This window comes from Cydia fagiglandana, chromosome 26 (genome assembly GCF_963556715.1).
Source record: "Cydia fagiglandana chromosome 26, ilCydFagi1.1, whole genome shotgun sequence".
In the NCBI taxonomy this organism is placed as follows: domain Eukaryota; kingdom Metazoa; phylum Arthropoda; class Insecta; order Lepidoptera; family Tortricidae; genus Cydia; species Cydia fagiglandana.
The window spans coordinates 8,721,442-8,830,462 of NC_085957.1; the positions used below are offsets into that span (position 1 = coordinate 8,721,442).

The following is a 109,021-nucleotide window of genomic DNA, read 5'->3' on the forward strand; positions in this document are numbered from 1 at the left end:
AATTGAGGTAAAATCACTCATTCACTCCGAAACAATTAGACAGTGTGAGCGTTATAGGTATTGACAGCCTCTTAACTGACTGCGTCGACCATCCAGTAGCACCCCGATTAGTGGAATTATGTTTTATGTTATAAACCAATTAATTTCTGTACCTATACATGAATCAGTATAGGTAATATGTAGGTATTAATATTGTTGTCCTACTTATTCCCCAACTTTTGGTCTTATTCCGAAGTACCATTTCGTAAGTTTCGGCCCGGCCGAAAGGTTCGGCCGTTTTTTGGCCGAAACCGAAACTACAGCCGAAACTTGATTTTTCGGCCGAAACTGGCCGAAACCGAAACCGAAACCGAACCTTCGGTCGGACACTAATCATAACCCGTCTACTATTCTAGTTAATAACACACCGCTGGAATATGTTAATGATTATATCTATCTCGGAAAACTAATATCATTGAAATCTGAAAGAAACACAGAGGAAGTGAATCGTAGGATAGCTATCACATGGAAGAAGTTTTGGGCACACAAGGAAATACTGAAAGCACGAAAATTACCTACTACAACAAAGAAAGTTGTAATGGATACTTCCATCCTTCCTTGCCTGACTTATGGCTGTCAAACCTGGATATTTGACCACAAAACTAAAGCACAAATCCAAATTACACAAAGAAAAATGGAAAGAAGTTGTTTAGGCATCAAGCTCAGAGATAGAATAAGAAACACCGAAATACGTAAAAGAACTAACTTTAAAGATGCTCTACATTTTTCTCAAAGCTTGAAGTGGAAATGGGCCGGCCATATTGCAAGATATAGCGATGACAGGTGGACATCAACTGCAACAAAATGGGCAGGACCTCATGGCTCTAGGGGCAAAGGACGGCCAAATAACAGGTGGCAGGATGAAATAGTCTCAATTGCGGGCCAAAATTGGATAAATGCGGCAAAAAATAGAGACAAATGGAATTCTTTGGAGGAGGCTTTTACCCGAAGGGGGTCCATATAATATAAGTTACCTACCTAATTTTTGTAATTAATATTAGTTAACTAATTCAATTATTGCATGAAAATCTATTGTTAAAATTCAACTTCTGCACGACATTCAAATGTACTAATATTTATCTTATGTTAATGATTTATTTTTAATTGTCTCAATTGTAACTTATTATTTTTATGGAATAAATAAAGCTTTTTATTTATATATATTTATTTATTTATTACATACCTATTGATTAGACAGGCAGAAATAATATCTAATAAAGTCTGTATTTATTAAGTTCTTGACGTGTTTTTATTATTTCCTATATGATGAAAACTTTACCTCTAGGTCAATTTAAAAAACTTATCTTCGGTAAAATGCTACATGCCCGTTTCTCAAAAACTTATAAAGTGGAAGTCCAAAAGCTGTCAAAAAGTGACATCCGCTTATATTACAAGTTACAAGCTTTTGAGAAACGGGCCCCTGATATCAAAATCACGTCCGGTTGAAATGACTGACAATAAAAAACCATAACTTTTAAATTCTATTTATTTATTTTCAACTTATAAAAAGCCTTCTTTACCGATATATACCGCTACTTGCAATAGAACTGTCCATTCTTACACGATAAGAAATCGGTATAACGGTTCTCCAGACAACATGATAATTTTTCTTCCTTGCTTCCATTACAATACTCATCACAATTCGGCACCCTGTACTTTTTGGGTGCCGGCGCCTTGGCGGCAACCAACGCGACAACCAGCAGTAAAACTATGGTTTTCGAGAACATAGTTGCTTATTTCAATAGTGAATGGCAATGCTTTAAAGGCATTAGGCTTTTTATATTGTGGGGAATTATTTTAAATAACAGGTTGGGATAATTGGTTTTTTATCGGTTTATTTATGGTTGTGGATTAGTTGAAGATAAAAGTGCTCATTAGTTTACTTAAAGTTGGAATACCTATCAATTATATCCTAATAATAATATAAATGTGAAAGTTTGTATGTTCGCATCAAGTACCGATCAAGTCTCAGCGGCAGAGACTATTCTAATTTGAATGTTCATTTTGACAAATCAAAATTGCATTTGTTTTGGCAAGTTTTAAGTCTGGGCGCTATAGGATAAAGCCGACTGCCGAGTGTAAGGATTACTGCCTAATGGCAATTATATAAAAAAAGTTTTAAATAGTAAGCGTTTAATTAACATATAGGTATCTACACAATTTCATCAAACACATATAATTTCTATACTCAATGAATAGTTGAATACCCAGTGTCACAAATAAGTAGGTACAAAACACTACACACCATTTATTTTAAAAACGGCCTTTTCAATATTTTGAACAATTTTGTTGCTGCAAAAGTGAATCAAGGCTTTTGCATCTCTTAACATTGGGTAGGCCCAGATGTGAGATTTACATTTTGATAATAACTAATGACCGTTTAATATTCAATCCAGCTAGAACACCACATCTCTCCGTTTTCACACAAAGAATACGCAATATAGCCGTGTTTCTGACAGCACTCGTTCTTCTCATAACGGCTGTTCACTCCGGTACAGAGGCTGTCACATCTCGCCTCCCTGTATCGAGGGTCTATAGCCTGTATATTAACCACTAATAGCGCTACTAGTAGGAGGAGCGCTACTAGCAGGAGCGCTACTGTTTTAGGGAACATGGTTGCCGCTCTAGATAGATGAAACTGTCTGGTGAAATGATGGTTACGCTTTTTATAGTCTGCTGGAATAAATAATATAACAAGTTTCGATAATTCACTGGATTGTTTGTATCAGTTATCGGGCAATTAAAAATAAATGATTAATTGGTAGAGTCTGTGCGGAAAGAGAAGAGTCGTGTAATGTATGGCATTAACTTTCCGAACAGACTCTAGGTAGTTTAATTATTAAACTTCTTTCAAACTCAAACATATTTATTGCTATTTATTATATTTGTAATACAGCTCATGTATCTAAACCTTTCACCCGGGCTACCTACTCAGATATTTATTAGGTCGCATAAATGGTGACGTGTGGGCATTTTCATTTAACTTGCACTTTAAAGCGCTACTTAAGTCGTGTTTCAGTAACGTCTAACCGTTACATTCCTGATAAAATGTATGGGATTTGACATTGACCGTCAGTTTTGTAACGATTGCTAACCGGCCGTTAAAGGTGCACAGGCCCCGTAGACAACATGCCAATCGCTAACGCTACGTAGCGACCGAAACGCAACTGTCACTGTCACACTAATTTGGAAGAGTGATAGAGAGACACAAAGCGATTCGATGGCGAAGCGCAAGCGATCGTCACTTTGGCTAGGCCGCCAGTTAAGTGAACGCCCGTACACGCGCGCTTGATCAGTAGATGCGGTGCAGTCGGTGCTTATAGTCAAAGATCCTCTAAAACGGATCCAAATATTACGTATACGTATAGAATTTGAATCGGTATTTATTTAACCATCGTCAGACCGTGGTATGGTGTGACCATAAACATAATATCCCAATGTTTAAATAAAAAAATTACAGACAGACATGTTGCATTCTTAGTTTACTTATGTATTGATCACATTTTAGATTTCACCATGTAGGTACCCATTAGCAACGGCCAATGTATTTTGTAAGCATAAATGAATTAAATTAATTATAATTAATTTATTCCCCGATAGTAAGCACTGATAAATTACAAGAGCTAATTATCAAAACCTGTTCACTCCTTCAAACGTTAATTATTCCACTGCACAACGCAATTAAATATAAAAGGCACCCATTGCTTCATTACACAGTCGTCAATCATCAAAGATGTTCTCTAAAACAAGCATATTGTTGCTAGTAGCGCTGGTAGCTCTGGTTGCCGTGGCGGAGGCAACCAACGCGTGGACGAGGGAGTGGGCGTGCGATGAGGTCTGCAACCGTATCGATAGGGAGAAGGCGGAGTGCTGCCGCCAGCACGGGCACGTTACGTATGCCTCGTGTGAACGGGGGCAGATGTATTGTTATTAGAGTCACAAGCAAATTCTGGAAGTGCCACCGTTAACGTAAAATTGGTATGAAAATATGGCATTTATAGTGGCACTCTTAAACTTTGTTGCTGCAAAATCTGTGCAGAGTTAGCTTAGACAAAATATAACTGTTTTGATAACTTTGTCCACTATTTGGTTTTTTGTGCAATAAACTTAATAAACACGAATTTGTAACATATGTATTATGCCTTGTAACTAGGTATATAAGGTACCTGCATCTTGATTTTTCTTATCTGTGTACTTTATCAACTATCCTTTACACCGCCGTTCCCTGTAACCCTGTAAAATTTTATATTAGGCAAAAATGGTACACAAAAGATCAGAGACCATCGCCATAATTCATATGTATTCATATATTTTACCTGCCAATAAATACATGACATCATTTATATTCATACATGTTACAAACCCTCTGAATTTATTCTATAGAATTAACGAGGATACATATTGTTAATCTTAAATTAAGATTATGCGGGATTCGTCAAAGAATTTTAAAAATTGAACGATATATTTATATTAAGTAACATTGCTAAAAATATGATAAGTAGGTAAATGTTTTAAGAATATTCCAATGTAATGTACCAAATTAATTACTTTTAACTGCCACGATAACAACATTAATAACAACTGATACAAACAATCGAGTAGTTTATCGAAACTTGTTATTTTACATATGTAACAGAATATAAAAAGGGCTACCTTTCATTGTCTGTTTATTTGCAAAGCGGCAACCATGTTCTCTAAAACAGTAGCTCTGCTCCTACTAGTAGCGCTCCTGGTTGACATCGAAGCGATCGGCCCCCGATACGAGAAAGTGCATAGATGTGACGAATTCTGCGCTGCAAGTAAAGTTGGCCCTGAGAAGACCGAGTGTTGTAAAAGTAACGGACATCTCGGATACGCTTTTTGCCGAAACGGGGAAATGTGGTGTTTAAACTAGACTGATTATTAATTTCTTGAAATCGTGATTTAAGCAGTTGTCAAAAATTGTAAACTTATTTTTTTGAATAATAGATGTTTTCGTCGTTGATACCATAAAATAAACGTATGTAAAAGAGAAAGAGGCGACGCGCGCAAGTAAATGATATTTTATGTGGATACTATTTATGTAAAATCCAATAATTTAGTACGTCCAATAATTTATCCATGACAGGTAAACAGGTATTAAATCAATATAATTATTATGCATGGATTTATTTCTTTTTACTAAAGTTAAGCACCTATGTTGTAACAGCTGTTTCAATAATACTTGTTTTTAAAGCTGTTGGTATAAAATTCATACTTCGCCAATTCACTATTTCACAACGAAACGATATAAAAAACTGCGCAGTATTTAAGAAAAATATAAAAAATCTGTATTCAGTTTAAACGGGTATCCAGTCTCTATCGGGCCGTGAAAAAACAATCAAGCAGTATTTTTACGAAGACACCGAAGCAACCAGCTTATACTTTGAAACTGGAAGTCCTAAAACCATGTGTCTAAAGATACTAATGCTAGCTATGATGGTTGCCGTGGTTGCCGTCAGCTCGCAACTATGGTATCCCGGTTCCATAGAGTGGTGGGTCAGAGTACCCCCATGTGACCAAGTGTGCGACCGCATAGAACGGGAGCGAGAGACGTGTTGCAACGCGAATGGGTACAAGGGATATCGGGATTGTAATAAGGGAAATTTAATGATGTGTGGGCCTAAACAATAATGTGGTTTAATTATTATCTAGTCTTGTTTTTGACAATATATGCATACTAAATACATGATTTTATTATTTTTAACGATGATATCGAAGCTTCAATTAATCGCTATTTCGTTCCGCTGTGTAGCGTTTATCCATATAGGTACAGGCTGGTCCTTGACGTCCAAAAATGTTTTTTTAGTTTCCTCACGTCATGGGCTCTCAGAATATACCACATGTATGTTAGCCGATTTTTCGTAGTTTTTAGGCGATGTTTTTTTATTTTTAACTTTCGTTAAGTAATTCCGGGGTTTGCTTATTACTTCGCTTTGTTTTTATGCCTACTAATAATTGTTTGTAGTTTTTCCACTGATAACACGAAACACCGATGGGGAATTGACCCCATAAAATAAAAGTAGGTATTGGAGCAGGTAAAAATGAACCATTTGTAGATAACAACCCGATTATAATCGACTTTTCACATCCCTATAAACACACGCACACATATACAGCTTGAAACCACCAAAACGGCGACACCTTAATTAGAAGTACATCTTCTCATGAAAAATGCAATATTAGCCTCAGTAAATTTGAACCTTTAGTGAAGGAAATAGAGTTATTTATTATTTATTCAGGTAAACACTAAGTATAAGTTTACAGCTTCTACCAAGGCACTTATACTGTTAATAGGTACATATGTAGTCAGTATCATAAAATTAGTACACTTATTGTATTACACACTTTTCGAATTAAATTTCTAAAACATAGAGTTGATTTTGCGTTGTTCAAAAACTAAACGAAGCAAAGCAAAAACAACTCTGTTCCAATCGAATATGATTTAAATTTCATCGAACTGAATATGTACTATACAGCGTGGAAAGATAAGTCGGGCCCTGGAGGGAAACTACCTTAAATCCTTAAGCAGGCTCATTTTACTTAAAGGAGACATTCCTTTATTTTTAAAAAAGAAACAAAACTGCATTCAAAGATTTTCTAAAACTCGCTTGCCTCGCCCGGGACTCGCACCGACTAAAAAATACAAAAAATAAAATCTCGCAATTTTATTCTACTAATCGATACAGTTAATGTTAATGATAACATTTCTCCAAGAAACATGAGGTCTTACACTCGTCTGTCGTACAAAATATCCATAAAATCTAATATTTAGTACTCAAGATTTTTTTAGACAAGCCTAATTGAAGAAAAAAAGAAAAAATCTTTGAATGCAGTTTTGTTTCTTTTTAAAAATAAAGGAATGTATCCTTTAAGTAAAATGAGCCAGCTTAAAGATTTAAGGTAGTTTCCCTCCAGGGCCCGACTTATCTTTCCACACTGTATATGTATATTAGGTAGGACCTTTGGCCTTAGGCGGCTATGGTTGTCCTTTTTTAACAAATGGCATTTTTAAAAGAGCGAGGAGAGAGAAGTGATACTAGTTGCTGCGTCGCCAAAGAGAACAGACAATGTTGGGGCCTTGGAACATTTTTACCAATCATGATCATCATTCCACGCCGACGAAGACGCAGGCAAAAGCTAGTAGCACAGAATAAATAATAGTACTAGGTACAGAAGACTCACTCTCTAACAAAACGCGTCTGTTACGATCAGCACAGATATGGCCGCTAGGTGGCGACAGCGCCACGCGCGGCTTATGGCTTTCCCAAAATTGGGGTCGGGGGTAGCAAAGCGACGAAATCGCGGAGTGAGCCACGCCTGCTAGTAGGTAATTCAGAAAACAAAAGACGTTCAGTAAAAAAACTTATCATTTTATTGCAAACAACATATATAGCTCATTGCTTACGACAGTATTATCAAATATAATATATAATAAACGACTTATGCATATTACGTTATAATAATCCTTTTGAACAAACGCCATTTTTGGATCAAAGGATAAAATATTCAATTTAAATCACTATCAAATATTTAATTACCAAAAAAGTCAAGGCAACTATAACAATCGTCATTATTATAAGAATTACCAAAGATTTATAAATTTTATAAGATCACTTTTAAAGTCGTTATCGTTCAAAAGGATGAGCAGGTATCATAGTACTTTTAACAGATGGCGCTATTTTGCCACGACTTGTTACAACTTTGCCACCTCGAGGGCAAAGTTGACTAACAATATATTTTGCCCATAATTGTGGTGGGTTATTTTTCGATTTTTTTTTAATTTAAACAACGATCATCAGATCAATATGCGAAAGCGGGAGATCAATACATACAATGTTTTAAGCAAGTGTTGGATTAAAAGCTTGTGTCCAAATTGACATACTCTTGCCTTCCTCATTATGTTGCTTTATCAGTTTTTAACAAATTATCACCTTATTATTTAAAAAAACCGTGTGGGCTAAATTCATAATATTGTACTTAAAATCTACAACATTAAAAATAACTTTAGGCCCCATGCATTTTAAGGTCACACATTGGTAATTTTAAAATTCCGCATAAAAAAACAAATCTTTTTTAATACGCCAGCCAAAAATCTTAAGCTTAAACTACGATTTTAAAACAAAACTTATTAATTAAATATGCGTTATGGTGTGTTCAATTGTTCATTGTGATGATTATAGTATAGGTATCTAGGACATATGACTTCATAATTATGATTTTAAAATACCATATTTAACATTTAATTACTAATATTATGCGAAAAATTATGTTTAAGTAAATCTCACACAATAACATAGCTATTTTACGTTAACTGGAAAATATGTACGTAATTTCATATTTCAAACAGTATTCCATCAACCAAATTAATTAATTATTCCTACGAATAATACATTTAAAAATAACCAGTTGATAACAACGTTTGTTAAACATTTTAAGCATTTAAGGTATTTTTTGAATCGATCCATATATACAAAAAATATTGTCAAAAATAAATTCTTTCGAACCATAATATCCTTATTTAAAATAAGATTAGCAAGAATAAGAATAAAAACTAAATCTCATACTGTGATAAACTCGGGTACCTAATGATTCTCCGAAAAACTTTTAGCAGATCATCGATTCGCCGACAACGATTCGCCGAACATCGTTTCGCAGAGTCATTTATTTGTCAGTGTAACTTTTGGTCGACTAACGTTACGTAGACTCTTGGTTCACATACCGTTCAGTTCGCTTCTGTGTAAATTAGCAGTAACTATTATTGGACGATTTCCATTTAGCAGAGTGATCGTTTCGTTTAAGCAATGTTTAGTCGAATAACGTTTCACATTTTATATATAAGTCGTTATTTTCGAAACAAAAACTTTTTGCAGAAATAAAGAAAACCCATATCCAAAAGGATGAAATAAAATATTATCCTTTTTTAAGTAAATTATGGTTTATAAGAATTATTATATTTATATGGTTTAGCTTTGTTTTGACGGCAATTTTTCTATAGAATTTTGTTTCACAGAAAAATTTTCAAGTTATTTCAAATGGCTAAATCTTTACACAATATTTACTTCAAATAATTTTAGTTCGGATTAGTTATGGTTTACCAAAAAATTTAAACATTGGTTTAGTTTCAAGGACAATTTGTTCATGTAATTTCATTTCACAGGTTCATGGATCTGTAGAAAAGTTACTTCTTATAAATACGGTTTTTACCAAAATTTTTATTTATTGAGTCGTTATTCGTCAATTAACGCAATCTGCTTTTTTGGAAAGAATAAATTTTTTAGGGGTCGCAGTTCTAACCTAACCTAACCAACTTTTCTGGAAAATGTTCGTTTTTTTCGGGGTTGTAGTTCTAACCTAAGCCAATTTTCTGGCAACAGTTCGTTTTCTTGGGGGTCGCAGTTCTAACCCAACCTAACCCACTTTTCCAGCAACGGTTCGTTTTCTTAAGGGTGCAGCTCTAAACTAACCTAAACTGCTTTTTTAGCAATTTCAATGAATACTACGAGTATGTGAAAGTTAATTTAGTAAAGTAATAAATTAGAGAGAAGTTTTTCTAGTCAATATTAATGTCAAATGAACATTCGACCTATTGTGTTTCGACCAATGGTTTCTCGGGTAATTATGACAATTACTAAATGATTATTCTACGAATAGTAAATATGCGTATCAATATTCTGCTTATTGATTACTCTCGCAAACGACTATTATGCGTAATGAGATTCGGCCAATCGTTACTCTGCCAAAGAACCCGTCGGCGAATCGTTGTCGGCGAAACAAAAATCGGCGTAATTTTTTTCGGAATATCAATAGGGCACCGATAAACTCACTTTATATCTATCGCGACTAAATGACAAAAACCAGAACGAATCAGGCAATTAATACAAATTTAAGTGCGAGAAAGACAGCAGAGCTGTAATTTGTAGTGTCATTTAATTTACATTTGTGTTATTAGGAAATAAACAATCATATCAAAAGTGAATGCACAAAATATCTATTTTATGAACTGCCAAAACACCGTTTTTGTGCTCCTTAGTCCGACTAAGCTGACTGTACTGACATTGGCAGGACAAAGTGTGACAGTGCCACTTATAATCGTCAAATTTGTAAAGTCTGTAAAGTCTGCTTAAAGCTTAGTCTGAACCTACGTTGAATAGTATTAAACTTTCGATCACTGGACAACTACCATTATGTGGTAATAATAAAAACAATGCAACTATAACTAAAACCCCGGCATATTTATGATATTGATATGACATGAAAATAATTTCATAAGCCTTATGTCATGGTTTACTTAATTAAAACTTAACGCTATATCGCATAAGGCACTGAACAATTAATGTGTGAAACACACGATTATAAATGTAAATTGCGATATAATAGAGGCCCTGTAAAATGAGATATCAACTTTGCCCATCACGCTAGTAATTCAAATTAATTTAAAATTAAAGTATATATTTTTACTTATTATTTTGTAAACATTGGTAAGAACCAATACGTTTTGGAAAAGGCTTGAATATAAAGTACTTCTAGTTCAGAAGATATTGCAAATTTTGAATATACCCCATTTCTGAAGATACCCCAATGCAATATTACGTAATCTTGTTACTATACGAGCTTACATACTGCAGTATGTATGTATGTAGTATGGGCAAAGTTAAAATCAGTGGGCAATGTTGAGGTAAAATCTTCTCACACATTTAAATTGTTATTATGAATTGTACTTTAATATGTACTTATTAATGTCACAATATAAAAATAATCGAAGCAAACACGCTTTCCTTACACTTATTGAAAAAGGTCAGGGGCCCGTTTCTCAAAAGCTTGTAACTTGTAATGGGTCAAAATTTAGAGTCCGCGGACGATTTTGGAGATCCCTTTACAAGACTCTAACAACTCTAACTTTGCAGAAACTCGGCTGTTAAATTCATACCCTATAAGCTCTTGACGTAGCGCTTGGCATGAAAACTTAGCGTAGTCCGACTGTATTCATTTCCACCAAATAGCAACCCCTATGGGTCTTGATGCATGTTTGTATGATATTCATACAATGTATGTATGTATGGATCAACGGCATTTCTTGAGGAAGTCTAGCACCTCGGGCGGGTACGGCCGGCTGATCGACTTGCTCTGGGAGCGCGCGTACTCTATGGGCGTCACCGAGCTGGAAACAAAATTAATTATTGTAAATTCATTATAGTCTGCTAAAGTGTTGCATAATGAACTCATTATAGTTGAGTTAGGAGCTCCATGGTGAAAAGTATGCGATTATAGTTTGATCTCCGTTTTGCAGGTCGCATTTCTCAGCCGATATTATTTTTTAAAATGTGTTTTATCGTTGCCTGTGAGGCCAAAATCAATGTGCTAGCTGTCTTAAATAACTGAACTGGCTGTCCGTGCGTGTTGCAGCTCAATTATTTTTATTGCCTAACCTAAACCATTTGTTTTGACTATCCAATATTTCACATGGTTGATGAAAAAAAACCAAATGATACAAAAAGAGCAAAGTTCGATATTTCTTCGAGTGCTTATTTCGAGTCCCGTGCAAGCGGATGGTTCTATAATAAATTCACGAGCTAGCTTAACTTAAAAACGGTGAGTGAAATGCGACGTTGCTCACTGTTCGAGCTGCCGAGGTGAACAATTTACCTTCTGTTGGCGACATGGGCTAGCTGCTTCCACTTGGCTCGCTCCACGTGTCTGAACAGCGTCATGATGAGATGCAGCTCGCAGGTCGAGGAGTTGACGGCCAGGTGCAGGGCTGTGTCATCCTTCACCTTACCTCACCTTGATCACGGGATTAAGATTAGGGGGTACCCGAAGGTTGACATGTAGAATGACAGTTCACCTTCTGTTGGCGACATGGGCTAGCTGTTTCCACTTGGCTCGCTCCACGTGTCGGAACAGCGTCATGATGAGATGCAGCTCGCAGGTCGAGGAGTTGACGGCCAGGTGCAGGGCTGTGTCATCCTTCACCTTACCTCACCTTGATCACGGGATTAAGATTAGGGGGTACCCGAAGGTTGACATGTAGAATGACAGTTCACCTTCTGTTGGCGACATGGGCTAGCTGTTTCCACTTGGCTCGCTCCACGTGTCGGAACAGCGTCATGATGAGATGCAGCTCGCAGGTCGAGGAGTTGACGGCCAGGTGCAGGGCTGTGTCATCCTTCACCTTACCTCACCTTGATCACGGGATTAAGATTAGGGGGTACCCGAAGGTTGACATGTAGAATGACAGTTCACCTTCTGTTGGCGACATGGGCTAGCTGTTTCCACTTGGCTCGCTCCACGTGTCGGAACAGCGTCATGATGAGATGCAGCTCGCAGGTCGAGGAGTTGACGGCCAGGTGCAGTGCCGTGTCTCCGCCCTTCACGTCCTGTAACAAACAATCTAACTTTTAATACTCGGTACATTTTCTTTGAATGGTGGTAACCTGTCCAATTTCTTTGTCCTATGATAGGTTTCTTACATTGCATTTGCGACATAATAAAAATTAATGTAAATTTATTAATTTCCGCTACCCTAAGCCTAAGGCTAGAGGAGGCCCTTTGCCTACAAAAGGCATACAGATATAAATTAGATTAGATATATGTTAACAACAAAATGAAATGTACTACAAAATACTTATCTGAAATAAAGGCTATTTCAAATTCAAATAAGCCTAAGGTTGTCTGAAAGAGATCGCTTTTTAGCGATAAGAGCGCTTGTTGTTTACCTCTGCTTATATTCTGTTTTCTTTTCTTTTATTGAGATGTGAAATAAAGAGTATTTGTATTATAAAGTATTTGTGAGTGTGTTAGTCTGGAGGAAACTCACCCCGGCCCATAAGTCCGCCTTCCCGTGTTCGAGCAGCACGTGCACGGTGCGCAGGCGCGGGCTCTCCTTGCTGTGCAGCTTGCACGCCACGTGCAGTGCCGTGTAACCTGGACACATTTACATTTCTTCTCAATCGAATTCACTAAGGGTTGAAACAGATGCACCGGATATTCGGTACTATCCGGTATCCGGCCCTCTTTTTAATATAGGTTTAGATTTAAAGACATTTATTCTCATAAAGACAATACATCTGACATGAGAACATATTTAAATATTTACATCAATTTTCGTCGTCGCAACATAACAAAAATAAGATAAGTACATATTTAATTTTATTAAGATTATCTGAAAAACATAAATTAACTAACACGTTCAACTCGTTTTATATTATAGGTTTGTCTGCAATGACATGTTTAGTAAGTTCCTTTTTAAACGAGTTAAACGCGGCGTTTCGCGCGGTAAACGCGGCGTTAATATCCTGCCGGATACTGGATAGTGACCAACTATACAGTGCCGGATAGTAATTTTACTTCATTTTGGAGTCAAGTAAATTGGATTTAAGAAACCGTCACGGTCATAATTGTACTCGCTTAAATATTCCGAGAAATAAGTCCGCGCGAATGTTCACTACGAAACAGGTCAAAGTCTGCATAATACGCACCTGAAAAACCGAAATGTAAGTACCTATAGTTCCGACGGCCGAAAATTCGGCGGGTGGATACCGAATATTTGCAGAACATCCGGTATCCGGCCAAACAACTATCCGTTGCATCTCTAGTTGAAAGTGCCAAAGAAAGAAACGAAACGATACCAGCATCATTATTAAAGCTCGCACTGAATATGAATTAAATATGAAAATGCAAAAATGCTGGTCAGATTTGTGTAAGTGGTTCTCGGCTAACTGTTTAAAAATGAACTATGATAAAAGTTTTTACATGATATTTCGTCGTGGGTTTAATAGCGCAGATCCTATTTGTAACATCCCTATTACAAAATCAGACTGCATTACATTTCTAGGTGTTGAATTAGACCCATTTTTAAGATGGCACAAACAAACTGAAAAAGTCTCCAACAGGCTGGCCAGTGCTTGTTATGCTCTAAAGAGCTTATCCAGTTTTGCAGACAGTAATACTCTAAAAATGGTTTATTATGCATATTTCGAGAGCATTATGAGGTACTGCATAGAAGTATGGGGCAATGGCATAAACATACAAGATGTGCTCATAAAACAGAAAAAGGCTCTAAGGTTTCTTGTAGGGTGTTCAGATGTACCTGACACGCATAGATATATATTTATAGAGCATAAAATTTTAACAGCTATTTCTCTTTACCTTTACTCCATATGCCTATATGTTTTTAAAAATAAAGACCAATTCAAAACAGCCAGACAGAATGTTCGCAGTAATTTTAGAAATAGAGATGACATGTTAGTAATTAAAAGTAATTTTCGATATTTTGACAAGAGTTTAAACAACACCGCAGTAAGGGTGTATAATAAATTAGATAGGGATATAAAGGAATGCCAGGATTTTAAAACATTTGAAAGAAAACTGAAACAATATTTTATTAGTAAGCCCTATTATTCCATTAAAGAATACTTTGCTAGAGCTTTAGATTAAATTAATATTTGTTTTTATATTTTTACTCTGATTATGTATTCTCTTTTTGTACTTCTTCTGTTTTAACTTATTTTCTTAATTTTATTGGTAAACTAATTAACTGACATTTAATATATGTATAATTTATTTCTTAGTATGATTTTAATTGTAATGGATTTTTATTCTTTTGATTTTTGTAATTAATTTTAATTTTGACATTACCGGTGATGTAATGTTAATATAATTGTATTTGCATGCATTGTACCTACCATGTTTTATCTGCAAATAAATAAATGATTGATTGATTGATTGATTGAAGAGATGACAATTTCGAGAAAAAAATGGGTAAGTATTTTGGCCCGAGTTAACGATTTTCAACCCGGCTAGATAGATATGAATCCGGACAAGAGAGATGAATATTTAGTTGATTCTTTTATATTAAAATATAAGCTATTTTAATAAAACTAATCGCTCCTTCAGTCGTCGGGCCTAGCAAAGTATCTTGTAGGAGTTTCTCTCTTCGTGGCAATGCATTTAGAAAATTGGTGGTCAAAGTGTTAACTGTGAAGTGTGTTACCTTCAGTGTTGGCGTGTCCTTGTCTGAAGAGAGGCGGCGACTCGCAAACCAGCTCGTTCAGTACGTCGGCGTATGCGTCGCCGGCGCGCGCGCACGCTGTCACCAGCGTGTCGCCCAGCGCGTCCGTCTGTAACGTTAAGGGATTTTTAGTTTACATAACGACGGGCGACAAGCAAAAGTCACTAAGTACTATCAAAAAATTAAAGTAACAATGCACTTTATTACACTTGTAAGTTGTAACACGGTTTATTGTCCAATAATTTCAATGATGTTAGTTAATGACTTTTGCTTGTCACACGGCGATAAGTAGGTACAGTCAAGGAATTTAAATTCCGACCCATTTCGTACTTTGTGACAGTGACAATCAATATGAAAGCCGCTAGATACCTCATACGGTTGTCACTGTGACAAAGTACGAAATGGGTCGGAATTTAAATTCCTTGACTGTACCATTTTTAGAAAGGTCGCCAAAATAAATTTACTATCGCGTTCAGAAGACATTGTAATCTAAAGCATAGTTTATTTTGTCACGATTTAGATTATATTTTTCGAACTCGATGGGTAGGATGACAGCTGTCATTTCAATACAATTTTGCGAGATTTGGCGTTCTTGGATTATACATTATTAGACCAGCGGTGGAACAAAAATGGGTTTTGATAACATTAAAGTTTTTTCTTTTTTGATATGTTATTGTAAGCATGTTAAATAACATTCATGTAAAAAGTTAGAAAATTTTAGGTGGAGCGTTCGGCCATATTTAAATTTTCAATTTTTGCTAAATAACTATGTAAATATAAAATTAAAGTTACAAAAAACTTTAACATATTCAATAACACTTTAATTTATTCACAATATTCGGTTTTTAGAAATCTGGAACAGCTGCTTTCTGGTGAACGTAAAAACAGGAATTATAATGTAAATATAGAATTAGAGTAGCTGATATTGCAAAATTACGATATTATCTATCAACTTAGTATACATGTAAAAAGTTAGAAATGTAGACAATGTGCTTGTCTAGATATTGATTTCTCGTTAAGCAGTATAGCCAATATTGAATTAAAGTTTGTAGAGTTAATATTACACGGTCATAATAAAGATCTTACTTCTCACACAAAAGATTAGAAATATAAAATCACGGCGACACTAAATACTGATACGTAAGTATGCATTCCGAGCTTATATTAAGTTACATTTCAAACGCGCGGCGTTTGCGCGCGCCGCGCTGTGCGCCGTGGCAGGAGGCAGCGATCGACGGTCGCGGGCTAGCGGTTAGCGCGGTGCCCTTAAAAATACGCAAAGCGTTTATAAAATTATTATCAATGGTAAATAGTTATTTTACACAGTACACTAATGGAAACTTACCTTCCCTTATTTATTTCTATATGTACTAGGGATTGCCCGCGGTTTCGTTTACGTAGAATTCGTTATCGTGTTAAGTATAGAAATAATAGATACATTTGAAAATTATTTTAGGTGCATTGTCATACAGATAACTACCCTTGTTAAAGTATTCTTCAAATTCAATACACAGGTGTCATTTCAATATAATTTTGCGTAATTTGGCGCTTTTAGGTTATAAATGACTAGCGACATATATTTTTTAAGAGCGATCATCTCCGATAATATTTACTTTATCATAAAATCAATTTCAAACTGATGTTATTCAATATTTATCATTTTAAAGTCAATATTACCAACCAACTGATCCAATTTACCTACGGTAACAACTCAAAATTTGCATCAAATTAAATGCCACTTTTCTTATCCGTTACGAACAAGAGGGCCTTTACGAGCTGATGTGGTGAAAATTTTATTTAACCTTCGTCCCTTAAAACCTTCACTACGCTCAAGGTTCAACTTTACGAACCACTCGCTACGCTCGTGGTTCAATTTTAGAATGTTTGAATTTGTGAATGTGCTTCCTGCCTCGCAAAGCCAAACTGTGGAATGAACTGTCCGATACGACCTTCAAACCTTCAAAGACCCCCATCTTAAAGGTCGGCAACGCGCTTGCAACCCTTCTGGTGTTGCGGGTGTCCATGAGCGGCGGTAATCGCTAACCACCAGATGATCCGTCTGCTCGTTTGCCTCCTATTTAATAAAAAAAAATGTTTCCCTTGTTTGGGTATCAATATTAGCACGAGCGGTTAATCAACAACTTTTCCCCTTGTAAAACAAATAAATAAGGTAGGTGAGGTGCAGGCATATGAGGCCCGGCGGGTAACAAGGCCCAGCATTCAAAAATAGCAGTTGCTCCCTATTATTCTCAATTATTCTGAATTTGTACTTGTTGCTAAGAAGGCCCACTGTCAGTGCAGGTAAAAAGGTCTAGTCCCGGGCCTTATTGAACGTATGAGATGAAATATTAGATTAAAATATTTTAAGATAATTTTCAATATTTTTAATCTCTAATTAATAAGGTCGATTTGAAGAAACTTTTATGAAATTATGACTTATAAATAACACTTGCACTGCGTGGGCTGTCAAAATTGCTGCAGACTTTTCTTGGTCTAACTCTAATAATTTTTCACTTGCTTTATTGACCTAAAGACGTTTTAAAGAATCAAAAAGTCTAATAACATTGAGGCACTTATACTTTTTAAAGGCAGTAACTAATTACAAGTGACTTTTTTTTGTTAATACATAGGTAGGTATTTACGATCATCATCATATATTTAAGAGTATGACTCTTGTCGGTGGAGCAATTTCCATGTTTGGCGGTCCTCCGCCTTCTCTTTGACAGCCCGATACGACACGACGTTGATCTTTTCCTTTATTTGATCCATGTACGCTCTCCTTGGTCTTCCCCTCTTCCTGTTTGCTTCAACTTTCCCTTCTATGATATTTTTGATAAATTCGTCGTGTCGTATCAGGTGCCCAAGCATCCTTCCTCTTCTATTGTCTATAGTTCTTAACAAACTCCTCCTCTCTCCTACTACATAGGCCACACTGAATGTTTTGCACTACTGGCCACTGGTAAATATTTAAATTATGAATTGTATATTTAAAAAAAAATACAGGCTTTTGATTATGGAATGTGACAAATGTTGGCGACAAATCGATCGTCTTTTGTTTTTAATGGCTTGTCAAAGTAAGTCAGTGCGTTGAACGTGGCTTTAACGCGAAAATATTTTTAGAGCTATGATTTTGTTATGATTTTAAAAGTTCGCTTACTCCGCAAGAGTGTAGTGCTTGCCTTCAAAATGCTTTTGGGATTGAAGCACCACATCTGAGCATCGTGAGGCGTTGGTATGGTGAATTTAGTAGAGACAGTATTATTCTAGATAATGATTTTCGTGAAGGTCGACCGTCCACGGCGATCATTCAAGGAAACGTGGCTACTGTGAGACGACTCATTGAAGAAAACCCACGAATCACCTATGACGAAATTTGAGGACAATTAGGGATAGGTATGAGACAAATACAAAAGATTTTACAAGAATATTTAAAAGTCGGGAAGCCTTGTTGTCTTTGGATTCTTCACGAATTAACTTCAGTCCAAAAACAGGTACTTTTTGACTGGTGCCGAGAAATGCTGCGTAAGTATAAGCAAGAAAGTTCAAATGCTGTATATAACATCGTTAGAGGAGATGAAACCTGGATTTACTGCTACGATCCGGAAAAAAGGCATTAGTCCAGTCAATGGGTCTTTCGAAGGTGACAGGAGGCCCATAGAAGTTCAACAAGCCAAAAGCGTTGCCAAACATTTTGATCGTCTGTTTTTTTTAAACGCGACTTTTTTGTACCGTACTTTTAAATAATAAAAGAACGTTAAATACTGAGTAGTACACTACCATTTGTGTGCCCGCAGTCATTGAAAAAGACCGCGAGAGACGACCGAGAAGCCGCATCCTCCTGCGTCATAATAATGCGTCCACCGATACCGCAATAAAGGCAAAAACATTTTTTAATTACGAAAACGTGGAAAATGTCTCTTATACGGATTATAATCCAGACATTGCACCCTGTGACTTCTATCTATTTCCCAAAATAAAGGATTTAATTTGGGGTTTGACATTTAAGACCCCGGATAAGGCAGTTACTACGTTTCATCACCACGTCGAAAACATGCAGTCAAGTGATTGGGCCTCATGCTTCCAAAAATGGTCCGAGCGAGTGAATATGTGCATAGAATGTAAAGGGAAACATTTTGAGAAGCAATAAATGTATTATTATGGTTATAAATGATTTTATTCAAAAGTTACGCAAAACTTTCAGTGTGGCCCTCGTATGCGTAAAACCTCTTCGTTAGTTTTCTTTTCTTTTACGATAGAATTGCGAAAAATAGATATTATGCAACGAGTGACGAATTTTGAAACACGGTCAAAGGGAGTGTTTTAACGTGCTTATTATAGCACCGGTCGTAATGTAGCACCAGATGTACTGTAAAAATTATGTTAAAAGATAATACTTACTGTTACGAATAAATATTTATACTGTAAAAAAATATCCCACCAAACACATTTTCATGTAAATTTTGTTGCTAAAACGAAACCATAAGACTCGCACTGTCAAAAAGTTGTCAGATCTCTTGTCGAGCCAAGCTTCAAACTCTAAGTACAAGCCCTAACTTCACTAACTCTACACCTTAGTCAAAATATGTGGCTTGGCTGTTTCGCTACCGCCACATGGGCATAAGGTGAAAAATTTATTAAATTCATTATTTTTAGGGTTCCGTACCTCAAAAGGAAAAATACTGAACCCTTATAGGATCACTCGTGTGTCTGGCTGTCCGTCTGTCACAGCCTATTTGCTCCGCAACTACTGCACCAATAAGTTGAAATTTGGTATACACATGTAAGTCTATAGCCCAAGGACATACATGTAAAGTAAATAATAGAAATTCAAATAAAGGGGTCACTTTTGAGATGAATGATAAATAGAATAAAAAAAAACTATATCTTGTTATAATTAATGTAAGAGAATTAGAATATGAATTAATATAAGAGAATTTTGTTAGAATTTTAATTAGTATAAGATAGATATGTATATTGTCATGTTATTTTCTCGAACTCCCCATCGGCATACAAACCTCCTCAAGGTTTTGCCCACGATGGGTCTTGTAATAATAATGTACTTTATTTAGCTTATTGTTCAATAAATTAAAAAATATATATATATATATATATATATATATATATATATATATATATCAAACGAAGGGGCTCATTGTAAGAATCTCAGATATATTTTTTCATAATTTTAAAATAAATAGTTTAGAAGTTATTTAAGAAAATACGCAAAAAATGACCATTCCCCCCCCCCTTATCTCCGAAACTACTGGGTCTAAAATTATGAAAAAAATACACATATTAGCTCTCTTCCTATAGATGACAGGAAATCCTATTAGAAATGTGCAGTCAAGCGTGAGTCGGCCTTAAGTACCTAGTTTTCCGATACCTACGGGTTTTTTAAAGACATTTTATTCACTTTTCTCTAAAAAAAATATATCGTTAAAAATTGTGTAATGTACAGAACCCTTGGAACGCGAGTGCGACTCGCATTTGGGCGGTTTTTGTATTATACTTACATACAATAGTTCTTGTAGAAACGAAACGGCCAAGCCACACACTTTTGGTGTAGAGCTAGTAAAGTTAGAGGGCTTGTAGAGTTAGAAGCTTGGCAAGAGATCTGATAACTTTTTGACAGTGCGAGCCTTATGGTTTCGTTTGGGCAACATTTTACATCAAAATGTTTTTGATGGGATTTCACTTCTTTTTGTAAGTTGTTTATGACAATCTTCCATCCCCTAATTTAAAGGGTTGGGGGTGATTTACTATTAAAAATCCTGAAATAAGTATCTGGGGGCATCTGTTACACAATGTACTTCTTACTGATTCCCCATATAAACCCTTCACCCCGTAAGGGTAAACTTTGGGGTTGAAATCTGCCTTCACCCCGTAAGGGTAAACTTTGAGGTTGAAATCTATTCTATATCCTTCCCCATAACAATACCTATCTACATACCAAATTTCAACTAAATCGGTTCAGCGATTATTGATTTCCCATACAAAATTAAACCCCATCTTCATCCCCTTAGGGATAATTTTTTTTTTAATTTATTTGTTGTTTGTGTACTAAAACTATCTTACATACCAAATTTCAGCTTCTTAGAGGACTTCAGGAAGTACTCGGTATTGATGATCATCAAGTGAGTGAGTCAGTGACGAAATCGAAGTTTTTAGATATGAATAAAATCTAAAGTATAAGAGCTATGCAATTGATATGCTTAATAAGTCCGAGAACTTTGTTTATCTGGTATAATCCAACCCCAAGTTATGAGGGTTCCAAAAAACGACAAAGCGCTTCGAGAAAAGGTAGATAGTGCCCTTGCGCTTTTCTCGTCTTGGCGGGGGCACTGCCGTGCCCCCAGATGTTAAAAGATGAGACTACTGTAACTAATAAAGATTTATGTTTAGTTACCTACTATTTTCGCGTAAACTAGACAATTTTTATATCTTTAGTTATTAAGACCCAAAATAATTATTTTCACTTATTATAAATACATCCTCCTGTTATGAAGTATCAAATATTGTTATTTGTATATGTCTAACTCTTAAGTTAAAAACAATAAAATCTGTTATTACCTACTGTCAAAATGATTATTTTTTGCGGGATTAAGTAATACACTGGTAGTGTTCAATAAGGCCCATAATAGGACTTTTATAAAAGGTATATTTTCCAAGAGTATCGTAATATTTTTATAACTATTTTGGTATAATGAAGAAACTTAAATAAATGAGAAACCTATTTGAGTGAGTTTCTCATACTTCATATCCTGTTTATTAAAAAAAAAAAATTTAATTTAAGGTGGGCTTTATATAGGCATATACGGCCCACACGGAATATACAATAAGGTAAGTGAGGCCACTTACCTTATTGTATATTCAGGATGTATACCGTGTAATATTGATCAGTTGGTTTATAATATACATATTATGATATTGACGTTGAATAGGACAGGACATGACAATAGGAACCAGAAATAGGTATAGTTGGTCAAACCAATTTGTCAGTAAATAAAAACGAAAAACTATATTCATCCTTTTCTTTTGGGTGCTAGTACTAGTGTAAGTCAAAGATAGTATGATGATTCTCCCTGTCTATGTTTGAAATGAGACAGTCCTTTGACAAACTATGTATAGTAAAAAATAGTTGTGAATATCTTGTACATTTTTATTACAATATTAGTCAAGATAATGAAATATAGCTGGTCAAGCAAATCTTGTCACTAAAAAAAGGCGCGAAATTCAAATTTTCTATGGAACGATATCCCTTCGCGCCTACATTTTTCAAATTTGCCGCCTCTTTCTACTGACAAGATCTGATTGACCAGCTGTAGGTATTTTTACTTAATAAGATATTTTAATTTCACGTAATGTCCGCATCTAATTTATATAGTTATGTGCACGGTAAACAAACAAATGAATGATAAGAAAAGACAGACAGTGTTACTGAGCGGGAGGTGGGGCGAGGGGCGAGGTATAGGTAGGCTATGATAGGCTCTCGAGCGCCGCGCCGGCGACTGACGGACCAGCGCGGCGTATGTATGAATTTCGCGCCTTTTTAACTAGATTTTACTATTACAATGCAAGCTACACACAGAAATTTCTTACTTTCCATAATATGGCTGCGTATATTATTTTATAGTAATAGACTTATTTTTACAGACTCTAATTCAATATTAGATCTTATAGGACAAAAAACGTATATTAATTCTAAAGCATATATCTTATTCTTCTAGCTTTTTAGCTTGCCTATTAACTTATAAATTTAGATATGTTGTTGTGGATTTATTAAACTTTAATTCAATATCGACAAAATAATAAGCTAATTGTAGTTTGACAAAGAAGCACGTTAAAAAAATTTCTAATAATTTTACATTATAAAGCGTCATACATATTATAAACAATGGAACTTAAACATTGCACTTTAATTCAATATTAAAAAATCATTACTAAAAATATATAAATACCTAATTTATATCTAACGCTCGTTCTAACTTTTCATCATATATAGCATATATGCTTAAAAATATGTCCTATATCAGATAAGTATCACTTTTTCAACTTTAGAATTATCAAAACTTTTAGTGCAAAAATCCGGTCCCACTATTGAGCTATATATGGAGACGAAACCTGTCTTCCTACTCATCGAGTTCGAAAAATATTATAGTTTCTGCCTTCGTTATGTTGGAAATAAAGATAAAAAAAAGGATCCGTTGAAAATTGTGGTTTAATATGATTTATTGAGATTAAATATCTTCGGTTACCGCGATATATATTTGCTTCGGGTCTCTAATCCAATGGAGTAAGGGGTGGCACTGACCTCATGGAAGACGCTCTCCCTCCCCTCCATGTAGGAGGGGTTGAGCCGCAGGGCGGTCCTCACGCACTGCACCAAGTAGCGCGAGAATATAGGCCGCCCGGGGCAGCGGAGCGCCGCGGACTTCAAGAGACCAAGCCCTGGAACAGGTAAACATTTTAATAGTTGCCCATTCAAATACTTATATTCTTACAAATTCTAACCCTAATCTTTACGCCTTTTTAATAGTTGTGAACAGGACGCACTGCAAGTCCTCCTGCTTGCCGTCTGTCGACAGACTGTTAGTCTTCTAACGAGGGCTGTGACTTACCGAAGTCTCCCAAGAACAGCTCCGGTCGCAGAGCCAGGACCCTCTCGCATAGCAGACTGAACAGGACGCACTGCAAGTCCTCCTGCTTGCCGTCTGTCGACAGACTGTTAGTCTTCTAACGAGGGTTGTGACTTACCGAAGTCTCCCAAGAACAGCTCCGGTCGCAGAGCCAGGACCCTCTCGCATAGCAGACTGAACAGGACGCACTGCAAGTCCTCCTGCTTGCCGTCTGTCGACAGACTTAGCAACACTTGTTGGAGGACTCTGGAACAAAGGAATAGAATATAAGTTACATTGTCTATGGCATAACTATGTATTCAATCAAAAAAATTGAAAAACCAGGGGGTTTTTGCCTAGGGACGCTATATGTCAAAAAATCCATTTAATGCCAAAATTGTGGGTATTCATTTTGGAAAAGAGCTGATACTCTTCAAACTGCTGGATCGATTTTTATCAAACATGGCTAAGAACCACCGCAAGGAAATTCGCTTTCACGTAATAAAAACTATCGTAATCGGTCCATCCGTTGAAGAGCTACGATGCCACAGACAGACATTGGCGTCAAACATATAACACCCCTCTTTTTGCGTAGGAGGTTGAAAATATAACGATTCAGAAACAGTAAAGCCAAACACTATAAACGCTTAATCACAATAAAGTATAGACCTTAGCGAAAAACGACTAAATATCAAATAATATATGTATCGTAGGTACATAAGTTCCGAAAATCTCATTCGCACGAGCCAATCTCCGGATTGAAAGACGCACGATCTTACTTATTCTGTGTTTTCATTATGCGAATGCCCCTCCTATATTGGTGTTTGACATATTTACGTAGTAAAGTAAGTACCTACTTAAACAAACACAAAGAAAAAATGCGATGTATTAATTAATTAACCATTAACGTAATTGTTTGTTCGAATGGCTTATCGAGTAATGGCTTTTTCATATTCACCAGAGATATCTAACGTTTCTTTCTTTTACTTAAATATTAATAGCGTCTTTTGACCGTCGGCGTCTTGTCAGCGCTATGGAAAATGGCGTCGCTGCGCCGTTGCGCCAACGTTGCGTCCAGCAGCAGCCATAGAGTTGAACTTAGCTAGGGAATGCTCCCGGTACTGAGTTTGTATGGCGAGAACCGGGAATTCCCGGTTCCGGTACTGTATTTGTATAGAAAGCCAGTACCGGGAGCACTCCCTAAACCTAACGCCTTGACAATAGAGGCATGTCCCGATATTTGTGACCGCCTTGGCCGCTCCGATATATCCAATAGCGACTGTACCAGTGAGAAACTCCTTCCTTCAGGCAAACTCGGCTCCGTTCGGCTCAGCATTGCTCCGAGCAATTATTAGGGTTGGCACAACTTGACTTCCCTTTGCGTGCACGACCACAGATACGATAATGGCTTGAATTTTGACAATCCTAAATAGCCGAAAGGGATAGTGCCATACATTAGAAAGTGACAGCATGATTCGACCCTGAACCGCTGTCAAACTTCGGTTTTGTAGGAAGTTTCCTTTCAGTACGGTAGTACTATTATTTATTCTGTGACTGTACGCTCAATAAACAAATCAAGGACATCAAGGTCGAATACCAATTAGTGTCTCAACTATCCTTATCTCGTGTATACATATACATGTATATATTTATGTATACACGTGTATATGTAGTGTGAGCATTATCCGGCTGCTTCATAAATGACTTTTGTTTGCTATAATGTTATAATTTAATATTGACTTCCTTATAATACTCGAGGGACTGTTATACTTATTTATATAGGTGTTGTAGTGACGTGAGTTCATATCATATGTCTATAACTTACACACACAGAATAAATAATAGTACCAGGCAGAGATGTGAAAAATACTTTATAAAAAGTATTTAAATACACAATACAAATACTTCCTTGACAATACTATTTCAAATGCAAAATACAAAATAGTTTTTAAATTTGTATTTAAATCATCATCATCATCATCATTTCAGCTTATATACGTCCCACTGCTGAGCACAGGCCTCCTCTCATGCGCGAGAGGGCTTGGGCTATAGTCCCCACAACATACACAACAATTGTATTTTGTATTTAAATACAAAATACGAAATAGGTATTTTCAAAATACTTTTTAAAAATACAAATACTTTGCGATAAAAGATACTCTGAGTAGTGAATACCTAGTCTGAATTAAAAAGTATTACTCGGAATTTCCGAGTTGAAAACACTCTCTTTATTCTTTGAAATCAATCCTCTATGTAAAGTGAAATTTTCTAGTTGTTTGCTCATATTTACCGGTAGGATGTAGGTATGGATGATGGTTTTTAACGGCCAACTTTTAAAGCATTAATTTGTAATGTTTTACAGCTAGCTAATGCCTCTCGTTAGTGTGATGAAAACGTCTCGTTTGTGTTTCACCAGGGCAGAAAAGTTTGTTCTCCTCTCGTGCCTTGAAACCCTCGCAACGCTCAAGATTCCACTTTTTTAACCACTCGCTACGCTTGTGGTCATGTGCGACGTTATTAAACAGATTCAACAGTTCCATGTTAAAAGAATGAGAGAGTTGCCAGGATTGTAACATCAAAAGAGATTGTAACTCCTACCTACATTACCTACCTACCTTTATTATTATAAAGTATTTTGTATTTTGAAAATAGAAAATAGGTCCCAAAAATTATTTCAAATAAAATACAAAATAGTTTTCTTCAAAAGGTATTTAAATACAAAATAGGTATTTTGTATTTTAAATACAAGTATTTCAAATAAGTCACATCTCTGGTACCAGGTACAGAAGGTTCACTCTTTAACAAAACGCGTCTTACTACAGATGTGACAGCAAGGTGGCGCAAGCGCGAGCAGGCGACCGTTCCGTAGCGGTGCGCGGCAACTACTACTGCTAGACACCAAAACTGGTGTGGCCGCTTGTACTTGTAGTGACGCGACGAAATTGCGGAGTAAGCCACGCCTGGCATTACTGCCAAATTCGGCAGCAAATGGCAAGCCATCCAGTAACCTCGATTATGACATTTTTGTAGCAAGTCTCGCGCGTCGCGCGGCGAGCCATATCTTTTGTTCTCTTCTTCTTTGCTCTCTTAAATTATATGTTGTATGACCTAAATTTGACGCCGCTATATTTTTATTCCTGATTTAGGTACCTAAGACATAGGTAATCCATTCATGTTAGAAATTACGTGCCCATGAGTAAGGCGGGAAATAACGTGGTTAGAGTTTTATGACGTTTGCTGTAGTCATTATAGCACCCACTTTACAAGACTGGTTGACAAAGTGATAAGGTGCGTTCAGCCAGATTTTGATGGACCGTAGCGCTTTTTTAGACCATAATTCTCTTCTTGATCGGGACACTCTTGACAGAGAGGTCGTGGTCATCATTGGAAGTCTCCCTTTGTGACACGTTTGTCGGCTCGCCTCCACTCCTCCCTGACGGCTGCGCTTTTAGCGCATTCGTGCAAGGGGCCGTCCATAGCTGCCTTTATTTGGTCCGTCCACCTCATGGGCGACCTTCCTCGCGCTCGGGTACCTTCTACTCTGCCCTGCACCACCAGTCGCTCTATGGATACATCTCCACGTCGAGAAACGTGTCCAAAGAAAGTGAGGATGCGAGCCTGAACGATGGAGGATAGACGCTGCTTGATGCCGAGCTCTTGGTGTATGGAGACGTTGGTGCGGTGTTCGGTCCACGATACTCCAAGCATTCTTCGCCAGCACCGCATTTCCAGGGCATCCACCCTCTTCCTCTCACTCTCCCGCAGGGTCCACGTCTCAGCGGCGTAGAGAAATATGGGGAATACAAGTGCTTTAATCTAACGAGCCGGATTTTTGTGGCTTTTGTGATGTTACGATTTCGCCATATTTTTCGTAACTTGTCCATAGCGCTTCTAGTGAGACCATAATTACGGTTGCCAAAATATACGAATAGCAATCTAAGTCCCCAATCTACATTGGGCTAGCGTGGGGACTAAGCCCAAGCCCAATAAGCCCTCTTGCGCGTCCTGCATGCTTGTGGCCTGTGCCCAGCATTGGGACATATACTCGTATAGACTGAATTATTTATTTATTTCCGTGATTTATTTATTTTGTCAGTCAACTTGTTGGAGTCTGCCCTTGAAAATATATATAGGTCTAATCTAGTTTCCGTGTGAATTTTTTAATGATATTTGCTCATGATTAAAACGTATAAAAACAACAATTTTGTTAGGTTAACCGTGTGGATGCTTTGGTATAACCAACAATACCCAAGTAACACAACGTAGCTGAATATTGTCTGAATAATAGAGCATGCCGTACTTAATGCTGAATAAGGTAGCTGTATAACAGCTGAATAAGCGCTAATACAGACGTTATACAGAAGGTTTGGGCGCAAAGTGGGCAGTGCCCACGCCGCTTATTTCTGAATAACAGTAATGTAATAGCTATATAAGTGTGTGCCCACACATTGAATCGCTGAATAACACTTGTATAGAGGCTGTCAAAAGCTTATATACCGCTTTTAAACCAAAGTTATCCAGCTTTGTACACAATGAATCAGTTATTCACACTTTATGAAGCATTTGGTTCCAAAGTGCATTTTTACAGAAAATATATTCAGATATTTGTGTTAAATCAATGATTTGTCTTCCATTTTAATTTGTGAACTCGTGTCAAAGTGTAGTTTCTGCAGTGAAAACTTACAAAATAAGGAGGACATCACCCATATATTTATTTGATGTTTACATAACTTCAATTTCATTGCGCATGCGACTTTACTGTTAATATATATATGCATTTTATTTAAAATTTTAAAGCGCCGCGTAAATAATGCACCGTTTCAAAAGTAAATATAGAAAATTTACTACTCCACATTTAAATTTGTAATTTTTCTGCGGTGTTTAGATGTTTTAGTGATACAAAATGTACTTTAACAAGTTATGCTACGATAAAACTAGTTTTATAAATGAATAAAATGGGTTTTTCAGTTCATTTTCAATTCCTATATAATTGTAGAGGTTAGAAAGTGAGCAACCGTAATGGCGTCCGACTGTGCTGAATATAAGCTGCTGCCACAGCTATTATTGTGCTAATTTCTGAATAAGCATTCACATTATTCGCCTTACTAAGCAACATGTTAGATAATAATGGTCTTAACACAACAAGTTTTGAATAACATCAGTATAATAGTAATTGTTTTCCTAATCTTAAAGCGTATTAGGGTTCTATACACAAATAGTAAAAACCACATAGATCCTCACTACTTTGATGATAAAACATTATAGGTATGTAACACGGGCAATATTCAATCCTACTTCCCACTAATATTATAAACGCGATATAATATATAAGTTATATGATAAATCTGGGGGCACGGCAGTTTACACAGTTATTTTTTCCGTTATCAGTTCCGACAAATATGTAGTAGGTAAAGGTAATGCAAAGGTGTACGACGTGAGTACGAAGATGTATATAGCATGAGTATGGTATGGTTACGAGTATGGTATGAATATGAATATGGTATAGGTGCGAAGGTGAGGGTATATCATTCATTCATTCATATTAGTAGCGGGTATCACGGGTATGAGTACAATTAAGCAGTGGCGTAACTAGGGGGGGGGTTGGAGGGGGCACGTGCCCCGGGCGCCGTCCAAGGGGGGGCGCCAAAATGGGCAAAAGACTACCTCTCCGCCTTGCCAAAGGCACAGCAGGGATACTTCCGTCAGTTGTATTACCACCACTGTGAAGTGTGAAATGCGGATGGTAATCTGGCCCACAGCTCAAAAGAGAAAGCCGATCTTTTTTGCCTCGAACTCGACCTTGAAAGACGACACTAGCGCCCTACCGCCCACCATCCCGCAGTGCGAATACTCTATGCCAAAAACTTCTATCAAGCAGAGGGATATTCGGTGGGAGTTGCTATGCTTTCGTTTTATAAGGCGAGCGGGCCAAGTGCTTCAGAGTTGTGTTCCGTGTTAGCGCGTCTTTTCCCTCAGGGGTTTCCTGTCGGGAAGTTACCATCTTATGGACTGTCCAAGAGACTACTTATGCAAATGGATCGCGCCCTTTGTCCGGCAGGCGCATATGAGCCGTAGTAGACGGAATCTACTCCAATAGCTGCTGCTGCATATCTGTGACATGTTGTCTATCGGACGACAGTAGGTACTGGGAATTCCTATACAGGCTGGTTAAAAATAACTACATTCCCGTTGCCAGGGAGGTTTTGGGATTTTACTGAGCAACTTTTACTACGGGACCAACCCCGAAATCGCAAAAAAAAAAGTTTACCCTCCCATGGAAAATGGACCAACCAAACGTATGAACCAGTCAATTTTTTTTTCGCGACTGAGGGGTTGGTCCCATGGTAAAAGTTGCTCATTATAATCCCAAAACCTCCCTGGCAACGGGAATGCAGTTATTTTTTAGCCACCCTGTATACAGGTGTTCTCTACCGCTCGTAGGTAAGTACAATGAGCTGTTGTCTGAAGAATTGTTTGACATGCTGCCTAGTTGCCAACGGTGACAGCTTGCCATCACTGCACCGCTCGCCGTATTAGGATAGGCAGAGTGTTTATCCTCACACCCTAGAACCTAAATGGTCGCGCACTGTGCGGTTTAAGAGGAATTCCTTTCACAGCGGTTGGAAGGAAATTTGTCGAAAAAAGGGAGCTCATTCCACAATAAGTTGAATAAGTTCCCTTTTCTCGAGAGGCTACAGTATGGAGATCTCCAAAAAGGAAGTGCATAAGTTTTAAAATGGTCGGCAACGCGTATGTTACACTTTTGGAGTGTAGACGTCCATATCATGCGGTGAACGCTTACCATATCAGGTGGGTCGTAAACATGTTACCCACCGATGTAGGTACTCAGTGGCGGATTTGCAGTCTTTGCCGCCCTAGGCCCCAGGCCCTGTAGCCGCCCCTTTCAAGGCACCCATAATATCGACTACATTTTGAGTTATTTCTTGTTACCATCAGCGAATTTTTTGTCACAATTTGCCGCCCCTAAATATCTTGCCGCCCTAGGCCCGGGCCTACTGTGCCTTAGGGCAAATCCGCCACTGTAGGTACTAAAAAAACACATATACACTGTATTTGTCTAAATGAAGAGTAAACTTTTATAAGAAAAAAAGAAAAAGTAACCCTTTTGTAGTTCATTTCGTTTGTGGGCGGGGGGGGGGGGGCGCAAATTTGGTGCCTGCCCCGGGCCCCATATCCTCTAGCTACGCCACTGCAATTAAGTATAGTTTGATATGGGCAGTATTGTTTAGGTATGAGTACGAGTACAGTGTGGGATGGGTATGATTAGACCCACTTGAAAACTAAAAACAGTCTGTTCAAAATCGACAGGAGAATCGATTTCGCTATGAGGGTGATTATTTTATTTTTCTCATACCCAGTCCAGTCTACAACTTTTTAATGCAACAATATGAATAACTAGCATTTGAAACATTGTTTGCCAACTAACAACAACCTTAAATGGCCATTGGTAAACTTTATCTCGTTGCAGTAAGGTATGAAAATGGTCAGTTAACAGTGTTTACGATGGTAACTAGCAATTGTTTTACGTCATTAAAAGTAGAGATGCAACGGATAGTTGTTTGGCCGGATGCCGGATATCCGGCCTGGACACTGGCCGAATATCCGGTATCCGGCCGCCGGATATTCGGCCGGCGGAACTATACCTACATTTCGGTTTTTCAGGTGCGGATTCTGCAGGTTTGACCTGTTTCCTAGTAAACGTTCGCGCGGACTCATTTCTAGGTTCGAAATGAGTGCGCGTGCAAGTCAGTGGAATGATTAAATTGATTTAAAATAATAAACAAGTACGATTATGACCGTGTCTGTTTCTTAAATCCAATTTGTTTACTCCGAAATCATGCAATGTTACTATCCGGTATCCGGCCGAATAGAAGGTCACTATCCGGTATCCGTCCGGATAGTAAAATAGTGGCCGGATAGGCCGGATAGTAACCGGATATCCGGTGCATCTCTAATTAAAAGGACAATGCATCTTGTGTAAAATAACCAATCGAAGAGAATTGTTAAGAAAACTAAACCTCGATTTTTTAAATAATGGTTGGATTAAAGAATATGCGTATTTATTCTTGATGCGTTCAAAATAAAATAAAAACACGCTCAAGCTCAAAGCAATCAGACTCAAGTAGCACTGTTGACCGTGTATAACGCTACGGAACCCTCTCCACTACGCACTTGTTGATACTAAGCAGTAGTTGAATAGCGCTTCCCATTGCGTTCATTTTGCAGCTTTTAGCAAGAAAATATAGTATATGTGTACTAAAATCGCTATAACTTAAGTATAAGTGTTGTTTTAGTATTTATTATTCAGACGTTATGTCAATAAAAGCCATAATTAACCCATATATGCAGCTACTGAATAACAAATAATATGTGGATTTTATTACAGCTTCCAGTAATAGCGTCCACCTTTATTCAAGAACTAGCGTTAAAACAGAAACTGCAACCGCTTTTATACAGTTGAAAGTCTTCACCGACGCTTCTTTTCAGCATTTAGTAGCCACTATCACATTTTTCTTAATATTGTCTGCTTAAGGTGGTTCGCCTAGGTTACTCAAAACTTAACTCTCGCTAGATGGCACCACTTTTGCAAAATTTCAGGTTTTATTTTTTTGTGAAATGGTCATGGTATTTGTATACTTAAAAGTATGTTTCGCGCACTCTTTAAATAAATATTGAACAATTAAAGTAAACATTGAATACTTCATTGTGCAAAAACCACCTTTTTAATTCGACGGAGTGTTGCTGTCACGCTTTTTCCTAGTATTACTCACACATGCAAACAGTGTTTCCGTGATCCCATGATGTAGTAGACAATTTCACACAACGTAAGTATGTTGCATTGCAATAGCGTAACGGTATGTTCGTGGAAATAACTACGTGCAAGAGGATTGGGGTTCAAGACTGGTGCGAGTAGGTAATTTCTTTTTGTTTCTCCTTTGTGTTATCTTACCTTTAAACGAGCAATTATTATATATATGTTACTGTAAAAGCCCGAAGTACGGCAAAACCTAGGATTTACCGGTAAAACCTAGGTTTTACCGATGCCGATCGGTAAAAGCCCGAAATGTTAAATCTTACTAGTTTACTTCGGGCTTTTACCAACACCGATATGGTAAATCCTAGGTCTTACCACGGCAACCGGTAAAGTTTGAATCATGCACTGATTCTTGAGATTATTAGATGAAAAGTAGGTAGGTTTGGATCTCCCGGTTCTGCTGAAGGTGAAAGAGAACTCTACTAGCCTGCATCGTGGCTAGGCACCCAGGTTTAGGTATAGTTAACTTTAAAACCGAATCTGCAGCTGGCCACTTTATTGAGTAATAGAAACGCGTTCCGTATGTGTTTCGCTTTCCAGATGACCAGGGTGCCTAGCCAAGGTGCCAATGGTTTACGCTCCGTAGCGACTGAAGCGCAGCCGTGTCTGTCGCATTAATATGGCAGAGTGATAGAGAGAGGTATTACCCTAACGTTCGCTACGGAGCGAACGACTGGCATCATGGCTAGGCACCCAGATTTAGGTATAGTTAAGATTACCGCCGAATCTGCAGCTGGCCACTGTATTGAGTAATAGAAAAGCGTTCCGTATGTGTTTCGCTTTCCAGATGACCAGGGTGCCTAGCCAAGATGCCAATGGTGTACGCTCCGTAGCGAACGAAGCGCAACCGTGTCTGTCGCATTAATATGACAGAGTGATAGAGAGAGGTATTACCCTAACGTTCGCTACGGAGCGAACGACTGGCATCTTGGCTAGGCACCCAGATTTAGGTATAGTTAAGTTTACCGCCGAATCTGCAACTGGCCACTGTATTGAGTAATAGAAACGCGTTCCGTATGTGTTTCGCTTTCCAGATGACCAGGGTGCCTAGCCAAGGTGCCAATGGTTTACGCTCCGTAGCGACCGAAGCGCAGCCGTGTCTGTCGCATTAATATGGCAGAGTGATAGAGACAGGTATTACCCTAACGTTCGCTACGGAGCGAACGACTGGCATCTTGGCTAGGCACACAGATTTAAACGCTTTTTAAAAATCAAAAAACTATTACTTATGAAAGCAGAAGAATATAAATGATCGTATTTGATTTATAATTGTTACATATTTGCCGTAACTTATTTTTAAAATGTGTTTTTCAATTAAAAGACACGTCAAGATTGTTTACCTTATTTCTAATGCTAAAAAAAACAAACTATAGTAATAATTGTGTTTTTCATTCATAGACAAAATCCATTATTTTATCCACAGGAAATTTTATATATCTCTTTTTTATTGCAGTGAGGATGTCCTGATTGTAAAAATAAGAGAGATTAGGTAGAGTATAATTTCTAATTTTCTTTGTCAAAAATAAACGAATACGTGTAGCCCATACCATACTTAATCAATCGATTTATGATAATAAGAAAAATTAAATAAAAATAAAAAAACAATACGAAATTTAGATGTAACAAAAATACAAAAAGTTATGTTCCAGCATACAATTGACTGGGGATCGAACCGGGAATCTTCCGTTTGTAAGCAAAAAAGCGACTGTTTGCATAACACGCCATGATAGTTCTTAGCTAAGCTGACGAACTTCGGGTACTTATTCTCGCTTAGGTCAATTAAGTACCTGTCAAACGTCAGTGTCAACAAAATTGCACTAAACATGACGGCACTCCAAATTCGCGCCGTGGTCAGCCCGGCAACGTCGGAAATGGTATGGCAACGTCGCAAATGTATCTGTACACGACATTTGTGACACACACATACGTAAAATTGATGAAAATTTAACTATGATTTTTGCATGATTTCTGTATGAAACATTGTTTTCCTGTTAATTTCGCGCAAACGAATATTCGAAGGAAGATAAATGCGGAAATATTTATGTACTAATAGTGTGTAGTTACTTAATGAGCTTTGATTGAATTTTGTATGAAAATCGAACCACCTTAAAATCATACAACACAGAATATATACAGCTAATTGCTGCTAATGCTGCTATTATGCAGCTTTTAGTAACCACAAATGCTTTAAGCTGAATAATGTCTGAGTAACTGTGTAAGAAATAAGTATTATTCAGCTTTAATATGCAAAACCGATACTATGCAAAATTTATTCAGCATTTATTGGTATAAAGGCCCCACTAGGCCCACATATTTTCTTATTCCGAATTTAGTAATTTCCACCGCATATACACAAAATTTATGCAATCTTAATTTGAATAAGATGATAATTTTACTCTATTATCCTGCTTGTGTGTTACTTGGGTACGAATCCCTATTATTCAAAGTCACAATCCCCAAACCGGCTAATCACTTCGTAAGGCTATTTGCCTCTCTATCGCTACAATACGCAAGAGTGATAGAGACGCAGATAAAGAAACTTCAATTTTCACGGTAAGTCCAAACGCATAAGTTATAGGGGCTACTATACCTGAGTATAGTAGCCCCTATAACTTATGCGTTTGTCCAAATTATTTGCCATTCTATTTTGAACCTTTTTCAAATGATGTAGAGATCTTTTTCGCGCTCTTAACGCGCAGGTAGCCATCACGGCGACTTATTATTGAAACGATCAAGTTCTACCTGAGGATATTGTTTTATACAATGCTTTACTTCATGATCTAAGAAAAGATCCTTTTGTGTGGCCACGGTATAAGTTTATTTTACACTTTTAAATGCTGGGTCGCTGGGTAGCTCTAATGTCGGCTGTACACAGTCATCGAGACCCTCTCCAAAAGAGTCTCGGCACCCCTCTGATCTGATCCAATCGTTTGACAATTTGATCGTCTCATCTGGACGCCCACATATTTACCTACTCAAATCGCCGTTAGGATAAAATTCGTAAAGTTATATTGCATTTTCGTACGCCCACCCTGCATATCATGCATGTTATATGACTTATATGTAGGTACGTATTATCAATCATGGCATTCTGTCCCAACAATATCCTACAAAAAGGGCTATGGGAAGTCCCACAAAACGATTACACTCTAAAAACACATACGTTTCCTTATTTTAGGATGTGATCATAAAAGTACTTATAAATGTAATAATTAACCATCACCCTTATGGTAACATTCCATTTCTAACCGCAGCTGCACTACCGGTACTGAACGCGTCGCTGTCATTGTCAATTTCCATAGTAAAATTGTCAGTAGTGCAGCTGTCGTTGGAAATGGAATGTTACCCTTAAGGACGAGGTAAAATATTTATTATTGTTACGATATTAATTAGCTGGCGTAATATAAGTTAATTAGGTTTAGTTTTATTAACACATACTTCATTATTTTATTATGATACTAATTCAGCCTATATATATGTATACGTCCCACTGCTGGGCACAGGCCTCCTTTCATGCGCGAGAGGGTGGCCAAATGCGGGTTGGGGACTTCACATCTCCTAGTGAGTATTATATTCTTTGCTTCACATACACCTACGAATTTGATGTTTTCCTTCACCGAAAAGCCAGTGGTAAATATCAAATTATATTCCGTACAAGAGTTTCGAAAAAATCATTGAGAGAGATTGAGCTTCTAGGTACTGTGGGACTAGGTCGATTTGTGTAACATCGTCCTTATAATATTTATTTACTAGCCACCTGCCCCGGCTTCTCACGGATTAATAAATTATACACTTAAACCTTCCTCAAGAATCACTATCGATAGGTGAAAATCGCATGAAAATCCGTTCAGTAGTTTTTGAGTTTATCGCGAATATACATACACAAAAACAGACAGACGCGCGGCGGGGGACTTTGTTTTATGGTGTAGTGATTTATTATTCTGTTTCTTCAATTCAATACATTTATGAAATCGCTCACCGATTTCTCTCACTTCATTTCGCATTTATATTCCTTCAATCGAGAGGTCGCATTATCATAGTGAGGAAAACTGCGCATTGCGTCATCGCGGCCCACGCCTGGGATAAAAATAACATTTTATGCAAAGGTAAGGATACTATACATAATATACTTACATTATTTTTATTATACTTGTACGAGTTGTACGTTGAATTCTTGTTTAGACGTATAAGCTAGTATATTATAAGTATGCACTAACTTTGCACAGTTTCGGAGTGTACAGTATAGTATTTTAACGTTTATGGTGTCATGAATCTCCCAACTCTGAAGTTTGCCTAGGGGCCCACAGTACGCCGGACGATATCAGCCTGTCAGTTGTTGGGAGCTGTCCAATTTTGCTTCTAACTGACCGGCCGATATTGTCCGGCGAACTGGTAATCAGTGGGCCCCTTAATCGGTGCAGAGCTTGGTTCGTGGTACATTTGTGCAAGTACTTATTACACTACGAATATTGTAAGTATAAGATTGCATGTTTTTTTCTACCCCTACTCGCAGTGTAAATTTCATTCGATAGCGTGTCGCGACGTACGCGTTTGCGTTAAGTGTCATTTTGTATGGGATTTCGAGTTTTCCTTGACGCGCTGTTTAAAACCCCATACAAAAATAGACATACTTAACGCAAACGCGAACGCTCCTCACGCTATCGAATGCAAACACTATGTGTTCGCCTTTTGATTTGAGAATATTACAAGAGGATGACACAAAGTATACTGTATTCTATCATGAATGAAGCCCTACAAAACAGAGGACCTACCACGAAAGGGCTTCTGGGTGCGTAGCCAACGTGCCAATCGTTAACGCTCCGTACCGAACGAAACGCAACTGCCACTGTCGCACTATATTAGTGTGGAAGGGTGATAGAGCGAGTACTACGATACGCAACGATTGGCACGTTGGCTGTGTGCCCAGGCGGCCTAGCCAAGATGACGATCGGTTGCGCTTCGCCATCGAATCGCTTTGTGTCTCTCTATCACTCTTCCATATTTGTGTGACAGTGACAGTTGCTTTTCGTTCGCTATGGAGCGTTAGTTACCGATTGGCATGTCTACGGAGCCTGGTCTTCGATAGCCAATAGCCGAAGTCATTTGCCCTTAATCGTTCAGTAAACTGTGCTTTAATTATTGCTTCGAGCAGCCGTGAGCCGAGCGCGTCCTAAAATTGTGTGATACCCGGGTAAATGCGTGAAATAAAAATTCACTCACCCGTACGCCGTCTGTGTATCCAAGCGCGCTAAATTCACGCACAATCCCTTCCTCTCTTCAATCTTCAACTTCTTCGCGTGCTCCTCAAATATCTCCTTACACGCCTTCCGGCTCATCATACAGCACTCAAACTTCGAGAACCCAGCCGACAACTCCTTCTGAAGATCTTTATATTGTTTCATCGACATTATTGACGTCGGATTTGACTTCTTCTTCTCTAAAACAGGCTTTTCTATACCCTCAAAGTTTGGGAGCTCCTGATACGCTTCAGAAATTTCCTGGTATCGCTCCAAATCGCTGTAGTTCGGAGATCTACCAGGCGATGAGGAATATGCAGGAGATGTTAGCGGAGGTGAGCCTAAGTTAAGAGATAGAGGGCTTAAAGCGTTCTCCGAGTAAGGCGGAGTAGGGAAAGTATGCGCTTGGGGCACCTGATTTGTGGTCTGATAGTTCTCTAAATCGAAATTGAGAATGGTGTTAGAGATATCTGTGTACTCTCTGAACGCTAGCGTGTCGTTAAGCATGTTTAGCTCGTCGATGCAGAAATGAATTTCCTCGGGCAGTTCGGAGTCTTTTCGCGGGCTGGTTTCTTGGGTGACAAAGTCCAGGCCGGTTTCTAGGAGGAAGTCTTGCTGGTCGTTGTTGAGAGGGAAGTTCTGGACGTTGGTCTCGATGGTGGATATAGCGCGGGAGATCTCTGCGAGGTCCGTGCTGGGCTTGACGTACACTTGGCCGCCGGAGAATGTGTTTGTGTTGACCACCTGAAAGTTCCCTTTAATTAGAATTGGAAGGTCTGGTTATCCAAGAATGATAGCTACTGGAAAAATTCCTGTTGGGTCCAAGAATGACACGCTAAAGCAAGCAGATTGTATAAAATACATTTTTTATACGTGTTGAGGGAGTCTGTTTCAAAGGCGCTATATCCTGACATAGTTTTGTAGAAGATTTATGATAGATTACGGATTTTACTTTAGCTATTAATGGGGAAGACAAATCAAGCCGAAATCAACTACTAAATATTACCGATGAAGACCGCATGGTTGATATTATTGCTGCTACTGCTATTTTAAGTATTATCTATTATTTTGAGAGGACTGGCCACAGAGGTTAGGTAAAACCAGTGGGTTACAACAACATTAATACTGATACTGTTATCATCGTTAATTTGAAGAATATGGTGGGGCTTTCACACTCTGTCACCCCAAAGTCAGCCCAATTAGCTTGGCTCGAAGAATTTAAAACAATTCACGTTTTTAACATACCTCTTTGTATTTCTCCACATCCCTGCTATAGGGATGCATGACGGGCGCCTCCCTGGTCGTCTTTATCGGCGCGCGAGGCAAGAACACCGTCTGTAGCTTCTTCTTTCCAATCTTCAACTCTTCCATCTTTTTAACCACATCTCGACTGTCTTTTTCCTCAGTTTCTTTTTCATCTTGGTCGTTTTCTTTTGTATTTTGGTCATCATGTTCAGAGTAGCCACTGTCTTGTGAGGAATGTGAACCGAATCTGTCGTTACGAGGTTCGATTCTTTCGAACTCTTTATTATCATCTTCGCTATCTTTCCTCTCTCTGTATGAAAATTTGTTCAATTCGTTTTTATCTTCATTTTTGTCTTCCTTTTCTTTTATGGATATTTTCTGAAACTCTTCTAGCAGAGTTGCGACTGGAGTGACCTTGAGCGTTGTTTTTGGTTTTGGAACGATTTTCTCTTCCTGTTTCTCTTCGTGTTTTTGCGTTTTCTTTTGGAAGAGTGTTCGGACGAGTTTGAACAAGTTGGGTTTCTTCTCCTTCTCCATTGGAGTCGTGTTTAACATTGTAGCTGTGCCCATCTTGATTTTAGCTCAATATCATTCTGAAACAAAGGAAAAACATTTTAAATACGAGTATACTTGTTTTATACATTGCACACTTGATATTTAAAAATCGTTTAGAATTCATTTACTATTCAATTAATTTTTGAGGTACCTTTGTATTTATTGAGCTATAAATTATACAAAAGGTTAATGTAAACTACATATTAGGGTACAGTATCTAAAATTTAAACACAAATTAAAAACTAAAATTAAATCTAAAATTAAAAACTAAACTAATCTAAATTAAAATAGATCTAAAAAAGGCCCTTAATTCAAAATTCCAACATATGTATGTATACTGTGCCAGTTTAAAGCGCTAAAAACATAAATATCAAAAAACCGTCCTACTCTTCCTTTTTGGCTAACCCATAAAATCGGAGTATGAAATAAAAAGCATATAAAGTCTACGTGAATAATTTTAATTTATTAATTACATTAACGTACAAAATTGCAAAATTTCTTTTAATAGCTCTGTAGCTATTAAAACCTCTACAATTATCTCTTCACAGCCATTTCACTTAAATAAAACGAAAATTTCAACAAATGCTTTACCTAATAATTTACCTGAAATTCGTCGAAAACGCTCTATTTCAAGAGATTCCCGGTATCACATCAGCGCATCGCTACCCACTATGCTAATAAATGTGGCAGTCTATCACACCGTCGCGTAATATAAGGTCAATACGGTTAAGTCTGGCTGCGGGTGTAATTAGCCTTCATACCGGGGCCTATTTACAGTTTGATTAGTGTTTAGTGCGAGTTCAACTTCTATCAAATTTTGACGTATAAATAACATTTGCACTGCGTGGGCTATCAAAATCGCTACAGACTTTGGTAGGTCTGACTCTAAACGCAAGTAGCAAATGTATGAACTCGCAATAAATAGTCATTAATGAGTAAATAGTCCCTGTGATACTTACCCCGCACCGTATTGACCTTACAAATTTATCGAGTAACATCGTCCCGGTTTACAAATGTAGCGGCGTATTTTATCGTTTTTTTTCGTCAGATATCGATAATGTTTGGTGGATAGATGGGTATTTTCACTTAACTGTGTACTAATAGCGGCCGGTTAGTAATCGTCACAAAAATGACGGTCAATGTCAAACCCCATACATTTTGTCAGGAATGTGACGGTTAAACGTTACTGAAACATTTCATTTCATTTATTTCATTATTGTATTGTCATGTATCTACATTAGATGTTACATTATATAAAGTCAGATCATATCCATGTAAGGGCACACAATAATAGTACTATTATTCTATTCTAGGCTAGTCTATAAGGTAATATAATAACATTTTCTTATTAGTAATAATTTAAATTTAAATAAATGACGGCAACACGACTTAATTCGCGCTTTAAAGTACGAGTTAAAATGAAAATGCCTAGATACTTCCCTGTCATCTATACGTAAAGTACTATTTTGTCTATTTTTTTTTTTAATTTAAGATAAAAGGGGGGGAATGGTCAGACAGACAGACGCACGAGTGATCCTAAAGGGTTCCGTTTTTTCCTTTTGAGGTACGGAACCCTGAAAAATCGGCCCAACTAGCGATCGGTGTGAGTGTCAGCCGTTGTTAGTAAACAACCGGCACGCTGCCAACCTCGGGCGATGGCATGTTTATTGCGATTTAACGAATGTGTACCTAGACTGTGTGTATGTATGTATGACTAACTGTGTAGACAGCCGTCTCACTCGACAAATAGACATAGTCCACCTTCACTCACTCAGTCAACACTCTCTAGACAGCATTACATTGTGTGTTACTTTTTAGGGTTCCGTACCCAAAGGGTAAAACGGGACCCTATTACTAAGACTTCGCTGTCCGTCCGTCCGTCCGTCCGTCTGTCACCAGGCTGTATCTCACGAACCGTGATAGCTAGACAGTTGAAATTTTCACAGATGATGTATTTCTGTTGCCGCTATAACAACAAATACTAAAAACAGAATAAAATAAAGATTTAAATGGGGCTCCCATACAACAAACGTGATTTTTGACCAAAGTTAAGCAACGTCGGGCGTGGTCAGTACTTGGATGGGTGACCGTTTTCTTTTTGCATTTTTTTCCGTTTTTTTTTTTGCTTTATGGTACGGAACCCTTCGTGCGCGAGTCCGACTCGCACTTGCCCGGTTTTTTTTGTGTACAGTCACCTTCAGATGGGATCCTATCTCGTCGCATAATAATTGATTGACATAATGTAATGTTACGCATAACTCTTTTCGCATATTTTTTCTGCAGCTGAAACATAAAGTATTTTCGAAAATAGGGTAGGTTAGGTTAGGTTTATGTTATAATTTTTCTGAAATGTTAATATTTTCAGCACGATAACAATTATGCGAAATTAGTTTTATGCGTAACATTACATTAGGACAATCGATTATTATTCGATCCAATATGGACCCCCTTCAGATACATCGGAGCGGCCAAAGTGCCCACAAATATCTGAACACGCCTCTATCGTCAAGGTGCTAGAATGCGTGTTTACTGTTTAGATATTTTTGAGCACAAGAGGCTCGGGTTCGAATCCTGGCAAGGACATTTATTTGTGTGTTCATCACGAATATTTGTTCCTGAGTTATGGATGTTATCTCTACCTATGTATCTAAGCACGTATTTATAATTTATAAGAAAAAAAGAATCTTTTATTTACAAACAAGATGTACACTTGTACAGTGGTATTACTAAAAGAAATTAATAACTAGCTAGTTATAACTCATTTATTTACATACAATATACACGGTGTAACATGAGTAAACTGAATAATTTTAACAGCGTATTCCTGATCATATTTAGAGACAAAAATGTCCTATAAACTTTTTTGAAATTCGCCTAGTTTATGAGATATTATTAATTTAAAAAAAAAAACAAGTTTTTATTGTTTCATAGTGTAAAAGGCCATTTTGATGGTGATGTTCCTGCTATGGGACGTAGTCTAAATATCCTTATTGATAGATGTCAAAAAGTGACAAGTAACACTTTGCAAAAAGTAGGTTCTACGAAAAAAAAAATGTAAAAATCAATTTTAAGTGACAAGTTTACCAATAACATTTATTATTTATGTACAAATACATTCAAAAAATTAAAAAAACAAAACAACAAAAAAAATTTTTTTTGGCGTAATTGATCTAAACTCATATTACATTTTTTACTTCTTTTGACCTCAGAAATGCGTGGTTAAAATTATTATATACAGTGGTACAACTAAACGAAAACGAAAATTAATAACTAGCTTAAATCTAAAATAGGCCCTTGAGGCATTGTACCAACGATGCTGGCGGCATTTCCTCGTTGTATCGCAATGCTGATACGTTGTGCGAGGTAGCCGCCAGCTCTTCGGTCACCAGTAGGTACGTCAACCAGACGCTTCGCGATTTCTGCGAACAATTTATGCGCGCTAGGACCCCATGGACCTAGATTTTCAACTCCAAATGGTACAAAAGTATGTATATCGTCACCTATTATTTAAATATTTATTAGAAGTCACCGCGCAACTTCTGTACCAGTCACCTAAGATAAGCGGTAGACCTGTCATCATTAAGTGTTATTTTCTATTGTTTATTTTCCCGCTAGTGAGCGCAGATAAGAGATTACAGCTATCTAACAATCGTATCAGCCGGATTACTGCTGCAGAAATATAACAGGAAATGATAAATGATAACTTTTCTCACATCAATAGTCGAGGTCAATTTTAAATCTAGTGGAGGTCACATGGACGCTATCTTTTGTTTTGACATCGAATAAAACCACTAGTGTCTCACTCCGCGATTTCGTCGCTTTGCTACAGGTAGCTAAAAGTGCATCCGTTCTGCCCCAATTTTGGGGTTTGCCATAAGCCGCGCGTGGCGCCGTCGCCACCTAGCGGCCATATCTGTGCTGATTGTAACAGACGCGTTTTGTTAGAGAGTGAGTCTTCTGTACTTAGTACTATTATTTATTCTGTGACATAGGACAATGGGTAAGACCATGGGCTTCAGTGGGATAAATCTTCTTTATCATGGCTGTAAAACGTGACGACATGGCGCACGATAAATGATAAAACCGATCGAGTGAAGGTCGTAGACATATCGATCGGCAGAGCGGCGACCGCCATCAAGTCAAGGGCGGCCTAGACGAGTAATTAGGGTTCCGTACCCAAAGGGTAAAACGGGACCCTATTACTAAGACTTCGCTGTCCGTCCGTCCGTCCGTCCGTCCGTCCGTCCGTCTGTCACCAGGCTGTATCTCACGAACCGTGATAGCTAGACAGTTGAAATTTTCACAGATGATGTATTTCTGTTGCCGCTATAACAACAAATACTAAAAACAGAATAAAATAAAGATTTAAATGGGGCTCCCATACAACAAACGTGATTTTTGACCAAAGTTAAGCAACGTCGGGAGTCGGGAGGGGTCAGTACTTGGATGGGTGACCGTTTTCTTTTTGCTTTTTTTTGTTGTTTTTTTGCATTATGGTACGGAACCCGTCGTGCGCGAGTCCGACTCGCACTTGCCCGGTTTTTCACCACACCAAACTTCAAATCACTTTCAAACTTTAAGATACGTCACTTAATAGATCTACAAACGATATGAATTAGTAGTGTCAGTGTCAAAAGTGACGTTATTTTTTGAAGAAACGTCAAATTTTACTCTGATTCATAGTCTAATAAAACATGGTCTTCTCTTCCCAGAGTGACACAGGCCTACGTCACAATAACATGGCCGCTATATATAGCGCTATCGCATATTATCATATAGCGCTGTCGCATGATGACGTAGGCTTGTGTCAGTCAGGTGACCTAGAAAAGACGGGAAGAGAGTACCAGGCGGAGTATATTATTATACCTTGCACTGATTTGATGACCGTTTCTAGATCTGACTGACGCATCTTACAGTTCGAATCGGGCCGTTCATTGCCAAAACATGATAGGGGGTCATCCATTAATTACGTCACACTAATTTCTAGGTTTTTTGACCCCTCCCCCCCTCCTTGTCACACTTGGTCACATTTGGCAAACCCCTCCCCCCTAGTGTGACGTCACATTTTTTCCACGAAATCGCCAAATCGAATTGAGTAAGTACCTAAGTATTATTAATATTTTGATAAAATACAAAATATTTTTGACAATATAAATATTAGTTATTTTATAACCCAAAACTGCTTAGGAAAGTAAATGAAACGAATAAAAACGATTATCGTTTTAAAAACTTGTTATTTAAATGTACAGTGAATAAAATAATTTACTAAATTTTCGGTTACTGATGAAGTTAAAGTGACGTCACAAAGTTTGTGTCTCCCCCCTCCCCCATGTCACAATATGTCACATTTTATTGACCCCCTCCCTCCCCCTAAACGTGTGATGTAATTAATGGATGACCCCTAGGTTGATGGTACAACTAGACGTAAAGGCTCTCTAGATTCTAGATACTTCATAACCGGATGAGAAAGTTGCATTTTACCCGCTAGAGTGGCAAAGTTATTTGTTGCACATGACTTGTTTCCTCATGTTGGTTGCCGGCCTGCTGGAATGGGGTTGGCAACTGTCAAAGGTTTGCATAGATGGCACCATCATAGCTTGCCCCTTTTTCTATGAGATTTGGCTTAAAAGCCTGGCGTCCAAGGCATTAAAAGAACAAAAATTTGACACAATCCTAGGGATTGACAGGGCAAACTACGATGGCGCCATCTGCTAAATACTTCAACCGGCCAACCCCATTGTTTTTAGGGTTCCGTACCCAAAGGGTAAAACGGGACCCTATTACTAAGACTTCGCTGTCCGTCCGTCCGTCCGTCTGTCACCAGGCTGTATCTCGCGAACCGTGATAGCTAGACAGTTGAAATTTTCACAGATGATGTATTTCTGTTGCCGCTATAACAACAAATACTAAAAACAGAATAAAATAAATATTTAAATGGGGCTCCCATACAACAAACGTGATTTTTGACCAAAGTTAAGCAACGTCGGGAGTGGTCAGTACTTGGATGGGTGACCGTTTTTTTTGCTTTTTTTTTGTTTTTTTTTTTGCATTATGGTACGGAACCCTTCGTGCGCGAGTCCGACTCGCACTTGCCCGGTTTTTTAAGCGATGATTTTGAATGATAAATTTGAATAAATTAGACTGTATTACTTCGTAAATACAGGCCTTACGGACACTTAACGAAGTGGACCAATTCGTTGGTGTACAATAACAAACTGCGTTTGTGCACATGTTCGTTGGTGCGCATGTTCGCTCGGCATGACGTATATGAGCGCATCTATTTTATGGCTCCTCTACACGATGGGCCAGCGCCGGCCACTCCAAGGGACGCATTTATACGTTAGAGGGAGCGAGTGATATTGCTATCTCATTCTACCGCATGGCTGCGTCCCTTGGAGTGGCCGGCGTTGGCCCATCGTGTAGAGGAGCCATTACTTTTGAAATATTTGGTTACAGCCAGTCCGTGTTTTGCACGCATTGATGGGGTGAAAATAATTTTGCGTATTTAAGCGGTCTAAATATAGTAAATATGTAGTTATATTTTATTAAATACTATACGTTTCAAAGTAGCATTATAGGTACAATGACCTGAACCAGTTGGACAACAAGTTTGGAGAAGGAAAACATCATGACTATCGAAGAAACCTGCTTTCAATGATGTCCTTGAAATGCAAAGGTGGAACATACATTAGTTGTATTGTTAATATTCAAATGCGGGCATTTCCAAGTGGCAGATACTTTTGGGGCGTTGTTTGAACCGCTAATATTGAAGCTGACTGTACCTAAATATTATTGCGAGCCACTGTGTCGCACTGCTGGGCAAAGGCCTCCCCCCCTCTTCCACTCCTCCCGGTTTTGAGTTACATCTGGCCAGTCTCTCAAAAAGGAGTTCAAGTTATCCCGCCATCGCCGACCTGCCGGCGTATTATGGATGGCTTTATCCATCTTTATCCACGTGATAAAATAACTGTCACATTTTAACACCGTGGGTTAGAAAGTGACGGACACCGTTTTATCACGCTGTCACATAGACAAGAACGACCATCATATCCGTACAGGTCTGCCGGATCCCCGGTTTGACTCACGGGGTAACTCCGTGGTTACCATGGCCTAAGCCCTCCTACGTGTACACGCTCAACGCAGCTGGCCAACTTTATTGCCACGCGTGCAATAGAGTATTTAAGACCATGTTCGGCCCGGCCAGCCACATAAGGGCTCACGCTAGACAATGTCCATAACGTTTATTTAGGGTCGCCGTCATCGAAAACGATAAGGAAGACTATATAATAGATCTTGGCCTAAAAGTCATGTCAGTCAGTCAGTCAAGCGGCGGACATGACCGGCCCAGTCCCGCTTCAAATTGGCCGCTTTTCGAGCTGCATACTCGTATATAACATATTTAGAAGAATACCATTGCCATATAAGAAGAATATATTGCTGGTAGAGAAAGCCATTTGGCATTAAGTCCGCCATTTGTACATTGGTGTATATATTTTGTGCAATAAAGTTTAAATAAAATAAATAAATATTTGGGTTTTAGAGCGCAGCGTGGTGTTCCGGGTGCAATCCCTTAGTTTCACACCTAATATGCTGCGCTCCATAGCTCTCTGACAGACCCCGAGTTTGGACTTCTGAACTGTATTGTATGTAGTGTATATGAATACTATTCGCATGTGTATTATGCGTGTTACCAGCCAAGACGGAATGCCTCTACGTACCTACATACCTACATACCTAACACAGACATTGCGATATAGTCTATGCGTTGCGTAAGCAATACTTGGAAAACCCCTTTCGTTAACGACTAGATATAAACGTTATCACGCTGAACTGTGGCCTAGACATGCCAATGTGTATAAACAGATAATTTTAACGAACCGAGGAGCCACATGATAATTATTCAAAACAAATCAACACCACTTTATTAAGTGTGTAGTGTGTGTTCTTTGGAACTTGCTAACTATGTAAACAAACCGCCATATTGAAATTGTCACTGAATGAAGGCGGTTTGTTTACATAAATGTAAATTTATTTGTCCTTTTTTATTGTGGGACGTACCACATTATTACAATCTATAAATTGTAAATACAGATGTCAATCACAATGAAAAAATCAACGATGATCAACTCTGGCCAACGTGGGACTCATTGTTTCATGGGATGGGATGGGATTCATTCGTGGGTTAGTTGTAGTACAGTCATTATAGATTTTGACCCGTGAATAATTAGTTCTTGGATTTTTTTTTCGTAGGTCCCTCGGGGGGGTCACTGGGAGTGTAAATTCAAAAAGTAGGCTTAATCAGGCTCCTGCGTATATTCAAAAAATGGTTTTTTTTCCAAAAAAAACGGTTTTTCTTCAATAACTCGGCCATTTTTGATTTTACAGTAAAACCGTAAGGACAAAAATTGTAGGAAATTTGATTCTCTACAAGTTAGTCCAGTCATTATATCCAAAAAACCGACTCTTCCCGTGAATAATCAGTTCTTGGATTTTTTTTTGTACGTCCCTCGGGGGAATCACTGGGAGTGTAAATTCAAAAAGTAGACTGAATCAGGGTCCTGTGTATATTCCAAAAACGGTTTTTCTTGAATAACTCGGTCATTTTTGATTTTACAGTAAAACCGTGAGGACAATAATTTTAGAAAATCTGATCCTCTACAAGTTTGGTCCTCACAATTTTTCTTCTAGGATCGATAGTTTGGAAATAAAATTTGAAAAAGCGACAAATTTTAAATATTTTCAACATCTCGTTTATTTTCAACTTTACGACATAAATGAAGAGGACTAAACTTGTAGAGAATCAAATTCTGAACAATTTTGGTTCCCACCTTCTTTGCCCCAAAATCGATATTTTAGAAATTAAACCTGAAAAACGCGAAAAATTCAAAATATCATTATCTCCTATGTTCCACGCTTTACGGCATAAATGAAGGGAAACAAAGTTGTAGAGAATCAAATTCTGAACAATTTTTGTCCTCAAGGTTTTACTGTAAAATCAAAAATGACCGAGTTATTCAAGAATAACCGTTTTTCGAATATACACAGGACCCTGATTCAGTCTACTTTTTGAATTTACACTCACAGTGATTCCCCCGAGGGACGTACGAAAAAAAAATCCAAGAACTGATTATTCATGGGAAGGGTCGGTTTTTTGGATATAATGACTGGACTAACTTGTAGAGAATCAAATTTCCTACAGTTTTTGTCCTTACGGTTTTACTGTAAAATCAAAAATGGCCGAGTTATTGAAGAGAAACCGTTTCTTTAAAAAAAAAACATTTTTCGAATATACGCAGGAGCCTGATTAAGCCTACTTTTTGAATTTACACTCCCAGTGACCCCCCCGAGGGACCTACGAAAATAAAATCCAAGAACTAATTATTCACGGGTAGGGTCGGTTTTTTGGATATAATGACTGTACTATTGGCAAGTTCCATAGAATGACAGTTTAAGGAGTCACACGATCCTAACCGCCAATAATGAGTAGAACGAGTAGAAGAAGAGTGTAGTGTGTGCTACGCCTAAAGGCCGAGCCACATCGGCTTGCGTGTGCGTGACGTGCGCGTGTGCGTGCGCGAAAATGTTGGAGCCGCACACGCACACGTCACGCAAGCGGTGTGCCGTCTCTCATAAGGATCTGTATACTACAACTCCGCACGCGCACGTGCACGTCACGCACACGCAGCCGGTGTGCACAGGCCTTTACCCCCACACGTAACATAGCCTAGACTATATAAGCTCGTACCCATGTTACTTTAGACATTATAGACCTATACTCCAACCAAATAGTAGAAGTTTTACATACAAGACTAATAGGTACATGCAAAGGCAGGCACCAACCAAGGTTGGATAGATAGAAAAAAGTTGGGTCGGAAAAACGTAAAATAGTATAATTAAGTATAAAATAGCTAGTTATAGAAATAGCTTAGGAATCTACCGAACAAAATATTGAACAGAAGTATATATTTTGAGAAATTGTGATAATAAATGGCAAATACGAGTATAGCCGCGCGAGGGCCAATCTCTTATGGCTCCTCTACATGATGGGCCAACGCCGGCCACTCCAAATACGAGTATAGCCGCGCGAGGGCCAATCTCTTATGGCTCCTCTACATGATGGGCCAACGCCGGCCACTCCAAATACGAGTATAGCCGCGCGAGGGCCAATCTCTTATGGCTCCTCTACATGATGGGCCAACGCCGGCCACTCCAAATACGAGTATAGCCGCGCGAGGGCCAATCTCTTATGGCTCCTCTACATGATGGGCCAACGCCGGCCACTCCAAATACGAGTATAGCCGCGCGAGGGCCAATCTCTTATGGCTCCTCTACATGATGGGCCAACGCCGGCCACTCCAAATACGAGTATAGCCGCGCGAGGGCCAATCTCTTATGGCTCCTCTACATGATGGGCCAACGCCGGCCACTCCAAATACGAGTATAGCCGCGCGAGGGCCAATCTCTTATGGCTCCTCTACATGATGGGCCAACGCCGGCCACTCCAAATACGAGTATAGCCGCGCGAGGGCCAATCTCTTATGGCTCCTCTACATGATGGGCCAACGCCGGCCACTCCAAATACGAGTATAGCCGCGCGAGGGCCAATCTCTTATGGCTCCTCTACATGATGGGCCAACGCCGGCCACTCCAAATACGAGTATAGCCGCGCGAGGGCCAATCTCTTATGGCTCCTCTACATGATGGGCCAACGCCGGCCACTCCAAATACGAGTATAGCCGCGCGAGGGCCAATCTCTTATGGCTCCTCTACATGATGGGCCAACGCCGGCCACTCCAAATACGAGTATAGCCGCGCGAGGGCCAATCTCTTATGGCTCCTCTACATGATGGGCCAACGCCGGCCACTCCAAATACGAGCATAGCCGCGCGAGGGCCAATCTCTTATGGCTCCTCTACATGATGGGCCAACGCCGGCCACTCCAAATACGAGTATAGCCGCGCGAGGGCCAATCTCTTATGGCTCCTCTACATGATGGGCCAACGCCGGCCACTCCAAATACGAGTATAGCCGCGCGAGGGCCAATCTCTTATGGCTCCTCTACATGATGGGCCAACGCCGGCCACTCCAAATACGAGTATAGCCGCGCGAGGGCCAATCTCTTATGGCTCCTCTACATGATGGGCCAACGCCGGCCACTCCAAATACGAGTATAGCCGCGCGAGGGCCAATCTCTTATGGCTCCTCTACATGATGGGCCAACGCCGGCCACTCCAAATACGAGTATAGCCGCGCGAGGGCCAATCTCTTATGGCTCCTCTACATGATGGGCCAACGCCGGCCACTCCAAATACGAGTATAGCCGCGCGAGGGCCAATCTCTTATGGCTCCTCTACATGATGGGCCAACGCCGGCCACTCCAAATACGAGTATAGCCGCGCGAGGGCCAATCTCTTATGGCTCCTCTACATGATGGGCCAACGCCGGCCACTCCAAATACGAGTATAGCCGCGCGAGGGCCAATCTCTTATGGCTCCTCTACATGATGGGCCAACGCCGGCCACTCCAAATACGAGCATAGCCGCGCGAGGGCCAATCTCTTATGGCTCCTCTACATGATGGGCCAACGCCGGCCACTCCAAATACGAGTATAGCCGCGCGAGGGCCAATCTCTTATGGCTCCTCTACATGATGGGCCAACGCCGGCCACTCCAAATACGAGTATAGCCGCGCGAGGGCCAATCTCTTATGGCTCCTCTACATGATGGGCCAACGCCGGCCACTCCAAATACGAGTATAGCCGCGCGAGGGCCAATCTCTTATGGCTCCTCTACATGATGGGCCAACGCCGGCCACTCCAAGGACGCATTTATGCGTTAGAGGGAATAAGTGATATTGCTATCTCATTCTACCGCACGGCTGCGTCCCTTGGAGTGGCCGGCGTTGGCCCATCCTGTAGAGGAGCCATTACATATGTATGCAATAGCCTTTATTTTCGTGATATCGGGGCTGGTCCTATAGTAAAAGTTTCTCAGTATAATCCCAAAACCTACCTGGCAACGGGAATGTAATTATTTTTAGCCACCCTGCATAGATACGTCATAATTTCATAGAAGTTTGACGATAACACTTGTACTTGGGTTATCAAAATCCCTGCAGACTTGGTCTAAGGGCCAGTTGGACCAACCACATTTGACAGACTGATCAACGTCAGCCGGCGCGCCCCGGCGCTTTACTATGAAACTTTCCATACATAAAAATTTAGCGAACTCTTTAACGATAGGAACAGTTCGGTGCAACCGACCCTTACTCTAGTGTTGCTCTATGGTTGCTCGTAAAGCTGGCTAATTATGTTATTGTTATATTTTAAAAGTCAAACAAACAAAATAGACCTTGATAATTTATTTTTATCTGGCATCATATTATCGTATTGTACTCTCCTAGTTTGCAATGCCAAATCTATATCTACATACTTATCTCCCAATGGGCCCCGTTTTTGCAATTCTAATGTACTTCTGGAAAATATTCAATGCCAAATTCTCACTGCTACGTATGTAGTTGTGTCTCAATGGTATAAAAAACCGGCCAAGTGCGAGTCGGACTCGCGCACGAAGGGTTCCGTTCCGTACCATTACGCAAACAACGGCAAAAAAATGATGTTTGTTGTAACTTAAATATGTATTTTATTCTATTTTTAGTATTTGTTGTTATAGCGGCAACAAAAATACATCATCTGTGAAAATTTCAACTGTCTAGCTATCACGGTTCATGAGATACAGCCCGGTGACACACAGACAAACAGACGGACAGCGGAGTCTTAATAATAGGGTCCCGTTTTTTACCCTTTGGGTACGGAACCCTACAAAATACTAGTACGTGGGCAACGCTTAAAAGTTCTTAGAATCTCAAAAACGGAATTAATTAGACATACCTACCAGTGGCGGCGCGTCCATAAAAGCCGATTCCCACCGGCTTGCCTGTTTTTGGATGTTTGAGCAGAGTTGTAAAGGAAATATGTAAGTCAAATTAGCCCCGGCTTACCTATGGATATCTTTGACGCGCCGCCACTGATACCTACATATAATTCTTTGTTATTGGTTTTCTAAAGGTTCCGTCACACAGGCGGGCGGGGCTCGCAAAACGCTCTTGTGTGACGGAGCCTTAAGATGTTTCTGATAACGACAAGAAGACCATAATTCTGACACCACTGTTCATGCATTACTATCCACTTAATTGTTAAATAGACATCAGAATATCAATAATCAACATCAACTGACGAGATGACATCACTGATAACAGACAAGGACCGTTATCAATTTATCGGTAATCAAGTATTATTGGTATAACACCGGATATGACATCATGGTTTTAGCGGTTCAGCCATAACAAACAGTCTAGTGTTAGACCAAGAAAAATCTGCAACTATTTTGTTAGCAGACGCAGTGCAAGTGTAATTTTAAACGTCAAACTCCTATGAAATTATGACGTAGGTATAAATGACACTTGCACTGCACTACTGTCAAAATCGCAGACTTCTAGTGGTCTAACTCTACAGTCCGTTTTTTTTAGCATTAGAAAGAACTTCGCAGAAGTAAGCTTGTGGTTCCAAATCCGGCACTTTTAGCGGTAATAATTTGAAGTAAATTATATGTATTGACCATGCTACATTAGATAATTCAATAATTATTGACAATTAAAGAGCCTGATAAAAACTGCACGCTTGCTTTTGTAGAGTTCTTTCTAATGCTAAAAAAACGAACTATAGTGTTTACGTCGCAGTTTAGGAAGAAAGTGAACGGCCGCTCCCAAACCGTTTTCCATACAAATTTCTGTACTTAGTAGAAATTAAATGCCTAGTAGTGGAGATCGAAATTCAAAAATCGGCCCCAGGGTCCGACCCTAGTACTCTCGCCTCTACACCGTGTTTTTATTGAATTCCGTTAACTTCGGGCTATAGTTAAGTAAGTTTAAGAGAACTAAATGGCATAGTTAATTTTCAAAAGATATTTTATTTTGCTTTATTTTTTTTTATATTATGTTTTAGAGTACTTAAATGTAGCATGTAGCGTTGTTGTAACACGGGCATTACATTAAACTCAACCAAACAATTGAAATCTTTGACATATCAATGTCATTTCGAACATCGATCGACCGAGATTGTACTTAAGTTTAGTAGCAAATGTATGAACTCATTCTAAACACTAATCAATATGTAAACCGGCCCTAAGGCAAGTGTACACGCAAATTATTGATTATCTCCGAAATGGAGTTAATTAGAATATCGGTGTCTTTGAGAAAGTTACTTGATTTAAGACGAAACGGGAGCTGAACTAAAAATCAATTTTGAGATTTCAAGCTGAATATACCCGTCGCTCTGACGGGGCGTAACCGCGGCGTGAGAGACTGTATTTGTGTGTGTGCACACACACAGACGCGTGCGGTGCGCCCGTACTCGCGCTGGCGCGCACCTCACTGATTGCAATGTCACTTTTTGTTACTGCTACTACTAAGTAGGGTAATTCGCCAGTAACTGGTCACTTTTAATAACTGGCCGCCCTAAACTAAAAATGAATCCTATTCACCTATAAACAGAATTCATTTTAGTATAAGGTTTCAATAACTTCAATAACTGGCCACCTTATACTAAAATTAATTATATTTATAGGTGAATATAATTCATTTTTGGTTTGGGGTGGCCACTGACGAATTACCCTATTGCGATTGAACTTTTTTACTTACCCGGCTTACGTTTACGGAACTCGATATCGAATAGGGTAATTCGCCAGTAACTGGCCACGTTAAGTAACTGGCCGCCCTAAACTAAAAATGAATTCTATTCACCTCTTTACAGAATTAATTTTAGTAGGTATAAGGTTTCAATAACTGGCCACCTTATACTAAAATGAATTCTATTTATAGGTGAATAGAATTCATTTTTGGTTTGGCGTGGCCAGTTACTAATAGTGGCCTGTTACTGGCGAATTACCCTATTTATGTACTTAGTGGTTAATACTAGTATCAAGTAAGTATTTTTTTTCAATAATGCTCAGAAACGAAGTATAGACATGACAAATATAAATATTAATGTCTTTGTAAGGCAGGATTGGACATTCTATAGAGTAAGAGTAAGTGTATGAAACAACCAATTCAGCTAGGACTAGGGAATGCAATCTAGATCTCGCAATTTCGAGATCTCGCTAGATCTCGCACGTATTTTCGAAATTTAACCTAGTTGACAGGAAATCTTGATATATGCAATCTCGGTCGAGATCTCGATTAATATTTTCGAGATCTCGAACAAGACTGAAAGTGAAATACTTTGTTTTAAGTAATATATGACCTTAGATTCATGTTGTTCAGGCAGTGCTATTATGTGTCCGGCTTTAGCTCTATTATTGTTACGCAGTTTCTAAGTAAAGGTAAATAGTGGTTTAACATCGATAGCATTTCATAGAAGTAAATTAAAAATTAAAATTGATTTTATGTTAAATGTCAATTTAATTTGTTGTTGTTATTTTCAAAATATAACATGAGGTACCTTAAATAAGTAGTATGTCGGCGGCATATCGTAAAATCGTAATCCTAGGCGTATCATGAAACGCCACCATTTCCTGATCTAATATTAACCCGGCATATCACAATCTTCCTTATGAAAGAGACAGCAGATCCATCAGAGCAATGCATTCTTTGATATTCCTAGCTTCATAGCGGGCGCATTGTAAAATAATTGATCGAGAAATCATATATTTTCAATGATTTTGTAAATGACTACAGTTATGACTACGGTTATTGGAAACCAATTATAGTATGTTTAATATTCTTTCTAATGGTATGCATCACCAATTGATCAGTAAAATAGAACCCGAGAAATAATGATCAGTTGAGGTCGGTCGCCCACCATTTACGTGACGGAACAAAATTCATCATTACTTTGTTATATAATATTTTCCCGTCACCGGGCAGGGATGACGTGGGATTTGAATGAGATGCAGTTGTCACTTGGTATACGTCGTGTAATAGATGGCTTTGCACGTTTTACATAATAAAGTATTTAATGTAACTAAAAATTACAGAGCGGCGTGTACGCCGGTGCTAGCTAGAGTCGACAAGATGGCGTGTAGGGGGTGGTGTTGCCAGGCTTAGGTAAGCTGTTTAAGCTAGGTGTTAACACGCCACACCACCCCCCCACGGAGAAAGATAACAATGACATTAGTAAAATTACAATTTAAAAATAACAGTATTCGTCGCTGTCCTTAAACCTAACGTTACGACCTGACCGCGTGGTGTAAGGTCGTGAATTGCTTGTGGTATCCGCAGGTATAGTAATAGGAGGAGCGGGCTCAGCCGGCTGCGCCCGAGGTACGTCCTGAGGCTGCAGAGCCGCTGGAGCAGGTGTACCAGAACTATGAGTCTCATCTGAGTCCACGAAAGCTGGTTTGACACGATCGACGCTCACTACAACCTCTTTGTTCTTAATGTCCAGGGTCAGGGTTTTCCCGTCCGTGAAACGCCTCACTACGGCAAAAGGACCTGTATAAGGAGGTTGCAATGGGCGTCGTACGGTGTCGTCACGTAGGAACACGTGTGTTGCTGTAGGCAAATTTTTAGAGATAAAGATAGGACGAGTCGAGTGGCGAGAAACTGGAGCTGGGCGAAAAGACGACATTTTGCGTCGCAGCTGGACGACGAAATCAGCGGGATCGTCGAGTCTGTTTTCGTCCGGCGCCGAGACTAACATCTCACCGTGTAGGCGGAGAGATTCGCCATATACCATCTCAGCAGCTGTGGCCTTCAAGTCTTCCTTGTAGGCGGTACGCATGCCGAGTAGGACGAGTGGTAGAGCGCGCGTCCAGGAGCCAGAGTGGCACATAAGTGCGGCCTTGAGCTGGCGGTGCACGCGCTCGATCATTCCGTTTGCGCAGGGATGGTACGCGGTTGTACGAATGCGCTTGGTGGCGCAAGTCTGCATTAAACGTCTGAAAAGATCAGACTCAAACTGGGTGCCCTGGTCAGTAGTTATTGTAGTAGGGACACCAAAGCGAGATATCCATCCCTGGACGAAAGTATCGGCCACCTCATCGGCAGTAATGGAACGCATCGGCCACACCTCTGGCCACCTGGAAACCCTGTCGATGGCTGTGAGACAATAACGATAGTCGTCACAAACAGGAAGGGGACCAACGATATCGATGTGGACATGCATAAAACGTCCAGATGGTTGCTCGAACGTACCTAGAGGTGACGAGGTATGCCTTGAAACCTTACTGCGCTGACACGCAAGGCAAGACTGGGCCCATCTACGACAGTCCTTCCGCATGGAGGGCCATACATAACGACTTACCAACAGTCGAGTGGTGGCTCTGACGCCGGGGTGACTCAAGTTGTGCAACTTGTCAAACACCGCACGACGAAAAGAAGGGGTCAGATAAGGGCGAGGCTTACCAGTGGAGACGTCGCAAAAGATGTAGACGTCTGTGCCAGGTACAGCGATGCGTGAGAGCTGAAGGCTGGAGTTACCTTGACGTAGGTCGGCAAGCTCTTGGTCCTCTAGTTGTGCTTTAGCGAGGGCCTCGTAATCTTCTTCTAACGAGACGGCCTCGATCCGCGACATCGCATCGGCTACAACGTTGTCCTCTCCTTTTATGTAGCGGATGTCCGTTGTAAACTGACCAATAAACGATAGCTGGTTCAGTTGCGATGGCGGGAGTTTTTCTCTGCGTTGTACGAAAGCGTACAACAGCGGCTTGTGGTCAGTATAGATGGTCACATGTTGGACCTCGAGAATATGGCGGAAGTGTTGTACGCTTTCGTACACCGCGAAGAGTTCTCGGTAATATGCTGGCCACTCAGCTTGTTGGGGGGTCAACTTTTTGCTGAAAAAGGCAAGAGGGCACCATTGGTTGTTCACGAACTGCTGGATGCAGGATCCGACGTGGACGCTGGAGGCATCCGTGAAAAGTCCCAGAGGTGCGTCGTTGACTGGGTGTTGGAGTAGGGTCGCGTTGGACAAGCTTGACTTGCATGCCTCAAAGTGCGCCAGAAGCTCGGGTGTCCATGGGAATGGTTTGGCACCCTTACCATTGATGGCGACTACTGCATCTACGAGAGGCGCTTGACATTTCGCGGCGTGGGGGATAAAACGGCGATAGTAGTTCATCATGCCGAGAAAACGGCGCACGCCTTGAACGTCCTTTGGAGGGGGAAAGTCAATAAGAGCTTGAATGCGGTCCTGAGGAGGGCGAGTGCCTTCAGCACTCACGTGGTATCCCAGGAACACTACTTCCTTTGCGCCTAAGACACACTTGGAAGGGTTAAGAACGAGCCCATACTCCTGCAAACGCTTGAACAGGATACGCAGATGTTCCTTGTGTAGAGTCTCGTCAGCTGAGTAGACGAGGATGTCATCTATATATGGAAAAACAAAATCGAGACCCCGTGTGACCTCATCGATGAACCTTTGAAAGGTTTGACCGGCATTTCGTAACCCAAATGTCATGAAAGGGAATTCGAAGAGGCCAAACGGGGTAACGATGGCGGTCTTGGGTATGTCGTCCTCAGCTACTGGGATCTGGTGATAGGCCTTCACCAGATCAAGGGTGCTAAAGATGGTAGCACCAGCGAGGTTATTCGCGTAGTCGTTGATGTGGCGCACTGGATAGCGGTCGGGAATGGTCCTGGCGTTCAGGGCGCGACAGTCCCCGCAGGGACGCCAAGACTGGTCTTTCTTAGTTGTCATGTGCAAGGGAGAGGACCAAGCACTCTCGGATGGCCGAGCCACCCCAGTCCGCACCATGTCCTCTAGTTCGGTCTTGGCAGCAGATAGCTTCTGAGGTGCCAAGCGTCGGGGACGGCAGGAGATGGGTGGGCCTTCGGTGGTCCTAATATGGTGCACAGTGTTGTGTTTGACTAACCGCTGGAATCCAGGAGGCTTAGTGATGTCAGGGAACTCAGTGAGCACTTGTGCAAAAGGAGAGTCCCGTAGACTGATAGATTTGATGCTAGGCTGCGTGACAGTAGCGGTTGAGCAAATGGCCTTAAGTCCAGTCTTACCATCCACAAGGCGTTGAGTGTAGCAATCTGGTAGAAGATGGTAATGGGCCAAAAAATCTGAACCGATGATGGCTGAATTAACTTCTGCCACCACAAACTGCCAGGTGAAGTCGCGCCGCAGTCCAAAATCAAGTCTAAGGTGGACTGTTCCATAGGTCAAAATTGTACTGCCATTCGCTGCTCTAAGGTCCCATTCTGTAGGTCTCCGCTGCTCCTTGAGCCAGCGGTATGGATAGCAGCACAAATCTGACCCTGTGTCAATCAGGAACTGGTGTTTCGTTACCTTATCGGTGACGAATAGGCGGCGGCTGAGTGATTCCGTGGAGCAGTCAGACCCCGCCATTACTGACCGCTGTTCGAGTTTTCCGAGTTGTTCCAGTTGCAAGGCGGGTTGCATTTGGTAGCTCTTGTATTGAACTTTTTATGGTACCAGCACAGCCGACTCGCGCCGCTGGCCGGGGAGTTGGTTCGGCTTCTGCTGCGCGATGATGATCTGTTCCGGGATCTGCCACGCTGCCCTCTTGTAGTCATAGCAGCAACCTGCTGTGTGAGCTGCTCGAGACGGGCCATTACAGCGTTGAGATCAGGCTGTCCCGAATTATTAGTTACCTGACATGCTTGTTGTGGACCAGGAGTGACTTCCATTATTTTGTCAGCCAGCTCTGCAAGTTTGTCTAAGCTGATGTCAGATTGAGCAGTCAAAATTGCTTGGACTTGCCCTGGTAGCCGTCTCATCCATAACTGCCTTAAGATGCTGTCATCTTTAGATGAGCCTGCAAGAGACTGTAGGTGGCGGAGGAAAGCGGACGGCTTGCGGGTTCCGAGCTCCTCGCTGCTTAACAGTCGCTCGACCCGCTGCTGCTCCGAAACAGAGAGCCGCCGGATCAGTTCTTCTTTTAATATTTGTTTTTTTTATTATTTTCTTTATTATTTTCTTTATTGGAGAAACAACAGAAGTAAGTACATAATAGTTAATGGTAAGTTATATAATTCAAAAGATGTGCACCTACCTCCTAAAACGCTCTCACTTAGAACTATACATAATATAGGTAAAGGTATGCTACGGTAAACTTAACTAAGCTAACGCACACTAGCGACAAGATGCAATGAAACCAGCTAAATATACAAAGAAATGATGTTGTCTCAGCTAGAATATCAAGAATTTGTTTTTGGAATCGTGCTCTGTTTGTGTTGAAAATGTCCACGGCCGTGAATAATTTATTGTAAGTATTGCAAAGGCGGCGCAAAGGTGCGCGGATCCCAGCGTTAGATGAACAAGTTGGGACGGCGAACAAGGCATTAGAGCGGGCGGTACTGCGTGAGGGGACCCTAAAGCAAATGTTGTCAAGCAGCTCTGAGCAGTCGTACCTGTCATGGCAGATGTTGTGGAGAACCATCATATCAGAACACATGCGCCTTGAGTCGAGGGAGGGTAGCTTATAATGTTTTAATAAATTACAATAGGACATGCGTTTGCCAGTTAAGCGTCTATGTGTAGCCCGCAAAAACTTTTTTTGGACCATTTCAATTGCGTTCGAATACTTGGAGTAAAATGGGTTCCACACAATTGATGCATATTCCAAATGCGGTCTAACAAGAGCTTTGTATAATAGAATGTACGTGGATGATTTTTTAAACACTTTTGCTGTTCTTAATACAAATCCTAACATTTGATATGCTTTAGAGATAATTCGTTCAATGTGACTGTTAAAATCAAGTTTATTGTCAAATAATATACCTAAGTCACGTACAGACGATACTTTTGTAATGGCCGTATTGCCAATTCTAAATTCAGTGTCAATAGCCCTTTTTTTATTTTTAGTAAAACACATGTGCAAACATTTATCACCCGCTAATTGCAGTTTATTCTTATGACAGTACGAGGTAAAATTGTTGATATCATCTTGAATTAAGTGAATGTCATCACGAGATTTAACTGATTTAAATATCTTTAGGTCGTCTGCAAACATTAGAATACTACAGTTCTTAAAACACTCTTTAATGTCATTTATAAAAATAATGTACAACAAGGGACCCAAAATAGAACCCTGTATTACCCCAGAAGATACCGTTGTGAGGTTAGACCTAAACCCATTCAAGGCAATGACTTGGGTTCTGTTAGAGAGGTACGACATAAACCAACGTAGGAGGTTTCCCCGAATGCCATTGTAAGCCAATTTTTCTAAAAGCAGTAAATGGTCCACCTTGTCAAAAGCCTTTCTGAAATCGGTGAATATCACGTCAACCTGTATTCTTTTATCCATAGATTCAAATAGGTAGTTTGTGTAAAGTGTAAGATTAGTGATTGTAGATTTACCTTTCATGAAACCATGCTGCTCTGGTATTATAGCATTAACAAGCGAGGGATACAAAAGGTCATGTATTAAACTCTCAAATACTTTAGGGATGCAAGATTGCACAGATATAGGTCGATAATTGGTTATATCTGCGCGTGACCCATTTTTGTGAATTGGTGTAACATTAGAAGTTTTCCACTGCTCGGGAAAGACACCTAAACTCAGGCATTTATTAAATAAAATATATAATGGATTAGTAAGCGCCTTAGCAGAGTTTTTAACAAGTATAGGGCTAATTTTGTCAGGCCCGATTCCCTTATTCGTATCGACGTTTGCGAGTTTCTTAAAAAGATCAGATTTCTTAATATATAAGTTTGATAAGTTAGGTGCTCCCTCACGCTGTGGTAGGTTTGTCAGAACTTCATGGTTAATGTCACCCTTCGGTTCAAATACAGAGAAAAAGAACTTGGAGAATAGATCTACAATTTGTTTAGGCGTCGATGCGGATTCACTCTCATAGAACATAGTTTCAGGGTAGCTAGACAGACTTTTTCTTTGGGATGCCACATAGGACCAGAATGCCTTGATATTATGTTTTAAAGACTTTTTCATCACACTTGCTCGGAAAAGATGTATTTACACGTAGGGCTTGCGGGCGGAAAATTGAAATTTTCGCCCTAGGGCGGAAAAGTGTTTTTCATCACACTTGCTCGGAAAAGATTTATTTACACGTAGGGCTTGCGGGCGGGAAATTGAAATTTTCGCCCTAGGGCGGAAAAGTGTTTTATACAGAAGTTTGTTTTTATTAATTCTCCTTTTTCCTTACAAGTGTGATGAAAAACATTGTGTGTGCCACGGGCGGTAAAGAAATTCCGAACTCGTGAACATTTTAAGCCCTCGCTTCGCGTCGGGCTTAAAATTGACACTCGTTCGTAATTTCTTATTTCCCGCCCTTAATACACAATGTACTATTCCGTGTTGACAGTAAAGGTATTAAAAGATTCCAACATTAATGTTTTGCAGCGAGTGCGAAGAAGCGAGTATTCCCGATAATCAGCAAGCGAATGATAGATCTTCCATTTGCGCCATAATTTGGTTTTTCTATTTAAAGTACTAATAAGTGCATGGGAGAACCATTTTGGATATTTAAAAATTTTTAAATGTTTAAGTGGAATTAATTTATCTATAATATCAAACAACAAATTGTAGAATCGCCCTACCGCTTGGTCCGGTTGTAAGTTACGAAATTCATCTTCCCAATTTAGCTTATTCAATTCAATTTTATTTTATACTTATCATGTTCCGGCGGGCTCATGATAATGTCTTCAATCTCTCCGATTAGTCGTTGGTCAATTATGCTGATGACATGACTGAATTTAGTCATGTCTGCCTTAATTCCTGCCAAATGAAATTGTGCCTCTGCCTGGGCGAACCATACCGCTGGTCGGTCGGCCCAGAACGGAGGCAGTTTGACTGTAACACCGCATATGCCTTTTGTTGGTGCCGTGGTGTCGGATGTAGGTGTGTCAGATGTTGAAGGCTGGTTCTGCTGGGCTTGTAGAGCCGCGTTTTGCACCTTTAGGGCCTCCAGCTCAGTCCGCAACTCCTCAAGAGACATTTTTAAAGTTTGATACCACAACCAAATGTTACACACACACAATCAGAACGAAACACACAGGCAAAACAAGACAATTAAAATGCACATAAATTCAGAAATTAACATGAAAATGTTTCCAAAACAGTATGAAAATCAGTGGCAAAATCAGGGTTAAATCTAGCAAATTGTATATTGACAGGCAGCAACAGGAGCCATAAATGTCCAGTTAGTATTGTTAATTAATCAGCACCGCACACACCAAACAGTTAGTAAATTTCCAAAACCGGGACGTATTTCAATTTGTATATGTAGCTATTGGTTAGTTTGTTATTATTTAGGCACTGTATATAGCGTAGCACACACACTTTTGTTCTTTGAAATAAATTATCGGACGAAAAACACTGAAAAGTTCCGTGAAAACAGTAAAAGTTTAGGTTTTACTTGCGTGACATCGCTGACACTGGCGGGCGGGAAGTCGCTGGATGACGTATGTCAAGTTTGACGTATGACGTTTCGTAGAGCGATCCGCACTGGCCGATGAGAATGATGCGATCTCGGCGATTGACGGCGAGTTGACAGTGAGTGCTTGTAAGACAATCCGTCCGTCTGTGGGCACCTTTATGGACGAGCTTCAACAGGTGCCAAGGTTATGCAAGGTTATGACCACGCCTTTGGTTTTCGATGCACTTTTTTCTTTAACTCCATCCAGGCTGCGCTTTGTAGATCTTCTTTGTTGATCGATCGACGTCTACGATACGAACTTTGATTCACGTATGGACGCGGATGTTTGCAGAAGTCGGCGTTCTTTCTTCGGAGTCACCAATTTCCCGTCACCGGGCAGGGATGACGTGGGATTTGAATGAGATGCAGTTGTCACTTGGTATACGTCGTGTAATAGATGGCTTTGCACGTTTTACATAATAAAGTATTTAATGTAACTAAAAATTACAGAGCGGCGTGTACGCCGGTGCTAGCTAGAGTCGACAAGATGGCGTGTAGGGGGTGGTGTTGCCAGGCTTAGGTAAGCTGTTTAAGCTAGGTGTTAACACGCCACAATATCATACAGCAATAAAACTTATGTTTTTGGAAAGCTAATGAAATATTTCTTATATTTTATAATAACATTAATTGCGGTAAAGTTATATTTTATTGAGTTAGACGCATGTTTTGTCAGTACTTATGCCATCCATGCACGGTAAAAAATCATATATTTTAAATATTTTGTAAATGACTACAGTTATGACTACGGCTATTATAAAACAATAATTGCACGTTTAATACTCTTTCAGACGACATCTCACACGAACCGATCGGTCCCATAGGACTAAAGACGTGAACAAATATCAATGCTGGTCGGCCGCCCACTTTTTCCTTCCTTTTTTTCGACACGTCCCCCCCCCCCTCCATAAAATAAAAACCGGTCTATTCATATTCTGGAGACCACGAGGAACACGTCCATACCAGTTTTAGGTATTTAGAAGAGATGTCGACGACGATATCACACCTTGAGGTTTGCACAAAATGGCTGGTGTTCGCTAGGCAGATCATGAAATGTCGGCGTTTCATTATATTCCTAGGAATATCTCGATACGCCCGATTTTACGATGTCTATATGTATGGAATTCTTAGAGATTTTTGATTAAAATAACACATTTTTAGTTTCTTTGTCAAATTCGTTCTCGTCGAGATATTAATCTCGATCCCGAAAATCTGACTGTCGAGATCTCGAAACACCCAATCTCGATTCGGATTTTTCGTGCGAGATCTCGAATCAACAATCTTGGTGCGAGATTGCATTCCCTAGCTAGGGGAAATTGCTCGACAATTACGGAGCGTGACTGTACCTAAAAATTTTGTAAACCCATAACCATGCAATAAAATATAATTTTGATTTCTAATTTGAAATATTAGAATCAAAAAGTTCAAAATAGATTGTACCTATGTAACTACAAAAATGTGTTCCCTCTCAACGCAAAACCCCTGGTGTCTTAGGAGGATCTAGATATTTTCACACAAGACGGTTTATCGATAACTTCTTACATCACTAGATTATCGACATTAAATGTCGACTATTGCCCATCACTTTTCTGGCTGTGTACGTATTTAGAAACTTGACTCCGCCCCTAAAATTAGTGCGATAGGGACAACTGCAGCGGAGGCGAAAAATCCTGCGTAAAAATGACAAAAATCGAGGTTTCGTAGTTCTCTTTTTCCTCCTCCAAAACTTAACCAATCGTAACCAAATTTGGAAATCTAAATGATTATGAAATTATCTGTGTCGGACCGTTTTGCTTTTTTGGCTAATTGATATCAGTTTTGAATACCACGCCTCTCATTGCGGCATAGTCAATTAGGCCATTTTGGCCATTTTTGAAGGGCTCTAGCGCCTTAAAAAACAAAAATATCACAAAAAGCAAAACGGTCCGACACAGATACTGACAATATTAATCTGTGTTGAAAAAATCATTGCTCTAGCTTCAAAAACCACGGAGGAAAACGAGGAGTACGTTTGTATGGAGGAATGACCACTCCCGTTGGCTCTTAAGCTCAGGAATGCACCCTTGAAATTAACGGAAATCAATAAAAACACGGTGTATTGTCAAGGCGTTAGTGTGCGTGTTCAGATATTGTGAACACCTTGGCCGCTCCGATATATCTGATGGCGACTGTACCATGCACCGGCTGGTACGTGACGTCATTATACTCTTAGTGACGTCATGCCCATCGGACGGGCTCGGGAGATTCCGGGAATGCTCGGGAATGTTGAGAAGAACTAGTATAGCAACTTGAGTATGGTAACATATTCGATCATTAAAAAGATCACTTTTAATAGGATTTCTCGCGTAAATTGCCGCAATCTACTACTTAACCGATTTTTTTTTTTCAAAGCAGGCAATGTCTGGCACAAGCAGCAACAAATTCAAATTCAAAGATTTATTTGTTCAACATAGGTAAGTTACAAAATGTTAAATAAATGTTTCAGTGTCACTATGTCGTGCCTATTGGCATACAAATTCAATAAAAATACACACTCTAATCATAATATCACAGATAAACAATAATAGTTAAAACAGGGATCACATGCATTAAATCTTAATAGGTAATTAGAAAAACACTCTTGACTGTCCATCGGTGGACCTTATGCCTTTTGAAATAAGGTTTACGAACTGTCAGTTAACAGTGTGGGCGATGGTATATAATTCTATACTTACATAGTTCGGTTTTTTAGCATTAGAAAAAAGGTAAACAATCTTGACGGGTCTTTTTATTGAAAACACACAAAAATAAGTCACGGCAAATATGTAACAATTATGAATCATATACGATTATTTACATTCTTTTGCTTTCGTAAGTAATAGTTCCTGTTTTAGTGTTCCGTACAAAACTTTGAAATGATCACGGAATACTTATGGGATCACTTCGGTCTTGCATGCGTTTTTCTCAGACACCGTTTGATATAGATACTTTTAATTGAAAAACACTTTAAATAAAAAGTGTTTTTCAATTAAAAGACACGTCAAGATCGCATCGTCTTTTTCTAATGTAAAAAAACGAACTTGTTAATGATCCAACCTTTATACATAGCGCCGCAGAAGAGTCTATGATGCGGCGCGCATTCTAAGTTTGAAATAATTGAAATATGTCAATGACAAGAAAAAACAAGGCACTTTAATGTCAACAATCTCATTGTGAAAAGTACAATAAATACTACTAATTTATATATAAACTAATAGTTTCAATAATTCTACAATAAAATACAATAATATAGTTAACGCCAGTATCGCGCTAACAGAACTATATGCAATGTTGAGCATACGGTGTACCTACATATACAGGGTGTTACTGACCCTGGGGCTTTCCAAAGCCAAAAAAAATTCCCCGATTTTAGGGTTGGTCCCATAGTAAAAGTAGCTCAGTTTAGCGAGTAAAATCAAGCCCTGGAATTAAAGCCCCATGGTCAGACACATACATATATGCGATACATATATGCGACCAAAGTGTACAGAAGCAAGGTCGAACAGATGCGAAACGAATTCAGGTTACAAAACAACATATACACGCATTGTGCTATATATTAGATAGCCGAGCGATGTCGAGGTCATCCGACAGAAGGGTGTTTAAAAATGCCAGTTATTAAAGTGTTGTATGAACTTTCACGATTTTCACACATTTTAATGTAACTTATAACCGCACTTTCAAATAAATTGATGGAAAAATATTAAAAATTCACTATCTCGACCGAGATTTGAATTCGCGTACCACTCTTAACAAGCCGGCTATCGAAGTTAACCCTACTGCGGCTGTAGCCCGAACGGGTATTTTTTAATCAATCAATCAAATTCTTTATTTTTCTCTGTTTTCCTTAAATTTGAATAATTAGCAGACTCTGTTGAACGAAAATTAGTTTGAAGATAAAACCAAACAAATTCCTGACATTCGATAGCGCTGAAAGCCGCCTAGGGTACTTAGATATACGTCTGGCAAACACAACTTGTCAGTCAGTAAGAACCAAGAAAATATACCCATCCCTTTCTTTTGGGTGCTAGTACTAGCGTAAGAAGAATACAGTATGATTCTCTCTGTCTGTTTTTAAACGATATAGTCCTGGACCAAACTATAGGTAGATATATCTTTTAGGAAAGGTAAATCTTTTTTCATAAGAAAGGACGATGAAAATTTAATACTTAAATGGGGTTTTTTAGGGTTCCGTACCCAAAGGGTTAAAACGGGACCCTAATACTAAGACTCCGCTGTCCGTCTGTCTGTCACCTGGCAGGCACTCATGAACCGTGATAGCTAGACAATTGAAATTTTCACAGATGATGTATTTCTGTTGCCGCTATAACATATACTAAAAAAGTCCGGAACCCTCGGTGGGCGAGTCCGACTCGCACTTGTCCGGTTTTTTTGTCACCGTGAGGTTCAGTAAAGTTATTGACAGTTAGTTTTTGTTATTTGATTTCATAAATTTTTTTAAATGATAAAAAGTCTAGTGTAAAGTTTATTTGAACAGAATTCGAACCCAGGGAATTTGGCAAATAAACGATTACAACGCCATCTGTGTTAAGCTTTGCGATTTTATCCTCCTTGGAAATTGGCATGTTTTGGGATCTCCATACAGCAATAATGCTTGCCAAGAGGAAGACATAATACGTAATACAGCATATGAATACCCATATAGTAATATAGCAGATGAATACTGTTATTGTGTGTGTGTGTGTGTCTGCGCCGGTCCGTCACCGTCAACGCAAGCTCCTGATGACACTCCCCGGTTCGGAGTGAAACATGTCGAGCGTTTTTCGACTTAAAATACGTGAGTGACCCGTTCTTAATATATTTAATATCACTGTTACATTATTAGATGTATTCCATATTATTTCTTAGCGGTTAAGTCGTATTGACTTTTATAAATCATTAATTGACTTAGCTGCGATAAATGAAATAAACATATTGCGTCTATCATCTACGTATAATTCTAAACAATACTATACAATGTTCGTTATGTTCGCTTTTATACTATTACAATACGATAACAACAATGGATGTCCAATGCAATGGCACGTTTTACGGTCACGATAAAGTAAGAGAACTAAATGTATGAGACGAGAACGGTAGATGGTAGCACTTGCTTTGGCAATGTACATGTGCACATGTTTCCAATTCAGGCCACAAGATGGCAGACCCTCCAACTCCTCCGACCCTCCACATGGCATGACAAGCGACACCCGTGCGAAGCCGGCGCGGGTCGCTGTAAGTTCGTTTTTTTTTAGCATTAGAAAGAACTTGAAAGAAGGTAAGCGATCTTGACATATCTTTTAATTGAAAAACGCTTTTTATAAATCAGTAACTATTACTTATGAAAGCAGAAGAATATAAATGGTCGTATTAGATTCATAATTGGTGCATATTCCCGTAACTTACTTATTTTGAAAATGTGTTTGTCAATTAAAAGACACATCAAGATTGTTTACCTTATTTCTAATGCTAAAAAAAAACAAACTATAGTGAAGTAATAGCTGTAATAAGTAATTAAATTGCTGAGCATGCATTGCCCACGTGAATGACCATATATGACTTAATTACTTTTAATAGGTAGGTATACATGAATAACTAGTGTTGCTATCATCTGTGCGTCAGTTTGCGGCTTAGGCTGAAATACCAATTCCTTACTAGGTAAATAACCTGTGTTGTGTGCAATAAAGTGATTACTACTACTACTAAATTATGTGTCTGTTTGGTTTTACACGGTGGCCAATAAAATAATTGCATTCCCGTTGCCAGGGAGGTTTGGGATTATACTGAGCAACTGTTACTATGGGACCAACCCCGAAATCGCGAAAAAATATTTGGCTGTTTCATACATTTTGGCTAGTCCATTTTCTATAAGAGGGTAATTTATTTTTTGCGATTTCGGGGTTGGTCCCACAGTAAAAGTTGCTCAGTATAATCCCAAAACCTTCCTGACAACGGGAATGCACTCATTTTTTGGTCACCGTGTATTTAGGTAACTGTGTGTAATTGATTTGCCATTTAAACGGTTCACACCAAGTTCACACACTGACACTGTGCGAGCGGGACAGCAATATAATTACGCGCGTGCAATCTATTGTTTCTAGACAGGGACAAGCGGGTCATTGTGCCAAATTCCTCGTGTAAAGTGTGCTTACTTTAAAGGAAGGAAGGTCCTTAAGTTCATCCAACCATGTAACAAATATACTCAAAATAACTAACATTTTATGTAAATTATTCGCGGTTAAATCCCGCATTAAATAAGAACCTACCACTTATCAGAGCTCTAGAGCAGTTATATAAATAACTATTAATAATATTAATATACAACCACATTGACACTGTTGATAACATAATCACCAAAAATATGCCTTTTAAATTATAATGGTCCCTTTTTTCATTATCATTAAGGTTGGTATTTCCATACAGATTTATATTAAAATTAACCTTGTAAACAACCTGATGGTGCGGTAAGTTCAGTTTGAGACTCAGGCTAAGAATTGAGGTAAAAATTTAAATAAGCCTAGTAAATGTAGATACTTATTGTAACAACTTTTGGCACTAAAATCAATTATTCGGCCGAAGATTCGGTTGCGGCCAAAAAACTGCAGCACCTTTACATTACAATGTAAGTGCTGTCAGATATATTGGAGCAGTCAAGGTGCTCAAAAATATCTGCTCAGTCTCCCAGATATTATACATTATTCGGGCTATAGTAGTCGGACCATAAGACCTTCACTTTGCAAGCCAATATTGCTAAATCTGGCAGTTTACTTTCCACATGTTTTCAAGGCAGATCAATAATTGTCTGGCCAATAGAATCACGGCCATGGCCTTACCAAAATGTAAATAGGTACAGATAGGCGCCTATAGTCACAACTATTAAAACCATTTACAACAATTGCACTGTACTAAGGGCTAAATGCAAATATTAAAAAAAAAAATTTTATTTATTCTCTATCACTCTTGCATATTTAAGTGATAGAGGCAGATAGGCAAACAAACAAACAAACAAAAAATGTGGTGTATGGAGGGCCTTTGTTTTATGATTAATGCTCTACAATGGAAACCCATGCTCTCCTAAACATGTTGCATATTTAGAAAAAAAAACCTCAAAAAGCAAATCCTAAAATATGTATAGTGTTAATAATGTTCTTGAGAGTTTAAATTGAATAATTTATAATTTGGCATTGGCCCTTCATCTCAAAAGTTTGTCCCGCCCCTGTCTTAACCAGTTATTTCTCGCAATTAATCGCCTTGGCGTAATGGCGTAAAGCGTAATGGGTACCATGCCACAGGCGGACCTGCTGGAAGGGGTATTCTTTTTATAATTAGGTTTTTATTTTATAGGTAAGTTTCTTTTATTTGAGTATTAATTTTAATTTGTTTGTAGTTTTAGTTTATTTTATATTTAATATGTTATATACATAGATAGTTTCTTTGAAATAAATAAAACACCAGTTATATGAAATCCTTTGATTCTCATACACTATAATTATGTGCCCTCTACATTCCAAGCCATTTAAGCAATGCGTTAACTGCCTACAATTACAGTAAACAAGTCTAGATAGCAGGTAAATCCCAAAGGCTGTTTAAGTATTTTAAGCGCAGCGAGAACCTAAACAGGTTTTCATATAAAGTAGACAACCAGTATGTACAGACAGCAACACTCTTAACCTCTAGCTGCCCAGAGACCTATAAAAAGGTCTCCTGTTCCATTAAAATTTGAACTTTGTGTTGACAAAATAAAATTTCATTTTGCTTGGCAAGGTTAGACGTATGGGCAGCTAGAGGTTAACTGTCCATCGGTGGACCTCAAGCCTTTTGTAATAAAGTCCACAGATAGACGGTTAACAATGCGGCCAATGGTACTATACTCTGTATCTTTAGGTATTTAAATAAAAGTAAAATTTGTACATTTTCGGGTAGTTATAACATTTATTGGTTAACCAACCAAATACAAAACCGCCTGGATCGGTCACTGAATAACCTGACTTACTACATTATTTGATCGTGTAATGTTTTCATCTACCCTTAAGGAGGCGTTTGAGGGTAGATTTTTGTGTACTGTTATTTAAATACCTGAAGATACAGACTATATAACCGAAAACTGCAGAACCGAAAATACAAGGCCCTTTATTTAGTCAGTTCTATGACAAATATATAAGTAATCCTTAATTTACCTAAACCACAATCTGAACGTAGGCACCTAGTCACAATTATCATAACAATTATGACCTAACGCATATTTATACAAACATCAAAAACTAACTACCAAAAAAGCAAGATACTGATCGATCGCATTCAACTCATAAATGTACTGTTTTAAGACTAGAGAACTGGGGACGAACCGTGTGACGCGCAGATAGCGAATTAAATTTGCAAATTCAACTTTCGAAAACACCACAGAGAACTACTTGTTTTTTTTTTAACACTTACCTGCGTATAGTCAAAGGTCCGTCCAAAAACAACACTCACTGCACTCCAATGTATTTAATCCAGCTTTTTTCACAAATCACAACCGTTAATCGCGGGTTTTCCTGGAATTTATTTGTTATTTAGCAATATGTTGTTGCGCACGAGTAGGCACGGACCACGCAACGCAGCGGCAGCCGAAGTGAATCTGTCAAAATGTTTGCGTCATTAGTGTTGCCAGTCAAATTCAAAGTTTTCCCCCATTTTAATTTGACGATTTATGTAAACGTATAATAATAAAAATTGATACCGTCAACTGGGGTGGATAGGGACAAAACTTAAAATGTAATCTGGCATGACAATTTCTTAATAACTGCCCACACAAATACTATCATACAAAATCTACTACTATTTTTAATCGAATGCTACAATTTGGTTAAGTATTTTGAAAGAAATTGTCAGGTAAATCATATTTAAACGTTTGTCCCTATTATATATACGCCGGTTGACGGTACCACATATTCCAAAAATTTGCAATATTTATTTATAAACGGCATTGTTTTCATGGTTTGGGTTTATGTAGTCTGTCACTTTTATTTGCCATAGTCAAAGATATCAAAACACGAACAACCACTGTACATTTGTAAAATATTTGTTATAGTTTTTTTTTATAATTTAGGCCTTTGCCCAGCAGTGGGACACCAAAGTAGGCTAATAAAACATATATTTAAAAGAAGTGACGATGTCCCCAAATGATAAACAATAAAAAATATAGGGTATTATTTTATTTGTACTTGATATCGTATACACTATACAGTTTTGAGATTGTGTTCTCGTAACTCGTAAGTGCTCATTTACTTTCAATTCAGGTTAAAAGGCACCTAATATTCTCTATTTATAGACCGGTCTTCATAAACAGAAATTAGTCCAATAAAAAAAATCTTAGTCTTCAAATCACGATATGATTGCTACGCCATCTGCTGCATATGCGTCAAGACTGTGCGTTTATCTAATATCTTCAGTATGAAATGAATAGTATGCGCAAACGGCCGTAGGAATTTAAATAATCGTTTTTAACTTTTCATATTCCGACTGTAGAGGTTAAGCGAGTGAAACAGAGAATATCCAAAAAATAGAAACAAAAAATATCTCACCCAGTTCGCTGAGGGCCTACCGCGAACACCGAAGTTCGCAAATTGCGGGCATCTTTCTCTTTTACTCCGACTAAGGCATAACCACATAATAAATAATAGTACTAGGTGCAGAAGACTCACTCTCTAACAAAACGCGTCTGTTACGATTAGGGGCCCGTTTCTCAAAAGCTTGTAACTTGTAATACAAGTGGAAGTCTCTTTTTAACAAAAGCTGTCAAAAAGTGACATCCGCTTGTATTACAAGCTACAAGCTTTTGAGAAACTTTTTGACAGCTTTTGTTAAAAAGAGACTTCCACTTGTATTACAAGTTACAAGCTTTTGAGAAACGGGCCCCAGCACAGATATAGCCGCTAGGCGGCGACAGCGCCACGCGCGGCTTATGGCAAACCCCAAAATTGGGGTCGAACGGATGTACTTTTAGCTACCTGTAGCAAAGCGACGAAATCGCGGAGTGAGCCACGTCTGGCATAACTAAATGGAATAGTAAAAATAAATACAATTCATAATAATAAAACCCCTCAATTACTGTATTACTTCACCAGCTAGCAACACTGAATTTAAATGTCAACCTCATATTTTTAGCAAGTGACGTCAACGTCAACTCTCCTTAATTACCACTTGACCACCTTTTCTTTGGGCGATTTACGGATTTTATTTAGCAGCTTTTTAATGGCTAAACCCGTGAGTACCTATTTACGTAAAGTATGCACTACGGGTAGCTACAGGGCCTACAGGTCATGTAAAACAGCTAAGTATATCTAGTTTTTTCTAGCAAATAGCTGAGCGAGAAAGCAATATCAATTAGCACCTTTACCAGACAGAGACAGGGCTATAACCGCATAAATCGAAGTTCGCAAATTGCGGGCATTTTTCTCTGTCACTCTAATTACGCCTTCATTGGAGTAAAAGAGAAAGATCCCCGCAATATGCGAATTTCGGTTTTAGCGGTAGCCCCTCTATAAAGATACTCAGTATCATCAATAAAGATACAACGTGCTTACAAATATTACGCGGCAAAGTAGAAAACATGGCCGTTATTCGGACGTGAGTAGATTCCTGCGGTTTTTAAATTTGGTTACTATGTTTGTAATATTATGTGTGGTTTTACCATTGATAACATAACTTTGTTGCTTTAGGTAGGTACTTCAAATAATAATAACTTGGTTGTGATGGCTATCGAGAGTTGTTTAGATTTTCCACTGCAGACTATTCTTGGTTCGACTCTGGTTTCCCGTCCCACGTCAAAGTCTCGGCGGTTTCACCGTAGGGAAGGTCTCGATACCTACACCAAATTACCAATACTACTCTTAAAGGCTCCTCTTCACGTTGGGCCAACGCCAACGCCAACGAGGGACGCATTTATGCGTTAGAGGGAGCAAGTGATATTGCTATCTCATTCTACCGCATGGCTGCGCCCCTCGTTGGCGTTGGCGTTGGCCCAACGTGAAGAGGAGCCTTTAGGTAAAGGGGCCCACAGATTACCAGTTCGCCGGACAATATCAACCAGTCAGTTATTCGCAGAGATGTGACTTATTTGAAATACTTGTATTTAAAATGCAAATACAAAATGCAAAATACCTATTTTGTATTTAAATACCTTTTGAAGAAAACAATTTTGTATTTTATTTAAAATAGTTTTTAGGACCTAATATTTTCTATTTTCAAAATACAAAATACTTTATAGTAGGTAGGTAATGTAGGTATAGGAGGTACAATCTCTTCTGATGTTACAATCCTGGGAACTCTCTCATTCTTTTAACATGGAACTGTTGAATCTGTTTAGTAACGTCGCATGATCATGTCATGTCACATGACCACAAGCGTAGCGAGTGGTTAAAAAAGTGGAATCTTGAGTGTTGCGAGGGTTTCAAGGCACGAGAGGAGAACAAACTTTTCTGCCCTGGTGAAACACAAACGAGACGTTTTCATCACACTAACGAGAGGCATTATATAGTAGTGGACCCTATAATGGACGTGGAACCAGTAATGGGACAAAAAAACATAATTCCTCTAAAATAAGTATCTAAAAGTAGTTTAAAAACACTGGCTGTATATTATCATAAATAAAAGTTCTAGAGCTGTTTCAGTTTGAAGTTTTATGAAATTTGGTTGTTTTTTAAGAAATTGACGTCAACCTAAAAGTTGTCGTGTCACTGAAAAAAAATACCACTACGAATTCTTAACAACTTCGCTAAGAGAGGTGAGTTAATTTATTAAATTTTAATTAATTAATACTTGATGAAAACTAGAATGTGTTTTGTTAATTGCATTTACCATGAGATAAGGTATACAACACACTATGTTGTGACTCCACAGATGTAAAAAAATAGTGGTATTTGGCCCAATCCCATTATAGGAGCTGTAAAACTGCGTACCTCCTATGATGGGACAAATGACAGAATGATGCTTGCTATACCATAATTTCATGTTTAAGCAATACAGAAATAAAATGTAGTTAAGAAATATGTCAATCAAGAGGTATTCTCGGACTTCGGATAAATTAATATCGTTTTTCCAAACTTTTATTTAACTTGCCCTGTTAAGTTAGTGTGGGTCCAATCTTGGTAGCTGAATTTGAGCCACTTTTCGATTTCCGATTCAGTTGAAATTTTGTGTAAGTACGTAATTAAGTATGCAAATCGGATGATAATGCAATATTATGATAACATGGATCTCATCTGATGATGGAGACAGGAGGTGGCCATGGGAACTTTATCGCATTAAACCCTAACTAATTGTGTTTGGGTATATTAGAATTGTCTCGATGGATCTAATTCAATAATAATTGGCTGTGGAAAGAAAAATACATTCAGCGATAAAAGCTTATACCAAAAATTGTTTTATTTTGCCGTAATTTATTCCCCATTTCAATATTTTATACTGATAGAGCAATGTCCATTATAGGGGGCCCATTACTGGATCCACGTCCATTACCGGGGGCCCATTACTGGAACTTTGGTGTCCATGACTGGAGAAAAAAAGCATAGTTTTAATTTGTTAAATATATGGAAACTAATTGCAGTATCTTTGATACAACACGCCTAAAACATGAAAGACGGATAGGACTTTCATCTTTTAACACGCTAAGCGGTATACCATTTACATGTATAAGGGAAATATCATAAATACTCCAAATTTCCTCTTAAATGTCCCATGACTGGTGCTGTTACCTAGCTGTAAAACATTACAAATTAATACTTTAAAAGTTGGCCGTTAAAAACCATCATCCATACCTACATCCTACCGGTTAATATGAGCAAATATATAACTAGAAATTTGCACTTTAGATAGAGGATTGATTTCAAAGAATAAAGAGAGTCTTTTCAACTGGGAAATTCCGAGTAATATATACTTTTTAATTCAGACTAGGTATTCACTATACTCAGAGTACCTTTTATCGCAAAGTATTTGTATTTTTAAAAAGTATTTTGAAAATACCTATTTCGTATTTTGTATTTAAATACAAATTCAAAAACTATTTTGTATTTTGCATTTGAAATAGTATTATCAAGGAAGTATTTGTATTTTGTGTTTAAATACTTTTTAGGGTACCGTACCCAAAGGGTAAAACGGGACCCTATTACTAAGACTTCGCTGTCCGTCCGTCCGTCCGTCCGTCCGTCCGTCTGTCACCAGGCTGTATCTCACGAACCGTGATAGCTAGACAGTTGAAATTTTCACAGATGATGTATGTATTTCTGTTGCCACTATAACAACAAATACTAAAAACGGAATAAAATAAAGATTTAAATGGGGCTCCCATACAACAAACGTGATTTTTGACCAAAGTTAAGCAACGTCGGGAGGGGTCAGTACTTGGATGGGTGACCGTTTTCTTTTTGCTTTTTTTTGTTTTTTTTTTTTTGCATTATGGTACGGAACCCTTCGTGCGCGAGTCCGACTCGCACTTGCCCGGTTTTTATAAAGTATTTTTCACATCTCTGGTTATTCGCAACTGTCACTGGTTAGGTAGAGGTACTCAACAAATCTACATATCGCTGGCTCATAATGAGGGTACAGGGTTCTATGTCACATTTTCAGGATAGTTGAAATTCGTCTTAATGTCACTGTGACAATGTTCAAATTTCAGTTCGATAAAAGTGAAACATAGAACCCTGTCATATTGGGCCAGCGATATTCTAGATGGCTATTGAGGCCGGTACAAAATTGCAGACAGATGCGGACAGGTTTGTGCGTAAGAGGCCAGAGGGCTTACCGCGAACCACGTTCGACGTGTTGCCTCTCTGTCGCGCTTGTAAATTCGTACGTAAGTGTGATAGGGAGGCAACACGTCGAACGTGGTTCGCGGTAGGCCCTCAGGTTATCCTGTGCGATTATGGACAGTCGCTTGACAAGTATTGCACTGCCTATTGGTAGCTACAGAGAACCTACCCTATAGAAGTCCTAGAACCACGTTCGACTTGTTGCCTCCCTGTCACACTTATACGTACAAGTGCAACAGAGAGACAACACGTCGAACGGTAGGGCCTCAGGTAGATCATTCATATGCTCTATACACCGCATATAGCGCTTGTTACACCGACCCTTTCTCAAGTGCCTTTCGAAAGTAAAGGGCCGGTGTGCCATGGATTTCCGATGGCCGCGGATGTTTGGTTTAAATTGACTTTTAATTCTTTAAAAGGGTTTTAATTTTTGGAATGTTTACTCGCTGTCGGAAGGGTCTTCACCCTCACACCCTAGAAGTAGAACGTTTTGGAAACTCAGGCACAAATATAGACATAACCACAGAATAAATAATAGCACTAGGTACAGAAGACTCACTCTCTAACAAAACGCGTCTGTTACGATCAGCATCTATGCGATCAGCACAGATATAGCCGCTAGGTGGCGACAGTGCCACGCGCGGCTTATGGCAAACCCCAAAATTGGGGCCTAACGGATGCACTTTTAGCTACCTGTAGCAAAGCGACGGAATCGCGGAGTGAGTCACGCCTGACATAACGCGTATAGTTCGTAGATTCGTAACTGAGCCCGGCGGCTAATCCTATTGTCTATTGTTAAGTAAAACCGCACGTGCTACTTACCTGCAAAAAAGGGTCATCCTTATTCTATTTGGCACCTGAGCGCAGGCTAGTCCAACGCTCAAAAAACCAGTGTAGTTCCGCTCTCCGATTAACGCGCCTTTGTTACGCATCTCGATGACATATTTTAGACTGGTTCTGTAGCGTTCGACTCGCCGGCACTCAGTAACCGAAGTACGCAGGTTTTTACGCAGGTCGTGGTGGCACGTGGCACGAGCGGTTTTACTTAACAATAGACAATAGGATTAGCTCGGGCTCAGTTACGAACCTACGAACTATACGCGAACGCTCGTCACGCTATCGAATACTACTGACTATTAATATTTTGACAAAATTTACACTAGGGTTCTGACATTTTTATATGTAACACGTGTAGCACATTAATATCTCACGATTCTGAATTAATGAATAATTAATCAAAAAACCCGCGGGAAATCCGAAAGAGCAGAGGAAAACGACTACCTACCTAGTTGTCCTTGGCAGGTGCCCATGTTGCGTCATTTGTAACGCTACGTCTTACGTAGGCGAACAACGCGCGAACGCGGCGCGGCGCGGCGCGGCGAAAGCGGCCGCCGCCGCGCCGCGCCGCGCCGCGCCGCCTGACATTCGCGTGCAAATCGCGCCGCACCGCGTTCGCAACGAGATCGCTTACGTAGGACACTTCTATGGGCATCAAAGGATTGATTTCGCCGCGCCGCGCCGCGCCGCGTTCGCGCGTTGTTCGCCTACGTAAGACGTAGCGTAATATTATGAATATTTTTATAATTATTATATAGAACGGTATTACCTATAACATAAAAAATAAAACGTAGCGCTCGCTATTATCAACGTAATATTTATAAACTTAATATTATGTAGGAATGATTATGCACAAAATACCTAGATGTCCTCTTAGACCCAGGGCAATTTAGGCGCTTTTGAATTTAGAACTTTCTTTTGTTTCTATAAGAGTATAAAACTTGAAATTAATTTTCACCACACCAGCTTGGAAAGGCTTACTTTGCACTTCAAATACTGATAAGCAAAGTTACATTTTACTCACATGTGAGGCAAAGTAATCAAATGCAAATTTTGAGTTGTTTTCTTATGTTTGCTGGTAGAATTGACTTTTAAATGATGATTTTGGATGATAAATATTTAATAACATTCTTTTGGATTTGATTTTGTTTGATATTTTTATATTTGCTTCGGGTTGGTACGGTGAAAATTTTTGTGTTTCACTCGGAGGCCCCTCGGAACCCTCGCAACGTTCAAGATTCCATTTTTCGACTATTGTACTTGTAGGTACAAATACACTGGGACTTACGATGTTAAATCGACAGTATATTTAATTATTGTCCGAGGACCGGGATTACCTTTTTTACTATTTTTGAGCTCCCGATATTCGATGTTTGTCTGTTAATGTGTCGGGTCTTTCACAACACCCACGAGGAACCGGACTCAAAAGCTTTGCATCCGTGTACACCAGGTCATTTAGAAAACTGGCGATTTTTAACTCGAATTAACGTTTACCCCATCACGGATTTGACCTGCTAGGTTACTTGCCGACTGCGCAGAGTTTCGCGCCGATGTGTGTGTATAAGTAATATACGTCGTGTGTGTCTGCGCCGGTCCGCCACCGTCAACGCAAGCTCCTGATGACACTCCACAGTAGGAGTGAAACATGTCCCGTGACCCGTTTTTAAAATATATTTAATATGTCTGTGTCTCACGAAAGTATTGTTATTACAAATGTAACTTTTTAAAGTGAATGGCTGTATTGGCAATGGTCTTGCCCTCACTTAAGCCGGTTTCAATCTTAGTCCGTGAGTTACGCGGCCAAATAATAAATAAAATTAAGATCTATCTTGTAAAGTTCTATTTCTGTCAATGTTTCAAAAGTGCAAATCATTTTGGCTCAACGTGTTAGCATCAATTCAGCAATGATGAAGAGCTATTAAATTAGTTCCATGTACCTGGTATGAGCAAGTCTCCACGCCCGGTTCATTGACCTCGGAGTACCTATTACTTAACTTACTTCTGATCCGTTTCTGTGATGTAACACTTGCGGTTGATTCAAGATATCGTAGGTGCCTACACTAAATATACACACATCTACAGATCATTACTCACACTAACCCGCCGCCAATACGAATTAAGAAACAGCTTATTAATTTACATGAAACTTGGCATTAATATTAATGTAGTATGTGCTGGATGTGTGTATCTCTTAGGTACTCGTTGCTACAACAAACTGAATACCTACCTATGAACGGGTTATACTAAAATTTAATAAATTATACATCTAAACCTTCCTCAAGAAACACTCTATTGATAGGTGATGGCCGCATGAAAATCTATTCAGCATTTTTTTGAGTTTATCTCGAAAGTTCACACAAACAGACAGACGCGGCGCGCGGGGGGGGGGGGGGGGGGGGACTTTGTTTAATGGTGTGAGGTGTAGTGATTTATCATAAAACGCCTGGTTAAAAGTTAAGAGCAATATTTAACAGCTTCAGTCTGATCATTGCAAATGTTTTCTTGCAGGCGTTTCAAAATTGAAACATCCCCCCACCGCGCTGACTACCTATATTTCCCGCATAATTTATAAATGCCTCAGTTGACGAATTTTCTACTAAGTACAGTCGACTGTATAAATATGGGTATTATGGGTGCATAAATCATCTCAAAAATATGTCCCATAGCTCTTATGTAAGCGAATTAAGAACTATGAGACATATTTTTGAATAATTGGGCTACACCCATATTTTTACAGTTAACTGTACATCATTTTGCAGGCATTACGTACCTTAAAGTGACATTCTGTTGGCGAATGTCGCCTTTAACCGGCCTCTATTGTCTATTTTCTTAGCAGGTGAAATATACCATTGCGAATTTGTAAACAAAGAATGAACTATAATAAGACGTAAAATACGTAATGGGTTTGTTAGTGACGTCACTCGTTTACATTTTTAATAACCAATTAATGAAGACCTCCAGCCGGCCGGTGTCCGACATTTTTGTATGGCAATACTAATACCCTGGGCGAAATATACGAAGGTATAACTAATATTCGCATAAAAATTCGCTAGCGAAAAATTTAATTCTCATTAACAAAGCATGTCTTGCTTTGCAATGGCTCTCAAACGCCTGGTTTCGCGTATACGCATTAGAAACAAAGCTAAACCAATATTGATACAATTCACTACGCCTACGTAGTCGTACGTACGTGGGCCAAATTTACTCAGTTGTGCTGAAACTATGCGTCGCGGCGGTTTATATTCCAACATGGAGTTTATACTGTTATTATCTGTAAGTTCATTATATTTTATGATTTATATAACTGCAGTTGTGATTGTTGTCCCTTTAAAAATTCACCGATACCACTGTTGCATTCGTCCATAGTCTACAGCTTTTTGTCTTTGACATGTGTCATTTTCTATGTATTTGTGTCGTCATTACAGATTGGATTTTGTATGTACGTGTGTGAGAAGTGCGACTGTGTGCACCTTTCCCCGCGCAAAAAATGGCAGAAAGATTTGTACAGTAAGATATCCCTTGGGCCCCTCCCTTCCGATGTGTCGGAAGCCGGTGTTGCTCGAAGGTCTACAGTAATCATAGAAAATCTAACGACGTAACGACACAAATGCAATAGAAAATGAAACACGTCAAAAACAAATCTTGCACACCTCGATCTCTTTTTGTGTACGGACACGCACCGCGCTAGTTGTGTGCATGCCCAGTTGATCTTGTACCTCGGCAGGGGGGAAATAGTGCGAATGCCGACTCCCTTCCCGGTATTGCTCGAAGGTCCTAGTGCTCGTCACTGCCCCAGTAGGTACATGTGTGATGACGGCACCGTGTCATATATTGGGTATTAGCATGACGAGCACTAGGACATGATAACTATTACCTTAAAGGGTAAACGTTATTGTGGATTGGCTTAAAAAGTTTTATGGAATCATCGGTGCGCGAGCCCGACTCGCACTTGGCAGGATTATTTTATGTTTTGTTTATTGACGGTTAATTATTATTTGTTTCAGATCCTGAGTTTATCTCTGGCGTTACCTAGTCAAGGTACCATTGTACTTGTTAAGATTTAATTTTAATTAAAAGCATTTTGTTACAATACTCATTTTGTAAGTAATTAATGAGACATGTTGTATCTTTTCGCAAATCCTTAACAATCTCTGTACCCCAGTTTGAGAAAGCCTGTCCAAGTCCAACATAAATACAAAAAAGTGGAAATATAAAACTTTGGTTATAATATTTGAAAATAAATTATTTTTAACCTTCTGACGAAAATACCGTAGACCGTATTTTTCTGTATGTGCTTTTACCTACTATACCTCGGCTCAGAAAATCTATTTTTGAACCGATTTGGAAAATTGTTTTTCTGTTTGGAAGTTTGTACCCTTAAGGTACCTTTTTTTTATTATTATTTAGGGCTTACTCATGGCCACAGACTAGCCGAGGCGTAGACGTGGCCTACGATGGAGCGAGCTCGCCCAGAAGGTGCCTGTTCACTCTTGATTTGAAGGTTGCCGGGTTATAAGAACACGGAAATATAGACGCCGGCAAGGAATTCCATTCCTTGGCAGTGCGCAAGTATATGGATATAGTTCCAAGTAGGTCCCATTTTTTAAAACCCAGTTCTGATGATGGGATCCCTGAGGAATTGAGGGAAGTCCTCAAATCTTACAGGCAAATAATGCATATTATAGGCATATATTTTTTAATGTTCAATTACAGTTTCAGATCCACAACCACGGCCCAACTGTATCAAAATGTCACCAGAGAAAGAGCAACAAATCGACCAGATAGTCGAGAAACTGGGGCGCTTCCTCAACAAACTGACCATAGAGCACGAACACTTCGACATCCGTCTCCTCAAGCTATCCATAGAGCAGCACACCGAGGGCGAGGACGAGAAAGAGACAGTGCTGCAGCTCTCTGTCAACGACTGTCAACTATCAGGTGACGAATTAGAAGAGATTGATCATCACAGAGAAAAGGCGAAGCTAGAGAGAGAAAAATCTGAAAAAGAAAAAGAAGCAGAGTTGAAAAAGGAATCTGATACAAATGAGAAACAAGATCATACTTTGAAAGAAGAAGAGGAAAATGATAATAAATCTAATAATAATAAGACACAAGACCAAATTTCGAGTGAAAAAATTGAACAAGAAAATAATAAAAACTCGGAAGCTCATGAAGAAACAGAAATAAATACAGAAGAAGGAGAACAAAACGATGATAATTTAAAGAGTATCGGCATAGTAAAACAAGACAATCAGGAAGATGACAAATTGAAGAATAAAGACAGAGAAGTAAAAAATAATGGCCAAGAAGAAGAGCAATTCATTAATAATGATACAGAAGTACGACCTGAGGTTATGAATTTAGATTTGGACGATAATGGACAGACGGTTGTGGATGTTTTGGACAGAAAGGAAAAGGATCCGATAATTGTTTACGTACAGAAACGTAACTCAGGACAAAATAATATTGATAAAGAAGTACAACCTCATGTTATGTATTTAGATTTGGACGATAATGGACAGAAGGTTGTAGAGGTTTGTGACAAACAGAAAAAGAAACCGATAATCGTTTACGTACAAAAGCGTAACCCAGGACAATCCGAGTACTGGTTTCTTAAAAGCAGATAGTGACGTGCCAGTTGCTGATAAATACATATTTAAAATATTATGGGACATATACCTAAAGGTCAAAAGTACTACAAGATACCTAACTTAGGTTAGAATAAACTGTAAATTGATAATGATATTCTTATTCATCCCTTTATTCAATAACATAACTTATAAACTATCATTAAAATGAAGTATAGGTAAACTAAATAAATTAAATCTAATAAAATAAACAAAACTTACCCATCTATCTAAAACTTACCCACCTAACTTAGGTCTCCCAGATCCTAAATTGCCAGACGCCTGTATTGTCAAAGTAAATTTAGTAGTCACAGTAAATTTACTGCCATCTTTCGATTCAATTTCTACTAGAGTTAGACCAAGAAAAGTCTGCAGAGATTTTGATAGCCCACGCAGTGCAAGTATTATTTTAAATGTCAAAATTTTGTGAAATGATGACGCATAAATAACACTTGCACTGCGTGGGCTATCAACATCGCTGCACAGGCTTTTCTTGGTCTACTTACTTCGCTGGCGCGATGACCCGATGATGATGAAATGAGTCTTGGCCTTCAACACGAGCACGCCACTTTGTTCGATCCAGGAGGGCGATTTTTGAATATCTATCGCCCGATTTCGTCACTCGAAAATCGGTGGAAAACGGTGAAATGTAAATTTTTGAAATACGATCGATAGAAATTTGGAATCGAGTGGTACTGACTGGTTTCAATTCTAGTAGTAGAATTTAAATGATTAGTAGTGGAGATATTATTGAACGAAATACACACAGCGGTATCACGCGGTTTCGCCGACCCCGGGCCCACGGAGATCTGCCTCCATTCTATCCCCCAACAATATTTAGGATGACCAACAGGGCGGCGTTATATTCGTATAAGACTTATTAGCTGAAGTAGATGGTGCTACGGCACCATTATCACTGGATTATCAAACCGTCAACTTTTTACTTCTTCCTGGCGTTATCCTGGCATTTTGCCACGGCTCATGGGAGCCTGGGGTCCGCTTGACAACTAATCTCATGATTTGACGTACTAGTTTTTACGAAAGCGACTGCCATCTGACTTTTCAACCTTTCCTCACGATGTTTTCCTTCACCGAAAAGCGACTGGCAAATATCAAATAATACATAACATAAGTACAGTCAGCGTCAGAGAGACGTGACCCCCCTAGTATCAGTATAGAAACTGTACAATAATTTCGTCATCACACGTAATGTTTGCGTAGCTGTGTGGTTTCATAAGCGGACTTAAGATCCTAAGAAACCGGGTTCGAGACCGATCCAAAGCGTTAGAATCTTTTTGGTTTTTTCTTTGTTTTGTTAAGTTCAGAACTATTGGAAACTAAATACGGGTAATATCAAATATTATAGTAGAAAAAGGAAAAAATAAAATAAAAACAATCTTAAAAACACTGTATTTTATTGGTATTTTATCTTTGCATAACAGCTGCATTGTAAACAACAATATTATAGTGTGAGTTAATTAAAATTGTGGTATGTCACATAGGCTGCGATTATAGCTGTCTTAATAAGTAATAGCAAGTAATAGGAGGGAACCGGAGGGGAAATCCCTAGGATACTGTCTATTGAATATAGGCTGGTGGCTGTATATTGTCTTTGCCTTACACCATCAGAATGACTGAGTCATGAAAGTCCAGACAGGATATATTTTGAATGTCGAATCGCGCGTGATTAGTAGTTACTAATATCTATTATGCAGTTGCATAACAGATAACTATATATAAATATTGGGTTTGATTAATAATGGGTATGTATAAAACGCGAAGATATTCTAACCTTGCGAGCCATTAACTACGTTTCAGAGAGAAACAGCATGTTATCGGCCAGCGATAACAATATTCATCTCCTGTCACGTTACCACAATTTTAGGAAACACAACACTTACCTACTCGTATACCTTGTTTTTAGCATTAGAAAAAGGGTTAACAATCTTGACAAGTCTTGTTATGGAATAACGCTTCTAACAAAAAGTAACTATTATTTATGAAACCAAAGTAATGTAATACCTATATATCCTTGCTACATAACTGTAACATATTTACTAACTATAACTTATTTTTCAAAAGTGTTTTAAATGTAAAGACACGTTAAATGCTTCTCCCAATCGAAATCCTAATATTTTTTGGCAAAACTAAGACGATCGTCGCGATGCTTATTAAACAAACTTATTTTTTTTGCTGGTTTATAATGGTGTATCTGGGCAGCGTGCAAATGTCTTCTGACAGTGCTAAGAGATGACCCCAAATGTCTCAGCTGTTGAGCGAGTTGTAGTAAATGGAGCGTCGGTATGAATTTGCACAATACTACGGTGCCGCTGAGATTCCTCTGTGTAGTGTGTAGGCAGAAGGACGAGGGCCTTGCCGATCTTCTTTAAAGTCACCCGTTCTTTCATACCGCCTTAGCCAATTTGCGAACCGTGTTCCTCTGCAAATAAAAAAACACAATTTAAACTTAATAGGTCTATTAACAAAACATGGCCAATGAAATGGAGTAAACTCTAAATAACTCACCGCTATTTTCATTTCTCGTGCAATTTTTTTAATACTCTGGTTTTGTTCCCGAAGCACTACAATTTTCGATCTCATAAAAGAGTTTAATCGAACCATTTTAAAACTCAGTTGACACAAGTTTTCGGACAAGTCGAGAATAATATGTAACAACGTTACTACTTCGGCACACCTAGAATAGACGTAACGATGACGGTAATGATTTGCGGCGGATGCGAATTATTACAAAGTTACCCTAAAACTCAATTGTAATTTAAAAAATGCGAAACGGGATAATCATACTAAATTCAACCTAAACACATATTTAGTTAAAGATGTTATTACTCACTTTCGGATTCGGATATGAGGGTAGAGAAATAATAATAAACAAAGACAAGACTATATTAAGTATCTATGACTAAGACAAGGACGCATCGACATACGAGTAACTTCCACCTCTACGATTTGACGATAGTGATTCATATTTTCGCAAGTAATAATATGTGTTCGGTGGCTCAATGGTATAAGTGACGGACTAATGTAAGAACATGATGTAGTCTTAATAACAGCCGCGAGGTCCGAGGATCGATTCCCAACAACGGTTGGAGACAAAAGGGAAAAATGACTTTTTGAAATAATATGATGCTTGATACAGCTGTGGCGATGTTGAACTAATGTTTCGACGTTGCCGTGTGAGCTATAGTTTTAAAATCAGGGGGGTCACGTTTCTCTGACGCTGACTGTACATAAGGATATACAGGGTACATAAATAATCATACAAAAGTAACTTAAATATATCTAAATATTAAAATATTTTAATCTAAAAGGCCTCCGCGGGCTGTACCGGGTGCAAAGGTGCCCATTATACTTGCCGCGTTACCACGTTGGATAGCGACGGCCAACCTTTGCACCAGGTACGAACCCGCGCATAAGTTCCGAAAAACTCATTGGCACGAGCCGGGGTTTGAACCCGCGACCTCCAGATTGAAAGTCGCACGCTAGGCTAGGCTCTGTACCTGTGAGATGTATGGTCTCGCTTACCATTAGGCGATTCGTCTACTCGTTTGCCTCCATGCCTCTTATATCATAAAAAACCGGGCAAGTGCGAGTCGGACTCGCGCACGAAGGGTTCCGTACCATATTGCAAAAAAAAAAACAAAAAAAGCAAAAAGAAAACGGTCACCCATCCAAGTACTGACCACTCCCGACGTTGCTTAACTTTGGTTAAAAATCACGTTTGTTGTATGGGAGCCCCATTTAAATCTTTATTTTATTCTGTTTTTAGTATTTGTTGTTATAGCGGCAACAGAAATACATCATCTGTGAAAATTTCAACTGTCTAGCTATCACGGTTCGTGAGATACAGCCTGGTGACAGACGGACGGACGGACGGACGGACGGACGGACGGACGGATGGACGGACGGACGGACGGACAGCGAAGTCTTAGTAATAGGGTCCCGTTTTACCCTTTGGGTACGGAACCCTAAAAAGTACTTTATACATGCGATGAAATCGTAGAATTCGGTTGGTAGGTACATTAGATAAGTTACTTTTGTGCACAAAAATGGAAAAATGTCTCCGCCGTTTAGTTGGTAATTTATCATTGATAAAGCAAAATAAAACTATGTGACAAAGATCAAAAGCTGGGGAATGAGTAGGACAACAATAGTAATATACATACAGATATTTATTGGTTTATTAGAAAACACAATTCCCCCAATGAGGGCGCCACTGGACAGAAGATGCAGTTTGATATAGCGCGTTGATGTCTTTTGTCTCTTTTGTACTTCCCTTTGTCGACACGTGATTGGTCGAACTCATTACTAGAGATGCACCGGATATTCGGTTACTATCCGGTATCCGGCCATTATTTTAATATCCGGCCGGATACCGGATAGTGGGCTACTATCCGGCCGGATACCGGATAGTTACATTGCTTGATTTTGGAGTAAACAAAATTGGATTTAAGAAACGGTCACGGTCATAATCGTACTCGTTATTATTTTAAAACAATTAATTCATTCCACAGACATGCACGCGCACTCATTTCGAACCTAGAAATGAGTCCGCGCGAACGTTCGCTACGAAACAGGTCAAAATCTGCAACTGAAAACCGAAATGTAGTTATATAGTTCCGCCGGCAGAATATTCGACGGCCGGATACCGGATATTCGGCCGATGGGCAGGCTGAATATCCGGTATCCGGTATCCGGCCAAACCACTATCCGTTGCATCTCTGCAGTCATTACTTACATTGTTTACAGCATTTCGTAGGAAGTCATTTTATTGGATGAGCCCATAGTAAAAATTAAAAAGATTGCATTGTCTATTTGTCACTCGACTTATAGTTGAAATGTTTTAAGCTGACCGGTTTAGGACCATGGGAGCTCATAGTTCTAAACGGTCAGCTTATAAAATTTCAACTATACCTACATATTGTATGCAAACGTATGTAGGTATCAGCTTCATTGGAAGTCGGGAAATGGGCCAAAATAAACTTGCAAGAGTTGATTCGTACATATACATAGTTAGATCATAGGTACTTTCCAAGTTAAATAAAAGCTTGTTTTCCAACTTATTATTATAGAAAATAGACCAGTACCAAATGTATGAAACAGCCAAATTTTTATTTCGCGATTTCGGGGTTGGTCTCATAGTAAAAGCTGAGTAAATCCCAAAACCTATAGCAACGGGAATGCAGTTATTTTTTAGCCACCCTGTATGGGAACCCCGGAATTTGTTAACAAAACTTAAAAGTTGAAAACTACGAAAAAACTGCTAACATAATAAGTACATGGGGTACATACTGATAGCCCACGACGTGAGGAATCTAAAAAAAAAATTCTACGTCATGGTTTGGACCAGCCTGTATTTCGGGGATCTCGGAAACGGCTTTAACGATTTCGATGAAATTTGTTATATGGGGGTTTTCGGGGGCGATTAATCGATCTTATTTCTGGGAAAATGCGCATTTTTGGGTTTTTATGTTTTCCGCAAGCAAAGCTCGGTCTCCCAGATATTATCCTCATAAATTAAGAAAATTAAAACTAACCTTTAGGTATAAGCCCTTAACTTTTGGGTAGGTATGTCTACAGGAAAGACATGAACATAGTTTTGTGTTTAACCCGTTTATCACAGGTAAGTATTTTAACCGGAGTTATGGATGATATCTTTATCTAGGTATGTATATTATCTATCGTATCAATATTAAATACCAAATATACTTCAGTTTTAGGGTTCCGTAGCGTTCCGTACCCCAAAAGGAAAAAAACGGAACCCTTATAGGATCACTCGTGCGTCTGTCTGTCTGTCTGTCCGTCTGTCACAGCCTATTTTCTCCGAAACTAAATACACCAATTAAGTTGAAATTTGGTACATATATGTATGTAACGTAAACAAATGAATTTTAAACATAGGGGGCACTTTTGGGGGGTAAATGAGAAAATTAAAAAATAAAGTTTTTTAAACTATATCGTGTTACATATCAAATGAAAGAGCTCATTATAAGAATCTCAAATATATTTTTTTTATAATTTTAATATAAACAGTTTAGAAGTAATTCAAGAAAATAGGCAAAAAATGACCATTCCCCCCCCTTTATCTCCGAAACTACTGGGTCTAAAAATTTTAAAAAAATACATAAAATAGGTATTTACCGTCAAGCGTGAGTCGGACTAATTACTTAGTTTTTGATCCGACCCCTACGGGTTTTTTAAAGGCAATTCACTCGCGTTTCACATACAAAAAATACATTGTTAAAAATTGAGTAATGTACGGAACCCTTGGAACGCGAGTCCGACTCGCACTTGGCCGGTTTTTTAGCATTAGAAAGAAGGTAAGCGATCTTGACAAGCCATTTAATTGAAAAACGCTTTTTTAAAATCAGAAAGTACTACTTATGAAAGCAGAAGAATATAAATGATTGTTTTAGATCCATAATTGTTACATATTTACCGTGACTTAAAACGTGTTTTTCAATTAAAAAACACATAATAATAATAATAAATATGCCCGCAGGGCAGCTTGTGGCGAGCTGTTGGGGAGTAACGACCCCACGGACCCGAGTGCTCCCGAGAGTCGGTCAGGGTCTCCGTCTCCGGCGTGTCTTCGTCGGTCGGAGTGGACCCCAAGGAGACCCGCAGGACTCTCAGCTCTGGCTTGCCTTCATTGGCCGTCCAGAGAGGAGTCGCTAGAGCTATATGCTCCAGGGGTGGAAGTGAAAGATGCATAAGACGCGAGTTGGCACAGTGGCTGGTAACAGCCACTGGGTAGAAAGCGGCGCACACCTCTCGACACCCCTGAGCCGCCTACACCAGTGTTGCTCCTGGTCGTCTTTACGACGACAGTTTCAGGGGCCCACCTAGTTAGTGGCAAGTCACCGCCTGCCTCGATAACGTGTAGAAGCATTGTTATGGCAGGTGTCCGGACCTCTCTGCAATAGCCCAATCTTTTGACCAGCCAAACTTCAACACCATAACCGGCACTCTTCTCCACTGTATTTACAATAGCTCCTATGCCAGCTGGGACCGATTTACGGGTATCTATTTGTACCCGTGGATGGGTTCTAGCTGGTGTATTACATAACATCAAACTTGTCTTAAAGGGCCTCTGTGCTGTTGGCTTCGGCCCCACGCATGCCTCCCAAAGGTCCGGGACCCCATGGTCCCGAGATATGGAAAGACATACAAATAATAATAAATATTCTTTATTGTGCACCATACAGTTAAAAATACACAGAAAATTAAATGTACATTAAAAGCTAGGTAACAACAGGCGGTCATATCGCTCAGAAGCGATCTCTTCCAGACAACCTTTCGGACACACATCAAGATTGTTTACCTTATTTCTAATGCTAAAAAACGAACTATACCTATAGTCCGTTTTTTTTAGCATTAGAAAGAACTTCGCAGAAGTTCGCTTGTGGTTCTAAATCTAGCACTTTTAGCGGTAACAATTTGAAGTAAATTATATGTATTGACATTACTACATTAGATAATTCAATAATTATTAACAATTAACGAGCCTGATAAAAACTGCACGCTTGCTTCTGCATTTTATAATGCTAAAAAAAACGAACTATAGTACCTACCCAGTACCCACATCACGAGCTTTATTGAGCTTATACTGTGGCACTAAGTCGGTTTGTGTATTATTTGTACCTATTTATTTATTTCAAATTATTTTCTGAAGTGTTTTTCCATGAAAATCCTTTCATTCTTGTTATTTTGAGAGCTGCGTCACTTCAAAAATAAACACAGTACAGTCAGCAGCAGAAGTTGCTAAGCGGGCGAGGTGTTCTGAATTACCTTCACTGAGAAAATGAAACGGCTAGAAATAAATAAGTTTTTGCTGTCTAGTTTTTACAACCTAGTGACTTGGCTCGGAGGGAGCCTGCAAAGTTCGCTGTTAAAATCAAAGAAGTTAACTAGGTTAACGTAATTTGGTAAAATTACGCAAATTTTATTAAAATTATATAACACGCGTTTATATTGACTAAGACATTATTTGAAAACAAATTAGAACTTGGTTAAAACAACCAAGAACGTTTAGCAATAATTGCTTGTTTGTCAATTACAAAGCTTTATTCCGCATTCTAAATCTTTGTTGTATCCAACTAAATAAATTTAAACGAAGCCAAATTGGTACTTTGCTAGAGCTTATTTTTTTCCGTGTTGGCACGCTCTTATTCTCTTTACAATAAAGTCGCGTCAAGATCATTTTGAGCACCTGGCCCGCTTGAGAACTTCTGCTGTTGACTGTACAAAATGTTTTTCTCGATCATTGTGCAAGAACAATGCATGTTTGTATATAATATGCGTAGTCTATTATTCAATTTATCTTTTGTTCAAAATTACACACTTAATGTGACAGTTGAATAAATAATACAATAAGTATATTGAATAATGGGTCGTTCTAGAAATTTGATTTAATTTAAAATGTATGTTTGTATGATTGTATATTAATTAAAATTTAGAAATGGTTATGAAACAGATGATTGGTCTGATTTATAAAGAAAGAAGAAAAATTATTTGCTGCCAGCGTCCTCGGCACCATGCCAACGGGGCCCAATTTCTTAGATGTATTTTAATTTCATTTAGTATTAGTTTTTAGGATTCCGTACCCAAAGGGTAGAACGGGACCCTATTACTAAGACTTCGCTGTCCGTCCGTCCGTCCGTCCGTCTGTCACCAGGCTGTATCTCACGAACCGTGATAGCTAGACAGTTGAAATTTTCACAGATGACGTATTTCTGTGGCCGCTATAACAACAAATACTAAAAACAGAATAAAATAAAGATTTAAATGGGGCTCCCATACAACAAACGTGATTTTTGACCAAAGTTAAGCAGCGTCGGGAGTGGTCAGTACTTGGATGGGTGACCGTTTTTTTTTGCTTTTTTTTTGTTTTTTTTTTTTGCATTATGGTACGGAACCCTTCGTGCGCGAGTCCGACTCGCACTTGCCCGGTTTTTTAGTTTTAATTTAGTTTAATTTTATAGTTAAGTCAGTTTATTTTTATTTTTATTGAAAAGATTAGTTTCGTTTCATTTTGGATTCTATTTTATCATATTTGAAATAGAAATAATTTTATTTTGAGCACAAACGTATTGATGATGGTGTATACAGGGTGTAACATGAGCAAACCGAATAATTTTAACCACGCATTTCTGAGGTCAAAAGAAGTAAAAAATGTAATATGAGTTAAGGTCAATTTCGACAAAAAAAAATTTTTTTTTGGTTTGTTTTTTTCAAGTTTTTGGATGTATTTGTACTTAAAAAATAAATGTTATTGATAAACTTGACACTTAAAATTGATTTTTACATTATTGTTTCGTAAAACCCACTTTTTGCAAAGGGTTACTTGTCACTTATTGACATCTATTGATAAGGATATTTAGACTACGTCCCATAGCAGCAACATCAAAAAAGCCTTTTACAGTATGTAACAATAAAAACTTGTTTTTTTTTTAATTAATAATATCTCTGAAACTATGCGAATTTCAAGAAAGTTTATAGGACATTTTTGTCTCTAAATATGATCAGGAATACCCTGTTAAAATTATTCGGTTTGCTCATGTTACACCGTGTATATATACCGGGTGTGGCCTGTAACACGAGCAAATAATTAAAACGTAGATTGTACTCCTTAAATGGTGACACTTTTGTACAACAACTTTTAAAATTATGAAGTTAAATTGAAATTTTGAAAAAAATATTGAAGAAGAAAAGACTTCCTATTTTTCATACAACATAAATATTATCTTCAATGGACGGCATCGCCACGCAATATCATTTGTGATTGACGTTGCTTTGGCATAACAAAATTCGCAATACATTGCGTCTTAGAATAAACTTTAAAGTGTATTAAAAATTAAACCACAAGTTATTTTAAAGGTTGCTGAACAAATGTCGGTCAGTATGAGGAGTACAGCCTACAGTTAAATTTTTTGCTCGTATTACAGGCCCCATCCGTTATAATTTTATTAAAAAATAAATCACTCTAGGCCTTTTTACATAAGCCCCCTCCAGACTATGCGCGTCAATCGCGGGCGAAGCCGCGAATGCGAGTGTGGAGTCGATTTTCGCAGACAGCGAAATCGACTCCACACTCGCGTTCGCGGCTTCGCCCGCGATTCACGCGCATAGTCTGGAGGGGGCTTTACACAGATCTCGCATAAGAACCGTACCTAAGTGATATAGGACAATGTTTGTACAGTCACCATCATATATATCGGAGCGGCCAAGGCGCTCACAAATATCTGAACACGCCTATCTATTGTCAGGGCGTTAGAGTGCGTGTTCAGATATTGTGAACACCTTGGCCGCTCCGATATATCTGATGGCGACTGTACAGTCACGGTTTTTTACTATATTTTCGATTCTTTAATTTCATGTCATGGCTGGACATGTCTGCCGCATGCACCCAGAAAGGTGGGCCAAAATGGTTACTAAGTACCCTCGGAACACTATAGACGGTGCAGGCCGGGGTGCAGGCAGACCGAAAAGGAGATGGCGGGCGACTTGGACGCATTCTACCCTGCCTTTGCCCAGCTGTGGGACACCAATGTAGGCTAATGAAAAAAATACTTTTGATTCTAATGTAATTGCATAAAAGTTCAAAAGTGACAAACTTTGTACTTGCAATATTAAAGGAGTCACGACCCAAAGAATAGGTATTTTTCCAGATATACTTAGATAATTTAATTTAGTTCGAATTCATAGGTATCTGTTAAAGTCTAAGAAATATTCCACATAGACACATATTTCTAGTGCGGTTCCGTAGTTTCAACTATGGTCCCATCCGGCAGAAAGCACAAAATTTGCATGCGTGACTAATAATGTATATAGCTTTTACGTTACGTTACTTTTATATCTCCATTTTTAGTTTTTTATACATTTTCATGAAAACTGGGAAAGCCACAATAATAATGTCTAGGAGAAGTATATTCTCCATTCTCAACGGTATTTTTGGAAGTATTGGTAAGACTTATACATGGTGCGGCTAAGAAATAACTGCATTCCCGTTGTCATGGAGGTTTTGGGATATACAATACACATATATATAGCAACTTTTAGAATGGGACCAACCCCGAAATGGCGAAAAAAATATTAGCAGGCCGCCTAGCCAAGGTTACAATCGCTATCGCTTCGACAACGCAAAGCATTATGTATCTCTATCACTCTTCCACATGAGTGTGACAGTGACAGTTGCGTTTCGATCGCTACGGAGCGTTAGCGATTAGCATCTTGGCTACGCGGCCTGTTTCTTACATTTTGGCTGGTCCATTTTCTATGGGAGGCTAACGGCTTTATTTTGCGTTTTCGGGGTTGGTCTCATACCTAGTAAGTTGTTCAGTATACCTAATCCCAAATCCTCCCTGGCAACGGGAATGCTATTTAAGCTTAATTTCTCCTTAAATCGAGCTAAGGAGCCGCACTAAAAAAGCTAAAAGCTAAAGCTATTAGAGAATGGTATATACTTTCGATGGTTCTTATGCGTGGTACAGTATATCGGACGAATGTAAGAAGTCACGAGCATATTCAGTATATTTACTTTATCACTATTAATTACATTAATACCTATAACCAAGAACAATGGTGATTTGAACAGTTGACAGCCTAAATTATTTATTGCCCTCCGCAGTCCCCATACTGTTTGCTCATGCTGGTTTTTGGAGTATATAAGCGCCCGGATTTTCAGGAGGTAACCATAGTCGCCTAGGCTTCAGTCTTATATTCAAGAAGATTAAGACTGCAAGATGCGTTGGCTCTCTATTGGGCTATTGGTGTGTGCGCTCAGTGTAAGTAGGCTCTTTCTACTTCTTTTTTTTCTTATTTTTTTTTTGTAGTAGGCACTTTAATTTATTTGCAATTTTTGCATTCGAATTAGGTAGCAATTTCTAATTCTTCTTAAATTTCTGTAAGTTTTCATGAGAAAATTCTCATGCAAGTTTCCACTTAGAAAGTTCACGTTCAGATAAAGGATTATTTATTACGCAATATTCTTAACTGTTGGCGGCTGTTTCATTATTACTTTTTTTTTCAAATGACATTCATTCATCGAATTACATAAATTCTAATTAGGTACATTAATTCATCAGGATTCAGAAGCATACTCACTGAGGCCCTACCGCGAAAAACGAAAATCGAAGTTTCTTTATCTGCCTCTCTATTATCTCTTGCATATTCGAGCCAAAGAAAGGCCCTACTTCGGCCTAAAAAATTGGTCGAAAAAATTATTAAATGAATTTTATTGTACCTATTCATGTTGTTACAGATATTGAGTGCGCAAGCGGCACCGAAGGACACCTGGGACTGGGATGAGGACTCCGGTAAGTACCATCCGCTCCGCGATTGTTGCGCCATCTACCGGGTGTATACGAGCAATAAATTAAACTGTAGGCTGTACTCCTCATACTGACCAACATATGTTCAGCAACTTTTAAAAATAACTTGTGGTTTGATTTTAAATACACTTTAAAGTTTATTCTAAGACGCAATGTAGGTATTGCGAATTTCGTTACGTTTAAGGCGTGACAATAAGCAACATCAATCACAATGATATGGCGTGGCGATGGCGTCCATTGAAGGTAATATATATATTTTAATGGCATCGCGCTCCTGGCGCATTCAGCCAAACGAGTAAAATAGTAGGGTCAGTAAGGTCATTTAGCATGCACTTTAGTCTCAGGCGATGCCGCTTGGCGCGATTGTTCCTTAGGTCAAACAAAGCTGATCTGGCCCGGTAGCCGGGAGATCGTACCATGCAGACCCCCCAAAAAGGGGGGGTGAAAGAGTCGGCTCCCCAGGTCCAATCTATGCTATATTCCTTCCTAGTCTTAGCAACTAGGGCAAGTTATATATCATTTTCGTATAAATTAGGGACGAGGAATTCATTTTTGAAATAATTATTATGCCTTTCCATACAAAAAAATGTTTTTTGTACAAAACATGAAAATGTTATGAAATTTTTTGTGACAATTTTGATGTTACAATCACAGTGTGGCGATTTACACTAATTAAAAAATTGGACGATGTAGCCCATGTATTCTTTATTCTGGAAAATATCACTTTATAGTAGGCATTCATACATTTTTTTGTAATAAAAAAATAATTTATAGCGCGTGGCGGTAACGATTTCCATACAAATGGAACTATGCCCAAAGTCGAAGATTAAAAATGTTTATTAAAACACTGAATTTGACATTTTAAAAGTTTAAATATAATGTTTAATAATTTTTCATGCGTTTTTGCCCTTTTTGGTACAAATTTGTTGTTTTTATTTTTCTTCCATACAAAATTTCTCCCCCCCATTTCCCCCCTTAAGGGTACATATTTTTAAATTTGTTTTTATGACTAACTTATACCTTTTGTAATTAATCGATGTTCAAACTTTCAGGTTAAAATGTTCAGTAGTTTAGTATCTACATGTGTTTGAGCTAAAGACATTTTATTTCATAATATCCCATACATTATAATATCTAACAAAACTTTGCTTACTTCCAGACATCACAAAATCTAAACCCCTGAAGATATAAAGCTGAAATTTTCAACATCAATTAAATGCGACATGTTTAAGTTTAGGATAAAATAAAATTTTATAAAATCAACGCTTAAGGGGGGGAAATAGGGGGGAGAAATTTTGTAGGGAAGAAAAATAAAAACAACAAATTTGTACCAAAAAAGGGCAAAAACGCATGGAAAAATTATTAAAACATTATATTTAAACTTTTAAAATGTCAAATTCAGTGTTTTAGTAAACATTTTTAATCTTTGATTTTGGGCATAGTTCCATTTGTATAGAAATTGTTACCGCCACGCACTATAAATTATTTTTTTATTACAAAAAAATGTATAAATGCCTACTATAAAGTGAAATTTTCCAGAATAAAGAATACATGGGCTACATTGTCCAATTTTTTATTTAGTGCAAATCGCCACACTGTGATTGTAACATCCAAAATTATCACAAAAACTTACATAACATTTTCATTTTTTGTACGAATATCATTTTTTGTATGGAAAGGTATAATAATTATTTCAAAAATGAATTCCTCGTCCCTAAGTTATACGAAAATGATATATAACTTGCCCTAGTTGCTAAGACTAGGAAGGAATATAGCATAGATTGGACCTGGGGAGCCGACCCTTCCCCCCCCCCCCCTTCTTGGGGGGTCTGCATGGTACAATCTCCTGGCTACCGGGCCAGATCAACTTTGTTTGACCTAAGGAACAATCGTGCCAAGCGGCATCGCCTGAGACTAAAGTGCATGCACTTCCATACATTTGTGTTCCTTACTGACCCTACTAAAACGGGGAAACGGAATTGAAGGATTACAATATAAGATAATTCGGAAAGGTAATATTTATTTTGTATGAAAAACCGGGCAAGTGCGAGTCGGACTCGCGCACGAAGGGTTCCGTACCATAATGCAAAAAAAAAACAAAAAAAAAGCAAAAAAAAAACGGTCACCCATCCAAGTACTGACCACTCCCGACGTTGCTTAACTTTGGTCAAAAATCACGTTTGCTGTATGGGAGCCCCACTTAAATCTTTATTTTATTCTGTTTTTAGTATTTGTTGTTATAGCGGCAACAGAAATACATCATCTGTGAAAATTTCAACTGTCTAGCTATCACGGTTCGTGAGATACAGCCTGGTGACAGACGGACGGACGGACAGCGAAGTCTTAGTAATAGGGTCCCGTTTTACCCTTTGGGTACGGAACCCTAAAAATAGGGAGTCTAAATACTTCATAATTTTTAAAAGTTGAACAAAAGTATCACCGTTTGAGGAGCACAATCTATACTTTAATTATTTGCTAGTGTTACAGGCCACACCCGGTATATAGGGTATCTAGATACATTGGTTGTTCAATACTTACGCTATATAGACTATCTAATTTAGCAAGAACCCTAAATGGCATAACAATCCCGTGTAGTGACTGTAGGTACCTAAATACTTTAAGTAAATTGTAAAAAGCACTTTAGATTATTTCACTTGGTACTACCAGTGAGTATTATATTCTTTGGTACTGTACTACCTACCCGATGCGATGAAATTATTTCAAAATATATGATAGGTAAGTGTGTACATACGTGGCCCCTACAAATTATAAATATAAATATCGTACCTAGGTAATTAAAAAAAATATTTTTTACCTTGCCAGCTCGGAAAAGCTCGCGCGATCTCTATCTATAATCTTTAAAAAAATGATTAGATAGTAGCATTTTATACATAAAAGTTGCAAAGTAGTCTGAATACAACGCTAAAGATTCCACTTTTAGATCCAATATTGAAATCCTTTTCATGACCGTGTATGTGAGTGGTTCAAATGTGGCTTTCAAACACAAAACGGTCCTTATATGCTTCAAGTGCAATAAGGTCCTTCTTATCTAAATTTCCAACAGAAAGTCTGATAAAAAGGGTCCTTATTGCACATGAACCATAAGGACCCTTCTCTGATGTAAAGCTACAAATGAGTACCTTTGTAAGATTATCATACATCGGGGTTTTCGGTGCGGGAATGATGTCGTGTTTTTATATATTATTATTGTATTTTTCAGATCAATCCCCGTGGCCAACAAAAGGCAATGGAGAGACCATCGTCAGCAATAAGAGCTCCAAGTCAATGAAACAATCACAACAGGAGTCATCTGAAGGTACCTATAAGGTTTATATTGTGTGCGTAACTGAAAATGCAATTGTACCTAAATACATGTCTAAACAAAATAGTTGTATGACCTTATGCGATTTGTCGCGGCAGATGAGTGCTTCTGATATTACCTAAGATGTATTTCCTGAGTAACGTTATTGTGTTTTACAGAGGAATCTTCTTCATTGATAAAAAGCAACAATGGAGAGTCCATCGTCAGCAATAAAAGCTCCAAGTCGGCGAAAAAAGCACAACAGGAATCATCCGATGGTATGTATAAATACACAACTAAAACCTCTATGAACCGTGTATAAATTCACGACCTTATTGCCTATAGGTAGTGTGTACATATTTTGGCACTTTGTCCGTGTCGATATTTAATACCTTGACTGTACGAGAGCGCGGCGCGCTCATTCTTTCTTCCGTGACTGTACGTAACTGAAAATGCAATTTGATCATAAATCTGGTCCACTAAACAAAATAGATTTTTTCACTAGTTTCAATAACTGAGTAACATTATTGTATTTTTCTCTTCAGAGGAATCTTCTTCGTTGGTAAAACGCAGCGATGGAGGGTCCATTGTCAGCAAGAAGAGCTCCAAGTCAGCGAAAAAAGCACAACAGGAATCATCCGATGGTATGTATAAATACACAACTGAAACCTGTATAAACCGTGTATAACTACACGACCTTATTGCCTATACATTAAGGTAGTGTGTACATATTTTGGCACTTTGTCTGTGTCGATATTTAATACCTTGACGATACGTAACTGAAAATGCAATTTGAACATACATTTAGTCCACTAAACAAAATAGTTTTACCACTCCAATTGAGTAACATTATTGTGTTTTCAGAGGAATCTTCTTCGTTGGTAAAACGCAGCGATGGAGGGTCCATTGTCAGCAAGAAGAGCTCCAAGTCAGCGAAAAAAGCACAACAGGAATCATCTGATGGTATGTATAAATACACAACTGAAACCTGTATAAACCGTGTATAAATACATGACCTTATTGCCTATACATTAAGGTAGTGTGTACATATTTTGGCACTTTGTCCGTGTCGATATTTAATACCTTGACTGTACGAGAGCGCGGCGCGCTCATTCTTTCTTCCGTGACTGTACGTAACTGAAAATGCAATTTGATCATAAATCTGGTCCACTAAACAAAATAGATTTTTTCACTAGTTTCAACTGAGTAACATTATTGTATTTTTCTTTTCAGAGGAATCTTCTTCGTTGGTAAAACGCAGCGATGGAGGGTCCATTGTCAGCAAGAAGAGCTCCAAGTCAGCGAAAAAAGCACAACAGGAATCATCCGATGGTATGTATAAATACACAACTGAAACCTGTATAAACCGTGTATAACTACACGACCTTATTGCCTATACATTAAGGTAGTGTGTACATATTTTGGCACTTTGTCTGTGTCGATATTTAATACCTTGACGATACGTAACTGAAAATGCAATTTGAACATACATTTAGTCCACTAAACAAAATAGTTTTACCACTCCAATTGAGTAACATTATTGTGTTTTCAGAGGAATCTTCTTCGTTGGTAAAACGCAACAATGGAGAGACCATCGTCAGCAATAAGAGCTCCAAGTCAGCGAAAAAAGCACAACAGGAATCATCCGATGGTATGTATAAATACACAACTGAAACCTGTATAGACCGTGTATAACTACACGACCTTATTGCCTATACATTATTAAGGTACATATTTTGGCACTTTGTCTGTGTCGACATTTAATAACTTGATTGTCATCATCATCATCATCATCTCAGCCATAAGACGTCCACTGCTGAACATAGGCCTCCCCCTTGGACCTTCATTCGTACCGGTTGGAAGCGACCCGCATCCAGCGTCTTCCGGCGGCCTTAACAAGGTCGTCCGTCCATCTAGTGGGTGGACGTCCTACGCTGCGCTTGCTAGTCCGTGGTCTCCACTCGAGCACTTTTCGACCCCATCGGCCATCTTCTCTGCGCGCAATGTGGCCTGCCCATTGCCACTTCAGCTTGCTAATCCGGTGGGCTATGTCGATGACTTTAGTTCGTCTACGGATCTCCTCATTTCTGCCGGCCTAGCCGAGGTTACAATCGCTATCGCTTCGACAACGAAAAGCTTTATGTCTCTCTATCGCTCTTCCATATTAGTGCGACAGTGACAGTTGCGTTTCGATCGCCACGGAGCGTAAGCGATTGGCATCTTGGCTTCGCGGCCTGCCGGCCTAGCCAAGGTTACAATCGCTATCGCTTCGACAACGAAAAGCATTATGTCTCTCTATCACTCTTCCATATTAGCGCGACAGTGACAGTTGCGTTTCGATCGCTACGGAGCGTAAGCGATTGGACACTTGGCTACGCGGCCTGATTCGATCACGCAGAGAAACTCCGAGCATAGCCCTCTCCATAGCTCGTTGAGCGACTTTGAATGTTGAGATGAGGCCGATTGTGAAGGACCACGTTTCGGAGCCGTCGTCGGGGCGGGTAGCCGGATCTTTGCCGGAGATTCCTAGCAACTTGACTGTACGTAACTGAAAATGCAGTTTGATCATAAATCTGGTCCACTTAACAAAATAGATATTTTCACTAGTTTCAATTGAGTAACATTATTGTATTTTCCTTTTCAGAGGAATCTTCTTCGTTGGTAAAACGCAGCGATGGAGGGTCTATTGTCAGCAAGAAGAGCTCCAAGTCAGCGAAAAAAGCACAACAGGAATCATCCGATGGTATGTATAAATACACAACTGAAACCTGTATAAACCGTGTATAACTACACGACCTTATTGCCTATACATTAAGGTAGTGTTGACATATTTTGGCACTTTGTCTGTGTCGATATTTAATACCTTGACGATACGTAACTGAAAATGCAATTTGAACATACATTTAGTCCACTAAACAAAATAGTTTTACCACTTAATGTTGTAAACTTTACACAATAATGTTGTGTTTTCAGAGGAATCTTCTTCGTTGGTAAAACGCAACAATGGAGAGACCATCGTCAGCAATAAGAGCTCCAAGTCGGCGAAAAAAGCACAACAGGAGTCATCCGATGGTATGTATAAATACACAACTGAAACCTATATATATATATATATATATATATATATATATATATATATATATATATACAGGGTGATTCAGGAGACGTGAGCAGGACTAAGACTGCGCCTTTTGTAAATTATAAGCAACTGTTTCGTATCAGTATTAGTGAGATTAACGTTAATTTTCTACTCGTGTTGAAAAAAAAAATTAATAAATTTATTTACGACATGCATGGTCACCCTAAAATTAGAACACTAAACTAATAATATTCTGTGTCAAATTGATTGTCATCACTGTCATCACGGTCTGGTTACTTTTGAAAACTCGTATCTCACTCAAGTTTGACAGTTTATTTCTTCGTAATCAAATGCTGTCATTACGGTTAAAGAGGTTTTATGGTTATTAATTGGGTCTTGTAGGGTAACCATGATTGTAGAGAATTAAATTTGCCCTCACCAAAAAGTTAAAAAATAGGAAAAATTGTGGTTGTTTCACCTAAATACGACGGTGATCGGTCAATTATCAGTTACTGAGTGTGCAGGATTAGTCCTGCTCACGTCTCATGAATCACCCTGTATATACATATATAAAAATACATATAACTATAATCTTTATTTGCGTAAAGATAAAATGTTGCCTGCTCTAAATACAAAAAAAGTAACACATTTGCTGCTAAAAATATTAATTAAAAGACATACCGTAAAACGGGGTGAGTAGGTTTCGCGGGGAGAGGTGGGTTATGAATGGGGAGAGAAGGTTTGAGAGGGGGGTGAGAAGGGATTTTAAGGCTACTGCTACAAAAATAATGTATTCCAATTTAAAATGGAGCTATAGTAATACGCATAATAAAAAAAATCGATCCAACAATCTTCCAAAATCACCTTTGTATGAAAACCCCTCTCACACCAAATACGAGGCATTACGGGGTGAGGTGGGTTTTCCTCTTCATCGTCAAAATGATAAAATGGAAAACTACCCAAAATAAAATAAAACTAAAATACAAACGTCCGGAACACTTATTATTATATACTTACACCATTCAGTTTTCATATGTAAAAATAAAATGTTATCGAGGTTTGAATTTCAGTTTTACGGTACGTATACGGAAGGCAACTTCTGTCAATCTAACAACAAAGTATTTCTAAGGCAGACTTGCACCATTCCACTAATCCAGGGTTAAGCGGTTTAATTGTTAACCCAGTGTCTAATTGTAATGGTAACCATGGTAACTCCAGGTTTAACCGGTTAACCCCGGGTAAGTGGAATGGTGCAAGTGGCCCTTAAAGCACTAATAATTTTATCATTTGTTTTTAGAGTCTTCGGAGAGCTCCGAAGCTTTAGAGACAATAAACATCTATGACGAGGACAAAGGTAAATAATAGGTATACAACTTTAACAGGGACTTTGGCAATATTGACAATATTGTCAGCAATATATTACCATGAATAATAAGTATAATAAAGGCATCATTCAGGATATTAGTGGAGATTCTTTGAAACTAACAGGACAGGACTTTGGCAATATTGACAATATTGTCAGCAATATTACCATGAATAATAAGTAGGTATAATAAAGGCATCAAGCAGAGTGTTAGTGGAGATTCTTTGAAACTTTAAAGCGATTTGGAATACCTAATAATGAGTTCGCTATGGGGTTGAAGCAAAGAGGAAAGAGCGTACAGTCACCTAAAATAATATGTTACTCTTCGAAGGCCGCAAATATATGTGACACGCTCTTATGGCTCTACAAATAAGATCGTGTCAGATATTTTTGTGGCCTTCGTAGAGTAACATATTATTGCAGGTACAACTGTACATGGATCGGATCAAGCAATGGAAAAACGTCATGTCGTATCAGGCGGTCAAGGAGAAAGCATTTGGATTTTGTGGTTTTAATCCCTTTAAGCCAAATCCCATACAAAAAAAAAACAGGAGGAGGGATAACCTATGCTGGCGCCATCTGACAGTTGCCAACCCCATAAGTTGAAACAAAATGTATTCATGATGAGTATTTAACAACATAGGTTAAACTGTGAACGTCAGTTTGTTCTACATATTACGTTAGCTACACAAACAGTCAATATTTTATTAAGAATTTAATATGAATACCTATTTTTACTATACCTACACACTTGATTTGAAAATATTCCTTTTTTTATTTTTTTACAGGAAATCACAGGGTGGTCAACATTACACTGCCGGGTAAGTACCTATCACAAAAAATACACAAGAACCACTAATTTATAAATACAAGATGAAACAAAAATAGAGATCCTAAAGGCATATCTAATCGGTATTGTACTCTGATCAGGAAAAAAGTAAAAGTGAAAGAAAAAATTTCTTGACGCGTTAAAAAATAATTGTTCCTGATCAAAAAATTTTCGCAGGAAAAAATTTTTTCGTTTACTTTTTCCGAATTAGTTGGTACCTACACCCTACACGATACCGAATATGGCCTTAAACGGATCCCCACTATTTGTGACGCTTATCGTCGATGGCGCTTACGCCATTATTAACGATGCTCCGATATAAAATGCAATGTCGCGCGACGCTGTGCGGCGTAAGCGCCAACGACAATAAGGTCCGTGTTCATACATAATATAATGCTCCATTTTTGTTACACCTTGTATCAAACATTTAATTTAAATCTTACCGATTCTTACCACATATTCCTACTGAAATAGCATAACGAATGTGGTCATTAAATATGGTATTCATGTGAAATTCACAGATGACGAGGAGTACGACATTATAACTGAGGAAGAGGATGGCATTGTGGTCATGAAACTAGTGCCGCGCTCCAGGACTGCGTGTAAGTGTACACACACACACACACACACACACACACTATTAAAATAATAGATTGTTAACAAAGGTATGAAAGGCACTAATTTCTGCCGAGGCCGTTTAGTCCGAGGTTCAATCGTCCGAGGCTGAAACTGAGGCTGTGGGTTGCCTTTCATCCGAGTTAAACACGCTCTACTTTTCATTTCGAATACGAGGAAAGTAAAATAGGTAGGTACATGTGTTTTTTTTTTACTTTTATAATATTTTTTGAGGGTACGTTCAACTAACAATTTACGCAAAAGTATCATTATTTATGGAATGGAGAGTCAAATATCAGAATAGAAATTGAATAACAAATCCATGTATAAGTACCCAAATTTCAATTGCTTATCATAAAAAAAATCATACTTGGAACCTACAATGCTCTAGTGCAGTTAGAAACGTATCATTTTCTGCACACCTTTTAAAATAACAATCTTTCGGAGCATGAGAAATGAAAACGGTAATACCTAATACCTATCTAGTCAGCGGCAAGTCACCGCCTGCCTCGATAACGTTAAAACGTGTGTTAATTAGCATCATAGAAGGTATCCCACAGAAGAGCTATACATATATGCACGTGCCTCCGTGAAGGACAAAACATAATACGCAATGCGACGCTATGGTCGAATTTATTTGTTGCCCACCATAATCCATACTAAATTTACGGCGGGGAATAAAAACAATGTGAGACTGTGACAATGACAAACAATGATAGATAGCTCTTTCGCTGATCCTCCTACTGAAAGATACAACCTACATAAGACTATCCTGTTCGGTCATTTATTCCAGTTATATCTATGTACTAGATTCATGGTTAGCATTGTTAAGCCCTCCAGACTATGCGCGTGAATCGCGGGCGAAGCCGCGAACGCGAGTGTGGAGTCGATTTCGCTGTCTGCGAAAATCGACGCCACACTCGCGTTCGCGGCTTCGCGCCGCGATTCGCGCACGAGTGTGGAGGAGGCTTTATGGCAGGTGCGTCTAGGGTTGCCATACGTCCGGATATGTCCGGACATGTCCGAATTTTTGACCCTTTGTCCGGGTTGCGGCCGGACTTGGCATGTGTCCGGATTTTTAGGAATGACCTTATAAAATAAAATGCGCGCCCGGGGAAGGGGCTACGGGATCGGGCGAAGGGAAAGGGAAAAGTAGATCCACGATACAGTACACCGCAGAGAGCAGCGCGCCGTCGTTCAAGCTACGCCAAATCTCTGCTACAAGAAATGTCCGGATTTTTATCAGGAAATTAATTCTTCCATATGGCAACCCTGGGTGCGTCCGGACCTCTTTACAATAGCCCATATTAAGCTCCAGCCAAACTTCATCCATAGACCTGGGCCCTGGACTCTTTCCATGCTTGTTACAATAGCTCTAATGCCTGCTGAGACCGGTTCACGGGTAATATTTATCTATTTTTGTACCCGGGAATGGATTCTATATAGCACGCGCCCATCAAAGTTGTCTTAAAAGGCCTCTGCGCTGTTGGCTTCGGCCCCACGAACGCCTCCAAAAGGCCCGGGACCCCGTGGTCCCGAGATATGGTAAGATATATACCTAATAATAAAACATGTAATGCTACATGATTCATATCAGCCACTTGCACTTTCCTGTATTGTGCAATAATGTTTAAATAAACAGAAGAGAGAACTTAATTTATTAATTATTTTTCATAAAATCAAAATGGTTAACAAAAAACATGTTTCGTCTGCAGGGTACCGCAGGACTCATAAATCTGACAAGAGCTCTACATCCGAAGAATCAGGTAAAAATTCACATCATAAACGTATGTTTCTTAACTATAAGTATATGGATTCAATAGGAAATTAAGTCAGTGCAATTAAAAATTACAATCAATAACAATTAAAACAATAGACAGAATAACTTTAGATACACAACATGCAAACTTCACCTCATGGATCTCATGAAACTTGTCCAAAAGATGTCATCAAATGCATTGCGGTTGTCAAAATTGAAGTCATTATCTTATCTGGGCCAGCGCTGGGCCATCGTGTAGAGGAGCCATAACCATCGCATGGCCATCTCGTTGGACCGGCGCTGGGCCATCGTGTAGAGGAGCCTTTACAGATGGCGACAGTTTCCCCTGCCAATCCCACCGATAGTGTCAAACTCTTGGAAACTCGGAGTAATTAATGGAGCCGCCATTAACAGGCGTTCCCCTTTGTCGAAAATAGGCGGCCAATGGTCAACCACATGTCAACCATATGTATGGACTGACGTTTATCTGACATGACGTTCCTATACATTTGATGTGCCCCTCCCCCGCAATAAACGTCAGACTATTTTGTACCGACAATTTTAGACATGGCGTCTCCGTTGGTTATATCCTCTAAGCTTGGAAACGTTATCTTAGATATAAAAAAATAAAAATAAATAAAAAGTCATTTATTGTCGCAACAAAACAAAACTATATGATATGTCATCTGCACACATGAGGCATTTAACATCGTACATTATTAATATTTTTAGCAAGTCGTTAATATAAATACTTAATTTTTACATCCTAACACGCTTGCCTGCGTAGGTCGTAAAGGACATGGAGGCAAACCAAGAAGACCAGGAAAACGAGGAGACGATGATTCCGATGGCACTCCGGGAGGCCCAGGTACATCGGGAACCCCAGGTACACCGGGAACCCCAGGTACATCGGGAACCCCAGGTACTCCGGGAACCCCAGGTACTCCTGGAACCCCAGGTACTTCGGGAACCCCAGGTACACCGGGAAGCTCAGGTCAACCAGGTAAGAAAGTCGATAGTTTCGAAGAAATAAATAGTAGATGTATATACTCTGGCAAGCGAGTTTTGTCAGTAGAAAAAAGTGGTAAATTAAAAAATGTAAGCGCGGCGGATCAGTTTCCCATATACATTTTGAATTTCACGCTTTTTTCCAAAAAATTGGATAAATTTATCGAAAAATTTCTGAATGCGAAAAAGTCGTTAGTATAAATAATTAATTTTTACATCCTAATACGCTTCCCTGCGTAGATCGTAAAGGACATGGAGGCAAACCAAGAAGACCAGGAAAACGAGGAGACGATGATTCCGATGGCACTCCGGGAGGCCCAGGTTCTTCGGGAATCCCAAGTCAACCAGGTAAGAATGCCTATAGTTTCGATTAAATGAATAGTAGACGTATATACTCGGGCAACCCAGCTTTGTCAGTAGAAAACAGCAGTAAATTTAAAAACTATACCTAGGCGCGATGGATCACTCACATACATTTTGAATTTCACGCTTTTTTTCCACTGACAAAATTGGATATATTTCATCGAAAAATTTCCGAATGCGAACAAGTCGTTAATACAAATACTTAATTTTTACATCCTAACACGCTTCCCTGCGTAGGTCGTAAAGGACATGGAGGCAAACCAAGCAGACCAGGAAAACGAGGAGACGATGATTCCGATAGCACTCCGGGAGGCCCAGGTACATCGGGAACCCCAGGTACACCGGGAACCCCAGGTACACCGGGAACCCCAGGTACACCGGGAACCCCAGGTACGCCGGGAACCCCAGGTACTCCGGGAACCCCAGGTACTCCTGGAACCCCAGGTACTTCGGGAACCCCAGGTACACCGGGAAGCTCAGGTCAACCAGGTAAGAAAGTCGATAGTTTCGAAGAAATAAATAGTAGATGTATATACTCAGGCAAGCGAGTTTTGTCAGTAGAAAAAAGCGGTAAATTAAAAAATGTAAGCGCGGCGGATCAGTTTCCCATATACATTTTGAATTTCACGCTTTTTTCCAAAAAATTGGATATATTTATCGAAAAATTTCTGAATGCGAAAAAGTCGTTAATATAAATAATTAATTTTTACATCCTAATACGCTTCCCTGCGTAGATCGTAAAGGACATGGAGGCAAACCAAGAAGACCAGGAAAACGAGGAGACGATGATTCCGATGGCACTCCGGGAAGCCCAGGTTCTTCGGGAAGCCCAAGTCAACCAGGTAAGAATGCCTATAGTTTCGATTAAATGAATAGTAGACGTATATACTCGGTCAACCCAGCTTTGTCAGTAGAAAACAGCAGTAAATTTAAAAACTATACCTAGGCGCGATGGATCACTCACATACATTTTGAATTTCACGCTTTTTTTCCACTGACAAAATTGGATATAATTATTTCATCGAAAAATTTCCGAATGCGAACAAGTCGTTAATACAAATACTTAATTTTTACATCCTAACACGCTTCCCTGCGTAGGTCATAAAGGACATGGAGGCAAACCAAGCAGA

At 38.9% G+C, this 109,021-nt stretch overlaps 3 protein-coding genes across 3 annotated transcripts; 1 reads left to right on the plus strand and 2 right to left on the minus strand.

Moving 5' to 3' along the window:
• Nucleotides 1-7,414: 7,414 nt before the first annotated feature.
• On the minus strand, nucleotides 7,415-71,574 carry LOC134677488 (uncharacterized). Its single transcript, XM_063535969.1, has 9 exons — nucleotides 71,407-71,574; nucleotides 39,001-39,593; nucleotides 37,739-38,499; nucleotides 23,822-23,949; nucleotides 23,379-23,515; nucleotides 15,050-15,176; nucleotides 12,875-12,981; nucleotides 12,301-12,434; nucleotides 7,415-11,218 (listed from the first exon to the last, which is right to left on the minus strand). The coding sequence occupies exons 2-9, from the start codon at nucleotides 39,568-39,570 to the stop codon at nucleotides 11,122-11,124; spliced, it is 2,061 nt and encodes a 686-aa protein (XP_063392039.1). The 5' UTR covers nucleotides 39,571-39,593; nucleotides 71,407-71,574; the 3' UTR covers nucleotides 7,415-11,121.
• On the minus strand, nucleotides 58,906-62,478 carry LOC134677354 (uncharacterized). The gene is made up of 2 exons (XM_063535788.1): nucleotides 62,299-62,478; nucleotides 58,906-59,424 (listed from the first exon to the last, which is right to left on the minus strand). Exons 1-2 carry the CDS (start codon nucleotides 62,476-62,478, stop codon nucleotides 58,906-58,908), a joined length of 699 nt encoding a protein of 232 aa, XP_063391858.1.
• Nucleotides 71,575-80,820: 9,246 nt separating the features above from the next.
• Nucleotides 80,821-83,248, plus strand: LOC134677637 (RNA polymerase-associated protein LEO1-like). The gene is made up of 3 exons (XM_063536097.1): nucleotides 80,821-80,870; nucleotides 81,602-81,635; nucleotides 82,311-83,248. Exons 1-3 carry the CDS (start codon nucleotides 80,847-80,849, stop codon nucleotides 83,222-83,224), a joined length of 972 nt encoding a protein of 323 aa, XP_063392167.1. The 5' UTR covers nucleotides 80,821-80,846; the 3' UTR covers nucleotides 83,225-83,248.
• The last annotated feature ends 25,773 nt before the right edge of the window (nucleotides 83,249-109,021 follow it).

Excerpts from the sequence above, each read along its gene's own strand:
- LOC134677488 (XM_063535969.1), bottom strand. The coding sequence starts at position 39,570 with ATGGGCACAGCTACAATGTTAAACACGACTCCAATGGAGAAGGAGAAG. Across the intron at positions 23,516-23,821 it reads GCTGTTCTTGGGAGACTTCG|GGCTTGGTCTCTTGAAGTCC; the intron begins GTAAGTCACAAC and ends TACCTGTTCCAG. Across the intron at positions 15,177-23,378 it reads GGGAGAGCGTCTTCCATGAG|ACGGACGCGCTGGGCGACAC; the intron begins GTCAGTGCCACC and ends TTAACGTTACAG.
- LOC134677354 (XM_063535788.1), bottom strand. The coding sequence starts at position 62,478 with ATGTCTCTTGAGGAGTTGCGGACTGAGCTGGAGGCCCTAAAGGTGCAA. Across the intron at positions 59,425-62,298 it reads TCTGGGCCGACCGACCAGCG|CAGCAGCGGGTCGAGCGACT; the intron begins GTATGGTTCGCC and ends TCTGTTTCGGAG.
- LOC134677637 (XM_063536097.1), top strand. The coding sequence starts at position 80,847 with ATGGAGTTTATACTGTTATTATCT. Across the intron at positions 80,871-81,601 it reads AGTTTATACTGTTATTATCT|ATCCTGAGTTTATCTCTGGC; the intron begins GTAAGTTCATTA and ends TATTTGTTTCAG. Across the intron at positions 81,636-82,310 it reads TCTGGCGTTACCTAGTCAAG|TTTCAGATCCACAACCACGG; the intron begins GTACCATTGTAC and ends GTTCAATTACAG.